The 103,971-nt window shown below is 62.4% G+C and overlaps 6 protein-coding genes across 14 annotated transcripts; 1 reads left to right on the top strand and 5 right to left on the bottom strand.

The window, feature by feature from the left end:
• Window positions 1-18: 18 nt before the first annotated feature.
• IL17RC (interleukin 17 receptor C) lies at window positions 19-17,890 on the bottom strand. The gene is given in 18 exon segments (XM_078853913.1): window positions 19-95; window positions 496-591; window positions 2,131-2,246; window positions 2,248-2,333; window positions 2,463-2,584; window positions 2,691-2,736; window positions 3,200-3,250; window positions 3,473-3,657; window positions 4,622-4,676; window positions 5,167-5,226; window positions 5,566-5,696; window positions 6,917-6,961; window positions 7,215-7,326; window positions 7,853-7,962; window positions 8,045-8,119; window positions 9,193-9,345; window positions 15,587-15,608; window positions 17,425-17,890. Coding segments are annotated over 18 exon segments (1,629 nt in total). The 5' UTR covers window positions 17,512-17,890.
• Window positions 17,891-38,559: 20,669 nt separating this feature from the next.
• On the bottom strand, window positions 38,560-59,786 carry IL17RE (interleukin 17 receptor E). Of its 3 annotated transcripts, XM_073350823.2 has the most exons (16): window positions 58,218-59,786; window positions 57,086-57,101; window positions 56,321-56,476; window positions 55,968-56,074; window positions 55,534-55,657; window positions 54,957-55,096; window positions 54,660-54,728; window positions 53,251-53,317; window positions 52,150-52,331; window positions 46,130-46,177; window positions 45,412-45,457; window positions 42,761-42,909; window positions 42,546-42,614; window positions 41,080-41,131; window positions 40,384-40,491; window positions 39,161-39,961 (listed from the first exon to the last, which is right to left on the bottom strand). In XM_073350823.2, exons 1-16 carry the CDS (start codon window positions 58,389-58,391, stop codon window positions 39,243-39,245), a joined length of 2,226 nt encoding a protein of 741 aa, XP_073206924.1. In that variant the 5' UTR covers window positions 58,392-59,786; the 3' UTR covers window positions 39,161-39,242. The 3 variants fall into 3 exon arrangements, with proteins under 3 accessions (XP_073206922.1, XP_073206924.1, XP_073206923.1); XM_073350821.1 differs by lacking the exon at window positions 58,218-59,786 and having other exon boundaries at window positions 38,560-39,961; window positions 40,384-40,561; window positions 57,086-58,154; XM_073350822.1 differs by lacking the exon at window positions 58,218-59,786 and having other exon boundaries at window positions 57,086-58,154.
• A 2,919-nt stretch (window positions 59,787-62,705) lies between these two features.
• Window positions 62,706-66,075, bottom strand: JAGN1 (jagunal vesicle mediated transporter 1). Its single transcript, XM_078853526.1, is given in 4 exon segments — window positions 62,706-63,821; window positions 63,824-63,864; window positions 64,779-65,015; window positions 66,016-66,075. Coding segments are annotated over 3 exon segments (549 nt in total). The 5' UTR covers window positions 64,868-65,015; window positions 66,016-66,075; the 3' UTR covers window positions 62,706-63,402.
• A 2,632-nt stretch (window positions 66,076-68,707) lies between these two features.
• RPUSD3 (RNA pseudouridine synthase D3) lies at window positions 68,708-75,362 on the top strand. Of its 2 annotated transcripts, XM_073350818.1 has the most exons (9): window positions 68,708-68,806; window positions 70,043-70,188; window positions 70,485-70,529; window positions 70,735-70,831; window positions 71,222-71,329; window positions 71,599-71,683; window positions 71,858-71,984; window positions 72,198-72,337; window positions 73,220-75,362. In XM_073350818.1, the coding sequence occupies exons 1-9, from the start codon at window positions 68,739-68,741 to the stop codon at window positions 73,400-73,402; spliced, it is 999 nt and encodes a 332-aa protein (XP_073206919.1). In that variant the 5' UTR covers window positions 68,708-68,738; the 3' UTR covers window positions 73,403-75,362. The 2 variants fall into 2 exon arrangements, with proteins under 2 accessions (XP_073206919.1, XP_073206920.1); XM_073350819.1 differs by lacking the exon at window positions 71,222-71,329.
• Window positions 75,363-76,605: 1,243 nt separating this feature from the next.
• On the bottom strand, window positions 76,606-92,167 carry TTLL3 (tubulin tyrosine ligase like 3). Of its 6 annotated transcripts, none has more exons than XM_078853524.1 (15): window positions 92,084-92,167; window positions 87,584-87,669; window positions 86,686-86,787; window positions 86,011-86,120; window positions 84,191-84,356; window positions 83,480-83,541; window positions 82,754-82,882; window positions 82,451-82,565; window positions 81,982-82,110; window positions 80,582-80,774; window positions 80,354-80,502; window positions 79,741-79,984; window positions 79,223-79,658; window positions 77,762-78,284; window positions 76,606-76,744 (listed from the first exon to the last, which is right to left on the bottom strand). In XM_078853524.1, the coding sequence occupies exons 2-15, from the start codon at window positions 87,645-87,647 to the stop codon at window positions 76,689-76,691; spliced, it is 2,478 nt and encodes an 825-aa protein (XP_078709650.1). In that variant the 5' UTR covers window positions 87,648-87,669; window positions 92,084-92,167; the 3' UTR covers window positions 76,606-76,688. The 6 variants fall into 6 exon arrangements, with proteins under 6 accessions (XP_078709650.1, XP_078709647.1, XP_078709646.1 ...); XM_078853521.1 differs by lacking the exon at window positions 76,606-76,744 and adding an exon at window positions 77,364-77,665; XM_078853520.1 differs by lacking the exon at window positions 76,606-76,744 and having other exon boundaries at window positions 77,364-78,284.
• Window positions 92,168-92,875: 708 nt separating this feature from the next.
• ARPC4 (actin related protein 2/3 complex subunit 4) lies at window positions 92,876-103,754 on the bottom strand. The gene is made up of 6 exons (XM_073350812.2): window positions 103,534-103,754; window positions 102,438-102,556; window positions 99,265-99,376; window positions 99,061-99,156; window positions 98,713-98,883; window positions 92,876-93,745 (listed from the first exon to the last, which is right to left on the bottom strand). The coding sequence occupies exons 1-6, from the start codon at window positions 103,636-103,638 to the stop codon at window positions 93,740-93,742; spliced, it is 609 nt and encodes a 202-aa protein (XP_073206913.1). The 5' UTR covers window positions 103,639-103,754; the 3' UTR covers window positions 92,876-93,739.
• Between the last annotated feature and the right edge of the window lie 217 nt (window positions 103,755-103,971).

Below are 103,971 nucleotides of genomic sequence, written 5' to 3'. Positions count from 1 at the left end.
ACGCGCTATCTCAGAGTCTCATGCCCCCATAGGGCATCCTCTCCCCAAGCACTCACCACCAGAGCTATAATCCTCCTTCAGCATCTTCAGCCACCCTGGAAAATAAAAGGGGGAGGCCTGGTGAATTAGCAGGTCCGGCACTGCTCCCGCACCCACCCCAGCAGAACCAGACCCACAAAATCTAGGGTGCAGGGAAGAAATGGGTGGAGCAAAACCCAGCTCGGTCTAAGGTACATCTTAGATTGGGGGGGGGAGGGCAGTTGCTCAGTAGGGGGCGCTCTCCCCCTGTAGTCAGTGCTGGCCCCAGTGTGGTGCTGGGGCGGGGCCTGTGCTCTCAAGAGGGGGGCTCAATAGGGGGTGCTCTCTCCCTGCAGTTACTGCTGGCCCCAGTGCCCCACGCAGCACTAGGGATCTGTGGAGAAGGGGACTTGGCAGTGCTGGGAGTGGGGAGGGCAGTGCCATAGTGCAGCCAGGAGTGGGTTGGGGAGCTCTGACCTTTCAGATTTTCCTTCTTGAGCAGGAGCAGGAGCAGGATGCAGAAGGTGCTGAGGAGACCCCCCATCCAAGCCAGCACCCAGTGGGCACGGAGATCTGCCAGGACACAGGGGTTAGGGTTGCCAGGTTTCCGGTTTTCAACAGGAACGCCCAGTCAAAAAGGGACCCTGGCAGCTCCGGTCAACACTGCTGACTGGGCTGTTAGAAGTCTGGTCAGAGGGGCTGGCAGACTCCCTACCTGGCTCCACGTGGCTCCCCAGAACCAGTGACACATCCCTCAGATCCTAGGCAGAGGCAGGGCCAGGGAGGCTCCGTGCACTGCCCCTGCCCTGAGTGCCGGCTCCGCAGCTCCACTGGCCGGGATCCACAGCCAATGGGAGCTGTGGGGGCAGTGCCTGCAGGCGGAGGCAGCATGCACCAAGCAGAGCACCTGGCTGCGTTTCTGCCTAGGAGCTGAGGGACATGTCACCACTCCTCAAGGAAGAGCTGCCGAGAGCCCACACCCCAACCCCCTGCCCAAACCACTCATTTCTGACCCCACCCTGGAGTGCACTCCCCCAGCCAGAGCCCTCACCCCCTCCTGCACCACAACCCCCTGCCCCAGCCGGGTGAAAACAAGCAAGGGAGTGAGGATGGGGGGGAGCAAGCAACAGAGGGAGGGGCTGGAGTGAGCGGGGGTGGGGCCTCAGAAGGGGCGGGGCAAGAGTGTTTGGTTTTATGTGATTACAACATGGGCAGGTGGTGCTCAGGGCACAGGGTGGGGGGGAGCAGAAGAGAAGAGGGTTCGGGGCTGGAGCCCCTGGTGGCAGCGAATTATCCCAAGGCAGGCTCGAAGGAGACACACACACACAGCTTTGGACTGGCCGCTCAGCAGCTTTCCCTGCTCTCTCCAGAATTGCCACGGCCCAGGGAGTGCCTGGCCACAGGCTGACCCCTTGCCTGAGGCCCTCCTGTCACAGAGTGTGGGGGAGTCAGGGCCTGGCCCCCCACTTCCTGCGATTCACCATGACTCTCAGCCAGCCAGTGGAACAGAAGGTTTATTAGCCAACAGGAACACCGAGCTTGTAGGCACAGAGAACAGGACCCCTCAGTCAGGTCCATCTTGGGGGGCAGGGAGGCCAGAGCCCCATCTGGGCCTCCCTCCATTTCCCCAGACAGCTCCAAACTGAAACTCTTCCCAGCAGTCTCACCCAGCCTCCCCCGGCTCCTCCTCCAGCCTTTGTCCAGTTTCCCGGGCAAAAGGTGTCACCTGGCCCAGGTATCGTCCCTCAAGTGAAGTCATACCCTGGTATCCCATCCCCAATGCAGACAGTCCCATAAAACTCCCCTGCAATATTCCCCGGTCAATCCGCCCCACTCCCTACTCCATCACACCTCCTTTAAACCCTGCCCCTTCCAGGGAGCTGCACCCTATCCCTCCCTCCCAACAGGGCCACTAGGAGCCCCCTTCACAGGCAGGAGGGAAGGGCGGTCCCTGGGGGTCCAGCATCCCCCTCGCCCCGCACTGGGCTCAGCCCCAGCACTGGGTCCAACAAGCGTTGTTCAGCTCCAGAGCAGAGAGGCCCTGGCACAATGGGGGGCCAGCCGCCCCCCCGGAGCCCCCCCCCCCGCGCCCCCCACCCGTGACATACTCACACTTCTCCAGTGAGCAGGCCCAGCCGGTGCCCACCACGCTGCCCTCAGCAAGCCAGACCTGTGGAGACAGCTGCCTGTTACTGACGCAGCGCAAGGACCCATTACACCCACGGGTGCCGCTCCCGCACAGCACTGACCTGCAGACACTGCCCAGCCTGCACATCCCGTCGCAGCTGCTGCTCCAGGGCCCCCACCGCAACTCCCTGCGCAGAAGGCAAAGGACGAGAATGGTACAGGAGCTGCTGGGGCCGCAGCCTGCGGGGAGGGCCTGGGGAGGGGGTCCCTGCAGGCCCTGCCCTCCATGGAGCTGCATAGGGCAAGGGGCCCCTCACCATGCTGGTGGAGCTGGCCAGTGGAACGCAGGTGCCATGCTCCATGGCACAGAGCAACATGTTCCCTTGCGGGTCCCTGGTCTCCATCAGCAAGAGGTCGGCCGGCTGGCCCTGCATGGCGCCTAGGGCAGAGGAGAGGCTGAGGGGGCCACCAGGCTCAGGGGAACCCGAGCCCAGCTAGCCCCCCTTGGAGCAGAGATGGTGTCCGCGCCCCAGCGTGGCACTCACCTTCCAGCAGGCACTGCATGAGCTGGACCCGCCCACCACTCCACACCTGGAGAGACAACAGGGTCAGCAACTAGTCTAGGCAAGAGAAAGTTGTGAACTGCAGAGGTGGGGCAGATGGTTGCATTCAAGGCATAAACTCGGGGACAGGGAAGCAGCTGCGAGGGCACCTGGGGCATCCCGGGCCAGCCCGGAGGGAGCGGGAATGCCGAGCCCCGGCCCTGTGGCTCTGCTGGGGGATCCCGGGCCAGCCCGGAGGGAGCGGGAATGCCGAGCCCCGGCCCTGTGGCTCTGCTGGGGGATCCCGGGCCAGCCCGGAGGGAGCGGGAATGCCGAGCCCCGGCCCTGTGGCTCTGCTGGGGGATCCCGGGCCAGCCCGGAGGGAGCGGGAATGCCGAGCCCCGGCCCTGTGGCTCTGCTGGGGGATCCCGGGCCAGCCCGGAGGGAGCGGGAATGCCGAGCCCCGGCCCTGTGGCTCTGCCAGCTGGTGCTCCCTGTCCAGGGTCTCCTACCTGGACACACAGGTTCGGATGAGGCTGCAACGTCCCAAACTCATGGAGAGTCTGCAGGGAGGAGGGAGGGGCTATGACATGCAAACCCCAGTGCCTGAGCACACACTGCTCCACCCCCTCTCTTCTCCTGCCCCCCCCCGATGCCCATCCCCCCCCCTCCACACCCCCATCCCCCCACCTCCCCCTGCCCTTCCCCCATCCCTCCCCCAAACGACTGCCCCTTTCTCCACCCGCCCCACCTGCTTGCCCATCCCGGCCAGCAGACCCACTCACAGGCAGGGTGAGGGCCTGACGCAGGTGTGGCAGCTCATGACAGGGCCCGGCCCTCTTCAGCCTCCAGCAGGGCACGAGCTCGGCTGGAACAGCGCAGGGCACCAACACAGAGCAGCTCAGCCTCCCCGCGGTGAGACGCAGCTTCAGCTGGGCCTGTGCCCACAGCCGGGTCCACGCCATAGGGTCTGCAACAGCCATGGGGCAAAGGGCTCGGCACGGCCCGCCCTGGGCACGGCCCGTCACCACCCGCCTGCCGTTCCCCACTCCCTCTCGCTGCCAGCAGTGCCAGCCTGCTCTCTGCAGGAGCCAGCCTGGCACTGCTCACTACCCCTCCCACTACCTGATCCCGATCACCCAGAGGCCCCCCAGCTCACAGATATAACCCCTGCCCAGAGCCCCCCCATCAAGCCCAGCTCATAGGCAATCCCTGCTGAGAGACCCCCATCATGAAGTTTGGGGGAGAGGGGGCCCTGCATGCCCCCCCACCCCCCGACTTCCTGCGATTCACCGTGACTCTCAGCCAGCCAGTAAAACAGAAGATTTATTAGACAACAGGAACATGGTCTAACACCGAGCTTGTAGGTGCAGAGAACAGGACCCCTAAATCAGCTCTGTCTCGGGGGGAGGGAGGGGAAGAGAGCCCAGACCCCGGTTCTGGCCTCCCTCCATTTCCCCAGCCAGCTCCAAACTGCCAACCCCACTCCAGCAGCCTCACCCAGCCACACACCCCCCGGCTCCTCCTCCAGCTTTGTCCAGTTTCCAGGGCAGAAGGTGTCACCTGGCCCCATCCCCCTCCAGGTTACCTGCTCAGGTAACTCTCTGCAGTGAAGTCACCCCTTGGCATCCCATCACCATCTCGTACCAATGCAGACAGTACCAGCAAAACTCCCACATAACATCCCCAGGTCAATCCTCCATACTTCGTCACACCCTCAACACCTGCCCAGAGCCCCCCAACTCCCGCTCCCAGCACAGACAAGACCCCCTGTTCAGAGCCCCCCCGTAACTCCTGCCCCACACCCACCCAGCACACAGCCAACTCTCCCACCCAGACCCCCACAACTTCCCATCCCAGCACACAGACAGGAGCCCTGCCCCCCGCAGCACACCCCTCCCCAAGACAGGTATAGACGACTGTGGCCTAATTACCCTGCGTGAAGGGGCAGCGGCTGGTCCTGGGGGGATCCGGGATATCTGGCCAGACCTGGGCAAGAAACAGTGTGATCATGCCCCGCACCCTGGGGACAGCGCCCCCTGCTGGGGCCCCCACTCCGCCCTGGGGAACCCCTGGGCTCTCAGTGCCCCCTACCACCCTGGGGACAGCGCCCCCTGCTGGGGCCCCCACTCCGCCCTGGGGAACCCCTGGGCTCTCAGTGCCCCCCACCACCCTGGGGACAGCGTCCCCTGCTGGGGCCCCCACTCCGCCCTGGGGAACCCCTGGGCTCTCAGTGCCCCCCACCACCCTGGGGACAGCGTCCCCTGCTGGGGCCCCCACTCCGCCCTGGGGAACCCCTGGGCTCTCAGTGCCCCCCACCACCCTGGGGACAGCGCCCCCTGCTGGGGCCCCCACTCCGCCCTGGGGAACCCCTGGGCTCTCAGTGCCCCCCACCCCAGGGACAGCGCCCCCTGCTCCCCCCATAAGTGCCTGCCAAGTGCCAGGGCCCATGGGGAGCAGCTCCCAGCCCAGGCCCTACCTGCAGGCAGAGGCAGGGCAGCAGCTGGGCAGAGGGCAGGCTGTAGTTCTGAGGCCCCTTCTGCAGACAGGAACAGGAGACGACACTGGTCACTCGCCACCCCCCACCCTGCCATGCAACTGCCAGTGCCACAAGGTGCCCCTGTGGCCCAGAGCAGGAAGCTGAAGGAAGGGCTCACCCCAGGCTGCTGGCAACGCTGGGACAGAACCCAGGAGTCCTGGCTCCCAGGCCCTGGGGCTAAGCTCACAACCCCACGGCCCTCCCATGGAGAGCTGCAGGGTATAAAGGCCAGAGTGCCACTGGGGGTGTGGAGGTCCAGAGGAGCGGGGTGGGGGATGAAGGGGGGCAGGGTACAAAGTGGATAGGGAAGAGGGGTACTGGGGCCGACCCCTCACTCACCTCTGTCCTGAGTCCCTTGAGTCCACTTGTCTGGTTCCAGTAGAACCACATGGTGAAGTTCTGCCCCGCGGGCACATCCTGCAACTGCACCACTATGTGCTCCGGCCCCACAGAGAGGTGCAGCCTGGGCACTGCCGTGGGACAGTGAGTGAGACCCCAGCCCAGAAAGCCCTGCCCCAGGGACCCCCCTCACTGCCCCAGGGACCCGCAGCCCAGAAAGCCCTGCCCCAGGGACCCCCCTCACTGCCCCAGGGACCCGCAGCCCAGAAAGCCCTGCCCCAGGGACCCCCCCTCACTGCCCCAGGGACCCCCCCTCACTGCCCCAGGGACCCGCAGCCCAGAAAGCCCTGCCCCAGGGACCCCCCTCACTGCCCCAGGGACCTCCCCTCACTGCCCCAGGGACCCGCAGCCCAGAAAGCCCTGCCCCAGGGACCCCCCTCACTGCCCCAGGGACCCCCCCTCACTGCCCCAGGGACCCGCAGCCCAGAAAGCCCTGCCCCAGGGACCCCCCTCACTGCCCCAGGGACCCGCAGCCCAGAAAGCCCTGCCCCAGGGACCCCCCTCACTGCCCCAGGGACCTCCCCTCACTGCCCCAGGGACCTCCCCTCACTGCCCCAGGGACCCGCAGCCCAGAAAGCCCTGCCCCAGGGACCCCCCTCACTGCCCCAGGGACCTCCCCTCACTGCCCCAGGGACCCGCAGCCCAGAAAGCCCTGCCCCAGGGACCTCCCCTCACTGCCCCAGGGACCTCCCCTCACAGAAAGCCCTGCCCCAGGGACCCCCCCCCTCACTGCCCCGGGGACCCGCAGCCCAGAAAGCCCTGCCCCAGGGACCCCCCCCCTCACTGCCCCGGGGACCCGCAGCCCAGAAAGCCCTGCCCCAGGGACCCCCCCCCTCACTGCCCCGGGGACCCGCAGCCCAGAAAGCCCTGCCCCAGGGACACCCCCCCCTCACTGCCCCGGGGACCCCCAGCCCAGAAAGCCCTGCCCTGGGGACCACTCACTGCCCCAGGGACCCCCAGGCCAGAGAACCCCCACCTCAGGAACCACTCACTGCCCCAGGGACCCCCAGCCAAGAGAGCCCCTGCCCCAGGGACCCTCCCCCTTACTCACTGCCCCAGTCCTGCCAGGGCCTCAGTGGGTGACCCCTGAGCTCTCTGTGCCCAGCTTCCCCTGGGCGGAGGGGCTGGAACTGACCCAGCTGCCAGGCCCAGGGGGCCATGTGAGACAGCCCCATGGGAACGGGGGAACAGGCTGCAGGGGGGGGGATCTGGCTCCCACAGATGCTCAGCAAGGGGGGGCCCATTAGGGAGTTGGTGACACCCGCATGAATCAGGCTTCACAAGCTCCTACCTTGGCACAGCCGGATGGCAGCCCGCGCTGCAGGCCAGGAACAGTCTGGTGGGGGGGGGGGAAGGAGAGACAATGCAGGGGGGTCAGCAGGGGCCACAGACAGCTCTGGGGACAGGGGGAGGGGCTGGCAGCCACGGAGAGGGAGGGCAGGGAGAGGGGCCCTGGCAGTCATGGTGGGGAGGGGCTGACAGCCATGGGGGCAGGGAGAGGGGCCAGCAGCAGGTTACCAATCCTGGAATCCCCCTGCCGCCCCAGGCCTGGGGGCTGTGCCGTGCTGGCATTGCGGGCGGGCACTCACCGGGCACACGGTGTGTCTGGCTCAGCACTTCCCGGTACCGGGGACTCGTGTAGGACGTGACGTGCAGCTCCCCTCGCAGGACCGCCTCAAAGCAGTGAAACCACAGGGAGCCCTGGGGGAGCAGGGGTCACTCAGCCAAGGGGGCCAAACCCAGCCCAGCCCCTCTCTCCCCCCCACCAGAGGGCCAGAGGTCACTCAGCCAAGAGGGCCAAACCCAGCCCAGCCCCTCTCACCCCCCGCACCAGGGGCCCGGGGTCACTCAGCCAAGGGAGCCCAGCCCAGCTCCCCTCCCCACCAGGGAGCCAGGGGTCACTCAGCCAAGGGGGCCCAGCCCAGCTCCCCTCCCCACCAGGGAGCCAGGGGTCACTCAGCCAAGGGGGCCCAGCCCAGCCCCTCCCCCTCCCCCTCCAACCAGGGGGCCAGGGTCACTCAGCCAAGGGGGCCCAGCCCAGCCACTCTCCCCTCCCCCACCAGGGGCCCGGGGTCACTCAGCCAAGGGGGCCCAGCCCAGCCCCGCCCCCACCCCATCCGTCCTGGGGCCCGGACACGACGCCCCTTCAGTCCCCACTGGGAAGCCGAGTGCGCCCCGCAGGCTCAGCCCATTCTCCCCAAAGCCCCGGCAGGGCTGGGCCACCTACCACGGTGTGGTTGGGGCGTGCCAGGGTGCGGGGCAGCTGGACCTCGAGGGCGACGCAGCGGGAGGAGGGGTACGCCTGTACCGAGAGCAGCACCCAGCTCCGCAGGGGCCCTGAGAGAGCAGGGAGCAAAGGGAGCCGTGAGCGGCAGGCAGGGAGAGGGACACGGGGTCGGGGCTGCCCGCAGGTCCTCACCACTGTCCCGATGCCGCAGGGTGTCCATCCCAGCTCCGTCTTGGACCCCCTCACCTGCCACCTCCTCCTGGGGCCCTAAAACAGAAACAGCCACTCAACAGGTTGTGCCCCACAGCCCGTGAGGCAGCACGTGCCCGGAGTGGGCCCCAGCCAGCTGCGCTCACACCTCTGGCACCTGGTGCCCAGCCCCAGCCCCCCGGCTGACCAAGAGCAGACGTGCCTGGCTGGCTCAGCACAGGCCAGGCTGGGAGGCCTTGGAGCTCCCCACACCAGGGCTGCACTAAGGCGAGGGAAATGTTACTCCTCCCTCCACTCTGCCCCTGGGGGGACAGCCCCAAGCCGCTGCCACTCACACACCTGGGGGGTGCAGCGGGGCTCTGGGGGGAGGGGGCGGAGGGAATGGACAGAACTGGGCTCTGGGGCTGCCTTTCTGCCTGTGATGAAGTGGGGATTTTCCCTTGTTATGTTGTATCTGAGTCTTACTGTTTTGCATGAATGCTGTGTGAGCCTCAGTTTCCCTGTGTATTGCACCAATGTCTGGGTGGTGGGAATAAGCATGTGTGACTTGCGGGGGCTGCTCCAGCTGCCTGCAGGGATGCTATGGCCGCCCCTTTGTCACCTGAGACCCAGGAGGGGGATGACACCAGCTGACTCTTGGCCTGGGAAGCGAGACAAAGACCCGAGGAGCAGCAAAGGGCAGGGCAGGGGCCAGGCAGCTGGAAGGGAGTCAGTCTCTGCTGGCTTGGGGTGCAGGGGGAGGACCAGAGCCCTGGCTCTGGGCTCCCCTCCCCCAAAGATGGGCTTCACTGAAAGTCACTGATTTCTGTGCTAACAAGCTCTTCCCGACGCTGTGGTCCTGTCAACAAATAAACCTTCTGTTTTACGCTGGCGGAGAGTCACATCTGACTGCGGAGTTGGGGGGCAGGACCCACTGGGCCCCCCAGGACCCCACCTGGGCAGACTCGCTGTGGGAAGCGCACGGAGGGGCGGGGGATGCTGAATGCTCCGAGGTCAGACCCAGGAAGGTGGAAGCCGTGTGAGCTGTGTGTCCTGCAGACAGGCTGCTCCCAGAGTCCTGCCCGGCTCCGCAGGGAGCAGTTCCAGAGCATCGCCCGGGGACCCCGTGACAGGCCCCAACCTGCTCTCACCCAGCACAGCCAGCTGCAGCTCGACCTTCACGCAGGGGGAGCAGTCGGACGCTGCTGCGCAGTGCAGCACAGACTCCATCCTCATTTGGGTCGGCACCAGAACTGGGCCAGAGGCCAGCCCCACGGCCCCAGGGCTGCACAACACGTCGGCCTCTGCAGAGTGGAGAGAAAACCCTTTACCCCGACACATCCCACCCCAGGCACCGGCACAGCGCCCCCCAGCGGGCGAGGGGGCCGTGACAACGTGGGGATTGTCTGTAACACTGTTGTGAACTGTGTGACTGTGCCCAGCCCCTTGGCATCGCCGCCCTGCAGGTGCAGAAGGGTGAAAATGCTGCTCCTTGGGCACAGCAGGATACAGGAGGGCAGCTGGTTGGGGGGGGTCGGAAGAGGGCGGCATGGACTGGCTGGCACCGCCCCACAGCTACGGAGGACTAGAAAAGACCGGGGAGCCCCACAGCCTGAACACGGGAGAGCTACCAGTGGGATGATCTGGATGCTGGACACACGAACTCAGGGGTTGGCAGCAGGCCAGTGGGAAGAACGGGGCTCCTAGAGACATGGGTCTCTTACCTGGGACCAGTCTGAGACAGAGCAACAGACACAGAAAGGAAACCAAGGGTCTTCCCGCAGCAGCCTGGCTCCTGGGCACCCTGGGCTCTGGCTGTCCCTTCGCTGCTCTCCGCTGAGCCAGGACTGGAACCCGGCACCAGCTGGCGCGGCACAGGGAGATACTCCGAGCGGGGGCTCGCTCCGTGGCCTGGCTGGGCAGAGCTCCCGGGGGGAGGCAGGGGCTGCAGCCCAGAGGCTCAGAGCCATTGTTGTGACCTGCCTTGTTGAAGAGGGCAAACTGAAAGTGTAACCCTGGAGCCCAGGCCAGGACATGGCACAGCCCGTCACCCACATGGCTGGCAATACCAAGGGAATTAGCCAGCTGGCACCGGATGAGGAAGAGCCCGCAATGGGAGGAAAATGGCCCGTGGCTAACACAGCTGCTAACTCTTCCTCTGCCTGCCCCGCAAGAAAGTCATCCTCACGCCGGGGCTTCCAGCCAGGTCCTGGGCTTGCCTTGCTGGGCAGGGGGACTAGCCAGCCCGAGAGGTGTCAGGTGTGGAGTCCCTCGGGAAGCGGCTCGCTGCATGGCCTCCAGGAACATGGAGACTTCATGGGCAGGACGCACCTGGAGCCACCTGGATGGAGATGCTGGCTAAGCCCAGACCACTACAGCCGCACCAAAGGAAGAAGGAGAACCGGCCACTGGCCCCCTCAGGCAGTACCGAGCACTCCTCCCCCCATGCAGGTCCCCCCCATCCCAGCAACAGGAGGGGAGAGGAGGGGCAGGTCCCAGTGGCTGAAGGAGCAGGAGACTCCAGTGCTTCAGCTCCCCAGACAGCTGCTGGAAAAGTCAAACTTTCCAGTAAGTTTTTGGAATGTGTTTGGGACAACTTTTTGTTCTGGAAAGTGGAGAAAGTAACCAGGGTGTAGCCACGTTAGTTGGGATTCTGACCCACAGGGAGTAATTGGTAGCGAATCTGAAAGTGGAAGGCATTGGGTGAAAGCAACCAGGAGAGACTTCAGGATTCTCAGAATAAGCAGCAGATTAAGGACAATGGAATTCAAAAAAGCAGACTTCAAAAACCTCAGAGAACTGGTAGGTCAGGGCCCATAGGGAAATCAAAGGAATAAAGGAGTTCAGGGGAGGCACAAACACACAATTACAAGCTATCCTGACATGAAGAAAAGGATAGGAAGAGTATTCAGAGGCCAGTATGACTCCATGAGGAATCTTTAATGACATGACAATCAAAAAGGAATCCTACAAGAAGCAGATACATGGACGACTTCCTAAGGAGGAATACAAAAGAAAAGCACAAGTGTGTAGGGACAAAATCAGAAAGGCCAAGGCACAAAATGAGTTACACTAGCAAGAAACATAAAAGGCAAGAAGAAAAGATACTATAAATACCCTGGGGAAAGAGAAAGACAAAGAAAAGGGCAGGTGTTCTGCTTAGCAAGGCAGGAGAGCTAATAACTGATGACATCTAGAAAGTTGAGGTGTTTTAGGTTTACTTTGCTTCAATCATCACTAAAAAGGTTAATGGTGACCAGATACTCAACATAATTAATATTAACAACCAGGGGGAAGGAATGCAAGTCAAAATAAGGAAAGAACAGGTGAAAGAACATTTAGAGAAGAAGTTAGATGTATTCACCTCAGCAAGGCCGGATGAAATTCACCATGGGATACTTAAGGAACTAGCTGAAACAATCTCAGAACTGGAGTACTTGTGGCACCTTAGAGACTAACCAATTTATTTGAGCATAAGCTTTCGTGAGCTACAGCTCACTTCATCGGATGCATGCTGTGGAAAGTACAGAAGATCTTTTTATACACACAAACCATGAAAAACACCCATTTTTTCATGCTTTGTGTGTATAAAAGATCTCCTACACTTTCCACAGTATGCATCTGATGAAGTGAGCTGTAGCTCACGAAAGCTCATGCTCAGATAAATTGGTTAGTCGCTAAGGTGCCACAAGTCCTCCTTTTCTTTTTGCGAATACAGACTAACACGGCTGTTACTCTGAAATCTCAGAACCATTAGCAGTTATCTCTCAGAACTCCTGGAGGATGGGTCATGACCCAGAACATGGGAGAAGGGCAAACGTAGCACCTATCTTTAAAAAGGGGAACAAAGTGGACCCAGGGAATTACAGACCAATCAGCTTAACTTCAGTACCTGGAAAAATACTGGAACAAATGATTAAATTGTCAATTTCTAAGCACCTAGAGGATAATAGTGTTATAAGGAATAGCCAGCATGGATTTATCAAGGACAAATCATGCCAAACCAACCTAATTTCCTTCGTGGACAGGGTTACTGGCTTAGCGAATGGAGGGAAGCTGTAGATGTGGTAAAAAGAAAGAGGAGTACTTGTGGCACCTTAGAGACTAATGCTCAAATCAATTTGTTCGCATAAGCTTTCGTGGGCTAACAAATTGATTTGAGCATTAGTCTCTAAGGTACCACAAGGACTCCTCGTTCCTTTTGCTGATACAGACTAACACGGCTAGCTCTCCGAAACCTGTAGATGTGATGTATCTTGATTTAAGTCAGGCTTTTGACACAATGCCACATGGCAGCCTCATAAGCAAACTAAAGGGGATGTGGGCTATAGCAGGGGTTTTCAAAGTTTTTTCATTTGTAGACCTCTAAAAAATGTCAAATGGAGATGCAGACCCCTTTGGAAATCTTAGGCAGTCTGCAGCCCCACAGGGGTCCACAGACCACAGGCTGAAAACCACTGGACTAGATGAAAATATTATAAGGTGAGTGCACAACTGGTTGAAAGCCTGTAGTCAAAGAGTAGTTATCAATGGTTTGCTGTCAAACTGGAAGGCTGTATCTAGTAAGAACATGAGAATGGCCAGACAGGGTCAGACCAAAGGTCCATCCAGCCCCGTGTCCTGTCTGCCGACAGTGGCCAATGCCAGGTGCCCCAGAGGGAGCGAACCCAACAGGTAATCCTCAAGTGATCCCCCCCCCGTCGCCCATCCCCAGCTTCTGGCAAACAGAGGTGAGACACACACTCCCTGCCCACCCTGGCTAACCACCACTGATGGACCTGTCCTCCGTGGACTTGTTTAGTTTAAGGTGGTGCAATTTGTCTGTAACAACTTAGCCACCAACTACAATATTGCCACGCAGCTGCCATAACCCGTGCTGCCTTGGCCTTGAGGCTGCTCAAAGAGGCCGTAAAACACTGGTCTCCATGGAACTTTTACTCCAAAAATTCCAGTGGCATACAGCAGACCTCTGTCATACTTTGTCCAAAATAACCAAAAACATCTCACATAAAGTATCCTCCATTAAAACTTCAGAAAAACAACAGAGTGTGGAAAGGCAGGGGGAGAGGTGGAAAGAAACCAATTAAGCCTGTCCGGTCAGTTTAAAGTATAGGCTACCAGCAGCCAAGTAAGTAAACCGAGAAAAAAGAAGAAGAAAAGGACATAGTTAGCTCTGAGCCAAGAGTAGGCTCCCTAGGTTGAAACAGTTGGGAACCCTTATCCCCAGGTTCTCATTCTGGCTCTGGGAGAAGAAGAGTGTGGGTTGTTACCAGCTCCTGCAAACCCTGCCATTCTGCACTTTGAAAATGTTTTTTTCTTCCCCTTCTTTCTCTCCACTCCCCCAGGACCAAGTCCCAGCTCCAGTCTCTAAAGGTAGTCTGTTAACTCTGCTTTTGACTTTAAACCCTGTTGTGCCAAATCATCTTTAACCACCCCTAACTAATTTACAACCCTTCAGCAGCCCTTGCTGAAGCAGCACCAAACTTGAAAGATTCCTGGCAGCTTCCCATAATGCTGCCCTCACTTCAAACCTCTCACAAGGGGACTGAAGTGCCTCCTTTCCCTGGAAGGCATTCAGTCCCCATGGGGAGGGACCTTCTTCCACTACCCATATACCAAGGAGGGTGGGCTCCTCAGCCACCCCCATCCCTCTGGGTCCCCTAACACTTCCTCCATTTCCTTTTTAATCTCATCCCAAGGTGACCCCTGCACCTGGTTTGGGCCCTGATTCTTCCTTATCCATTTATCCAAAAAATCCTTTACCCTGGCTTGCCAGAACCCGCAACTACCATCACGAGAGTTCGCGATACCCCCTCCAAGCAAAAAGAAAAGGAGGACTTGTGGCATCTTAGAGACTAACCAATGTATTTGAGCATAAGCTTTCGTGAGCTACAGCTCATTGGTTAGTCTCTAAGGTGCCACAAGTACTCCTTCTCTTTTTGCAAATACAGACGAACACGGCTGTTACTCTGAAATCCCTCCAAGCAGCTGCACAGACTGTTGGGGAGGGGGACTTACAGGCTGCCACTAACCTATCCGATGCGATGCATCCGAGTGAGTCACCAGCACCAAGATGTTAGGGGGCTTATTCTTTCACCCACTTACTTCCCTGGTCCTTCTTGCATGAACAGAGAGCAACAATACCCCAAGTCCAAAGGTGCAAACAATTCGATGTTTATTGGGGTGAACTTCCAGCAAGAGATGATTCCAGTTTCCTTCCTTAGTGTCCCCCTTCCCAGCTCTGACACCACAGAGGCTTACCTGTGTCCCTGTTCCCATTCCTGCCCTTAGCCAAACATGATTCCAATTTCCCCATTCCCTGTTCCCATTTTCCCCACACCCACCCACTTCCTGATTGACTGCAGACTATATAGTAAAACTTGAGTTCTGCTTAGCTATACCGTAACCAATCACTTTACTAAAATTTAACTAACCAATCCTAACATATTGTAACATGATTATGTAACCAATTATATTCCACCACCTTAATTAGTTTACACCCAGCAAAATTAATTATACAGCAAACAGAAACAATCACAGAACCAGACAGATTATACAGACAAACAAGAGGGAAAGGGGGACTCCAGTGATAGAACAAACACAGAAATGAGGATTTCATATCCCAGCTATTGATAAGTGAGTTCTTGCCAGACAGGATGCTACCAAACTAAGTTTCCTTTTACATCTTCTAGGCACTTCCCTTTCTCTGGAGGCCATAGGCGTTATCAGGACAGGATTGTATTCGTAACAGCTCAGTAGCACCTTATTTCAGTGTGACTAGTTTGGAATGTGAGGATGTGACCAGTCGCTTCCCAGCTTATGGCTGCCTCTGTTGCTTAGCCAGAGATCTTAGCCTAAGCACAGGGCCTCAGACTGTCACAGTAAGAGAAGGCCCTTACACCGGCAGACAGTGATTTTGATTCTTTCTTTTATCACTTGGCTAGTTCTAGAGGTATAAGACTACACCTAAATTTTTAGAGCATAGGCCTTTACAGACAGGCCTGAATATCTATATCCTAACAGTGGGGCCCATCAGGGTCAGGCCTGGGTCCAGTACTAGTCAATGTTTTTATTAATGGACTTGGATAATGGAGTGGAAATGCGCTTATAAAATCAGCAGCTGACACCAACCTGGGAGGGGTTGCAATCACTTTAGAAGGCAAGATTAGAATTCAAAATTACCTTGGGAAAATAGAGAATTGGTCTGAATTCAACGAGATGAAATTCAGTAAAGTGCAAAGCAATTCACTTAGGAAGGAAAAATCAAAAGCACAACTCTGTGCCCTGTGTTCATGGCACAGCTGGGCACCGGGGACCCTCAGACCCATTGAGCGAGAGGAGTAGCTGTGTCATGTGTCTCTCCACTGTGCTTGATGGACAGGCTGTGGGAGCCTAGTGACCCTGGGGACCCAGACACCAGGGTCATGTGCCCCCAGCCCCACCTGGGGAGAGAGCATGCCCTGACCCCTGCTAGGGGAGAGGGAGGAATTCCACCTGCCCACCCCCCACGCTTCCCCAGAAACGGCACTGCAATAGGGCACTTACCCAGCAGCCAGCAGGACAGGCCCTGCAGGAAAAGAAGGGAAAGATCAGGGAGAAACCAGGTCCTCAGCATTCACATGCTAGGACCCCCCCCCTCAGCCAGCGCCCTGCCCCGTCCCCACGCCGCCCCCTGCTGGGAGACCCCCCCCCCTCAGCCAGCGCCCTGCCCCGTCCCCACGGCGCCCCCTGCTGGGAGACACCCCCCCTCAGCCAGCGCCCTGCCCCGTCCCCACGGCGCCCCCTGCTGGGAGACCCTCCCCCCTCAGCCAGCGCCCTGCCCCGTCCCCACGGCGCCCCCTGCTGGGAGACACCCCCCCCCTCAGCCAGCGCCCTGCCCCGTCCCCACGGCGCCCCCTGCTGGGAGCCCCCCCCCCTCAGCCAGCGCCCTGCCCCGTCCCCACGGCGCCCCCTGCTGGGAGCCCCCCCCTCAGCCAGCGCCCTGCCCCGTCCCCACGGCGCCCCCTGCTGGGAGCCCCCCCCCTCAGCCAGCGCCCTGCCCCGGCCCCACGGCGCCCCCTGCTGGGAGCCCCCCCCCTCAGCCAGCGCCCTGCCCCGGCCCCACGGCGCCCCCTGCTGAGAGAGGCCAGGGCTGCATGAGCCAGGAGCCCCCCCAAGCCTCCCTCATTCCAGCAGTGGCTCTAGGCGACACAGACCTCGTGGGCACTCTGTGCCCGGCCCTGTGGGGGGCAGACTGGGGTCAGCGTCACCCATGCTGTGTGATGGGACAGAGCAGGGCACCGAGCCCACGGCCTGACCCCCACGGGGGATTAGTGGCAGACCGAGCCCCACGGCCTGACCCCCACTGGCTCTCCCCTGGCTGCAAGCAGGGTGCTGCAGCCCACAGCCCGGCCCCTCACTCATGGGGCCAGGAACCCGGCCAGCCCTGCACCGGCTGGCCCCGTCTCCATGGCCACAAGCACCAGGCCGGGGTTTATGGCCTCCGCACACGAGCTGCCAGGCCTGGCTGGTTTGTTAGCTGAGCAAACAGCAGCGCCAAGGCCCACGCCCAGCTCTCCCTGTCTGGCGCATGGCCTGCTCCACCGCCCTGCGTCAGGGGCCCACCCTCCCTGCCAGTGCCCCATGACGGGGGGGGGGTCGCCCCATCCAGTGATTAAGGGGGGGGCCGGGCCCCGTCACACTCATCACCTGCTCAGAGCAGCCGAAGGGGCTCCCCCAGGCCAACCGAGGCCCCCTCTGGTTCCGCCTGGGCCAGGCCCCTACACCTCCCCCGCCTCCTCCCCCCCACGTCCCCCCCAGCTCGCGTGCCCCAGCCCCTCCTGCCACTCTCACCGCAGCGGGAGGGCGCGTGGGGAGGCATTCACGGGGCGTTTCTCTTGGCAGGTGGTTTGGGGGTGAATTAGCTCTGGGTACCCCCAGCACAGGCCAGCCCCAGGGCACAGCCTGTCCCATCCCAGTCCCCAAGTCCTTGGCACCAGTCAGTGGAACACAGACCCGCTCACCCCATTTGCTCCTGGGGCATCTGTCCCCAGGCAGGGCACCCCGCCGGGAATTGCCCTTCCCTGCCCCCCTCCTGCCAGGAGAGGGGCGCTCTGCGGCAGCCTCCCAGCCAGGGGCTAGATCGGGCCGCGGGCAGAGCAGGGGACGCCAAGGCCGTGCCAGGCAGTTGGGCCAGTTACCAGCATAAACAGATACCAGCACCTGCAGGCCTGTGGGTGGTGAGGATGGGCCAGGGGAGGCACCCAGGGCTGGAGTGTTGGGGGGGGGGGAGCACTATCTTTACTCAACAGCCCCCAACCCGCCCACACCCCATCACTGGCCCCCCCACAGCAGAGCCCCCTCCAGAGCAGCAGTAGGGAGCCCCAATCCCAGCTCATACATACCTGAGAGCAGCTGACAGAGTCTGGGGGGGCACGGAGCCCCACTCTGGGCATGAGCAGGAGGAAGAGCCCTAAGCCCACAGCCTGCATCTCCGGGGCCTGCAGGGTCAGAGCAAGCGCCAGGGGCTGTCCCCGCCAGCCATGAGGGGCTCCAGCGGGGAGCCCCTTCCCCTTGAAGGGCCAGCACCCAGCTCAGGCCTCCCTTCAGACCGGGCTCCCAGGTCCTGGGGTCCTCCAGGGAGTAGCTGGCCCCCACAACAAGGGCACCTGACTCAGGACTTCCCACTCAGGCCCACAGCCCCAGCCAGGCACCGGGCAGAGGGGGTTGGCATAGCCCAGCCCTGGGCTTCCAGCTGGCTGAACTCAGCTCAGTGCTCTGGTCTGTGCTGCGCTGCACACAGGCTCAGCTCAGCTCAGCTCAGCTCTGCTCTGCCCTTTCCTTTCCTTTCCTTTCCTTTGCCTTGCCTCCTCTCCCCGCCCCTAGCCTCAGGCTGCCAGGCAAAGGGCAGGTGGGTTCAAGCCCAGCTTCCTGCTGCTGCTCCCACACACCTGGGTCCTAGTGCAGCCGCCAGGGGTAGGGCGGGGCCAGCCAGGTGCACACAAGCCCTGATTGGGTTCATGGGTAACCTGGCCTGGGCTTAGGGGTGTTGTGGGAGGAACAATATCTTTTATCCGCCCTACCTCGGTTGTGAGGGAGACAAGCTTCGGAGCAGCACAGAGCTCTTCCTCAGGGCTGGGAGAGGGACTGTGGGGGTCCCAGCCGCACAAGGGGAAAGGGATTGTTTGTCTTCAGCAGTTAACATGGATTTCCAGGGCCCATTCAAGGGGAAGCAGGCCCTTTAACTTAAGCCGCCCCACCCCCAGTCACGGGGGGAGGAAGGGGGGAAGCAGCTGGGGGCGGTAGTTAGTGGGTTACAGACTGTCGTAATAAGCAGAGTCATTTGGAATGCTTGGTTTGGGATAATTGCAACCTCCCTGTCATGCTGAGCCCTCACTTCCTGCAGCCCCTCTCGCTGTAACTCCATCTCCTAGGCTGGGGGGACGGGACTGGAGGGGGCATGTGGCCTTCGTGCTTTTAAACAATCATAAGTTTCAGACTCAGGCACTAAACAAGAGACGCAAGCGGATGCTTCCCTGTGGTATTTTTATGTCCTAGCAACCCTCCCACCATTTTTAGAGGCATCCCAAAGCCGTGCAGCGCTACCAAAGCTGTGTTAGTGAGGGGCAGGGAGAGGCCAGTACCTGAGTCCCACAGCCAGTGGCTCCCCCCGTGTGCCTGCCTCCCTGCACAGCAGTGCTGTGCGAACCCTTTGAGCACTGAGGCCCAGCCCTCCATGCAGCCACAGGCCCCCAGAACAACGGCATTGGGCCAAGTCATCTCGCACTCGGGTCGCTGAACTTGTGACGGGCCTCCCTCGACCGCTGAGCCGGTGTGGGAGAGCGTGGTGCTTGGTGAGGTCCCACGTCAGAGGTTCCCGGAGCCGGTGGGACTGCAGCGATGACCTACAGCCGCTGTATTATCAGTGAAAAGAAGAGGAGGACTTGTGGCACCTTAGAGACCAACCAATTTATTAGGGCATGAGCTTTCGTGAGCCGCAGGACGCATCCGATGAAGGGAGCTGCAGCTCAGGAAAGCTCATGCTCAGATAAATTGGTTGGTCTCTAAGGTGCCACAAGTCCTCCTGCTCTTTGTGCGGATACAGACGAACACGGCTGCTCCTCTGAGACCTGTATATCAGTGCGGCTGAGGAGCCTCTTTGGCTCCCTCCGCTCTGTCCTGCTCTGTGCAATGCAGAGCAGCGTGCAGGGCCATGCCCTGCCCGAGACGTGCAAGTGTCTACACTGAAACTTGCCGTCCCCCGGCCCCGATGGAAGGGCCCTGTTACGCCGCCAGCATCCCACCAGCTCCCGAGTGGCGCTGAGCCACACGCGATGCATCGAGGCTGACGTAGCGCAAGTGCCGACACTGCGTTACCGGTGTCAACTCTGACAGGCCTCCAGCAGCTGTCCCACAATGCCCCACGCTGACCGCTCTGGTCACAACTGTGATCACCACTGCCCGGGGAGCCCCCTCCCCCAAAGCCCCTTTTCCTGGTTGTCCCACTTGGCGAGAGCACCTCTATCTGCTCTCCAGTGATGTGCACAACTTCCCAGACGACCCTCTCAGCCCCGCGCTCCAGCCACGCTCTCCTGGCCCCGGGGGAGAGGCAGCTCCAACCAGCCGTAGAAGCAGCGACATCTAGGAGCAGATTGCACTGGAGATGCAGAAGCAGGGGCACGCCAGGGCCACCAGTGGTGCCGCGTGACAGCCAAGGAGCTGCGGCAGGCAGAGCAGAAGGCCGGAGAGGCCAACAAGTGATCAGGTGCCAAACACGCCATCCTCAGCAGAGCCCCCTCTGCCACCCCAGAGACCACTGGGAGCCCAAGTCCCAGGGCCCTGCTATGAACAGCAAGCAGGAGGAGGAGCATGTGTTGTGATGTGTATGTTGCAATATGCTAGAGGCCGTATGGGCCTAGAATAAATGCTGTATGCTTGGCATGAGTATGTGAGTTGTGTGTTGGCAGCTGAAGCAAAGATTTAAGGTTATGAGCTGTCAAGAATTGTCTGTGCAAAACAAACTTTGTCACATCCATAAGAGGAAATTATGGACTTGGATTATGGCGTCTTGGATTATGGCGGCCTGCCTGGAACTGCTCTCCTGGAGGTATGGATGAAAGGCTTAGTAAACAGACAAAGAGCTAATGACGTGATGGTCTGGTCTGTAGAAAAGGTTGCTGGCTATAGCTGAAGTTGGAGTCAGACTCCAACCCAGAGCGCTGAAAAAGAGGCGTGTACTGTGGGGCTCCCCACACCTTTGATCAGACTGAATTTCAACTGGCCATCAGGATTTCCTTCAGATCATCAGACTCTGGTGTAGTGTGAAAGGAGTGGGAATGTGGACTGAGTGGGGTTTATATTGTAATCAATAAAAATATTTAGAGTATTATATACCAACACTGTATCCGGTATCTGCCTGCTCCCCCATCCCGTAGGGAGGCCTCTATCAGAGCCAAACATTTGGTGGAGAATGCGAGCAGCGATCCCGCTACCTCTCGCATTTGGCGGAGAATTGCAGGGGGGGAGGGAGAGATATAAGGAGTGCCAGATTGTGAGACGGGGTCTGACAGTGTTGGGGGAGTCTAAAGGGTGACTCCTTATTTGTGGGATTTGTAAGACTAAAAGTACGCTTGGGGAGATACTGCGTGGAGTTTTGGGAACGTGCTATATTAAGTATAAGTGAGTGCGTGCGGGGAGATACTGTGCGAGGTTATTGATGTAACCCTTCTGCCCGTCAGAGTTGGCAGCAACAAGGGCCGGGTTCAATATCTAGGGGATCCATTCCAATAACACAATGCAAACCGGCTCGAGCCCCCACCCAGTGACCTGGGACAAATCTATACCACCCCCGCTGGGCACCTCCAAGAGGCGATACTTCCCCTCTCGCAAGCACATAGTCTGAGTGTAACAAAAAGCCTTTTAATAACAGAAACATTATGTTGGGGAAACACCACCAACAGGATTCATAACACAACCCATGAGCAAAAACAACCCCACCCCAGGCAAATTGGGGCATGCCCTTTTCCCTTTGGTTCTTGAGTCCAGCAACCCCAAATCACCCAAAGTCCCAAAAGTCCAATGCCCCAAAAGTCTCTGTCCCTGGTCAGGGCAGCCCCAGAGTTCGAAAGTTTATCGGCGGAGCTTTACCTCCCAACCTGGGTGGAAATGGGACGGGGGTAAGAGGCACCTTACGTGATCTGAAGCTGACCGCCCCATAGCTCCATAGCAGCGCTCCGCTCCGCCAGCCGCCCCACAAAACTCCTTCGCTCAGCTGCGCTCTGCTCCACCAGCCGCCCCATGAACTCCTTCGCTCAGCTGCGCTCCGCTCCACCAGCCGCCCCACGAACTCCTTCGCTCAGCTGCGCTCCGCTCCGCCAGCCGCCCCACGAACTCCTTCGCTCAGCTCCACGGCCCACAAGCAGCTCCTGCCATCCACACACTGCTCCACGTTGAACTGCTTCACCAGCCGCCCCACAAACTGCTCCACAATATATCTTCAGGCTCCCCCACTACTTAACACAACACTCAGTGATTTCAGCTCTTAGGTGAATTCAGCTTATAGTAGGGGAGCCCCAGTGCTGGTGCACTGCCAGCCCAAAGTGAGCTCAGCAGCCTATAACTAGACTTCTAATGAAACCAAAATTAGCTCTGATATTCCACAGTGGAGAGAGGAGGAAGTGCAATCAGCATGTAAGGCCCTCACCAAGGGGCCCATACCACCAAGTATTAATACTTGTCCCCAGCCTCTCTCCATTCACACAGTTTTGGAACCCATGACCCTTGCCTAGCGAGTGCTACTTAGTTGATGGTGAATCCCTCCATCATAACAAAAGGCCACGTACAGTTCCAAGCACGGTTCCCATAATCAGGGTAATAACAATTTATTCTTCCTGCCCCAATAACAGAGACACTGGGGATCCCACAGCAGCCAAAGTGACCATTTGGGCAGCTATGGTCTCATTCTAGGCGTGGTGGGTGTGCCTATGCAAATGAGATCAGCCCCTCAAGTTCTTTTCCACAACTTGCCACACCTCACCACCAGATGTCAGGGTGGAGCTCATCCTGACACTGCTTACATTGAGATAATGTTTAAAAAGAGTAAAGGGGTAGAGGAGGCACCCCAATGGATTAAAGTTAAAGCCCCTTCTGTGTTAGAGAAGGAGATTATTGCATTTGGGACCTGCCCTTGGATGGAGGGTGCAGTGGAACTTGATGTGATAATTGATACATTAGAAAACATGTTGGAGAAGTATGTACACCTATACAAGCCTAATGCCAGCAAGAAGCAGGCAGCTGTGATATGGTTGTTGTGGTGGGCTACAAAAAAGGTAATTGAATACAAGGGGGAGGCGTGTGCAGGGCTACAGACCCTGCAAGAACGTTTTAAAATCTGCCAGGAAATTTTAAAGAAGGAAGTGAGGCAAGCACAAATAATGCAGACTCATTTGGAACAGCTGGGAAAACAAACCAGAGAACTGGAAAGGAGAAGGATGGAATGGGGACATGGGCAAGGCTCTCCAACATCAGCTGGGAAGGGAATATTGGGGAACAGACTCTGCCTGTGTGTAGTGCTATGAATATGTTTGCTTGGAATTAACCCCAATAAACATCATTTTGCCTGCACTTTGGACTTCTGGTCTCTGTCTGTGTAACAAGGGCCAGGGGAGAGGGTGAAGGAAAGGAGGCACTTAAGGCAAAAACAAAGTTAATAGACCATCTTAAGAGACAGGAGCTGTGACTTGCTCGGAGTGAAGAAAAGAGAAAAAAAGGTTTTGAAGTGAAAAAGGGAGAGTGAATAGGTTAACCCCTGAAGTTGCTCAGAAACAATTAACTGCAACAGAGAATGGCACTTCTGCAATTCAACTGAGGTGCAAACAAAAGCAAAGAAAAAAAAGCACAGGGTAAGGCAGCTGTACTGCACCTTAAAGAACCGAATGCAGAAGTAAGGGATTTAAAATAAGTGAAGAGTTACAAGTAGCTTTTGAAAAAATTAATACTACAGACTCTGTAGGGAAGGAAACACTTTGGAGTTGTGAAAATGTTAAAAAGTAACATTTGTGGTGTTATAAAAAGGGAATTGATTATGTATTATTATTTTATGATGATTATTGGTTTAATAATAAAACCCAGTTATGTCAATATAAATATATGTGAGGTACAGTCACACTGAGTGGAACCGTGGTAGTTAAACAAATTATCCAAGGGGGTCAGGTAGAGTGGCTACTGCTACCAGGATGTGTTATCCCCAGAAGGCTTTACAACTATTCTGAGGGGAAATGGACCCTTTTCCCACAGGAATAGTTTGTAATCAAAATCACTAGATATGTATATATATATATTGTGACGGAGCTGGGAGTGGGGCAGATTGACCTGGGAATGTCACAGGGGAGTTTTACTGGAACTGTCTGCATGGGGGTGGGATGGGGGGGGGCTTCACTTGAGGGAAGATACCTAAGCCTGTAACCTGAGCCAGGAGGGGGGTTGGGGGCGTGGTGACACTTTTTGCCCTGGAAGCTGGACAAAGGCTGGAGGAGGAGCCGGGGGGAGGCTGGGGGAGTCGGCTGGAGGGGGTTTTGAGTTGGGAGTGGACTGGGGAAACGGAGGGGACCCCAAGTCTGGGGTCTAAGCTCCCTGCCCCCCAGAAGACCTGTCTGAGGGGTCCAGGTTGTACCTACAAGCTCTGTTTGGGACTGTGTTCCTGTCGTCCAATAAACCTTCCGCTTTACTGGCTGGCTGAGAGTCATGGTGAATAGCAGGAAGAGGGGGTGCAAGGCCCTGACTCCCCCACACTCCGTGACATATATATATATATATATATATGGGTAGGGGGGGGTGTGTGTGAGAGAGGTTTTTATTGGAACTTGACTGCCTTTGATTATACAAGATGGAAATGTAATCTGGTACCGTATTATACAAAAATAATTAAAGCATCACAAGGGATATTAGGCAAAAAAGAATTTGTGTATGTAAATATTTGTGTGTAATTATGTAAGGTTTTAAGGACCTAAACCAACACTCATGGTTTGTAAAATCCTGTTTGTAGGTTTAAGATAAATTGGGTTTGTTTTGTTTTTAAATAAAAAAATAATGCCACTCAAGCTCCATTTGAATCTTGAGCATCCAAAGTTGCAGCATTGCCAGACCCTTTGCCAGACAGGGCCAGATAGTGTGAGGTGGCTTTGGTATTAAGCATTTAGCACTTTGGGTACTTCAATGTGTTTATAAAGTTTAATATCTTTTTAAATGAGGACCAAAGAATATGGCCATGGCAGGGGCAGCCACAACTGGGAAAATGGAGAGAGATTCTGGATCCCTTTTTTTTGTTTGTTTTTTTGTAATAAATAGCAGCTAAGTACTGCGGGAGGGGCACAAAAAGTTAAAAGACAGACAGTGTACCACCTCTGAAGCAAGAGCAGGGGTGAAATGTACAAAAGAAGCAATGTCAGAAAGAGGAGCCTTGAAGTGGCTCTAAGCAATCAGACTGTCACAATGTTAAACCTTGAAATAAATGCTAGTGAGTAACCTTGGAACAATGTATAATGTGTGTAATTTTGGGGGGGAAATGTTAAGCATGCTGAAAATGGTAATTGAAAATAAATCTTACGTTCAAAGATCTCATAGTAATACTCTCAGTTATTACCTGTGAATAAACGTAAAGCTTTGCACAGCAGAGAAGCCATTACAAACCTGGTATGCTGTACAAGAAAGGAAACTGAGGTACACCACCTCATGAATTTCATAAATGAACAGTGGGATAATTCACCATTTTCTTTAAGGGTAAAAGCCATTGAAATCTGTCCTGTCTATAGAACAAATCACAGGAAAGTATGGAGATAATTCCTCTGTTTTTCTTGCAATCAGCAAAGAGATTTGTAAAAGAGAGAGAGATTTTTAAGCAATAATCTGTCCCCACGAGGGGTGGGGCTAGGAAAAGTTTATTTTGTTTTTCAAACACTACAGGCAGCTGGTGCCAGCAGAACAACCTAGAAGACCATGGGTCTACTGTTGTGACAAAAATTATGTTGTGTGTTTTGTTGTTGTTTGTCTTGTTATTACCATTGTTTTGATGGATATTGTACAAGAAGCGTTAACACATTGCAGCAGCAAAAGTCAACGCCTGGTATGATCTGCCTAGAAAGCGTGGTCTACTCAAGGTGGGAGCTTAACTGATACACTGAATTCCAGGAGAACACCATCTATTCTGAGCCTGCTGCTATTGGGAACAGAGAATGGGGGGTGGGAATAGGTTCCTTGTACACAGTGAATAACAACAACAACAACAAAAAGGACAGGAGAGATAAAGTGGGAAAAAAATGCAAAGGGAAGAAATGGTTAATGTCTGCCACTCCATGGCCCATCAAGGAATAGAGAATATGCTTTTTAAGGTAAAACAAATTGGAGTTTGGCCTAGAGTATGGGAAGATGTAGAGAGATCTGTTAAAAATTGTATAAAATGTGTGGCAAACAGCAATAAAACACCTAGTGCGGGGCCGTTGTTACATCAGAGAATTGTAGGGCCGTGGAGTAGGATACAAATTACTCTATCGATAAGTTGCCGAAAACTTCCCGAGGAAATCAGTATTTTCTGCTGGTGGTGGATTCTTTTTCTGGATGGGTGGAGGCGATTCCCACCCGGAACCACACTGCAGAGACAACCGCGAAGAAACTGTGGGAAGTTGTTTTTAACAGGTATGGAACTCTGAGAGTAATTGATTTGGATAATGGACTGGATTTTGGGGGAAGTAGTGAAAAGCTTATTGAAAGCTTTAGGGATAAAGCAGCAGTTACACGTTCCTTACCATCCTCAATTATCAGGACCAGTAGAGAGACTGAATCAGACAATTCAACAGGCTCTACGAAAGGTAGGACAGGAGACAGGTAAAGATTGGGATGAGAAATTGTTACGAAGCGTGGGGGAGTCAGGGTCCTGTACCCTTCTTTCCTGCGATTCACATTCACCGTGACTCTCGGCTGGCCAGTAGAAGAGCAGGTTTATTAGAGACGACAGGAACACAGTCCAGACCAGAGCTGGTAGGCATGAACAGGACCCCTTGGTAGGTCCTTCTGGGAGATAGAGACCGTAGACCCCCCACTCTGGGGCTCTCCCCTCTTCCCTAGCCCATTCCAAACTGAAAGAAAAACCCTCCAGCATCCCAACCAGCCTCCCCCCAGCTCCTCCTCCAGCCATTGTCCAGTTTCCCTGGCAAAGGTGTCACCTGGCCCCAACCCCCGTCCCGGCTCAGGTGACAGGCTCTGAAGTATCCCATCCCCAGTGAAACTCCCCTGCCACGTTCCCAGGTCAACACTGCCCCAGGTCAACACTCCCACCTCCGTGCTGGGTCACAGAAATTACCATTGGTGTTGGCAGCAATTCGAAGTAGTGATCGGTTAAGTACAGGGTACCAGCTGTACCAAATTCTCTTCGGAAAGCCTATGAGACTGTGAAGCCTTCTACTGTACCCAGGAGTGGGGGAAGTACCAGGGCTCTGACCTGCCAGGCCCAGGGGAGCCGGGGCTCTGACCTGCCGGGCCCAGGGGAGCCGGGGCTCTGACCTGCCGGGCCCAGGGGTGCCGGGGCTCTGAACTGCCGGGCCCAGGGGTGCCGGGGCTCTGACCTGCCAGGCCCAGGGGAGCCGGAGCTCTGAACTGCCGGGCCCAGGGGTGCCGGGGCTCTGAACTGCCGGGCCCAGGGGTGCCGGGGCTCTGACCTGCCAGGCCCAGGGGAGCCGGAGCTCTGAACTGCCGGGCCCAGGGGTGCCGGGGCTCTGAACTGCCGGGCCCAGGGGAGCCGGGGCTCTGACCTGCCAGGCCCAGGGGAGCCGGGGCTCTGACCTGCCGGGCCCAGGGGTGCCGGGGCTCTGAACTGCCGGGCCCAGGGGTGCCGGGGCTCTGAACTGCCGGGCCCAGGGGTGCCGGGGCTCTGAACTGCCGGGCCCAGGGGAGCCGGGGCTCTGAACTGCCGGGCCCAGGGGTGCTGGGGCTCTGAACTGCCGGGCCCAGGGGTGCCGGGGCTCTGACCTGCCGGGCCCAGGGGAGCCGGAGCTCTGAACTGCCGGGCCCAGGGGTGCCGGGGCTCTGAACTGCCGGGCCCAGGGGTGCCGGGGCTCTGAACTGCCGGGCCCAGAGGTGCCGGGGCTCTGAACTGCCGGGCCCAGGGGTGCCGGGGCTCTGACCTGCCAGGCCCAGGGGTGCCGGGGCTCTGAACTGCCAGGCCCAGGGGAGCCGAGGCTCTGACCTGCCAGGCCCAGGGGAGCTGGGGCTCTGAACTGCCAGGCCCAGAGGTGCCGGGGCTCTGAACTGCCAGGCCCAGGGGAGCCGAGGCTCTGACCTGCCAGGCCCAGGGGAGCCGGGGCTCTGACCTGCCAAGCCCAGGGGAGCCGGGGCTCTGACCTGCCAAGCCCAGAGGTGCTGGGGCTCAGCTCTGGCAAATTCTGGCACAAAGTAAGCCTTGGTGCTCACCCCCAGCATTCCACATAACCTCAGGGCCAGCACGCCTACCCTTGCCAGTGCATCCTGAGGGAAAGCATGGACTACCCAGCTACATCTACGCAGGCCTGGGAGAGCCGTAGTTGATGTGTAAAAAACTAGCTGGTAACTAAATTGGCTGGCTATATAAATACTTAGAGCAGCTTGCTATTAAATAAATATGCTTATAACAAAATGTAAAAGCCTGTGTAACTTCCTGCTCTGGGTGCAGGATTTGAGATTCTGTTCTCCCTGTACCTTGTTTGCAGCTGCAAATAAACTTTTCAGCTTCTCCACCCCGTTGTGATGATTGGGTGACGCGCACCAGGCAACGAACCTTGCTGTTGTTTGCCTCTGGCACTGGGTGCCGGCAACAATGTGTAGCTACAATGGGCATCAGTGTTTATTACGGCTCCTGCATTTTTTAAGTTAAAACCTATTTACGGTTAATTCTTCACTTGTTTTATTGGAGCTGTTTTTGCAAGTGAATAAAACTTGTTTGTTTGGAGAGTGATTCATCCCTGTTAGTTCAGTGCACGTGTTGGCAGTGAACACAGTGCTCTTGTGCGCTCACGACGCCCTTGCCAATCAGGACAGTCATCATAGGTGTCCAGCAAGCAGCCCAGCCCTGTCAGCGGCCCTGGAAGTGAGCTAGGCAGTCTGCAGCAAGCACCTCCCAAACTGCAGGGCCAGGGGAGCACAGTGACCACCGCCGCACAGCACCTTGGTGAACTCCTTCAAGAGCCCTGGGGCCTGGCTGTTCAGACCCAGCAGGCAGCAGCTCCACCTCCACCCCAGGGCAAATTTCCCCCTTTGCTTCACAGATATTATGCAGCACACAACAGGAAGCTCTAACCGTTAGGATCTTTTCTTGCAGTGCCCAGCACAATAGTGCAGCACCATGCAGACAGACTCCATGCCCCTGTCAGCCATGGCAGGCAGCAAAATGCCCCACACGAGGGCATGAGAAATTGAAAATAGGAGCAAAATTTATGGGCTAGGGCTGATATTATGGGACGGAGAACACTGCATTATGGGAAGTTTACCCCTTGCTCCCCGTCATCCTGAACACCTCATTCTGCCCCATCATGCATCGCCCAAACTGAAGGGCGGCAGGCTGCACACTGGGGTACTCATGGTGCACTGCACTGTGCATCGAGATGAGCATGCATGCTGAGAACGAGCAGCATCGACACAAGGAGCCAAGCGTGCACACACACCAGTGACATACTAACCACGGCAGCTGTGTGCCGGCCTAACATGTCAGCAAACCTTTGCAGTGCAGACGTGGCCAGAGGAGGATGTTAAACAGTCTCGGCTAGGGCTAAGCAGGCCTGGCTACTGGACCCTGCTTCTCTTAGCAATGCTGCTGGGCCCAAGACCAGCTAGAACACGAGGGGTCTGCAGCTGGGTTTGTGACCCACTCAGGTAAACTTCCTTGGGGAGCCAATTCTCCCCTTTCTCTGGGAGCCACTGAACTCAGGCTGGAGCGCCCGTCCAAGGCAGAGAAAGCCAGGATGGCTCCCTGGGCTTCGGCTGGGGCGATCATGGCAGCTCAGTGCTGGCATGGACCAGTGGGTGCCAGCAGTGTGCCAGGTGTCCCATGAGGCAGACAAGCAGTTAGGCCTTGCGGGCGCTAGCCCGGGTGGTTCCACCCACCCCTCAGACCAGGGCTAAGTGAGCAGGTCTCTCACTGGGGGCAGGCAAGCGAGAGGCTGCACCCACCCTAGGGACAGATACGTCAAAGGGCGCAACAGTGGTTCACGCCGGGCAACCCCAGGGCCCAGAGACCCAGCCAGTGCTCCGGCCGTGCCACGGCCACGTGCAGGGTGCACGGGGCGCCGCTGGCTCACGCTGGCAGCCTGAGGGGCGGTGCCATGCCCAGTGCCCAGTGGTATCGAGTCTGCTGCAGTAGAGACAGCCTGAGACTTGGAGCCTGGTGCGAGGCCTAAGGCCCAAACTAGAGCCAGGCCTGGGTACAAAGCAGAGGCCTGCTTGCAGCGCCACTGTCCGGTACATGAACTTGGCAAGAAGAGGGCTGGCATTCCAAAAACCCTCCTCGTCACATTCCAGAACACCCCGATACAGGGTTATGGGGTAACCAGTGGACCGTAACCAGGGGTACGTGTCTTCCTGGGGGTACGTCAGCTCACCTAGAGATTTGCCTAGTTTTACAACAGGCTACCGAGAAAGCACGGGTGAACTCAGGGCAAACTAAAATTTCATACAATGACTGGTTTATCCTGCTTTATGTTCCGTACACTGAACTGTAAATATAATATTTATGTTCCAGTCATTTTATTTTATAATTAGATGGTAAAAATGAGCAAGTCAGCCATTGTTCAGTAACCATGGTGAGGTGTGACGGGAAAGGCAGTCAAAGGCGGCCCAGGGACACAACGACCCCTGCTCAGGACAAGGTCAGGATGACAGGGTGGGGGATGAAGGTTTTGGTGCAGGGTTAGGGTGGGTGCTGGTGCAGAGTGGTAACTGGCCCCATCAGAGGGGTGATGCATAACTTGTATCAGGGTATAAAGAGGGGTCACGGGGTGATTGTCCAGCTGAGGGGGGGGGCAGAAAGTCACATCGTTCACTGGGTTGTATCCATTGCAGCGGGCAGACACGGGGTGGACCGGTCACCATCAAGCCAGGCACTAGGAACGCGTTTCGTTGGCAATAGACTTGGTCGGGCTCCTTCACTGCAGACCAGAGTCCATGATTTTCTTGGGAAGGTCACTGGGAGCCCTCTGTACAGGCACTGCAGAGGGGGGCAGCACGCACGGAGAACAGCCGCAGCCAACGGAGTCTGGACACAGGGAATGGCCGACACCCTGTTTCCTGGCACCTGATGGCCTGGGCCCGTCCCCCCTGCAAGGTGAGAGCTAAAGGGTTGGAGAACAAAGGAATCCGGTGACCTCCTGGCCCGGGAAAGGGACAAAGCCCAGAGGAGGAGGGGCTGGAGGGAGTTTCAGTTTGGGGCTGGCCGGGACATGGAGTGAAGGGCAGACGGGGTTGTCTGGCTCACTGCCCCCCAAAACGGACCCAGCTGAGGGGTCCTGTTCTCTGCACCTACAAGCTCTGTGTTAGACCATGTTCCTGTCATCTAATAAACCTCTGTTTTACTGGCTGGCTGAGAGTCACGTCTGACTGCAAAGTTGGGGTGCAGGACCCTCTGGCTTCCCCAGGAGCCCTGCCTGAGCGGACTCGCTGGGGGAAGCGCACGGAGGGGCAGAGGATGCTGAATGCTCCAAGGTCAGACCCAGGAAGGGGGAAGCCGGTGAGCTGTGTGTCCTGCAGACAGGCTGCTCACAGAAAGGCGACTGCCCCAGAGTCCTGACTGGCTTCATGGGGAGCAGTTCCAGAGCATCGCCCAGGGACTCCGTGACAACTGGTGGCAGCGGTGGGATGTACTGCACCCCGTGGATGGTGCTTCCTGCAGTAAGTGACTGGGGAGCAGTAACACGAAGGGGGATTGCCGAGGACCAGGCGTGCTGAAGGCTCAGAGAGGAGCGGTTTCGGGGGGCGGTTAACCCCTGGGAGTGTGTGACCAGCGAGAAGGACTGTGCAGTAATTGGGTCCCCCTGGGGACTGCAGTGAGCAGTGTCAGGGGCGGAGGAGCCTGCAGCTTGGCGCGGGGAGAGAGAAGGACTTTTGCAGTAACAGGGTTCCCCTGGGGATTGCAGCGAGCAGTCCAAGGGGCGGAGGAGTCTGCAGCTCGACACTGGCAAAGAGGTGGTGACCTCGAGAAGGGCTGGCACACTAGGGGTTCTCCCTGGAAATCGTGGGGAGCTGAGAACACACAGGCCTGTGAGTTCACAACAACTTGGGAAGAGCGGAGTGATGGCCTGTCACCGTCTCCTTAAGAACCCTGTGTAGAAAGAGAGGGTTGAGCGTTGGAAAGTTCACCAAAGCAGAGTTAATCGTGCAGCTGGAGGAGGATGACCGCTCTAAGGAACAGATTCCTGACCCCAACTGGGGCTATAGCAGGATCTGGGAGCAGCTGGAGTGGGAGCCAGGCATCACCAAGACTCCTGTCCCCGACCAGACGGGGGTCTTCACGATCGGGTTCCCCATCGGGGGATCGAGAAGGACGGGATTGGAGCTGAGTCTGAGAGAGCAAGAGGACTGTGAGAGACAGTGAGAGTCCAAGTAAGAGCTGCAGAAGCAGCAGCATGAACTGGCGGTGGGGGAGCGGAGAGGCCTAGGGGACCTCCCCGGGATAGTGGGTATAGACCCCGGGGGGCCAGTTCCGCAGGGAACCTCGAGACTAAATTGCTGCCCCTGGTTAAGGAGGGGGGGGGATGTGGATGCCACCTCACTGCCTTTGAGCAGGCTGGCGATTTGAACCAGGGGGACCCTGCGGAAAAGCCCCGGTGTCTAGCTCCCTTGCTGGGTCCCAAGGCCATAGACTCCGTCAGCCAGATGGGTGGGGAGGTGGACAGGCTCCCACTCCTGACCCCAACCTATATGTCTGTGTGGAGTTTTCTGGGGCCAGGCCCCTCGGACCCCCAGTGGGAGCGGAAGGTGATGGTCAATGGGGAGACATTCATGGGGTGGCGAGATCCTGGGACAGAGAGAACTGGTGTCAGGCCCTGGGTGGTGCAGCCTCAGATGCTGAGGGCCTGTGTGAGCTGGGTGAGGGTCCCAGGGACGAAGCCCCTCGCCTTCCCTATGGCCCAGATCCCTGTGCAGACCCAGGAGGGGTGGGGCTGGCTGGTCGTTGGGGTTCTCCAGGACACCAGCTGCGAGACCCTGTTATGGGGTGACCGTGTCTCTTTGGGACAGGATCCAGGCCCTGCTCCGGTAACTGCCAAGGGTTTGCAAAAAGAAAAGGAGTACTTGTGGCACCTTAGAGACTAACCAATTTATTTGAGCATGAGCTTTCGTGAGCTACAGCTCACTTCATCAGATGTTTACCGTGGAAACTGCAGCAGACTTTATATACACACAGAAATCATGAAACAATACCTCCTCCCACCCCACTGTCCTGCTGGTAATAGCTTATCTAAAGTGATCAACAGGTGGGCCATTTCCAGCACAAATCCAGGTTTTCTCACCCTCCACCCCCCCACACAAATTCACTCTCCTGCTGGTGCTAGCCCAGGGTTTGAATTTGAATCCAGGGAACCAATCGGCGGAGAGGGAAATGGTCAGTGAAAATGCAGATGACCTGGCTGGCAGCAGGGAGGAGCCGCTAGGCTCAGGCTACCTGCCTGCCTGTAACCAGACCCCTGGGGCTGGGTGGGACAGAGAGATGCTCCCCGCCCCCTTGCACACCAGAGTGGGGACTCTCGCTGGCTCTGATGCAGTGAGGAAAGCAGTGGCCTGCCCCACTGGGACAGCAAGGGCAGCGCTGAGCAAGGGGGGAGCTGAGACCCCAGCTGAGTGCGGGGAGACACAGGCAGGGCAGGGGATCTGTGGGGAGTGGCAAGGTGCTTGGTAAGGAAAGTCTGGATGAGCCTAGGCAGCCTTGTGATCTGATGGCTGTGTCTAGTCAGCAGGGTGGGAAGGCGAGGAGAGTGGAAGATGAGAGTCCCTGGACCTTACCTGTTAGCTGGGTGGAGAAGTGTGACAGGGAAGGGAATGTGTCTGTCTCTGTCAGTGGTATTGACTGGCCTATGGAGGGAGCTACCCTGGTCTCCAAGCAGTTGTCTGTGACCAGCCTTGTGTGCTGGGACAAGGGGAGAGAGGTCCCAAGCTGTGTGTCTGGGAAAGGAGAAAGTGTGTCCGGCTCTTCTTGGTCTGTGGAGCAGACAGCAGGGGCCTTTCAGCCTGTGATGGTTGAGGGTCGTGAAGTTGTCTCAGAGCTGGTTCTGGATTCAGTTAAAGCCCAGGAAGGGAATGGCCCTAAGTTTGTGTCTGCTCGGGAGAACGGCCCTGTAACTAGGTCGCATCCAGTTAGTGTCTATGTAAAATCCCAGAGCCCAGACAATTCTGGTGCTTGTATTTTGCCTGTTGCTAGTGTGTGGCTGGGAAACGGTGTCGCAGCTCTGTCTAATCAGGGTGAGATCCTAGCCAGGGCACAAGGAGAGCAGGAAGGTGATGTGATTGTGTTACCTACTGAGGGTGTGGAAACCTGTAGCAAGAAGGAAAAGATTCCTGAGCTTGTGTGTGGCAAAGGGAAGGAGAATGCTTCTGACCTGTTATCTAGGAAGTCTATAAGTTTGCCTGGAAGGGGATTGTGTAGGAATCCACCGGATGGGCCAAAGGTAATTCTGGATGTAAGGGAGACCCAGAAAGAGTCTGTTGTTGCTCAGGAAAGTGTTCCTCTAGAGCAAGCCCTAGGTAAAGAGGGTAAGAGCAGAATTTCTGGGAGGGGTGAATTGTTGCATAGAAAAGCCCTAGGGAAAGGAATCCTCATGGAGTATTTGGAAGCAGTTTACGGCAACTGAAGGGTGTGAAAAGGATTTAATCAAGAAAGTTTCAGTTCCTAGCAGCCAGAAATTTTCTGTTGTGAATGGATCCACTGACTGTCCTGTTGAAAGACCCAGTGTGGAGAGCTTTGAGAAGGTCTCAGATGAAGTGAAAGCTGTAAAGAAAGTTAAACAGTCCTATAACCAAGTGGCTGTGTTTGGCCAGCTTGTTGGGGAGAAGACCCAATCCCAGTTTGACCCCCTGGGGTTTTGGGGTGGCCAAAGGGCACGGGGCCGCATAAACCTTCCCACATGCGGCCTGCGAGTGCTATCGACCACCCCCGACATAAGAGATGGCGTGAAACTGGAAGGGCCTGGTGTAACTCCTACCAAGGAATGGGAGAGATGCTGGGGCATCCATGGGAATGTTGGTGGCTTCGAACTTCCCCAGGTCACCAGCTAAAGTGACCCCGCTCAGTTCGATCTCGAAGGGGGGAGAGATGTCATGAAGTGGGACTGTTCTTAATGTTTACTCTGAATAGTGTGGGGGTGCCTCAGTTTCCCCTATGCAGTTCTTAAGTATCTAGGGGGTGGGGTAGGGGTGTATGATCATTGCAGAGCCCTAGAGGGCAGGTGTGTGCAGGGGTCTGGACACAGAGAATGGCCGACACCCTGTTTCCTGGCCACTGATGGCCTGGGCCCTTCCCCCCTGCAAGGTGAGAGCTAAAGGGTTGGAGAACAAAGGAATCCGGTGACCTCCTGGCCTGGGACAGGGACAAAGCCCAGAGGAGGAGGGGCTGGAGGGAGTTTTAGTTTGGGGCTGGCCGGGACATGGAGTGAAGGGCAGACGGGGTTGTCTGGCTCACTGCCCCCCAAAATGGACTCAGCTGAGGGGTCCTGTTCTCTGCACCTACAAGCTCTGTGTTAGACCATGTTCCTGTCGTCTAATAAACCCCTGTTTTACTGGCTGGCTGAGAGTCACGTCTGACTGCGGAGTTGGGGGGCAGGACCCCCTGGCTGCCCCAGGACCCCGCCTGAGCGGACTCGCTGTGGGAAGCGCACAGAGGGGCAGAGGAGGCTGAATGCTCCGAGGTCAGACCCAGGAAGGGGGAAGCCAGGTGAGCTGTGTGTCCTGCAGACAGGCTGCTCACAGAAAGGCGACTGCCCCAGAGTCCTGACTGGCTTCGTGGGGAGCAGTTCCCGAGCATCACCCGGGGACGCCGTGACAACCTGCAAGCACCTGGACAGAGGGGGCCGCACCCCCCCCACGCCCGCATCCCCCCTGGGCACCGTTCCAGCGCCCACGTCCCCCCCGCGCCCCGTCCCATCCCAGCGCCCACGTCCCCCCCGCGCCCCGTCCCATCCTCGGCGCCCGCGTCCCCCCCCGCGCCCCGTCCCATCCTCGGCGCCCGCGTCCCCCCCCGGGCCCCGTCCCATCCCCGGCGCCCGCGTCCCCCCCGCGCCCCGTCCCATCCCCGGCGCCCGCGTCCCCCCCCGGGCCCCGTCCCATCCCCGGCGCCCGCGTCCCCCCCCGGGCCCCGTCCCATCCCCGGCGCCCGCGTCCCCCCCCGCGCCCCGTCCCATCCCCGGCGCCCGCGTCCCCCCCCGGGCCCCGTCCCAACCTCGGCGCCCGCGTCCCGCCCGGGCCCCGTCCCAACCTCGGCGCCCGCGTCCCGCCCGGGCCCCGTCCCATCCCGGCGCCCGCGTCCCCCCCGCGCCCCGTCCCATCCCGGCGCCCGCGTCCCCCCCGCGCCCCGTCCCATCCCCGGCGCCCGCGTCCCCCCCGCGCCCCGTCCCATCCTGGCGCCCGCGTCCCCCCCGCGCCCCGTCCCATCCTCAGTGCCCGCGTCCCCCCCGGGCCCCGTCCCATCCTCGACGCCCGCGTCCTCCCGCGGGCCCCGTCCCATCCTCGGCGCCCGCGTCCCCCCTGGGCCCCGTCCCATCCTCGGCGCCCGCGTCCCGCCCGGGCCCCGTCCCATCCTCGGCGCCCGCGTCCCGCCCGGGCCCCGTCCCATCCTCGGCGCCCGCGTCCCGCCCGGGCCCCGTCCCATCCTCGGCGCCCGCGTCCCGCCCGGGCCCCGTCCCATCCTCGGCGCCCGCGTCCCGCCCGGGCCCCGTCCCATCCTCGGCGCCCGCGTCCCGCCCGGGCCCCGTCCCATCCTCGGCGCCCGCGTCCCGCCCGGGCCCCGTCCCAACCTCGGCGCCCGCGTCCCGCCCGGGCCCCGTCCCAACCTCGGCGCCCGCGTCCCGCCCGGGCCCCGTCCCAACCTCGGCGCCCGCGTCCCGCCCGGGCCCCGTCCCAACCTCGGCGCCCGCGTCCCCCCCGGGCCCCGTCCCAACCTCGGCGCCCGCGTCCCCCCCGGGCCCCGTCCCAACCTCGGCGCCCGCGTCCCCCCCGCGCCCCGTCCCAACCTCGGCGCCCGCGTCCCCCCCGCGCCCCGTCCCATCCCGGCGCCCGCGTCCCCCCCGCGCCCCGTCCCATCCCCGGCGCCCGCGTCCCCCCCGGGCCCCGTCCCATCCTCGACGCCCGCGTCCTCCCCGGGCCCCGTCCCATCCCAGCGCCCGAGTTCCCCCTGGGCCCCGTCCCATCCCAATGCCCGCGTCCTCCCGCGGGCCCCGTCCCATCCTCAGTGCCCGCATCCCCCCATGGCCCCGTCCCATCCTCAGCGCCCGCATCCCCCCATGGCCGCGTCCCATCCTCAGTGCCCGCGTCCCCCCGGGCCCCGTCCCATCCTCAGCGCCCGCGTGCCCCCCGGACCCCGTCCCATCCCAGCGCCCGCGTTCCCCCCCCCGGGCCCCGTCCCAGCGCCCACGTCTCCCCCGCGCCCCATCCCATCCCAGCGCCCGCGTCCTCCCCGCGCCCCGTCCCATCCCAGCGCCCGCGTCCCCCCCGCGCCCCGTCCCATCCTCAGCGCCCGCGTTCCCCCCGCGCCCCATCCCATCCCAGCGCCCGCGTCCCCCCCCGGGCCCCATCCCATTCTCAGTGCCCACATCCTCCCCGCGCCCCGTCCCATCCCAGCGCCCGCATCCCCCCCCCGGGCCCCGTCCCATCCCAGCGCCCGCGTCCCCCCCGGGCCCCGTCCCATCCCAGCGCCCGCGTCCTCCCGCGGGCCCTGTCCCATCCCAGCGCCCGCGTCCTCCCGCGGGCCCTGTCCCATCCCAATGCCCGCATCCCCCCATGGCCCCGTCCCATCCTCAGTGCCCATGTCCCCCCGGGCCCCGTCCCATCCTCAGTGCCCGTGCAGTGCCCGCGACCCCCTTGGCCCCGTCCCATCCTCAGTGCCCGCATCCCCCCATGGCCCCCCATGGCCCCGTCCCATCCTCAGTGCCCCCCCCGGGCCCCATCCCATCCTCAGTGCCCGCGTCCCCCCCGGACCCCGTCCCATCCCAGCGCCCGCGTCCTCCCCGCGCCCCGTCCCATCCCAGCGACCGCGTGCCCCCCGTGCCCCGTCCCATCCCAGCGCCCACGTCCTCCCCGCACCCCGTCCCATCCCAGCACCTGCGTTCCCCCCCCCGGGCCCCGTCCCATCCTCAGTGCCCACGTCCTCCCCGGGCCCCATCCCATCCCATCCCAGCACCCGCGTTCCCCCCCCGGGCCCTGTCCCAGCGCCCACGTCCCGCCCGCGCCCCGTCCCATCCTCAGCGCCCGCGCCCCGTCCCATCCTCAGCGCCCGCGTTCCCCCCCCGGGCCCCGTCCCATCCTCAGCGCCCGCGTCCCCCCCGCGCCCCGTCCCATCCTCAGCGCCCGCGTCCCCCCCGCGCCCCGTCCCATCCTCAGCGCCCGCATCCCCCCAGGGCTACGTCCCATCCTCAGCGCCCGCATTCCCCCCCCCCGCGCCCCGTCCCATCCCAGCGCCCGCGTTCCCCCCCCCCAGGCCCCGTCCCAGCGCCCACGTCCGCCCCGCGCCCCATCCCATCCCAGCGCCCGCGTCCCCCCCAGGCCCCGTCCCAGCACCCGCATTCCCACGGCTGCCCCGGCCTGGCCAAGCTCAGGAGCGGCCAAGGGCATAGGAGCAGTGGGCAGGTCGTGGTCAATGCCCACTCAGAGCCCACGAGGCAGTGGCTGGCTTTGGAGCTGAGGGAAGGACACAAGCTCCAGGCAGTCTCCCTACGGGGACAGCCCCTGCCCTGGAGGAGGCAGGCAGGCAAGCTGGCAGGACGGGGGGAAGGCGACTCAGGCCAGAGCCCCCACACAGCTGGGTATTGCTGAGCCTGCGGCAGACCCTGACCCAGGTCAGCAGTGGGGGACTGTCAGCAACATGCCCAGGGTGCACCATGATGGGGAGAAGGGGGGAGGTGTCCATCAATGCCAGAGCTCGCAGGAGGCAGGGGGCTCGGGGCCATCCAGCCGGAGCCCACACGCTCCTTGCGGGAAGCCATGCTCCCCTGAGGACACCTACACAGGAGACCAGGGCATGGGGCGGGTGCACAAGTGGCCCAATGTCCCTCCCAGGATGGGCAGTGCCCAGCCCCAAATACAGGGATGGTCAGGGGCTCGTTCTGCCCAAGTCAGCCAGGGACTGGAGGCGAACGAGTCCTCGGGTGCCATTCAGCCTCACCCCAAATCCCAGCCTCTTGGAGCAGCAGCACCAGCTGCCTGGGCACCCAGCCCGGCAGGACACCTCCTGTGGGCTGCAGGGCTTGGTCCAGCTCGGGCAAGGCCAGGAGCTCCACAACAGCCCTGCCCTGGCCCCCCCACGGTCGGATGGATCAGCTGAGCCCTCACAGGTCATAAACTCATTTATTCAGTGTCCAGACACCTCCTGCACCCAGCCGGCTGGTGGCTCTGCCTGCCGCGCGAGCTGAGTGGGGAGCAAGTTCTTGCCTGCTGGGCCCCGGGCCGGTTGGGAGTGACGGGCACCGGCCATGCTGTGGGCAGAGCCCCTGAACTGGTCACCTCCCCTGCAAGCCTGCTCCCTCCGCTGGGCAGGGTCACAGGGACAGCATGGCAGGGGGCTCCCACAGGACTCTGCCCCCCGGGGCCAGGGCCAGCCCCACCCCCTCCACAGGGGCCCTGCCCCTCCCCCTCGGGCCATAGAGTCTCTCCACCCTCACGGCCATGGCAACAGACCCCACAATGGTCACCAGAGGATGAGGCAGGCCCTGCCCCATCGCCCCTGCCAGACCCTGCCCCAGGCAGTTTCCCAGCCCCGAGCAAACCCAGGCTCACAGGCTGCCCCTTGTCAGGACACCTGGGTTCTCCTGGGCCCCGTGGCTGCCAGCCCCTTGCAGACACGTTTGGTCTCAGGGGCATGGATGTGGCACCCTGGAGCCCAGCCATGTCCCACCAGCCCCGCTCTGGCAGCTCCAGGGCCCCTGGTGAGGGCTCTGCTCCCCCTGCCAACCACAGCCCCCTGGCCCCTTCCCTGGCCCAGGGCCTTGGCACGTGTCCCACGGCAGCATGCTCAGGTGCAGCAGGGTCTCTGCAAGGTGGGCCTGGCTGGAGGGGTGCAGGGGCTGGGGCCCACAGATCCCACTGGGGGGGCTGGCAGCCTGGCCAGGGGCACCCCCTTGGGCTGCCGCAGCAGCCGGCACAGCTCCACCCTGCCTTGCAGGCCCTTTCTCTTCTCCGACGCCAGCAGCTTGTGCAGTGGCGGGCGGGGCCAGGGGCAGGCGGGGGGCCGGGTGCTGCCCTGCAGCAGCCGTGCCAGGCCAGCCAGCTCCCGCGGCAGACGGTAGCAGGGCAGGGGGCACAGGGCAGGGGGCACGTCTCGCCGGCTGCACAGCTCGCCGAAGTAGGCCAGCGCCCAGTCGCCAAGCGGCCCTGCCCCCGCGGCCACCTGCAGCTCGCTCTGCAGACAGGACATGGCTGCACCGAACAGGTCGTGGGGGTCCGGAGAGCCGCTGCTGCCTGTGGCCACCCCCCGCCACAGCTGGTACAGCCGGGCGCTGCCCCGACTCCACAGGAGCAGCACGATGCCCTGCTCCCGGGCCACCAGCTCCCGCTGGACGTGGAGCCAGGGCATCACGCCCAGCCGCCCCACGCTGCCCGCCTCCCACAGGTCCAGCCGCACGTCGCAGCCCAGCACCGAGCGCAGCATGTCTGCCAAGGCGCAGACCAGAATCTTGTGCTCCTCTGAGTCGGGGGAATAGACCAGCAGGACGGGCCGACGGCCCCGCGGCGCTGTGGGGAGAGGGCAGGGTCAGTGGCTGGGCTGCCCCCCGCCCAGGGCTCTGCAGCGGGCGGCTCCTGGGCTAAGTGCTCCAGGCTGCCTGGCTGACAGAGCCCTTCGCCTGGCTGAGCTCCCACGCAGGACCCTCCCCAACGGGTCACACCTCCTGCTCAGCCAGCAAGGCCCCCACCCTGCTCCCCTCCTGTCCAACTGTGTCTACAGCCCCCCAGGATCCCGTCCCCTCCTCTCCCCAGATCCCAGCCCCCAGAGACTCATCAGATCCTGTCCCCTCTGCCCCGCCCCAGATCCAGCCCCCTCTGCCCCCTGGGATCCCAGCCCCTCACTGGCTCCTTGCCCCAACCCCCCAGGGATCCCAGCCTCTCTGCCCCCCAGGATTCTGCCCCCCACCCACTCTGGCCCCCCAGCCCCTCACCTGTGGCGAGTTTCCGGAGGCTCCGGTAGTTCAGCAGCAGGACGGTTCCCAGCAGCCCCAGAGCCAGGGCCAGCCCCAGAGTGAGCAGCCCAAAGCGCTTGCGAGCAACTGGAAGAGAAGTGGGGTGAGAGGCGCTGTCCAGTGCTGCCTTCTGGTCCTACAAGCTCATGCTTCACCACTGCAGCCGAACAGAGGCAGGGGTCAGGAAGGGATCCCCTCCCCCAGCACATACTCTGGGGCTGGTGTTTTTGGCTCCTTCCTCTGAAGCATGGGGGTGGCCGTGGCTGGAGATGGGGGCACTGGGCAGGGCCAGGGCCCTGAGGGGCACCAAGCGGTCTCCCTCTCAGTGCTGGGCGGCCGGCTCTCGCTCACCTGCTCAGGGGCTAACCGAGCGCTGCAGGGCGTGGGGAAGGAGTCTTCCGCAGGGCAGGGGGCAGTGACCTTGGGGGATTTCGCCTTCCTCTGTGTGTGTGTGTGTGGGGGGGCCCTCAGGCGCTGTTCTCTGCTGGGGGCACACGTCAGCCGTGCTCCTGCGGGCTGGGACACCTGGGTCTCACAGCTGGGTCAGTGTGTGGGGGTTGGGTGGGGTTGGGGCTGGTGACCTATGCAGGGGCAGACGGGCACATCTGCTTCCTCCTCACTATGACCTCTCTGCTTCTGGCTGCCCCCCGGGGCTCTGCGTGGGGCCATACTTACCATCTGGGCACAGGAGCTGCTTCCGGGCAAACTGCACGTCGGAGCGCCAAACCTGCCAGGCACAGAGAGAGCACGTGGGGGTTTGACACCAAGGGGCTCTGTGATGTGGTGGGGGGAGGGGGGTCCTGTGACCCTGCAGGGGGAGGGGGCAGGGGGCTGTGTGACGTGGCAGGGAGGGGGCTCTGTGCTATGACGAGGGCTCTGTGACGCAGAGGCCAGGGGGCTCTGTTAGGATTGCCAGATGTCCGGTTTTCGACCAGAACACCCGGGACCCTGGCGGCTCCGGTCAGCATCACCAACGGGGCCGTTAGAAGTGCAGTCAGAGACGGTGCGGGGCTAACGCAGGCTCCCTACTTCTCCTGGCACCGCGCTGCACCCCAGAAGCAGCCAGCAGCAGGTCCAGCTCTTAGGTGGGGGGAAGCCTCCTGCCCCCCAAAACGGAGCCTGACTGAGGGATCCTGTTCTCTGTACCTACAAGCTCTGTGTTAGACCATGTTCCTGTCGTCTAATAAACTCTGTTTTACTGGCTGGCTGGGAGTCACGTCTGACTGCGGAGCTGGGGGGCAGGACCCTCTGGCTTCCCCAGGAGCCCTGCCTGGGCGGACTCGCTGGGGGAAGCGCAGGGAGGGGCAGAGGAGGCTGAATGCTCCGAGGTCAGACCCAGGAAGGTGGAAGCCGGGGGAGCTGCGTGTCCTGCAGACAGGCTGCTCCCAGAGAGGAGACTTCCCCAGAGTCCTGCCTGGCTTCGTGGGGAGCAGTTCCAGAGCGTCGCCCGGGGACTCCATGACAGGCGGTGCCTGCGGGCAAGAGCAGCGTGCGGAGCCTCCTGGCCCCCTCACCTAGGAGCTGGACCTGCTGCTGGCTGCTTCCAGGGCGCAGCGCGATGCCAGGACAGGTAGGGAGCCTGCCTCTGACCGAGAGCCGCCTGAGATCAGCCCGCTCCCCAACCCTGAGCCCCCACACCCAAACCTGGAGCCCCCTCCTGCACCACAAACCCCTCATCCCCAGCCCCACCCCAGAGTCCGTACGCCAGCTGGAATCCTCACCCCCTCCCGCACCCCAACTCCCTGCCCTAGCCTGGAGCCCCTTCCTGCACCCTGAAACCCTAATTTCTGGCCCCCCCCGGAGCCCCCCTCCAGTTAGAGCCCTCACCACCCCCACACCCCAACCCCCAGCCCAGTGAAAGTGAGAGAGGGTGGGGGAGAGCGAGCCACCGAGGAAGGGGGAATGCAGTGAGCGGGGGCGCCTCAGGGAAGGGGCAGGGCTAGGGTGTTTGGTTTTGTGGGATTAGAAAGTTGGCAGCCCTAGGCTCTGTGGTGTGGCAGGGGTCCTGTGACCCTACGAGGAGGGGGCTGTGTGATGCCAGACGCTCAGATACTATGGTGATGGGCACGAACATAAGAATGGCTGGGTAAGGTGAGGGCAGAGCCATCTGAACAGGGCAGCAGCAGGGGTGGGGGCCTTACCAGCACACAGCCCCCCAGGATCTGCACCGGCAGCAGCAGGGTCAGCTCCCTGGGTCCAGAGCTCTCTGGCTGCAAACCAAGAAGGACGCCATTAACCAAAGAGCACCCCCTCCCCCTCCCTGCCCCCTGGCTGGGCACAGGGGGCTCCGATCCTGCCCATGGCCTGCGAGCACACAGGGTCCCAGGGCGCCAGGCCCCTGGGCCAAGCCACTTACGCTTGTGACGGTGTAGACGGGCACCTCTGGTTCACAGCGGCTCCCCTGCCACCGGCACAGGGCTGCGCTGAAGGATGCCGGGACAGTGGAGGTCACATGCAGGAGAAGCTGCAGGAACCGGACGCTCAGGGACACATTCCAGGCAGCGTCTACAGGGAGAAAACAGGAGGGCTCACTCAGGGGCCCTCCCGGGGCCTGCAGGGCCCTGGCTCTCATGCGAAGCAGGGCCAGGCCTGGCCAGCACCAGCAAGGGAGAGGTTAGTCAGTGCCAGGGACGTGTAGGCGGCTGTGTGTTATTTGCACTTATGCTACGTTGTGTAACTAGGAGCCAGCCTCCCAGCAGGCTTTGCACTCATGCCAGCAGAGAGCGGGCATGAACAAGCAGGTGACACGTGCAGGGCCTCCAGCAGGAGCGAGGGCCCAAGATGTGTGGTTTGGGAAGGGTCGCACACTGCAGAGCGTGCTCAGCACAACTCACAGAGACAACTGCGGGACAGGGGAACTAAGGTCCCGGGACACCAGGCTTGTCTGTTTGCTGGAAACAAAGGGTAGAATATCCCGGGTTCCTGTGATCCCTTTGTAAGCTGCAGTGCTCCTCCCCAGATTGGGTAAAGCATTAACCCTTCCTGCACTGAGCTGATCTCCCTTGGTCAGACTGAGCTGAGGTGACAGCTTATCACTAAAATAAGTGAATCCTCAATGGAGACACCCAAGAAAAACACAGGAGGCTGCAGGGAGTGGAGCTCAGCGGGGGGCGCTCTCCCCCGGCAGGCAGGGCTGGCCCCAGGGGGCGCTGTGCTGCGGGGAGCGGGGCGGGGGGCTCAGCAGGGGGCGCTCTCCCCCGGCAGGCAGGCCTGGCCCCAGGGGGCGCTGTGCTGCGGGGAGCGGGGCGGGGCTCAGCGGGGGGCGCTCTCCCCCGGCAGGCAGGGCGGGCCCCAGGGGGCGCTGTGCTGCAGGGAGCGGGGCAGGGCTCAGCGGGGGGCGCTCTCCCCCGGCAGGCAGGGCTGGCCCCAGGGGGTGCTGTGCTGCGGGGAGCGGGGCGGGGGCTCAGCGGGGGGCGCTCTCCCCCGGCAGGCAGGGCGGGCCCCAGGGGGCGCTGTGCTGCGGGGAGCGGGGCGGGGGCTCAGCGGGGGGCGCTCTCCCCCGGCAGGCAGGGCGGGCCCCAGGGGGCGCTGTGCTGCGGGGAGCGGGGCGGGGGCTCAGCGGGGGGCGCTCTCCCCCGGCAGGCAGGCCTGGCCCCAGGGGGCGCTGTGCTGCGGGGAGCGGGGCGGGGGCTCAGCGGGGGGCGCTCTCCCCCGGCAGGCAGGCCTGGCCCCAGGGGGCGCTGTGCTGCGGGGAGCGGGGCGGGGGCTCAGCGGGGGGCGCTCTCCCCCGGCAGGCAGGCCTGGCCCCAGGGGGTGCTGTGCTGCGGGGAGCGGGGCGGGGCTCAGCGGGGGGCGCTCTCCCCCGGCAGGCAGGCCTGGCCTCAGGGGGCGCTGTGCTGCGGGGAGCGGGGCGGGGGCTCAGCGGGGGGCGCTCTCCCCCGGCAGGCAGGGCTGGCCCCAGGGGGCGCTGTGCTGCGGGGAGCGGGGCGGGGCTCAGCGGGGGGCGCTCTCCCCCGGCAGGCAGGCCTGGCCCCAGGGGGCGCTGTGCTGCGGGGAGCGGGGCGGGGCGGGGCTCAGCGGGGGGCGCTCTCCCCCGGCAGGCAGGGCGGGCCCCAGGGGGCGCTGTGCTGCGGGGAGCGGGGCGGGGGCTCAGCGGGGGGCGCTCTCCCCCGGCAGGCAGGGCGGGCCCCAGGGGGCGCTGTGCTGCGGGGAGCGGGGCGGGGGCTCAGCGGGGGGCGCTCTCCCCCGGCAGGCAGGCCTGGCCCCAGGGGGCGCTGTGCTGCGGGGAGCGGGGCGGGGCTCAGCGGGGGGCACTCTCCCCCGGCAGGCAGGGCGGGCCCCAGGGGGCGCTGTGCTGCGGGGAGCGGGGCGGGGGCTCAGCGGGGGGCGCTCTCCCCCGGCAGGCAGGGCGGGCCCCAGGGGGCGCTGTGCTGCGGGGAGCGGGGCGGGGGCTCAGCAGGGGGCGCTCTCCCCCGGCAGGCAGGGCTGGCCCCAGCATGGAGAAAGGGGGTGCTGTGGGGCAGGTGCCATTGTTCTCAGGAGAGAACCCCCCTTCCCCTTAGCCAGACACCATGATGATGGGAAGCAGCCCCAACTCCTCGTGTCAGGCCCTGGTGCTTTGTGTCATGTGGGGAGGGGAGCCCTGCTCCCCTCCTGCCCCACAGGAGGTGCTGTTCTGTGCAGTGCTGCCAGGCCGTAGCTCCCGCCCAGAGCAGGCTGCATCCTGGGGCTGGGGGAGCATTGCTGCGCTCAGGGAGCTCAGAGGCGTGGGTGGCGCAGGGAACTCAGCCCGCGGGCACGGGGGGCCTGGCACAGCCAGGTTGTGCAGGGGGAAGTTGTCAGTCTAGGGCTCAGCTGAGCTGCTGGTGCACTGCACCCCCCTTCCCTGCCCCACCAGTCCCCGTGCCCAGCAGACCCTGAACCAGCCCCAAGAGCCCTGTGGGGCACCAGGCCCCGTTGCCAGCCTCTTGCAGGCGTGTGGGGCAGCCGGCGACCCGGTATGGCTCTGGGCCCCCAGCCCCCCGAACACCCCGCAGTCCCCACTGCAGAGCGGCAGGGCAGGCTCACCTGGCCAGTGTGGGCACTCCACGTGGCTGCTGTTGCCGTAGGAGAACTGGAGAGAAACAAGGAAAGTCACCGGAAAGGCCCTGCCTGGAGAGGGTGTTTGAGGGAGGCCGGGCCGGGGGTCAGCACTCGCCAGCGGGCCCCTCTGGCTGGGCACTGAGAGCGGAGGCTGCTCACGCTCCGCTGAAGGGCACGGCACGGGAAGCTGCCCGGCTCTAGGGCACACCAGCCCGTGCTGACCCCAGCCCGTTCCCACTGGGCAGGGCGGGGAATGGGGATCGGGGGCCCATCAGCCCCTCTGGGTCGGCTCTGGGGCAGGGCTGGAGCCATTCCTCTGTAAGGTGGCACCGCAAGGGGCATCAACATGGGGCTGGGCTTCCCTTACCCACCGGGGGCCTTGGCCAGCGGCTGCCTGCCCTGTGTGAGACAAGGGCCCAGCTCTGCAACCCCAGCCCGCTCTGCCCCGACAGCACGCGCCTGCCTGCTGCTTCCCAGCTGGCGACAGAGGGCAGGGGCCAGGGCTCTGGCTCTTACCTGGGCAGGATCCCCTGCAAGGAGGCCCTAGGGTCTCTGGTGGGGGTGCCAGGAAGGGCAGGGTGGGTCGCGCTGGCACTGGGTTCAGCGTGTGGCTCAGGGGAGCCACCCAGCCAGAGATCCCAGTGAAGCACCAGGACTCCTGCCAGTGGGGGGGCTCAGCCGGGGGGCATGCGGGGGGGCTCACCTTGAAGCAGAGCAGAGGGTGAACATCCACCTTCTCCACGGTGTAGGCCTAGACCAGAGCAGAGAGCATGTCACAAACTACCAGCACCCCCCCACCTCCTGGGGGACCCCCCCACCTCAGCTCCCCCACCTCCCTGGGGGGCCTGGCCCACCTCTTCCACCTCTTGGGGGGGGGCAGTGCACCTCCCCCACCCCGCCATCCTGTCCCCAGCTCCCAGAGGCCCCGGGCCAGCCCTGGGAGAAGCAGGTCACCTTTCGCAGGGCGGTGCTGCAGAAGCAGTTGGATGGGGAGAGGCAGCTGCTGCAGCTGGGGGACCTGGGGGCGGGAGTCAGCCCAGGCCAAGCCCTGCCCCTCATGCATCATGGGGAGCCTGCCCACTCTGGTAGGGGGCCTAGGCTGGAGGAGACTCCACTCCACGTCCCTGGCCTGGAGGGGACAGCCCACAGGGGCCCCCCACCACTCAGTCCCCGGAGCCGAAGCCCATCCCAGCTGACCTACAACTGCCAGAGCCCAGGGACGGCTCTCAGGGGAAGCCCCAGGGGTCTGCAGCCCATCCCTTTGGGGGGACAGTGAGTGCTCATGGCAGGGCCCCAGGGCCAGGCAGGCTCTGGGCCCAGCACTGGAGGAGAGGTGCCTGCACCCCAGGTACCCCTGGGGCAGTGGGATGGGACAGAGGCCCCTCCAGCTCGCCTCACCCTTCAGAGACTGAGAGACTCATTGTGATCCCCTCGTCCGACCCCTGTGTAACAGGCCAGAGCCCTGCCCCCCCGTAACCCCTAGAGCAGAGCCGTTAGCATTGTCTGCTCCTCACTGAACCAGTGCCAGGGATGGAGAATCTGCCACCATCCTGGGAAACTGGCCAGCAGTTAAAAACATACGCCTCATTTCCCGTCTGACTTTCTCTGGCTTCACCGCCCGGCCCTGGGGCTGCGTCTGACCTCCCTCTGCTCGACTGAGCAGCCCATTAGCAAACCTGTTCCCCACAGAGACACTAGCTGACAGCCCCACAAATCTTGTTCTTTGGGGAATTCTGGGCACTTGGTTTTATCCACGTGGGGGTGGGGCAGGGGGCATGTTGCAGAACAAACCCACATCTACCCTGCAGCAGCAGACCGTGTCCCGCAGGGCTGGGTCCAGGTGTGGGGGGCTGGGCCCACGACCAGGTGCAGGGGGTGGCAGAGCTGCTTGGAGGGGGTGAGCACCTGAGCAGCCCTACGCACCACATTACAACACCCAAAGCGGGGGCGGGGAGGAAGGTCTCCCTTCCAGCTGTTTTGGTTTATATCGTGTTATTCGTATTCGCAATAACCATGGGACTGGGGTCCAGGCAGCCCTGAACCTGCTCTGTTAAGCTGCGTGGACGGAGCTCCTTGAGCCGTCGCTGTAAGGCGTTTTGTGAGCCTTTAATGCCCCTCGTGGCTCCTCTCTGAGCCCTCCCCATTCGTCAACAGCCGCCTGGAACTTGCCCCAGGCCCCAGCAGCGGTCACCCCCGTGCCAAACATGGAGGGAAACTCACCTCTGCTTTTCCCCCGAGAGCGCCCTGTTTATGCACCCAGGGTGGCACTAGCCTGTTTGGCCAGAGCGTCACAGGGGGAGCTCATGTTCAGCTGGTTACCCCCCCCAAATCTTTCTCAGTCCCTGCCCCCAGCACACAGCCCCCTAGCCGTGGCCGACGTCCTTTCTTCCTAGGGACGCACATTTACATTTCGCCGCAGTAAAACCGCCCAGTAACAGCGGGGAGTTGTGCCAGCAGAGCTGCTAGTGGACAGCAAGCCACAGTGTTTGCTTGAGCCCACCTTGCCCCGCGATCCAGCCCCAGACTGCTCTGCGCCAGTGGCCCGGCCTCCGCGTTATTTATCCTTCCCCCACTTTGTCCCACCTCCAAGCTTCATCAGTGGTGATTTCATGTTTTCTTGTAGGTCACTAATGAAAAGGTTAGTTAGCGTAGGGCCAAGAACTGATCCTTGCAGGACCCCATTAGAAACAGACCTGCTCACTGCGGAGTGCCCGTTTACAGTTACATTGGGACCTATCAGTTAGCCAGTTTTCAATCAATGGAACATGTGCTATGTTCATTTTATATCATTCTTGTTTTCTAATCAAAATGTTGACGCTCTAGAGAAGCCAAAGGGCTGGTCTACACAGGGAACTTACATGGCATAGCTGCGTCTCTCAAGGGTGTGAAAAAGCCACCCGTGAGAGATGTAACCATGCAGAGCTAACCCCTGGTGTAGACAGAGCTGGGTCGATGGAAGAATTCTGGCAACCTAGCTGCTTTCCCACGCTGCCATCTACCACTCCTGGCGGCATCGGTGGCATCTGGACTGAAGTACTGCAGCCATGCAGCGACAGCCGTGCCGCTAGAGCATGTTAAACGTAGACAAACCCTTCGCCTGTTACATACGCTTTCTTCCAGGCCTCTGCAATTTGCCCACTGTTCCAAGACTTATTGGAAATCAGCACTAAGGGTACAGTTTGCTGCTTAGCATGCTGTTTTAAACCTCTTGGATGTTTGTTACCTGGAACTGCTGATTTAAAAATGTCTAACTTTAGTAGCTGCTGTTTAACATCTTGCAATACTAGTGGAATAAAAGTTGTCTTCATGGTGTGATATGACTATATCATCTGTTTTTTCCCCCAAATATAGAACAGAAATATTTATTGAACGCTTCTGCCTTTTCTCCATTATTATTAATAATTCTATCATTTCCATCTAGTAGTGGACCAATACCATTGTTAAAATTCTTTTGCTCTTAATCATCTTAAAAAACTCTCTCTTATTGTCCTTAACTCTGCTGGCCATAGATTTTTCCTTGTGTACCTTTGCTTCCCTTATCAATTTTCTACAATTCCCAGCTTCCGATTTATATTCATTACTGTAAACTTCCCCTTTCTTCCATTTGTTATGTGTATCTATATCATTCATTTTCTGTAGCTGCCATCATCTTCCTTCTAAACCAGGTCAGTTTTTTAACCAACAAGGCCTTTTGGGGCATCTAGCAAAGTGTTCTTAAACAATTCCCAGCTGTCATTCACATTTTTTTTTATTATTCTTCCTCTCAGCTGATTTGGCTCATAATTATTTTCAGCTTTGTAAAATTAGCCCTTTTAAAGTACCTAGTATCTAACACACTGGTCTGGACTTTATTCTGTTTGCACATCATAAATGTGACCAGTTCATGCTCACTTGTATCCATTAATGTTTAGCGCTGTGATCAGTTCCTCTGTATCTGCAAAGACGAAGTGGAATATAGAACTCCCCCGATTGGATGCAAGGCTTTTCTGGTTAAAGCTCGACTCTTCTAAGTGTTCTAAAATCTACAAGATCCCTTGCATTGCCCTGAACCGTGGTGTACCTCACAGAGGAGCAGGGTTCTGTAAGCAGTCCACAGTTAGGGCCATTTGACCACAGAATTCCTGAGCTACAGCCCCAAAACTCCCAGCCTCTTTTAAAGTGGAGAGATTCTGACAACCTTTCTTGGCTCACAGCTAGAGCTCAAACCAGAGCTCAAACTGCGCCAAGGTACCCAGCACTCGAGGGCCACCCCAACAGAGGGCACGGCCCACCCAAACTTTCAGGGCAAATCTAATTAAAACGTGGTTTCAAACAAATGAAGCTCGTCACGGTCAGCACATTGCAAGCCTCCTGTGCCGACCCCCAAGGGCAGATGTGAGGAAAGGAGTAAACAGGGCTGCTAGCCTTCAAAGCTCCAGGGGATGTGCAGTCATTCTTTGAACCTGAGCCAGCTAGCCACGTGAGGCCAGGCCCCAGGCAGGCCAGGCATCTGGAACAGAGGAGCTGGCGTATTGCCGAAATCCAGCTCCAGCAAGCTGCTTGTTCATTTATTTGGGGGGGGCGGGGGGGGAGGAGGTGTAATCAAAGTATTTTTGTAATAAATAAAGTTCCCCCTGCGAGTGCTTGCTAGCAGGGGAGGGGCATTTTAGGGGGTGGAAGAGTGGGGGTCATAGGGGTCAGAGGGACTTGGGGCTGTATTGAGCGGAAGGGGAATAAATGGGGATGGGTGGTAGGGAAAGTGAGAGGAGCTGGGAAGTGAGGGACACATGGGGGTGAGTGATGGGGGGCCCCATATTCTCCTTCTAGGTGGGTGCCAGGATCTGGGGTGTCTGTGAGCTGGGATCTGGGGGCCTGTGACCAAGTGGAGTTTTATTCACCTTGTTATGTTGCATGAGAGCCTCACTGTTCTGTGCGAATACTGTGTGTGCCTCAGTTTCCCTGTGTGCTGCACCAGTACTGGGGTGGTGGGAACTGGGGGTGTGATTTTGCTGAGGCTCTCAGGGAAGGTGAGCCTGCCCAGCTGTTTGCAGCTGTGTAACCTGAGACCCAGGAGGGGGTGCAACCCGGTGACACCTTTTGCCCGGAAAGCGAGACAAAGAGAAGGGGGAACAGCAATGGGGGGGGGAGGTGTTGGAGGTGGGGTGGCTGGAGGCTGGCAGTCTGGGTGGGGAGACTGGAAGAGTGAGAGTCCAGGGCGTCTGGCCCAGGACTCCCAAGATGGACTTCACTGAAAGTCACTGATTTCTGTGCTAACGAGCTCTGTTCTATGCTGTGTTCCTGTCGTCTAATAAACCTTCTGTTTTACTGGCTGGCTGAGAGTCCCGTCTGACTGCGGAGTTGGGGGGCAGGACCCTCTGGCTGCCCCAGGACTCCGCTTGTGGGAAGCGCATGGTGGGGCGGGGGATGCTGAATGCTCCGAGGTCAGACACAGGAAGGTCGTGCCCTGGGGACAGTCTGCTCCGAGAGAGGAGGCTCCCCCAGAGTCCTGCCTGGCTTCATAGGGAGCAGTTCCAGAGCATCGCTCAGGGACCCCGTGACAGGGCCCCTGCCCCCGAGGTGTGTCTGAGCTCTGCTCCCTGCCCCCTTGTGTGTGCCCCACACTTTGGGGGATTCCTACCCACCTATGGGGGGCTGACCTGGCCTCTTACACACCCGTGTGTCAGCCAGGGTCTCAGGGCCTGCCTTTTGTGGAGGGGGCTGAGCCCCTCTCTCTACCCCCATGTGAAATGGGATCTGCAGGGGGGTCTCTGTGCCACTCTCCCAGTCTCCACTGCATGCATGCCAGGATCTGGGCAGGCCTCTGCCCATCTATGGGAGTCAGCCCCCCACACACTTCCTGTGCTCCTCATGGAAACCAGGTTCTTCAGGTGGAGGGGCTTGCCTCACGGTGGGGATCTGAGCCCCACTCCGTACCCCCCATGTGAGCTGGGAAACCTGCTGTCCTGATCTCCCTCTGTGTGTAAGTAACAGGCAGGCTCGGAGCACCTGCTGAGAGCACACTGCGGTGTCGGGGGGAGCTAAGAACAGGCGCCCTGGACACATACCAGAAACGCTTACACACTGGAGAGGGGGGCAGGGAACCCCCGGGGGAAATCTGAGAATGAACCATGAGCATATGGGAACATCTGCCTCCCTCGGTCACTTTACGATTCTACTTTGTTGTGGGGAAATCTGAGGACGGCAGATTCTCCAGAAGGGCCTGACATGGATTCTGAGCGGCGAATGCTTGCGGGGCGGGGAGGGGTGCCCAGGCAGGTGGGACTAGGAAAAGAGGGGTTGGATCTGCAGCAAGGGATGGATGGGGCATTATGGGGAGGGGGATAAATGGAATGGGTGGTAAGGGACGGAGGAGGGGTTGGAGCCTCAGGCAAGGGGGAATAGGGCGGGATTGGGGGAATGGCAGGGGAGAAGACTGGAGGAGTTGGAGAATATGAGGGGTAGCAGAGGGGTGGGGGTGGGCCTGTGAGCCCTGAATTCCCCCCTTCCATATGTGTTCTGAGAGCTGGGGGACCCTGCTCCTCTTGGGGTGCTAAGCCCCTCTCCCTGCCCGTAGGGGCTCTGCCCTTCACGCTGCAATGCTGTAGCAGTTTGAGTGTTGCTGGGCTCGGTGCTCGGGGGGCTCGTAATTGCACGGGCACTGCAGGACCCAAGCTTTCGCCCGACTCCCAGGCCGGCTCAGTCCCGCAGCACGAGCCCCCCACGGGGACTGCCATGCTCTCTTACCTGGTTGGACTCCATGGCTGTGGAGTTGGGGATACTGTGGCAGGCCCCGGTGTCGCTCTCCTTCCAGCACAGGGTGGCGGTCGGGTGGAGCGGGCAGCGGGCACTCAGCACCATGACCATGGTCGCCTCACTGCTGGCACTGTAGTCATGGAACTGCATGGACGCCCACAGTTCAGAGCCATCTGTGGGGCAGAAAGGCATCAGCCAGAGGCACTGGCAGGCTCAGCCCCAATCGCCTGCACAGCCCGACCTACACCCTGCCTCAAGCCCCAGACCCTGCATCACCAGCACAGCCAGGGGCCCCAGTGCCTGGGTCTGGCAGCTACAGACTAGTTTGCCCTCGGGTGTCATGTGAGGTCTGTACCAAAGCCAGCGTCCCCCGGTGCTCGCGGCCCCTGCGAGGTGTCTGGGCAGGTGACATGGATGGAGACCCAGGTATATTGCATCCTAAAGCTCCGTCACTGGGGCATGGCTCTGGTCACCCGGACAGTGACTCGGCTCTCCCCAGTGCGAGCTCAGTGCTGATCGGGAGCCTGCAAAGGCTCCGGGGGGGCGCTAGCCAGGGGGTGTTGGGCTGGGTGCGAGGGCAGCGCGGCTCGTCTCCCGCACGGAGCCGGGCCCAGCCTGTTGCTCTGATGGGACGCTGACCAGTCCAGCCAGGCAGGGCCTGGCACGTTATGTCCCTCTGCTGCATGGCCCACCCGTGGGCACTCCCTCTGGGCAGGCCAGCGCTGCGCTTTGCTATGGTACCAGCTGGCACTGGACACCGGGCCAGGCCGCGGACCCTGTGGGCGCTCGGGGCACTGCACCCATGGGAGCAGCGGAGCTGTGAATCCTGCCAGCGCCCAGAGGCCCAGGTGCCCCAGGGAGACGCTGGGGGCTTGGCAGGTGCCTTCACCAGGCTACCATGCTTGCCATGCTGCCGGCAGGGCTTGTGCCGCCAGGGCTGGGAGGTCGGGGTGCTGAGTCAAGCAGCACACGCAAGGCTCAGGGCAGGGGCAGACCCACCCCCTGGACTCCAGCCCCAGCCTCTGTCCCAGGGCTCCAGCCCCCCACCCAGGAACTCCCGAAGGCCGGCATGCCCCAGCCCAGGCCACTCACAAGCTGCCGGCTGGGCCTGGAAGGGGCACAGCTTGGTACGGAGGCTGTCGCGGTGCAGGTAGGAGGCCTGAGGAGCCAAGGGATCAGATGCTGAGTAAGTGGCCGCACAGGACCCCCCGGCCCCAGAGCCCAGGCCCCCCGTCCCCGGACCCCCGCACCTCCCCCCCCCCGTCCCCAGCACCCAGGCCCCATCCTCCCCCCAGGCCCCAGTGCCCAGGCCCCCCCCCGGACCCTCCGCACCTCCCCCCCCGGTCCCAGTGCCCAGGACCTCCCCTCCCTGGACCCCCGCACCTCCCCTCCCCCCGACCCCAGTGCTCAGGCCCCATCCTCCCCCCAGGCTCCAGTGCCCAGGCCCCCCCATCCCCGGACCCAAGCACCTCCCCCCCCGGTCCCAGTGCCCAGGACCTCCCCTCCCTGGACCCCCGCACCTCCCCCCCCCCTCGACCCCAGTGCTCAGGCCCCATCCTCCCCCCAGGCTCCAGTGCCCAGGCCCCCCCCTCCCCGGACCCAAGCACCTCCCCCCCGGCCCCAGCGCCCAGGACCTCCCCTCCCCGGATCCCCACACCTCCCCCCCAACCCCAGTGCTCATGCCCCATCCTCCCCCCAGGCCCCAGTGCCCAGGCCCCCCCCTCCCCGGACCCCCCGCACCTCCCCCCCCGGTCCCAGTGCCCAGGACCTCCCCTCCCTGGACCCCCGCACCTCCCCCCCCCGACCCCAGTGCTCAGGCCCCATCCTCCCCCCAGGCTCCAGTGCCCAGGCCCCCCCCCTCCCCGGACCCCAGCACCTCCCCCCCGGCCCCAGCGCCCAAGCCCCCCGCACCTCCCCCCCTGGCCCCAGTGCCCAGGACCTCCCCTCCCCGGATCCCCACACCTCCCCCCCAACCCCAGTGCTCAGACCCCATCGTCCCCCCAGGCCCCAGCACCCAGGACCCCTCCCTCCCCGGACCCCCGCACCTCCCGCCCCAGGACCTCCCCTCCCCGGACTCCCACACCTCCCCCCCAGCCCCAGTGCTCATGCCCCATCCTCCCCCCAGGCCCCAGTGCCCAGGCTCCCCCCTCCCTGGACCCCCCGCACCTCCCCCCGGCCCCAGTGCCCAGGACCTCCCCTCCCTGGACCCCCACACCTCCCCCCCAACCCCAGTGCTCAGACCCCATCCTCCCCCCAGGCCCCAGCACCCAGGACCCCTCCCTCCCCGGACCCCCGCACCTCCCACCCCCGGCCCCAGTGCCCAGGACCTCCCCTCCCCGGACCCCCACACCTCACCCCGGCAAACCAGCAGCCAGGCTCTGTCCTTCCCGGACGCCCGCCCGAGCGCCCAGACACCCTCTCCCCTCCCCCACGCGAGTCGCTGTCGGGCCAGAGCAGGGGCCGGGGGCCGGGGGCTGGGGGCCGGGGGCTGGCAGACGTACCTCAATGCAGAGACAGGGCAGCAGGAACTCATAGGGCAGCACAACGCTGCGACCGCCCGACACCAGCGCCTGCAGGCAGGGAAGGAGGTGGCAGAGGTGAGGGTGGCAGAGCCCAGCCAGGCCCCCAAGGGGCACCGGGACCCTGTGCCCACCCTTGGCACCCCCAGGTACGGCCGGGCTCCCTGCTGGAAGGGCAAGTGCTGGAGGTGCCCCCGGCCCATCAACTGCGGGGCCCCTCCCCTTGGGCTGGCCGCCCCCGCCCGCTTGGGGGGAGCCCCTTGGGGCCGTGCCCCTCACCTGTCGGGGAAAGGGGGCGGACAGCTCCTCGCACTCCAGGGCCAGCTGGTGGCATAGCCGTACGGTCAGGTCAGGACCCTCAGGCACCAACACCTCAATGGCCCGAGCCGCCGGGTGCCAGGCGTAGCTGAACTCGGGGCCTGCAGAGGCAGAGAAGGCAGGGGATGGGCAGCACAGTGCAGCTCGTGCCCACGTGCGCCAGCCTGTGTGGGCCCTGCCCCCCAGCACAGGGAGCCCTGACTCACACCGGCAGACGAGCAGCCACGGGGGGCGGCCAGGAGCCGGGGGCGGCAGCTGCTGGGCCAAAGCCAGCTCAGCTTCGGGCCTGGGACCAGCCGTGCTCCAGAGGCAGCCCCAGGCCCACGCTGCCTTGGGCCTAAGACACAGCACTGCACCCCCAGAAAGACCCCGCTCACAGCCCCCCCGTGCTCCCCCACAGCAACCCCGAGAGACAGCCCCCACAGCCCCTTTCACCGAGAGCTGGTGAGCAGCAGCCCTTCCCATTTCTACCAGGACCCGGGTCTCTGCAGGGAGGTGGGGTTTCCAGCACCCGAGGAGGGAGACCCCCTTATCTCACCTGCTGGCTCTGCAGGGACCAGGTGGCTCTGGTTCAGGCTCAGCCCCCGGTCAGGGACGGTGCCAAGCGAGACCAGAACACGGCGCCCGCTCTCCACCGGGAAACAGTCAAACTGCACCTGCCACTGCAGGGAGAGCACAGGGTGAGCCCCTGCCAGCGCCCCCCCAGAGCACCCCTCCCCTCACTCTGCAAGCCAGCCCCCCCCACCTCCGGAGCCTCCCCCTGCCTCTACCCCAAGAGCTCCCTTTCCCCCCCAGCACTGCCATGGGAGCCCCTCGCCACCCCAGGAACCCCGCAGTCGCCCCCCCCCGTCCCCCGGTGCAGACCCTATGAGCAGGCACGGCTCCAGGGGCACCAGGCCTTGGGATTGGCACCGTACAGCTGCCAAGGAGGGAATGAGCCAGGAGCCCAGGGCGTGGTCTGCGCTGACTCACCAGGGAGCCTGCAGCCTCCGGGTGCCGCCTCCAGACCTGCAGCCAGCTGGCCCTGTTGGAGCCCAGCACCAGGAAATCCAGCTGCAGCCCACAGACACTCCCCAGCCCTGGGGGAGAGAGAAAGGGGTGAACTCCAAATTCACAGCAGGCCCTACCAAGGGCCCCTCTGCAGCACCCCACCTCCTGGGGAAGCTCCCCAGCCCCCACCGAAGCCAGCCCTATGGGTCCCCCTCCCCGGGGTCATTCCCAGGAATTCTGCGAGTGTCCCTAGCCTGAAGGGGGGTTCAGACAGGGCCAAGCAGGGCCCCAGGAACCCACTCTAAAACGGGCTTCAGGTGTGGCGGGCCACCTACCTGCGGTGTGCAGGGCCAGGCGCACGCGTACACACGGCTGGCAGTCGTGGGAGGCCTGGCACAGCCGGGCTGTGCTCAGAGCTAGGGCTGGAGGGGACAGGGCTGCTCCATCCTGCTCCTTCTGGTGGCACCGGGGCCTGGGGAGGGCACCGTCCGCTGGAGGAGAGGAGAGCGGTTAAAGGCAGCCAGGACCCACCCGGGCCTTCCCAGTGCAGCTGCCTCCCAGCCCTCTCCATGGCATGTGCCCATCACCATGCCCGCCGAGCAGGGATCTCCTGGTCACCCTCTGTGGCAGGCGAGGGCTGGCTGGGTCGTGCCCAGCACTTACATTCCCCAGCGCTCTGCACTCCAGACACGTGGGGCAACCCCAACCTCGCCAGACCCCCGCTGGGTCCCTCCCCTGGGGCACCACCCCACCCCCACAGTGCAGGGACCCAGCGCTGCACGGGGGTCAGCACTGACAGTGAGGGGGAGAGAACCCCACTGAGTCCCCCCCCTGCAACTTGGCAGCCCCTCCGCCCCACAGCCCGGTACCCCTAGCGCACGCCGGGGCCGGTGCTGACTGCATGGGAGTGGCACCATCACTGAACGCAGTGTCTGGGTTTCCTTGGCGGACTCCAAGTCTTGCCCCATCCCACCGCACCCCAGCTCGGCGGAGACGTGACCCAGCCCCAGTGGAAGGAGGGAGGGACTGAGCAGTGCTGCTCCCTAGCTGCCCCCTGCCTGCCCCACAGCCAGCACCACTAACAGAGCGGATTTACTTACCCCTGACTCTGCAGGCCTGTGAGCAAAGGACAAGAAGCTGGGTTAGTGCAGGAGGCCTTGAACAACAGATAGCACCCAGCACCCCCGGCAGTCCCCAGCACCCCTCACCCTGGTGGTCCCCGGCACCCAGAGCCACCCCCACGCGATCCCAACCCCGGCGGCCCACAGGGCCCAGCACCCCCAGGAGTATTATGCTCCAGGAAAGCTGCAGTGGTTTATCTCCACTCCCAGCAGACTCCCCTGGCCGAGCAGTGCAGGGCTGAGACTGGGGGTTCAGCACTGCCTCCCCGGGCTCTGACCAGCTGGGCCCAAGGCAGGGCGCTGAGTGCCTGGCCCATGTTCCGCTGGCTGCCCTGACGGGCCTGCGGGTAGGCACCAGGCCGCGGGAGTACAGGCCTGCAGCAGAGCTGGGTGAAGGACAGCTCTCCATGCAGGTGGGATGCCAGCGTGAGCGACGGGCCCCAGGCCCGTGGGCTCAGGAGAAGCGGGCACTGGGGTCCCTCCAGCAGTGACCTGCAGAAGTACCAGGCTTCCCTTATTTCCAGGTTGGGGGGAAGTGAGCGGAATCAGGCACGGTTCATAGGTGCAGCCAATAACTGTCTCGGGAAGAGACTGGTCTCCTGGCCCTAGCCAAGGTCTGACCCTTGGTCAGGGCACCAACAGTTTGCTAAGGGGGTAAGAGGTGAACTCGTGCAGCGTCCAGTGCTAATTCCTGCCTGCCCACACCGGAGCGACTACCATGGGTCGAGGCAGCCCCGCGTTAGTGCCTGGATGTGGGGACCTGCCTTCAGGGAGCCACATTTCGAGCACCTGAAACACCATTCGGCCTTTGGAGCGAATCAAGACCTTTGTGGTCAAACTATCGCCGTCAACACCCTGTGCAAACAGTCATTCCAAGTGGGGAGCCCCCAGCGGGACCCCGGGGTGTTCACGGCAGGGCCAACCCCAGCGGCTTTCTGGACTCATGAGCAAGCTAACAGGCCCCTTCGCTTCTCTAACTCCCAGCCTGCGTCCCAGACAGGGTCACTGCCCGCCTACCTAACGCAGGCGCCTGTGGGCCTCTTCTGCCACCCACTCACTGGGCAGACGGCCCGGGGCTGCAGGGAAGGGCTGGCTGCCCCACACCACTTACTGGCTGTGGGGTGAGGGGCAGGCTGAGAACTGAGCAGGCCGAGGACAGCCAGGAAGTCCAGAGGCCAGGCCTGGGACTTAATTTGTGGAACTCCTTGCCAGAGGATGTTGTGAAGGCCAAGACTATAACAGGGTTCAAAAAAGAACTAGATAAGTCCACAGAGGGTAGATCCATCAATGGCTATTAACCAGGATGGGCAGGGAGGGTGTCCCTAGCCTCTATTTGCCAGATGCTGGGAATGGGCGAGGGGATGGATCACTTGAGGATTACCTGTTCTGTTCATTCCCTTTGGGCCACCTGGCACTGGCCACTGTCGGCCAACAGGACACTGGGCTAGATGGACCTTTGGTCTGACCCAATCTGGCCCTTCTTATGTTCTTATGGCATGGTCAGGCCACAGAGCCAGAAACAGACACACGGCCCCCTGGGAGCCCCCCCACAGAGAACAGTGCTAAACCACCTGTAGTGAGGAATCCATCCCCTCCCCCACATGGGATCCCAGGGAATCCACCCCTCTTTTCCCCGCTCCCTGGCAGTACCCAGCATCAGCTGCTCCCAGGCAGGAACAGGAGCCCCCCTGGCATTTCTGGAACACTCCCCTGGCCCCAGCAGCACGTGCCTGGCTCACGCACAGCTCTGCCCACACACGGTAACCACGGGCACCCTTATTCTTCACACAGTGTCCCTGAGCTCACGCTTGGCTTCACGGATTCCATGTGGCAGTAAGTTCCACTGGCTAGTTACGTCCAGTGTAAAGAGGTTCCTTTCCTCCATTTTAACCTGCTGCCCAGCTTTCAGTCCTACGTCCCCAGGCCAGCAGGGACCACTGTGACCAACTGGTCCGACCCCCACACCCAGCACAGGGCAGAGACCTGCCGTCCAGTAACCGCTAGAGCAGGGCTGTTAGCAAACACCAGCTCCGCACTGAACCATGGCCAGGGATGGAGAATCCTCCACCTCCCCAAGGAAACTGTTCTAATTCCCCTCCCTGTCCAAAATTGGCACCTGGAGGCGTGTAGCATCAGCCTCCAGCCCCAGGGTCGGGTACCCCTTCACTGCCCCTCACCCACGATTTGTTCCCCAGTCGGCCCGGACACGCTGGGGTCCCTCACCCCGGCCCGGCTCATGGCGGAGTTAACCAGACTGAGCTCCTTGCCTCTGTCACGACAAGGCAGGTTTCCGACCCTCTAATCGCTTCCCTGGCCCCTGCAATGTCGAGCTGACCTCTGCCCTGTGGCCAGGCAAGCGGATTAATGGCGCTGGGTCCCTCCCCCTCCAGGGTTTGTCCTGGTCTCATTTTACCCCATTTCTTGCTAGCTGCTAGACCAGGCGTAATGAAACAACCCGGCTGCTTACGGCACCCGCCACCCCGTCAACCAAACTGTCCTCATCCCTCCGACCGGACCCAACCCTGGAGTCCCGGGCCTGGCGCTTCCCTGGCCACACCGAACACACACAAGCAGGCCTTTTCGATCACCTGCTTTGGGGGCATGACTTCAGCTAACACCCAGACTCCACTTACACCCACCCGTGCCCAGGTGGGGTCAGGCCTAGACCCCTACAAGCGCGCCCCAAACCCCTGGAGCCCCCCAGCGCCTCAGGGCGCCCCCGTTCCTTGCGGCCAGCGCTCACACGGGGCTGCGATGACACGCGGTTTGCCTGGGCCAGGTCACAAAGCGACACCTGAGCCGCCCCCCGCCCCAGCCCCCCCGGGACGCCGCCCCCCGCCCCAGCCCCCCCGGGACGCCGCCCCCCGCCCCAGCCCCCCCGGGACGCTGCCCAGCCCGGCTGGTGCTCGTCCGGCGCCGGGGAGAGCCCAGCCCTGCTCCCCGGGCGCTGCTGGCCGGCGAGCTGGGCACGGCCCCTGCCGCCGCCCCGTCCGCGGGGTGCCCGGGCTCCGGCAGCGGCGGGTTGCCGGGACTCGGCCCCGCGGGGGGCCCTGGGCGCCAGGACCCCGCGCCCCCCCGGTCCTTACGAAGTTGGCGGTGACGCGGGGGCGCGGCGCTCCGGCGCGGGGCCCGGCCAGCAGCAGGGCGGCGGCCAGCAGGAGCAGCGGGGCGCCGGGCGCGGGGCGCCCCATCAGCGGGGCTGGCACATGGCGGCGCGGGGCGCGCACGGCCCCCCGGCCCCGCAGCGCTGCGCCCGCCCCCCGGCCGGGCCGGCTCCGCCGCATTCCGGCCCGCCCCAGTTAATCATCGCGGGGCGGGGCCGGGCCGGGCCGGGCCGCCCCCCGGCGCCCTCCGCCCCCGCAGCCCCGAACCGGGCTCCCCCCGCCCCCGGAAAGCGGCCCCCGCCGCAGTGCTGCGGCCCAGCTACCTGGCGGCCCCAGGTGCGGCGGGGGTGCCCGGGGGACAGCTGGTGCAAGGGGGACACGACCCCCCACGGGTGGCTCCTGCCAGGGATCTGGCCCCCAGGTGTCTGCCAGGAGCTGCCCCAGACACCCCGCAGCAGCACGCAGCGAACACCTGTTTCCTAGCAGCTGGGACACGGGGCCAGGCCTGGGACCCCGAGTGGAACAAACATCGTGGGCAGGGGCTGTAGCCCCCGCTTCCCTCCAGGGCCCCTGGCCTTGCAACAGAGGGGGTCGCTCCCCCCGAGGGAGCGCCCCCCTCCCCCCAGGCCCAGTAGATGCTGATGAGAATTATGGCTAGCACCCAGCGGATCAGAGCCCCGCTGCAGGGCGCTGCCCCCCTCCCCCGGATAGCCCAACCCCCAGAAACCTCCCTGTGTCCCCATTGCCCCCGCCCAGGGCGCTGGCCCCCGACAGCCCATCCCCCAGAAACCTCCCTGTGTCCCCATTGCCCCCGCCCAGGGCGCTGGCCCCCTCCCCCGGACAGCCCAACCCCCAGAAACCTCCCTGTGTCCCCATTGCCACCTCCCCAGGGCGCTGGCCCAGGACAGCCCGTGCCCCAGAAACCTCCCTGTGTCCCCATTGCCCCCCTCCCCAGGGCGCTGGCCCAGGACAGCCCAACCCCCAGAAACCTCCCTGTGTCCCCATTGCCCCCTCCCCAGGGCGCTGGCCCCGGACAGCCCATCCCCCAGAACCTCCCTGTGTCCCCACTTCCCCCCTCCCCAGGGCGCTGGCCCAGGACAGCCCGTGCCCCAGAAACCTCCCTGTGTCCCCATTGCCCCCTCCCCAGGGCGCTGGCCCCAGACAGCCCATCCCCCAGAAACCTCCGTGTCCCCATTGCCCCCTCCCCAGGGCGCTGGCCCCGGACAGCCCATCCCCCAGAAACCTCCCTGTGTCCCCACTTTCCCCCTCCCCAGGGCGCTGGCCCCGACAGCCCATCCCCCAGAAACCTCCCTGTGTCCCCATTGCCGCCTCCCCAGGGCGCTGGCCCAGGACAGCCCGTGCCCCAGAAACCTCCCTGTGTCCCCATTGCCCCCGCCCAGGGCGCTGGCCCTCGACAGCCCATCCCCAGAAACCTCCCTGTGTCCCCATTGCCCCCGCCCAGGGCGCTGGCCCAGGACAGCCCGTGCCCCAGAAAGCTCCCTGTGTCCCCACTGCCGCCCCCGCCCAGGGCGCTGGCCCCAGACAGCCCATGCCCCAGAAACCTCCCTGTGTCCCCATTGCCCCCTCCCCAGGGTGCTGGCCCCGGACAGCCCATCCCCCAGAAACCTCCCTGTGTTCCCATTGCCCCCGCCCAGGGCGCTGGCCCAGGACAGGCCATCCCCCAGAAACCTCCCTGTGTCCCCATTGCCCCCGCCCAGGGCGCTGGCCCAGGACAGCCCGTGCCCCAGAAACCTCCCTGTGTCCCCATTGCCCCCGCCCAGGGCGCTGGCCCAGGACAGCCCATCCCCCAGAAACCTCCCTGTGTCCCCATTGCCGCCCCCGTCCAGGGCACTGCGTGCGAGCAGGCAGCTGGGACAATGGGAACACGGCGGTTGACCTGTTTATTTCAGGCTTCCTGTGAGACTGCGGCAGCCTGCACAGAAACCCACACAGCTGGGTGGCACGTGCAGCTGCAGCCTGCTCCTCACACGCTCACCTCCATTCCGGGCCCACGTGGCAGCTGGGCTCTGTCCTGGAGGTCCTGCTGGGTGGGCAGCCTGAGGCACGGCATCCCCCAGACACAGAGCTGGCAGGGAGGCCCTTGTTTGACAGCAAACAGCCCAGCCCCCAGCACCACTTAGGGAGAAGTCTGTAACATTGGTATGAAGCCTGCATGCCTCAGTTTCCCCTATACATTGTTGCAGGGAGGGGGAGGGGGCTGTGTGCTCTGGGGCAGGCTAGCAGACAGAGGGAGGTATCCCCAGCTGCTTGGGCCTCAATCCCCCTATCAGTGGAGCCTGGGGAAGACAATGGGGAATCCAGCACCTGGCAACCAAGATCAGCAGGGGTCTAGGCACTGCCATTCCCAGGGTTTCTGGGAACCCAGCAGCAGGACAGATTCGGGAGCAGCTAAGGGACACAAATCAATGCAGGGCAGTGAGGGGCATCTGCACCTTCCCCCACCCCCTGGAAGACAGAGTGCTGGAGGCTACATGTTCAGCAAGGCGGCTCTTATTTCATCCCATCGCTGGGGCACCTGGCCTGAGACCACTGGCTCGCTGGTGACCTGGAGCTGTTCATTCCCTGGCAGAGGACGGAATGCACCCGGCTGCGGGGGAAGGGAGAAACCTGCATGCCCCCAGGGCAATCCGAGCAGGGCACTGGTGCAGACTGGGCCTCAGACACAAACATCAGCCCAGCACAAGCCACTGTGGGCAGTGCCACGCCAACCAGCGTCTGCAGCCCTGGGGCTGTGCCATGTCATCAGACTTCAGGGCAGAGGCACTGGGGTCAGGGCACCTTTCTGCTCCATGAAATGGGGAGATCAGTAAGGGCTGGTGGCTGCCCCCCTTGTGCCACACCTGGGCCCCTCTCATCCCAGCCAACCGGGCAGAGGCCACCAAAGCCGAGTGCTGCCGGGGACTTCTGGTGAGGGGACCCTGGTCGCATGAGGACTGCCCCCTACCCAGCTCTGGCCCATGTTCAGTCGCTGCAGCCAGGGCTAGGGTTAGAGGGGCCCTGAGCACACTCTGGCTGGCTGCCTGGCAGGGCAGCCCAGTCTATAGGGAGCTTTCAGTGTTTACAGCAGAGCTGCCCAAAAGTGGGGACCCCCACCATGGTGCCATCCAGCCCCCTGGGGATGTGGCACCCCCCACCCCCAAATCACGCAGGTGTGTGGCCCCCAGCCCCTCTTCATTTCCTCTTCTTCTCCTGCGTGCTGGCGAACCAGGAGTCCAGGAGCTTCTTGCTGTAGTAGAGCTGCCAGCCATGCACCTGTGCCGCCACCAGCAGCAGCAGGTACATGGCGGAGACGGCGGAGACGCCGAAGATGAAGCGGTAGGCCTTGCCGTGGCGGTAGAGCTGCTGCGCCATGGGGAACATCTCCATGCTGCCGTAGATGAGGGGTGCCACCGAGAACAGGCCTGTGCTGATCATGGACAGCACCAGGTAGCTGATGTTGTTGCGGGGGAAGGACATGAGGCCGAAGAGAGAGGGGATGATGCTGAGCAGATAGGGGTACTCCCACTGGTAAGGCATGGCCACCTGGTCATGGGGCAGCAGCTTCAGGTGAGCCACACACATCTGGGCCAGGAGCAGCAGCCAGATGGCCCCTGCACATAGATCAGCTTCTTTATCTCGGACTTCAGGGCCACACTGCAGAGAGGGAGAAAGCCAGGCTCAGGCTGGCACTTCGATGGGCTCCCTGGCTTTGCCAAGGGGGCTGGGCAGGAAGGACTCAGACAGGAGAGGTGGCAGTCAGGCTGCCAAGAGCTGTGGACAGAGCCTGAAGCCTGCCTGAACCTCAGCTGGGCCCCAGGACCCCAACAGAGCAAGGCTGCAAACCAGCCCTGGCAGCATGTGTCTCCCTGGGGTACAGCTGAAGTCACCAGCAGTGCGTGATCCTGGAGCACTAGCCTGAAGGCTACGGAGCAGGGTGAACCCGGCAGGAAGGGCAGATTCCTCTGAGTAGGTCCCGGGGGAAGCAGCTGCTGGGTGTGAAGCCTGACTGAGCCACTTCCCCTGGCAGACGGGGGGCCTCCCCACCTGACTGGGGCTCGGGGCAGAGTGCTCCAGGACAAGCACAACAGAATTAAACTGCAGGTCAGCCCGGGCGCTCTCTGGCCCTCTGCCCCCTGCCAGCCACAGCCACAAGCAGCCTGGTTTGTGGCGGGAACACCTATGGCCATGGGAGCAGGGCATTAGCCTACAATGCTCACTCTGGTGTGAGCTGCTCGTGACCCAGAGCTGGTGTGCACAGCACCTCTGGCTTTCCCGTGGGCTGGGCAGGGAGGAGGCTGCACTGCAGCATAAGAGACCTGCCCTGGACACACACACCCTGCCCTGGCTTGGACCTTCAGCTGCTCAGACAGGTCCAGTGACCCCTTGAATCCCAGCACACAGTGCCCTGGGGACAGACGTATTCCAGGGCCCAGGGAATGCCCAGCCATTCATGGACACCAGCTCGGCCCTGCTGGGCAGCTCCGCACCCTCCCCCAGCTCACTGGGCAGGGACTCAGAATAGGGTGCAAGGACTCAAGGGGCTCAACCCAGCCTGCACTCAGACCTACCTCATCTGGTAATGGGAGGCCACCCTCTCGCGATGCTGGTAGTCACTCCCATCAGTGCCCTCAGCCCGGGGGCCCGCACGGGAGGCCATTGCGCTAGGCACCCCAAACCTGCCAGAGAGATGGGTGGGGTGAGCCGGGGGGCACGCTGCCGTTTGGGGTACGGACACCAGTACCCACAGGAGCTCTGTGCCCCGAATCACGCTGGGGGAACAGGGCAGGAATCCCGGGCAGGCCCAGCTGGGTGCCACAAGTGAAAACACACGAGATTACATGGATCCTGTGACCGCAGGCAGCCACCCCCCATGGCTGGGACTCCCCCTCCATCCCCCAGCCAACCCCCCACCCCCAGCACACAGCCCATGGCTGGGGCTCCCCCCCCCTCCCTCCCCCAGCCAACCCCCCCCCTCTGAACACAGCCCATGGCTGGGGCTCCCCCTCCTCTCTCCCCCAGCCAACCCCCACCCCCCAGCACACAGCCCATGGCTGGGGCTCCCCCTCCTCCCCCCCCCCTCTGAACACAGCCCATGGCTGGGGCTCCCCCCCTCCCTCCCCCAGCCAACCCCCCACCCCCCCAAACACAGCCCATGGCTGGGGCTCCCCCCCCTCCCTCCCCCAGCCAACCCCCCCCCCCTCTGAACACAGCCCATGGCTGGGGCTCCCCCCCCTCCCTCCCCAGCCAACCCCCCACCCCCAGCACACAGCCCATGGCTGGGGCTCCCCCCCCTCCCTCCCCAGCCAACCCCCCCCCCCTCTGAACACAGCCCATCGCTGGGGCTCCCCCCCCTCCCTCCCCCAGCCAACCCCCCACCCCCCAGCACACAGCCCATGGCTGGGGCTCCCCCTCCCTCCCCCAGCCAACCCCCCCCCTCTGAACACAGCCCATGGCTGGGGCTCCCCCCCCTCCCTCCCGCAGCCAACCCCCCACCCCCCCGAACACAGCCCATGGCTGGGGCTCCCCCTCCCTCCCCCAGCCAACCCCCCCCTCCCCCAGCCAACCCCCCCCCTCTGAACACAGCCCATGGCTGGGGCTCCCCCTCCCTCCCCCAGCCAACCCCCCCCCTCTGAACACAGCCCATGGCTGGGGCTCCCCCCCCTCCCCCAGCCAACCCCCCCCCCCACACAGCCCATGGCTGGGGCTCCCCCCCCTCCCTCCCCCAGCCAACCCCCCCCCCCGCACACAGCCCATGGCTGGGGCTCCCCCCCCCCCGCACACAGCCCATGGCTGGGGCTCCCCCACCTGCCACGGACGGAGCCGGCGTGCCCAGGACACTCTATCACCTCGGCGTTATTCTCTATGGTGTGCGTCAGTCCCTTCTTGCTCGCGGGAGGCCAACTCTATGGTTACCCTGAGGCGGGCTCGTCTCCACCACGGGAGGCCCGGATGTAGGATTGTGCCTCGTGCCCAGGACGCGACAGGGGAGGACCCGGGGGCGTGGTCTCTGCCAGGGGGAGGACCCGGGGGCGTGGGCCCTGCCCGGGGGAGGTGCCGGGGGCGTGGTCTCTGCCAGGGGGAGGAGCCCGGGGCGTGGTCTCTGCCAGGGGGAGGAGCCCGGGGCGTGCTCGCTATTGCCCCGCCCTGCCCGCGGGCTGCTCGCTATTGCCCCGCCCCCGGGCTGCTCGCTATTGCCCCGGCCCGCCCGCGGGCTGCTCGCTGTTGCCCCAGGCTGCTCGCTATTGCCCCGCCCCCGGGCTGCTCGCTATTGCCCCGGCCCGCCCGCGGGCTGCTCGCTGTTGCCCCAGGCTGCTCGCTCTTGCCCCGGGTTGCTCGCTATTGCCCCGGCCCGCCCGCGGGCTGCTCGCTGTTGCCCTGGGCTGCTTGCTATTGCCCTGCACCACCCACGGGCTGCTCACTGTTGCCCCGGGCTCCTCGCTATTGCCCCGCCCCACCCCGCCCACAGCTTGCTCGCTCTTGCCCCGGGCTGCTCACTATTGCCCCGCCCCGCCCACAGGCTGCTCGCTGTTGCCCCAGGCTACTCGCTATTGCCCCGCCCTGCCTGCGGCCTGCTCGCTATTGCCCCGGACTCCTCGCTATTGCCCCGCTCCGCCCACGGGCTGCTCGCTGTTGTACTGGACTGCTCGCTATTGCCCCACCCCGCCCGCAGCCTGCTCGCTATTGCCCCGGGCTGCTCGCTATTGCCCCGCCCCGCCCCCGGACTGCTCGCTATTGCCCCGGGCTGCTCGCTATTGCCCCGCCCCGCCCGCGGGCTGCTCGCTATTGCCCTGGGCTGCTTGCTATTGCCCCGCCCCGCCCTGCCCGCGGGCTGCTCGCTCTTGCCCCGCCCCGCCCGCGGGCTGGTCGCTCTTGCCCCAGGCTGCTCGCTATTGCCCTGGGTTGCTTGCTATTGCCCTGCCCCGCTCACGGGCTGCTCGCTGTTGCCCCGGGCTGCTCACTATTGCCCCATCCCCCCCGCAGCCTGCTCGCCATTGCCCCAGGCTGCTCGCTATTGCCCCGCCCCGCCCCCGGGCTGCTCGCTGTTACCCCGGGCTGCTCGCTATTGCCCTGCGCTGCTCGCTGTTGCCCCGCCCCACCCGCGGGCTGCTCGCTGCTGCTCCGCCCCGCCCACAGCCTGCTCGCTATTGCCCCACCCCGCCCACAGCCTGCTCGCTATTGCCCCGGGCTGCTTGCTATTACCCCGCCCCGCCCGCGGGCTGCTCGCTGTTGCCCCAGGCTACTTGCTATTGCCCCAGGCTACTCGCTATTGCCCTGCCCCGCCTGCGGCCTGCTCGCTATTGCTCCGGACTGCTTGCTATTGCCCCGCTCCGCCCGCGGGCTGCTCGCTGTTGTACCGGACTGCTCGCTATTGCCCCACCCCGCCTGCAGCCTGCTCGCTATTGCCCTGCCCCGCCCCCGGACTGCTCGCTATTGCCCTGGGCTGCTCGCTATTGCCCCGCCCCGCCCGCGGACTGCTCCCTATTGCCCTGGGCTGCTCGCTATTGCCCAACCCCGCCCGCGGGCTGCTTTCTGTTGCCCCGGGCGCTCACTATTGCCCCGGGCTAGTCGCTGTTGCTCCGCCCCGCCCGTGGGCTGGTCGCTGTTGCTCCGCCCCGCCCGTGGGCTGGTCGCTGTTGCCCCAGGCTACTCGCTATTGCCCCACCCCGCCTGCGGCCTGCTCACTATTGCCCCGGACTGCTCGCTATTGCCCCGCTCCGCCCGCGAGCTGCTCGCTGTTGTACCGGGTTGCTCGCTATTGCCCCACCCCGCCTGCAGCCTGCTCGCTATTGCCCCAGGCTGCTCGCTATTGCCCCGCCCCGCCCCCGGACTGCTCGCTATTGCCCTGGGCTGCTCGCTATTGCCCCGCCCCGCCCGCGGACTGCTCCCTATTGCCCTGGGCTGCTCGCTATTGCCCCACCCCGCCCGCGGGCTGCTTTCTGTTGCCCCGGGCGCTCACTATTGCCCCGGGCTGCTTGCTATTGCCCCGCCCCGCCCGCGGGCTGGTCGCTGTTGCCCTGCCCTGCCCACGGGCTGCTCCCTGTTGCCCCGCCCCGCCCGCGGGCTGCTCCCTGTTGCCCCAGGCTGCTCGCTATTGCCCTGGGTTGCTTGCTATTGCCCTGCCCCGCCCGCGGGCTGGTCGCTGTTGCCCCGGCCCGGCCGCGCTGGGGCGCAGCTCGGCGGCTCCCGGACGGTCCCGGTCCCCTCTGGGTCGATGGAAGTGGGGGGCTGCCCGGGGCGGGGGGGGGCTGCCCGGGGGCGGGGGGGGGGCGGGGCGAGCCCGGGGGCGGGGCGGGGCGGGGGGGGCTGCCCGGGGGCGGGGCGGGGGGGGGCGGGCGAGCCCGGGGGCGGGGCGGGGCGGGGCGGGGGGGCTGCCCGGGGGCGGGGCGGGGGGGGGGGCGGGCGAGCCCGGGGGCGGGGCGGGGCGGGGCGGGGCGGGGGGGGCTGCCCGGGGGCGGGCGAGCCCGGGGGCGGGGCGGGGGGGGCATTTCCGTCTCTCCAGCCCCCGCCCGGCACCGCGCACGCGCTAAATGGCGGCGCCCCGATTCCTTCTCTGCGCGGGGGGGGGCCCCCGCGCGGCCTGCAGCGCCCGGGCCTGGTGAGGGGGCGGGGGAGGATGTGGGGAGGGGGCTGTGCGGGGAGTGGGGGGGCCGGGGGAAGGGAAAGGGGCTGTGAGGGGAGCAGTGGGGGTTGTGTGGGGGGAGGGGGGCTGTGAGGGGAGCGTGGGGGGGTTGTGGGGGGAGGGGGGCTGTGAGGGGAGCGTGGGGGGGTTGTGGGGGGAGGGGGGCTGTGAGGGGAGCGTGGGGGGGTTGTGTGTGGGGCTGTTCAGGGGAGCAGGGGGGCTGGGGGGAAGGGAAGGGGGCTGTGAGGGGAGCAGGGGGGGGTTGTGTGTGTGGGGCTGTTCAGGGGGGTTGGGGGGAAGGGAAAGGGGCTGTGAGGGGAGCAGGGGGGGTTGTGTGTGGGGGGAAGGGGCTGTGAGGGGAGCGGGGGGCTCTGCGGGGAGTGGGGGCTGTGAGGGGAGCGTGGGGGGGTTGTGTGTGGGGCTGTTCAGGGGGGCTGGGGGGAAGGGAAGGGGGCTGTGAGGGGAGCAGGGGGGTTGTGTGGGGGGGAAGGGGCTGTGAGGGGAGCGGGGGGCTCTGCGGAGGGGAGGGGGGCTGTGAGGGGAGCGGGGTTTGTGTGGGGGCTGTAAGGGGAGCTGGTGGGGCTTTGTGGAGGGGAGGGGGGCTGTGGGGTGCTGTGGGGGGAGGGGGCTGTGAGCGGGGGGGATCTGCGGAGGGAAGCAGGGGGTTGTGGGGGGGCTGTGTGGAGGGGAGGGGGGCTGTGGGGGGCTGTAAGGGGAGCGTGGGGGGGTTGTATGTGTGGGGCTGTTCAGGGGAGTTGGGGGGAAGGGAAAGGGGCTGTGAGGGGAGCAGTGGGGGTTGTGTGTGGGGGGAAGGGGCTGTGAGGGGAGCGGGGGCTGTGAGGGGAGCGTGGGGGGGTTGTGTGTGGGGCTGTTCAGGGGGGCTGGGGGGAAGGGAAGGGGGCTGTGAGGGGAGCAGGGGGGGTTGTGTGGGGGGGAAGGGGCTGTGAGGGGAGCGGGGGGCTCTGCGGAGGGGAGGGGGCTGTGAGGGGAGTGGGGTTTGTGTGGGGGCTGTAAGGGGAGCTGGTGGGGCTTTGTGGAGGGGAGGGGGGCTGTGGGGTGCTGTGAGGGGAGCAGGGGGGTTGTGTGTGGGGCTGTTCAGGGGAGCGGGGGGCCGGGGGGAAGGGAAGGGGGGGTTCCCGTCTCCACCCCAGCAGGCCGGGCTCACTGGTTCTGCTGCTTGGTCCCAGCTCCCCTGGCTCTTCCTCCCCCCAGGTACCAGCAGCCCCTGAGGCCGGGGGGCCCTGGGAGGCAGGCGGCCGGTGGCCCGGGCAGAGGCAGCATCGTGGGGCAAGCCGGGGGGCCGTGGAGCCGGCAGGAGGCGCTGGGGCTGCTGGAGGCAGCGGTTGTGTACCGGGAAGGTACTGGGGTGGCACTAGGGGTCGGTGCTGGGCGTGGGGGGGTGTGGTGTGGAGGGGGGGCGGCGCTGGGCGTGGGGGGGCGGCGGCGGCCGGGGAGATGGGGCAGCAGAGCAGCCCTGCTGAGGCCTGGGCGGGAGGGCGCTGGCTGGCTGCGCAGCAGGGTGTGGCCACGGGCAGGGGGTGTGGCCGTGGGTCTGGCCGTGGGTCTGGGCTGGCTTTCGTCCCAGAAGAGGGGGTCTGGGACGCTGGGGAGGGCTGGTCGGCCTTCCCTGACCTCACCTGTTCCTTTGTTTCAGGGCCACTGGTGGCCATCAGCAAGCCCCCAGGCCTGGCTGTGACCGGTGAGTGCTTGCGGTCCACGTCTCCCACATGCGCCGGGCACTGCAAGGCCGCCCAGAGGAAGGGGCTCGTCCCTCCACTCCCGGCCTGCGGGGGAGCAGGGGGTACAGGGGGTGTTCCCCTGGCCACCCACAGGAGTGACACTTGGGGTGGGGGGTCAGGCCGGCTCTCCAGGCTCATGGCTCCTTCCCTGTACTCCCCTCCCAGGCAGTCCAGGGCAGCTGAGTGTGATTTCGCTGCTCCCAGATCTGAGCCAGAGGCTGAGCCTTCCCCATGAGCTCCACGTGGTCAAAGCAGCCGGGAAGTAAGTGACTGGGGAAAGGCCAGGGATTGGCTGCCCACGGAGAGGAGGAATGGGTGGTTGGTTGCTGGGATGGGGCAGGAGAGGGAGGGAAGGAAGCTGGCTGGTTTGCGGGGGAATCGGAGGGCAGGGGCCTGGTTGGCATGGGTAGGGGAGGGAAGGGAAGGGTGCTGGGCAGGGAAGGACTCTGGCGGGGGTAGGGCAGGGGAGGGTGCTGGGGGGTGGGGAGGGTGCAAAGAGGCAGGCAGGAGAGGGAGGGGTTGGCCCTGGGGGGCGGGGAGAGGAGGGCGTGGCACTGGGGAGCAGGGGGCTGCCTCTCCGTACCTCAGCGCTGTGTTCCCATCTCCGGCACTGGCTCCGTGCCATGGGACTGAATCTGACGCCGTCCTCCAGGGACAGCTCTGGCCTCGTGCTTCTCTCCGGCTGCCCTGGCACCACGCGGCAGCTCCATGCATTCTTCACGCAGCTCCGGAGAGCAGGGCGCCCCCCCGCCACTTACCGGTGAGTGAGACCCCACCCCTCCCACTTACCGGGGAGCGGGCTCCATCCTGCAGAGTGCTCCTGCCCCGGCTGGCGAGTGGAGCGTCCCTCTCCCGCATCCCGCAGCAGGGCGCGTGGCCGTGCGCCGGAGACTGCTCTGTCCTGCAGCCCCAGGGCGCTGACTCGTCTCGCTCGTCTCCCGTTCTCTGCCCCGCTCCCACCCCAGCCCATTGTGAGCCCCGGAGCCCAGAGAGTACGGCCACCCTGTAACCCCCTCTCCTTCCCCCCAGTGCTGTCACAGCTGGGGTCCCAGCTGCCGTGGAGGGGGAAATCCACACAGGATTGAAGCTGGAGCAGGTTGGGGACCTGCAGCTGGTAAGGAAAGGGTGAACTGGGCTGTGTGTTCCGGGGGGCTGCAGAGCTCTGTGGGGCAGGCTGTGTCCTGGGGGCAAAGGGCTGCGGGGCCCCAGGGTGGGGATGGCTGCAGGGCCTGGCCCGTCCCTCCGGCTCCAGCCTTCCCTTGAGCGTGTGGCTCTGCTCTGGTTGCAGGTGGTGCCGGTGGCTGGCCCGTCCCGCCGCAGCGTGGAGAGGAAGGAGGTGAAGCAAACCCTGACCCACTATAGGGTGCTGGGCACGGCTCCGGGCTGCAGCCTGGTGCAGCTCCAGCCCATGACAGGTGGGGAATGGGCCCCGTGAGGGAGCCCCGTCTTCAGCTCTTCCTGACAACCCTGCCCAGCAGCGCCCCAGATTGGGGGGTGAGGGGCTGAACTGGGAGGTCTCCTGCCATCCTTGTCAGGGAGGGGCTTTGGGCAGGAGGGGCTGAGGGTGCGTTTGCTGCCCGTGGGTGGGGGCGCGGTACCCATATTAACCCCCACTCTCCTCGCCACAGCCTTTCCCAGCCAGCTCCTGGTGCACCTGACGCTGCTGCTGTGTCCTGCGCTGGGCGACCACGTGTACTCTGCCCGTGTGGGCAGAGTCCTGGGGGAGCCCTTCCTGCTGCCTGCGGGGAGTGCTCTGCCCCACACACAGGTACCGGGCTCTGCCCCACCCCGCCCCGGGCACCCCTTTGCTGGTTGCACACCATGGTCCCACGGCTTGGGCTGGAGCTGTGGCTTGGTCTCAGGGGAGGCCCGTCATTGCTGAGCTCTGCATGCAAAGCCCCCCGGTCAGCCCAGCATGCAGAGCACTTTGCCTGGCCTGCCATGAAGGGGGCCAGGGCTGGGATAGCAGTGGGCTGTGGGTCAGGAGTGAGGGGTACCTTGGAGTGAGTGAACAAAGGACTTGCCGGACTGGCTGAGACCTGGGGGTCACCTGGCCCAGCGTCCAGACCAGATGCTGCGAAGGAAGGGGTACGACCTGCCTCACACTAGGCCTCCTCCTGGTTTCTGGGAGCTGGTTGAATATCCCTTCTTTGCTGCCTATCGTCCAGTCCTTCTTGGTGTCCTCAGGGCCATCCTGTGTCAGTGACTTCCACAGAAGACTTATGCATTGTGTGACAGTGTTTCCATTTGTCAGTTTAGAACTTCATTGAGAGTCCCTGTGTTAGTAGCTGGGCGTGTCCAATCAACCTGTCTTCCTTCTCCAGACCCCTCTTACTCACCTCAGTCCGCACTAGCAATGCCAGTCTTCAGTCACTCTTCAGAGGAGGGTTTTCAGCCTCCGGTCCTGCAGCCTCTGCCCTGTGTCGTGTGGGATGGGCTGAGGATCCCACTCGGGCGGCCGCTGATTGTACAAAGCAATGTCCTCTCCCCACTTCTGTGGGCTGCTAGCTGGCAGAGCTGGGGCCTGGCCCTGCTCACTTCCTTTGAGTGCCACGTTCAGTCGCTGTTGGGGATCCCTGCCGTGCCGGGGGGGACAACGACTCGGGGGCTCAGGAGCGAAGAGCCCTCATTTCTCTCTCTCTCTCGGCAGGTCCTGGGCGAGCAGCTGCTCCGCAGGCTGCGCCTCACTCAGGAGCTGCTGCATCGCCTGCCACTGCATCTCCACCTGTACCAGCTGCTCCTCCCGACAGCTAGTCTCACCGCGCCGCCCCCACCCTTCTTCCTCCAGACGCTCCGTCTGCTGGGACTCCCTGGGAGCCAGAGTGTGCCGTGACGGGGCGCGCCCTGGCCCAAATGGCCACTGAACAAGAGGCGGGCCCAGCTCTGGGGGGGAGAGGGCGTTTCCCAACCGGGAAAGGAGCAGAACTCACCCCGGGGATGCTGCTAGGCTCGGGTCTCCTCTGCATCCCCGCCGGTGGGACTCCCCGCAGGGATGGTCTCTTGGAAGGCCGAATAGCCGTGAACATGCACCTTTCCCCCTCTTCCTGGAAGGCTCCATGCAGGACGCTGCTCCGGACTCCTCCCTCTCGGTGGGGGGGTGCAGCAGGACAGCCCCCCGGTGCCCCAGCTAGTCTGTGCGCTGGGCTCTGTGCCACCAACAGGCTGGTTCTCGGGTTTAGCCACTCTGATCTTTATATGACCAAACAGTGGCGGTCCCGCAGCTGGCAGGGGTGTGGGGGGCACTGATCCTTCTGCCTCTTGGGACCTTTCCTGCTTTTCTCCTGGTTACCATATCCCAGACTTGCCAAACGGTGGGTTGGGGTCTTGTCTCGTAGCTCCCTCTGGCTCTGTCAGCCACACCTGTGCAGGGGCCTTTGGCCTCCCTGGCCCACCCCTCGTCCCACTCTGTCTCCTTGCTGAGCTGCCTGTGTCATGGGTGTTCAGGGTCGGGTGCTCCCCAGCGGCTGGGATTGGCAGCCCCTCCTTGGAGGAAGGACCCTCACGGCTGCCCCCCATCTGCAACTCACACCAAACCAGTGTGTCCCCAGCCACGCCCCTGCGGTTCCCTGCTGCTAGGGGGGCTGGGCTTACTAGTCAGCTGGCTGAGCAGAGCGGTGCCTGTGGGGCGCTCCCTGCAGCGAGCCTGGGGCTGGCCCAGCTGGGTGTGGGCACAGCATAGCCCATCTCCCGCTGGCGCTCCACGCAGCGACAGCGCCTCACCCCACGCTCTGCGGAGGGGTGTCTTTGAGCAGCTTTAACGCCCTGCGTGTGCCGGCAACAGCGCCTGGGTGGGCAGGGCGACAGCCTGGAGGGAAGGCTCTCTGAGGTGCAGGCCCCCATCAGCCCCAGACCAGCAGGTTTCACAGGGGGAGATGGCAGCAGTGAGCATGTCCCAGAAGCCCTTGCACTGGCTGCCACTAGAAATAAGCTGTTGCAAGGAGCTGCCAGCCTGCGAAGGAGTCGTGAGCAGTCGCAGTTAATTTCCCTCTGCTTATGTGTGAGGCTGTCCTGTGGGGCAGGGGTGGGGGGGGTGCAGCAGTAACCCCTCCCAGGCCCACTTCAGCTCAACCTGCAGGGGAGCAGGGCCCAGCTTCCAGGTGAACCCTGACGGGCTGCTGGAGGCCATGGCCCTGCAGGCCTCTTCCTGGCCAGAGAGCAGAAGCCACTTGGAGAGGCAGCTTCTCTGGCCCTGCCTGTGAGCATGGCCTTCAGGGGCTTCTTCCAAGAGGGCAGACCCCCTTGTGCCATGTTCATGGCCACAGTGTCCTGCTGCTGGAGGCATTAGAGCAACAGGGCCAGTACATTAGAACTAGGGTATTTTCTGTGTTTTAAACGTGTACATGCCTAGACTGCATCCAAACCACGGCAAATCCTCCCAGGCAAGGGCAAATGCAGCTGTCGGGGGGCTCTGGTTTTCTGGTGTATGCACTCCCAGTGTACCTCCTGGGGAGATTTGGGGGAATCCATGTACAAAACATGATCATTGGACAGCTCTGTGTAGGTGGAGTTTGCCCTTGGCTGTCAGGGTGCCTCTTCCAGCCCAGGGAGAAGGGGGGCAGTGGTACTCCCAGGGATGGCTCTGCTAGAACAACAGGTACGCTAAGGAGGGTATTTGTGCTGGGAACAGTCTGCAAGGAGTGGCTTGGAGCAGTTGAATATCCTCAGAAGCAGCTGAGGAGCCAGGTGTTGGAGGTGGGGTTTATAAACACTGAGGGGCTCGCAGGCAGGGCTGCCTGTTCTGGTTACATGTATTCATCACATGACAGAATCTTTAATTAAAGCTTCATCTTTAATTCTTGGAGATTCCAGGCCCATGCTGGAGGGTTGGGAACCCTGCTTCCAGAGTAGGGCCAAAGGGACATGGGGGTAGCATAGGGCCATTTCTGCCTGTAGGCCCAGCCGGTGGAGAGTGGCACTCCCATGATTCACAGTAGGCATGAGCTGCAGGGGGCGATCTTGGCCATTCAGAAGGGTGAGGAACTGAGGCAGGGGGCTCTGTGCAGGGTTTTATTTTGTTTGGCTGTAACTAAGAGTGACCGGTTTAGAACCCTTGTCTGGCTGCTTTCACGAGGAGTGCCCCTGAAGAGGTCAGCTGTATCCCAGAGTGCCCACTGGGCAGTCTGGGGGCTCAGCCCTGGTCTGGGGGCCTCGGGTAGCTGGGCTGTGGGGTAACAGGCAGAGTCTGTGCCAGTGAAGTCAGGGTGCTGCACCCCACTGAGACAAAGGGAAGCTGAATGCACAGGGTCTGGCAGGATGGCCCCCCAGAGCAGCCTTGGGTGTGCTCAGGTTGTGTGAGACGGTCCCCTGCTCTGTGTCCCCCACCCTGCTGCGGTGCTGTGAAACCATCCAATCCAGCACTGGGGCGGAGAGCCCAGCCCACAGCTGGTCCCAATGCAGTGAAAACAAGGGTTTGCCCATTGGGATGGGGGGCAGGCCCTGCCTTCCTTAGGGGGCAGCTTGTGGTGAAGGGATCAGGGGGCAGGTCCTGGCCTGTCTGCACTGTCGTCCGCCGCCCCCCCCCAACAGTGCCAAGGCTGGCTGCTTGCAGGGGCACTGGAGCAATGTGTACGGGGGGACTGAGCCATGGAGCCAAACTGCAAACCCTGGATATGATGGAAACCACGTCAAACCCCTGCACTCCTAGTTCCAGACCCTCTGGCCACTTGTGGCCTGTGGTCTCAGGGCATGACCAGGAGCTGATCCTACCCTCATCCTGCTTCTCAGTCTCAGCCCTGGGCGCTGCAGCCAAAGCACCAGCTGCTGTGACCATTCTCTGCCCTGCTCTGCCGCCTGCCCCAGCTGGTGCCTTTCCCCCTCTCTGCTTTCTGGGTGGGGTCCCTGGTCCCTTGCGGGCTCCTCTGCCTTTGCCCGCAGTGCCAGGTGTCCTCAGATGTGTGCCCAGCCCCCTACAGGTTGGCTTCACTGGCGGAGTCCAGCAGAATGGGGCAACCCACTGCATCCCTTGCTGCTGTGGGGCCCCAGCTGAGGCCAGTCCATCAGGAGGGTGGCTGCAGGCAAGCAGGGCCGAGGGCCATGCCCCAAGCACTCAGGGGCTCACTGCTGGAGGTGGCTGCCTTGCTGCCAGGGTGGGGCCAGCTGCTGAGCAGGTGCAAACCAGCCTATGGGTTTCCAGCCGGGCAGCAGAGGCCTGGGAGCCTGCCTGTCTCTGCGGGGCCTGGGAAGGAAAGAGAAATAGGCAGGGGCAAGGCCCAATCTGGGGAGCACTGGCTGGGTCTGGTCTGTCCCTCCCCAGGGCATGGCCCCATTCAGCTGGGCCACAGGCCTCGCTCACTACCCTATGCCCCCTGAAGCCTGCTGCCTCAGGGCCTCTTCACGGCCTCTGCCAGGGTGGTGGCTAACTCCATGCCCCCCTTAACCCCCCCCCAGGGTGGTGCCCAGCTCCTTTCCCCTCACCACCCCCCAAGGGCAGTAGCCACCTCCCCCCCCCAGTGGTGCCCAGCTCCATGCCATACCCTGGCTCAGAGTGGTGCCCAGCTCTGCCCCCACCCCCCAGCACAGGGCAGCACCCAACCCACTCCCCCCCGCCCCCCCCCCCCCAAGTTTTCATTTCAGCTGCAGAGCTGGGCAGGTGTGGGAAGGAGAGACAGGCCAGAGGAGCCAAGCAGCAACCCTGTGTGCCAAAGGTGAGGGGAACGGGGGGCTGCCCCTTGGGCTGGGGCTCATTTGAGATGTGGGACCTGCTCTGCCTGCAACCAGCCCCAGAGCCCCCTGGCCCTGCCAGCCGCCGCCTGGGTGAAGGCAGCCCCAGGTTGCGTTTTCTGCCCACATCACAAACTCCAGCTCCTTCTCTTGAGCCCTTTATTGGAGGGCACCAGCCCCTGGCATGACTCCCTCGCTGCTGCCAGCAGCCCCAGGGGCAGCTCCCTCCATCACCTGCACATCCTGTCTCTCTTCTGCTTCCTTCTGCCCACGTCCGTGTGCAAGGCCCCGAGCTCAGGGGCAGAGGCTGGGTGCGGGGCCCAGCGCAGCCAGCCCCTGGCACACTGCTGGCCAGGCCCGGCAGGAGGGGCTGGGGGCCTCTCCCGCAGCGCAGCCTGGGCATGTCCCCACTGGTGCTCCGGCACATGGGGCTTCCCTGGAGAGCAAGCAAGGGAGTGAGTGGGGGTGGCAGCGTGCCCACAGGCCAGCTGGAAGGTGCGCAAGTCCCGCACGTGCAGCTGCAGCTCCCTACCTGGCTGCCGGGCCGGTCTCTGCAGCTGCTCCTTGTTCTTGCTGCACTGGAGGTGGAGCCGTGGGGGTGCCCTGGGGCTAGGGACCGCCACCTGGGAGCTGCACTTGAGACAGAGCCTGGGCTGGGGCAGCGGCACCAGCTTGTCCCCCAGTGGGGAAGTGGCCACGCTGTGCATCTCCAGCAGCCTCGTCTTGCCTGGCTGTGCTCGCAGCTTGCTGAGCAGCTTCCGCCGGGGGCCAGCTGCAGCACAGGCCCCGCTGGCTGCCCCCTTCTCCCTGGCTCTGTTCTCCTTGCCGCTGACCGGTGCCGGGGGCCTGGCGACCCTGGCGAGCTGTGGAGCCCTAGGCCCACGAGGGGAGCTCTGGGGGAGTGCTTGGGAGTGCTGCGGGCAGCTGGGCACGCTGGGGCCCGGCCTGGGGCTGGCACTGGGGGAGAGTCTGTGGTTTGGAGGCCGTGGCTTTTTGACAGTGGATCCTTCCACCAAAAGGCTTATTCCTATGTACTGGGGCACATCGACAGCCGCCTGCGGGAGAAGGCAGGAGAGTGCTCAGTGCAGAGCCCCGCAGCCCTGCCAGGTCCAGGAGTGCCCACAGGGGCTGCTGGGGCCTGGGCACAGGCGCCCTGCTGGGCTGGGCTGTTGCTTTTGGATTAGTTCAGGGCCCCTGGGTGGCCGTTAGGTGCTCTCCCACTCTGGGAAGGGACAGGGAAAGTCCCCAGTACCGGGCTGGCATGTGGCCACTGTGCAGGCAGTGACAAGCAGCGCACAGTCCCTGACACGTTCTGAGAGGCCTCCAGGCAGGGCAAGGTCAGGCAACAGGGCTCACTCCCTGACACGGGTGGGTAGGACTTAAGGCTGGTCCCTGCAGCAGCACAGGACCCTCTAGTGCCCATGGGGCAGCACTGACCCCAAGGACAGAGTGCCCCCTACTGAGCCCCGCACCAGTCCCTGCTGGTGAGGGTGGGGGGGCAGCCCCACAGCCACATTGGGGCCAAGCCTGCCCCTGGCTGGGCCTATGCTTAGTGGGACTGCTGTCCCCGGCCTTGGGGCTGGCCTCTCCCTGGGTGCTCTCTGTGCCCTCTCGCAGCTCAGCTGGTCCATGCAGAGTTGGGCTCCCTGTGGGCGTTGTCTGGGTCCCCTCCCAACTCAGCCGGTCTGTTTGGGGCTGGGCTACCCCTGGGCACAGTCCAGGCCCCCTCCCAGCTCAGCTATTCCGTTTGGGCTCCCCCTGGGTGCTCTCCAGGCCCTGTCCCAGTTCAGCTGGTCCATTTGGGGCTGGGCTCTCCCTGGGCACTGTCTGAGCCCCCTCCCAACTCAGCCGGTCTGTTTGGGACTGGGCTCCCCCGGGCGCTCTCCGGGTCCCCTCCCAGATCAGCTGGTCCATGCAGAGTTGGGCTCCCACTGGGTGCTCTCCAGGCCCCGTCCCAGCTCAGCTAGTCCGTGCAGGGCTGCTGGGGACTCACCTGCTTGTAGATGAGCTCGAAGGCCCCCGTGGGGCAGCTGCGGTTGTGCTTACGGTCAATGACCACGCGGAGCGTGTCCTCCTGCACGCTGGCACACAGCTGGCTGGTCACGGCCGTGGAGGCCGCCATGGTGGGGCTGGCATTGATCTCGATCAGCCAGGGCTGGCAATTCTCCCCGAACATGAAGTCTGCCCCGTACAGCTCGAAGCTGCTCTTGCGGAACTCCACCACATCCTGGGAGGTCTGCATGGCATGGATGATGGCTGCCTTCATGCCCGGGATGATCACCTCCTGCCAGGCACCCGCCGCCCCCACCTGCTGCAGATGGGCCTGGAACTGCTGTGATGACCACATGTTGTCAGGAGGAAGCTGGGGATGGCGGCTCAGCGAGTTCTCGTAGTGCCTCTGGATGGAGTTATTGCACAGGTGGATGGAGCTGGGACCGAGAGAAAGGGGCTCAGTGCCCGCAGCTGCACATGGCCAGCCCACATTGCCCTCACCTGGGGCCTTGCACTCACGTGTCCAGGTTGTGCAGGGAGAAGGGCTGTGTGCAGAAGCGGAGGTAGCTGTCTCGGTAGAACCAGATGGTGAGCGGGTTCCAGTCCGTCACCAGGAACCACTGCCGCAGGTCGAACTTGGTGCCGTGGATGAGCAGGGGTCTCTCGATGTATTTCTGCACCACCCACTTGCCATCCTTCACGATCATGGGGTCGCAATCCACCAGCTTCAGCATCTCCTCCAGGCGGTCCATGCAGATGATTCCTGGGGGCGAGCCCAGCAACCCCATGACACACAGCATGTGGGGAGTGGGGCTGCCCCAGACTGCACACAGCTAGAGCAGCACACAGGCTGCAGTCAGGGCCAAACAGAGCCCAGAGCCTCCCGCAGTGAGTGAGAAGCCCCCACAGCAAAGCACAGGGCTGCCCCACTGGCTGTGCAGGCAGAGGGCAGGCTGGGGGATTGGTTTGGGGGAGGTCATACCCATTGCTTTGCCAGTGTCTCAGTGCCAGGCTCCCTTGCAGGTGGGATGGGGGTTTCTGGCTTCGGCCAGGCAGGCCCCAGCAGCTCCCCAAATGCAGCAGGGGAAGCGGGACCGTCCCCACTCTCCATGGCGGCAGGACCAGGCCTTACCTCTGCCCCGTGACTTGGCTCCCGGCTTCACAATCCAGATATTGCGGTCCCCCTCCATCTCTAGCTGTGGGAGCACCTCGGCCAGGCGCTGCAGGAAGTGCTCGCACTCTTCGACATAGGAGACCAGCTGATCCAGGAGTGCCCCTTCGCTGCAGTCAGACAGCCCAGCTCAGAGCGGGGCAGGTGAGCTCCGCCTCCCTCCCCCGGGCACCGCCCCGCAGCACTTACTGAACCACCTGGTAGTAGGCGCGCAGGAAGTCCCCCCAGCGTGCCCCTGTCATGCACAGAGGGGACTCGGGCTCCCTGTCGATATCCTGGTGCCTCAGGCTGCTCAGGTGCTCCTCGCAGGCCTGCAGGGCCGTTTCGATGAGCTGTGGTGGCAGGGGGCTGCCCTTCTTCCCGCCAGTCCCTCCTGGGGACTCTGCATGGGGGAGAGCGAGCCAGCTGGCAGGGCTCATGGCATTGCACAGAGGGTGCATCGTGTGGGTAGGTGCTGCTGGCGAGCCCTGGGGCTCTAGGGAGCACAGCAGATTCCGGCTGGGGGTGTCTCCCTCCCGTGGGGTCTGCACCTACCTTCCCCATGCTCCAGCATGCCTAACCCTGCCCTCCTGTCTGTCTGAGCCACAGAGGCTGACAGCACAGCAGGGAGCCACCAGATCTGGGGAGTGTCCCAAGTCGCCTACAGGGGCTGGGCTGGGCTCTGCCAGCATGGGGGCAGCGAGCTACCCTGGGGCCTGGCCCCCTCAGAACTCCCCCCAGTGCTCTCACAGCCCAGGCCCCCTACACAGCCTACTCCCTCGGCCGGGCCCTCGCGGCCCCACTCTCACGCAGGCGGAGGCCGTGCTCAGAGTCCTGGCAGCTCAGCTCGACCTAACTGTGCAGCTGCCCCAGGGAAGGCCACAGTCGCTGTGACAGATGCTCTCAGAGCGGGGAGGCCTAGGGGGACGTGCGCTGCTTTCAGTGCAGGGTGCCGGTGGGGATGGGGATGGTGGTGGGGGGACCGGCGGCAGTGGAGGCGGTCGTGGTGGAGGCAGTGGGGGGATCGGTGGGGGGACGGCGGGGACCGGCGGCAGTGGAGGCGGTGGGGGGATCGGTGGGGGGATCGGTGGGGGGACGGCGGCAGTGGAGGGATCGGTGGGGGGACGGCGGCAGTGGAGGCGGTGGGGGGATCGGTGGGGGGACGGCGGGGACCGGCGGCAGTGGAGGCGGTGGGGGGATCGGTGGGGGGACGGCGGGGACCGGCGGCAGTGGCGGCGGTGGGGGGATCGGTGGGGGGACGGCGGGGGACCGGCGGCAGTGGAGGCGGTGGGGGGATCGGTGGGGGGACGGCGGGGACCGGCGGCAGTGGAGGCGGTGGGGGGATCGGTGGGGGGACGGCGGGGACCGGCGGCAGTGGAGGCGGTGGGGGGATCGGTGGGGGGACGGCGGGGACCGGCGGCAGTGGAGGCGGTGTGGGAATGGCGGTGGTGTAGCCCAGAGGAGAGGGAAGGAGCTGGGGCTGCCTCCCCAAAGGCTGGGCAGGGCAGGGCTGTTGCCCTCTGCCGCAGAGAGTAAAGCAGGCGGGTTCGGCAGCGGGGCCGTGACCTGCTTGTCCCCCCGTGCACTCAGCTCTCCTGTCCAGCACCTACCTGTGGACTCGCCGGCCTTCACGGGTCCCTGTGCGCTGGAAGCCGCCGCCGCCCCCCAGGCAGGTGAGCTCCAGTACCTTTTCACCACCACTTTGAGGATGCTCCGGGCGGCGGTGAGCCAGAAATCCTCTGTAAGAGATGGCGTCACCACCGCTGGTGGCCAGGCCCCAGAGCGAGGCAGGGCCATGGGGAGTGCTAAGATTGGGGGCGGGGGGCTAAGTTGGGGGCAAAGGAGGCTGGATTTTCAGGGAGATGGCTCACTTTGCAGAATGGGCCCCTTGGGGCAGTGGGGAGCCCCTGACCCCTGGGGTCAGCTGGGAGCCCCCCCATCCCCCGGACAGCCCTCTGCCTCCCCACAGTCAGCTGGGAGGCCCCCACATCACCCTGGACAGCCCTCTGCCTCTCTGGGGTCAGCTGGGAGCTGCCCCTCCGCGGAGCTATATGCCCCCCAGCACAGGGCAGCGCTCACCGATGAAGGCGTGCTTCTCATCCTCGGCACCCAGCCGGTAGCAGCGGGGGAAGAAGGTGTCGGCATCGGCCTGGTCGAACCAAGGCAGGTTCCGCAGGTTCAGACACAGCCCCACCTGGGAGAGAACAGAGCTTGGTCCTCCTGGGCCCTCACACCTGGGGACTGACCCCCGCATGGCCCCCACTGCTCCTCGCCCACCAGGGCCATGTGTGCACCCCCTCCCTGCGCAGGCCCCAGCCCCACACCCTGCCACCGCAGGCGAGGTTGGTGGTGGGACCCCCAGGCTGGCCGCCCTGCACTCACCTTGGTGGTGAAGGAGCCTGCCTTGGCGTAGTGGTTCATCACCTGCTCCTTGCGCAGGAAGCGGCAGTCGATGGCGTCTCGCCGGTTTGTCCAGATGAAATAGGGCATCTGGTTGCGAACCAGCCGCGACTGCCCATGGGAGAGGGGCTGGTGTGAGGGGCCGGGGAAGCCCAGGGGCACCCGGCCGGGTCTGTCCTGCCTAGGCTTTCTCAGCAGGCCAAACACCAGGGCACCCAGAGCCTCCGCGGTGCAGACAGGCCCATGCCCAGCAGCTGTCTGCAAGGGACGGGGCAGCACAGCACACAGCCCAGCCACTGGTCGTGCCAGCCCTCAACTCCTGCAGCCAAGGGTCCAGCAGAGCCCAGGGCTAGCCTCACCAAGCTCCTCAGTCAGACAGCTCCAAGGGGCCGCCCCTGCCCCGCCCCAGCCTGAAAGTCCCCTGCTCTGCCCAAGCCCTTCTAGGGTGACCAGACAGCAATTGTGAAAAATCAGGACAGGGGTGGGGGGTTATAGGAGCTTATATAACAAAAAGACCCAAAAACTGGGACTGTCCCTATAAAATCGGGACATCTGGTCACCTACCCCTCCCCCGTGCTCTGCCCCGGCCTGTACGCACGACTCTCAGCAGGCGATTCTGTGTGGAGGGTCCTGTGAGGCTGGCCTTCCCCCTGTGCCAGAGGGTGCAGGCAGATGGGGTGACCTGGGCTCCTCCACCCCCAAACTAACCATGAGGTCGTAGGTGCCATCAGGGTCATCATCCTGTTCCTCCTCTTCCTCGTCCTCCTCGTCTGGGGAAGAAGAGTAAGAGCCAGAGGGAGGCCAGTGCACTGCTGCCCCGGGCTCAGCGCTCGATGGCCCAGGCTGCTGAGTACTCTGATCTTGGGACCCACACGCTCCCGGGGACCTGGCAGGGCTGGGGGGGCACTCTCAGGGACAGGGCTGGGGGAACCTGGCAGGGCTGGTGCACTCCCGGGGACAGGGCTGGGGCAACCTGGCAGGGCTGGGGGAACCTGGCAGGGCTGGCACACTCCCGGGGACAGGGATGGGGGAACCTGACAGGGCTGGGGGAACCTGGCAGGGCTGGTGCACTCCCGGAGACAGGGATGGGGGAACCTGGCAGGGCTGGGACACTCCTTGGGGACCTGCCAGGCCTGGGGCACTCCCGGGACCGGGCCAAGCGTATCTCAGAATCTGGAGCCACCCCACAACAAGGTTTCATGGTTCCCCAGCAGTCTCCTTAGGGCCAGGGCCCAGGCTGACCCTCCTCCTGTGCTATGGTCCCCTGAGCTTGCTGCCCCCAGCGAGTCCTAGGCCTGAACAGGGACCTGCGCTGGAGAGCCCATGGCCAGAGCAGCTGGAGAGCCCTGGCACTGGGAGAGGAAAGATCTGCCCTGGGGGGGGCCCTTTGTCGGGCCCCTCCACATGCCCAGCTCTCACCCTCCTCGGCGCCGTCGCTGTCGTCCCCCTCCCCATCCTCCTCGCCGTCGGGTGCTCGTTCCCGTCGGCATGCCACCTTGGGGGCCTTCTTCTCCACCCAGCCCCGGCCACGCAGCAGGCTCCGGATCACGGGGTACGGGCCATGCAGCATGAAGATCTTCCTTTGCTGGAGGGGAAGGAAACTGAACGCTCCACGCAACGGGGTCCAGCCTGAGGCACAGCTGGGCCCTGGACCCCCTTAGCACAGACATGCAGGATAGGCACCCCAGGGGGTCAGACAGAGCTCAGGCAGGCAGGGCCACACAAGGCCTGTGTTGGGGAACGCCTGGGATATGTGAGGCCTCAGGGTGGGAGGGATGTGGAGGGCTGGGGGAATGGGAGGGAGGCCAAGGTCATGTGAAGCCTGTGGGGGTGTGTGACCAAGTGGAGTTTTATTTGTCGTTATGTTGCATGTGAGTCCTACTGTCCTATACCAATCCTGTGTGTACCTCAGTTTCCCTGTGTGCTGCATTAATACTGCAGTGGTGGGAACTAGGTGTGTGATTTTGCTGAGGCTCTCGGGGCAGGTGAGACTGCCCAGCTGTTTGCAGCTGTGTAACCTAAGACATGAGGGGGGGGGGTGCAACCAGGTGACACCTTTTGCCCAGGAAGCAAGACAAGGAAAAGGAGGAGGGGCAAGAGCGGGTGTCTGAGGTCGGGTTGCTGGAAGCTAGGCAGTCGGCATCTGGCCAAGGCATCTGGCCCAGGACTCCCAAGATGGACTTGGCTGAAAGTCACTGATTTCTCTGCTAACGAGCTCTGTTCTACGCTGTTTTCCTGTCATCTAATAAACCTTTTGTTTTACTGGCTGGCGGAGAGTCACGTCTGACTGCGGAGTTGGGGGGCAGGACCCTATGGCTGCCCCAGGAGCCCCACCCAGGCGGACTTGCTGTGGGAAGAGCACGGTGTGGAAGGGGATTTTGAATGCTCCAAGCTCAGACCCAGGAAGGTGGAAGCTGGGGAAGCTTCTTGCCCTGGAGATAGTCTGCTCCGAGAGAGGAGGCTCCCCCAGAGTCCTGCCTGGCTTCATAGGGAGCAGTTCCAGAGCATCGCCCGGGGACTCCGTGACAGGGGAGGACATGGGAGCTGGGGGCATGTAAGACTTTGCTGACACAAAGTAAAACTATTTCCCCTTGTTTATTCCCCCCGCCCCCCTCCTCAGACGTTCTTGTTAACTGCTGGAAATGGCCCACCTTGATTAGCACTACAAAGGGTTTTCTCTCCCCCGCCCCCCACTCTCCTGCTGGTAATAGCTCATCTTAAGTGATCACTCTCCTTTTCCACTGAATGCATCCGATGTCTCAGGAAAGCTCATGCTCAAATAAATTGGTTAGTCTCTAAGGTGCCACAAGTACTCCTTTTCTTTTTGCTGGGGGAGAGTATGTCTGGGGGAAGGGCACGTAGGGATGGGGAAGATGGGGGAGTGCATGGGTACCCGGGGAGGTTGCATGGGGTGGGGCAGGGAAGGGGCAAGCAGAGCCTGGCGTGCCCACAGGGCCTTTGGACAGGTGGGGATGTAGAGGAGGGGCAGGTAGGGCTGGAGGGAGGGGAAGCGGGGGAGGGGCAGGCAGGATGGGGGGGAGACAGGGAGGGGCAGGCAGGGCCCAGGGGGAGGCAGTGAGGGGCAGGCAAATGGGGGGGCAGGCTGGGTTGGTGGGGAGGGGCAGGCAGGGCGGTGGGGGGAGGCCGGGGAGGGGCAGGCAAGGCCTGTGGGGAATGGGAGGCGGGCGCTCCTGGGGAGAAGATGGGCTGCACGTGGGGCAGAGCGAACAGCCCCTCACCTTGACGGCTCTCTCCACGTGCAGCCTGGCCTGCTTGAGGCGCTCTGGGTTGAGAGGGTAGCAGCCACTGCTGCGCCGGGTGCGCCCCTCGCTCGGAGGGGCTGTGAGCCCTGGAATGGGAGAACAGCCCAGGGTCACCTCTGCTAGACACACTCCAAGCTCTGGAGCCCCAGCTGCTGCCCGCATGCCTGCCAGGCCATGCTCGGGGGCCCTCACCCATGGCACTCTGCTCTTTCTGCTGCTTCAGGGGGCCCTGAAGGAAGGGGGGTTGGCTCCTGGCAGTGCCGCTAGCCAGGAGGCTGGGTAACGGTCCCCCCTGTGTTGCCAGCCCTGGGCAGGTCATGTGCTAAGGAACAGTCCCCAGGACAGGCTATAGGGGGCGACGGGCTGAGGCGTGCCCCCCCGCAGTGGGCAGCATGGGGAGAACTGGCTGGGGGGCTCTTGGTCAGGCAGGCCAGGGTGGGGAAAGGGACCGAGCCAGGGACACTCTCCCCTGGTGCCAGGCCCTGTGTGCTTCCACTGGGAGCCCAGGTGCCTTGGGCTGGCCCAGGCCATGCCCTGCATGCCTGGGGTTGCTCTGCTGCAGGGACTAGCCATGGCAGCCAGGTGCGCCAAAGAAAAGGGGCAGGGAGGGCAGAGAGAAGCGTTGGCCTGGACCAGCTGCAGGGCTCCTACCTTCCTGCCGCTGCCTCCTGGGGCCAGGGGCAGCAGGGCCCTTGCGGCGGGCAGGGAGCAGAGCTGCCTTCTCTGTGCCAGCATCCCCCTCGCCGTCAGCACCTGCGTTCAGCCAGGGGAGCAGCACATCAGGGCCAGGCCCTCACCCGCCGAGCCTCTGTGAGCAACCTGCCAGGGTGTATGGAGCCCACAGCAGGCTCCAATGGCTGCCACTGTCTCTGTGGGAGGGGCTGGAGGGGGTGGTCTGGGGGTGTCCTATGCTCCTGCTAAGGCCAGTCTCAGGCCCAAATGGCTTGGGCTGACCCTGCCCCACCGGCCAGCGGCTGATGGGCTCCCAGTGTGGGCAGAGGAGCTGGCAGAGGAGCTGGCAGAGTTCATTCAGTCCCTGGGACTGGCAGTGCTAGTGCCCCGCGGCCTGCAGGAGCAGCTGTCCCACCCACCTTCGTCAGACCTTCCCCTTCCCTGTCCCCCCACCCCCATGACTGTCACCTCCCGTGTGGCTCGCTGAGAGGGATGTCGATGCCCCTACATTTGGCTAGCGCCACCCTCCCAGCTCAGAGTCCCTGACAGACATTACTGAGTTCAGGCCCAGCATTCTCCAGATGGGGAAACTGAGGCACACAGGGGGGTGGGGGCTTTGCCCAAGACCAGACAGCCAGTGGGTGGCAGAGTCAGAACAACCCTGCAGTCCTGAGCCCTACACAGTCATTGCCTCGCAGTCCTTGAGCAGGGCTCTTGGGGGCTGCTGCTCGTCTCCAGCAGCCCCGACTTGGGGCCTTGCTTAGCAGGCGGGAGGGGCCATTCGCCTCCCAGGCTGGCATGCCACCACTGCTTCCCAGAGCTGCACAGAGCCCCCCGACAGCGCCTCCTCCGCTCGGCAACCCCCAGCTCCCCTCACCTGGGAATCCATGGGGCGCGTTGCTCTCTGCGCAGCCTCTTGGACAGCCCGGCTCTGTCAGCATGGCTCAGCTCCCAGCCAGCCACCTGAGACGGAGAAGGAGAAACTGGTGCAGCTGCGCCTCCTTGTGCCCCACCAGCGAGTGCCAGGGCCCCTTGCGACCTGTCGACACTCCCACAAAGCCGCACGTGGCCCCTGTGCAGCCTGAGACCCAAACACACCCTTCCAGAGGAGCCCCTGGCATCACCCCCAGGGCACCAGCTCCCAGCGCAAGGGCCAAGCACAGTCACGCATGGGGCAAAGCAGCCTCCCCACCTGTGGCCAAGAGAGCGGAGCCAGGGGGGGCTCAGCAGCTTGACAGCCCCGGCCACGGCACGACCACAGAGCACACGGGGCCAGAACGAGGGCCTTGTCGCCAGCCCCATGGGCCAGCTGGGGGACAGTAAGTAAGAGCCTGCACGCTGGCCAAGACAGCTCCGGTGCCCCAGGCAGCCAGCAAGGCCATGGAGACCACCTCCATCTCCCCGACTGTATCACCCCTGCCCTCCTCACCCCCCCAAACCTTGACCCCTACAGGCCCCCCTGGCTCCATATCGCCCCAATTCCCAACCTGACCATGACCCCACAGAGCCCTCCCATATCATCCCCAATCCCCACACTGACCGTGACCCCCCCGCCCTCTATATCGCCCCCAATCCCCCCACCGACCCGACAGACCCCAACACCCTCTATAGCGCCCCCCAAATCCTCCACCGACCCGACAGACCCCCCCGCCCTCTATAGTGCCCCCCAATCCCCCCACCGACCCGACAGACCCCCCCCGCCCTGTATAGCACCCCAATCCTCCCACCGACCCGACAGACCCCCCCGCCCTCTATACCGCCCCCCAATCCCCCCACCGACCCGACAGACCCCCCCGCCCTCTATAGCACCCCCAATCCCCCCACCGACCCGACAGACCCCCCCGCCCTCTATAGCGCTCCCCAATCCCCCCACCGACCCCACAGACCCCCCCCGCCCTCTATAGCACCCCCAATCCCCCCACCGACCCGACAGACCCCCCTGCCCTCTATAGCGCTCCCCAATCCCCCCACCGACCCCACGGACCCCCCCGCCCTCTATAGCGCTCCCCAATCCCCCCACCGACCGCACGTACCCCCCCGCCCCCTATAGAACCCCCAATCCCCCCACCGACTCCACGGAACCCCCCACCCTCTATAGCGCTCCCCAATCCCCCCACCGACCCCACGGACCCCCCCGCCCTCTATAGAACCCTCAATCCTCCCACCGACCCGACAGACCCCCCCGCCCTCTATAGCGCTCCCCAATCCCCCCACCGACCCCACATACCCCCCCGCCCCCTATAGAACCCCCAATCCCCCCACTGACCCCACGGAACCCCCCCACCCTCTATAGCACCCCCCAATTCCCCCACCGACCCCACATACCCCCCCGCCCCCTATAGAACCCCCAATCCCCCCACCGACCCCACGGAACCCCCCCACCCTCTATAGCACCCCCCAATTCCCCCACCGACCCCACGGACCCCCCCGCCCTCTATACCGCACCCCAATCCCCCCACCGACCCGACAGACCCCCCACCCTGTATAGCACCCCCAATCCCCCCACCGACCCGACAGACCCCCCCGCCCTCTATAGCGCTCCCCAATCCCCCCACTGACCCCACGTACCCCCCCGCCCCCTATAGAACCCCCAATCCCCCCACCAACCCCACGGAACCCCCCCACCCTCTATAGCACCCCCCAATCCCCCCACCGACCCGACAGACCCCCCCGCCCTCTATAGCACCCCAATCCTCCCACCGACCCCACGGACCCCCCCGCCCTCTATAGCGCTCCCCAATCCCCCCACCGACCCCACGGACCCCCCCGCCCTCTATAGCACCCCAATCCCCCCACCGACCCGACAGACCCCCCCGCCCTCTATAGCACCCCCAATCCCCCCACCGACGCCACGGACCCCCCCGCCCTCTATAGCGCTCCCCAATCCCCCCACCGACCCGACAGACCCCCCCGCCCTCTATAGCGCTCCCCAATCCCCCCACCGACCCCACGGACCCCCCCGCCCTCTATAGCACCCCCAATCCCCCCACCGACCCCACGGACCCCCCCGCCCTCTATAGCGCTCCCCAATCCCCCCACCGACCCGACAGACCCCCCTGCCCTCTATAGCGCCCCCAATCCCCCCACCAACCCGACAGACCCCCCTGCCCTCTATAGCGCTCCCCAGTCCCCCCACGAACCCCCCCGCCCTCTATAGCGCCCCCAATCCTCCCACCGACCCCACGGACCCCCCCTCCCTCTATAGCACCCCCAATCCCCCCACCGACCCCATGGACCCCCCCGCCCTCTATAGCGCTCCCCAATCCCCCCACCGACCCCACGGACCCCCCCGCCCTCTATAGCGCTCCCCAATCCCCCCACCGACCCCACGTACCCCCCCGCCCCCTATAGAACCCCCAATCCCCCCACTGACCCCACGGAACCCCCCCACCCTCTATAGCACCCCCCAATTCCCCCACCGACCCCACGGACCCCCCCACCCTCTATACCGCACCCCAATCCCCCCACCGACCCGACGGATCCCCCCGCCCTCTATAGCACCCCAATCCTCCCACCGACCCCACGGACCCCCCCGCCCTCTATAGCGCCCCCAATCCCCCCACCGACCCCACGGACCCCCCCGCCCTCTATAGCGCCCCCAATCCCCCCACCGACCCGACAGACCCCCCCGCCCTCTATAGCGCTCCCCAATCCCCCCACCGACCCCACGGACCCCCCCGCCCTCTATAGCGCCCCCAATCCCCCCACCGACCCGACGGACCCCCCCGCCCTCTATAGCGCTCCCCAATCCCCCCACCGACCCCACGGACCCCCCCGCCCTCTATAGCACCCCCAATCCCCCCACCAACCCGACAGACCCCCCTGCCCTCTATAGCGCTCCCCAATCCCCCCACCGACCCCACGGACCCCCCCGCCCTCTATAGCGCTCCCCAATCCCCCCACCAACCCGACAGACCCCCCTGCCCTCTATAGCGCCCCCAATCCCCCCACCAACCCGACAGACCCCCCTGCCCTCTATAGCGCTCCCCAGTCCCCCCACGAACCCCCCCGCCCTCTATAGCGCCCCCAATCCTCCCACCGACCCCACGTACCCCCCCCGCCCTCTATAGCGCTCCCCAATCCCCCCACCGACCCCACGGACCCCCCCGCCCTCTATAGCGCTCCCCAATCCCCCCACCGACCCCACGGACCCCCCCGCCCTCTATAGCGCTCCCCAATCCCCCCACCGACCCCGCGGACCCCCCCGCCCTCTATAGCACCCCAATCCCCCCACCGACCCGACAGACCCCCCCGCCCTCTATAGCACCCCCAATCCCCCCACCGACGCCACGGACCCCCCCGCCCTCTATAGCGCTCCCCAATCCCCCCACCGACCCGACAGACCCCCCCGCCCTCTATAGCGCTCCCCAATCCCCCCACCGACCCCACGGACCCCCCCGCCCTCTATAGCACCCCCAATCCCCCCACCGACCCCACGGACCCCCCCGCCCTCTATAGCGCTCCCCAATCCCCCCACCGACCCGACAGACCCCCCTGCCCTCTATAGCGCCCCCAATCCCCCCACCAACCCGACAGACCCCCCTGCCCTCTATAGCGCTCCCCAGTCCCCCCACGAACCCCCCCGCCCTCTATAGCGCCCCCAATCCTCCCACCGACCCCACGGACCCCCCCTCCCTCTATAGCACCCCCAATCCCCCCACCGACCCCATGGACCCCCCCGCCCTCTATAGCGCTCCCCAATCCCCCCACCGACCCCACGGACCCCCCCGCCCTCTATAGCGCTCCCCAATCCCCCCACCGACCCCACGTACCCCCCCGCCCCCTATAGAACCCCCAATTCCCCCACCGACCCCACGGACCCCCCCACCCTCTATACCGCACCCCAATCCCCCCACCGACCCGACGGATCCCCCCGCCCTCTATAGCGCCCCCAATCCCCCCACCGACCCGACGGATCCCCCCGCCCTCTATAGCGCCCCCAATCCTCCCACCGACCCCACGGACCCCCCCCGCCCTCTATAGCGCCCCCAATCCCCCCACCGACCCCACGGACCCCCCCCGCCCTCTATAGCGCCCCCAATCCCCCCACCGACCCGACAGACCCCCCCGCCCTCTATAGCGCTCCCCAGTCCCCCCACGAACCCCCCCGCCCTCTATAGCGCCCCCAATCCTCCCACCGACCCCACGTACCCCCCCCGCCCTCTATAGCGCCCCCAATCCCCCCACCGACCCCACGGACCCCCCCGCCCTCTATAGCGCCCCCAATCCCCCCACCGACCCGACAGACCCCCCCGCCCTCTATAGCGCTCCCCAGTCCCCCCACGAACCCCCCCGCCCTCTATAGCGCCCCCAATCCTCCCACCGACCCCACGTACCCCCCCCGCCCTCTATAGCGCTCCCCAATCCCCCCACCGACCCCACAGGCTCCGGCCGGGCCCTCCCCGCTCGGCTCGAGGGCCCCGCTATGGTGCGGTCTCCATGGCGACGCGAGGGCGGGCCATGGCCCTGTGACGTCAGGCGAACCCGAGCCCTTCGGTGTCGAGCCCGCCCCGCCCCCCGCAGAGTCCCCCCCCCCAGGCCCCGGCCCCATCTCTGTCCCCCCAGGGTCCCTCCTCTCCCCCCTCCATTGCACCCCAATCCCCCCACAGACCCCGCCCGCCCTCTATATCGCCCCCAATCCCCACACTGACCCCACCCACACCGGCATCAGAATCTCCCCCCCAAGGCCCCTCCTCTCCCCCCTCCATTGCACCCCAATCCCCCCACAGACTCCCCCACCCTCTATAGCACCCCCAATCCCCGCACTGTCCCCTCCCACACCGGCATCAGGATCTCCCCCCCAAGGCCCCTCCTCTCCCCCCTCCATTGCACCCCAATCCCCCCACAGACTCCCCCACCCTCTATAGCGCCCCCAATCCCCGCACTGTCCCCTCCCACACCAGCAGCAGGGTCTCCACCCACACAGGGCCCCTCGTCTCTCCCCCTTCTGTCCCCCCCAGCCCAGGATTCCTCCTTTCCCTCCCGCCTCTGGGAGCAGAGCCTCTCCTGTCACCCCACCCCACCCCAACGCCTGGCAGGTGCAGACAGCAGGGCTTCAGCTGGTGCTAGCCCCCCACAGCACTGAACTGAGGGGCCCCCGTAGTGCCCCGGGCACCATGCCCTGCCCCTAGGAGCACACAAGAACCCCCCACCAGCAGGCCACCCTCAGTGAGGCAGGAAAAAGGCTTTAATGGGGAAGGTACCAGAGCACGAACAGCAAGTGCAATAGCAAAAGCAGCACCCATTACAGACTCCAACTCTGTCGGGGAGTCCAGCCTCCTCAGCTTCAGGCAGAAAAATGGAAGGTGAAGGCTACAGGCCGGAGTACATGCTGCCTAGTCCTGTGTCACACAGATGGGGTTGAAGGAAAGCAGTGCTCCCTGCAGTTCTGCCCAGCTGCACCCCTACCCTTAGCGGGGAATCTCTCACCAAAGCAGCCCATAGAGCTGCAGCAGGGAGGCTGTGGAGATTGGGAATTGGAGGGTGCCAGGACTGGCCCCCGCGCACACTGCTGCCTTGCCCAGGACAGCTGCTCTCAGCCCGACTTGCTGGAAGCCGTAATGCTGGGATTAGGCTCAGAGTTGTGTCTCCAGAATGCCACGTGCATGAGGCTGCTTTGCAGCAGCTGGTAGAGCGGGCTGAGTGGGCTCTGTCCTCAGCTGGAACGCCAGCTAGCAGGTACCAGCCTCAGGGCAGAAGCTGCTCGTGCTGTCCGGTACTGGAGCAGACACAGCTCCCTCCAGCCCCCAGAGCCTTGGACAATTACAGCAATGATTAGTCATTTAAAAAATCATACAGAGTTGACAGTCTCAAACAAGCACAGAGTTTGGTTCAAACTATTAACTCCCCCCCCGCTCCCTTCCCCGGGGCCGGCGGAGAATCAGTGTACATTCCACTGGGACAGCTCCCGAAGATCGGATTGCTTCTCATCTCTTCCAGATAGCAAGGCCCTGAGCATGGCCCTCCCTAGCAGGGCAGCTGTGCAGACGCAGGAGAGAATGAGAACCTGAGCTGTAGAGTCCAGCACCACGCTCTAAAACTGTAAGGAAGGAAAAAAGAAAGGTGGGCAGGTGCCCATTAGTCCCTGTGCACCCACCCATCTTCCCAGTCACATACCCAGCCTGTGCAGGGCCCTGCGAGCTACAGTGCTTTTGCACAGAATGTGCTGGAACCAAGCTGCCCTCGTCTCTACTGGAGAGGGGGCAGCCTATGGAAAGCACAGATCCCAGAACTGGACACTCCAGCCAGCTCACGGAGTATGGGCAGTTGGGACCTGTGCTCTGGAGATGGTCACTTCTTACTGCACAGCTCTTCGCCCGGGGAGGTTGAGCTGCCGACCAGCCAACCGCACACATTACGCACCCACACCAGCCCACTGAACTCACATCCCTGCAGGAGCCTGCCTGCTGCAGCCATCCAGTCACTTGGTACCACACTGCTCCCTCATGTAACAGGGTACCAGGGCTGCCCACATCACCCAGCAGCAGGCCCTCATCCCCCATGATGAGTCCCACCTCTGGGAGACTTCACATCACCCCAGGCAGGCCCTCCCCAAGCTGCACCCTCCAGGGATCATAGGAGCATAGCATGGCCATATTGGGTCAGACCAATGGTCCATCTAGCCCCATCAACAATGGCCAGTGCCAGATGCTTCAGAGGGAGTGATTCATCATGTCAACCAGTCTCAGCTTCCGGCAGGCAGAGGCTTAGGGACACCCAGTGCACAGGGTTGCATCCCTGACCATCTTGGCAAATAGCCATTGATGGACCTGTCCTCCAGGAACTGATCGAGTTAGCTTTTGAACCCAGTTATACTTTTGGCCTTCACATCCCCTGGCAATGAGTTCCACAGGGTGACTGTTGTGTGAAGTACTTCCTTATGTTTGTTTGACCAGCTACCCATTAATTTCATTTGGTGACCCCTGGTTCCTTTGTTATGAGAAGGAGTAAACAGCACTCATTTACTTTCTCCACAGCAGTCGTGATTTTATAGGCCTCAACCCTGTCCTCCTCCTCAGTAGTTTCTCTCCAAATTTGACCTGTCCCAGTCTTTTTAAATCTCCTGCCAAAGCTGTTCCAAACCCCTCACCAGTTTGGTTGCCCTTCTCTGTACTTCTTCCAATTTAAAAAAAAAAATTTTTTTTGGAGATAGGGCAACCACATCTACATGCAGTATTCAAGGGTCTGGGTGTACCACAGATTTATATAGTGGTGTTAGGATATTTTCTGTATTACCTATCCCTTTCCTAATTGTTCCTAACTATTGTTAGCTTTTCTAACTGCTGCAGCAGATGGAGTCGTGGATAGTTCTGACATCTGTTCAATGATCTCTTTCTTGAGGTGTCTAAATTAGCTGCGACCACATCATTTTATATGTAGAGGTGGGATGATGTTTTCCAATGTGCATTACTTTGCATTTATCAACAGTGAATTTCACCTGCCATTTTGTTGCCTAGTCACCTAGTTTTACGAGATCCCTTTTTAAGTCTTTGCAGCTAACTTTCAACTTAACTATCTTTAGTTTTACATCTGCAAACTTTGCCACCTCACTGTTTATCCCTTTTTGCAGATCATTTATGAGTATGTTAAACAGTATTGGTCCCAGTATAGATCTTAGGGGGACCAAGCTATTTCTCTCCACTGAAAACTGACCTTTTATTCTTACCTTTGTTTCCTATCTTTTAACCAGTTACCAATCCATCAGAGAACCTTCCCTCTTATCCCACGACTGCTTACTTTGCTTAAGAGCCTTTGGTGAGGGACCTTGTCAAAGGCTTTCTGAAAGTCCAAGTGCATTATATCCACTGGGTCCTTCTTGTCCACATTTGTTGACCCCTCACAAAATAATTCTAATAGACTGGTGAGGCATGATTTGCCTTTACAAAACCTGCGTTGACTCTTCCCCACCATCTCATTTATCTATGTTTCATAATTCTGTTCTTTACTATGGAGTCAACCAATTTGTTCAATACTGAAGTTAGGCTCACTGGCCTGTAATTGCCAGGATTGCCTCTAGAGGCTTTGAAAAAAACCAACCAGCATCACATTAGCCATCCTCCCGTCATCCAGAGCAGTGGTCTCCGAAGTGGGGTGTGTGGCAGGAGGAGCGCCGCTGTCACGGTGGGGTCAGTGCTCCCAGACCTTTGATTCTCTGACAGCACACCAGTGCCAGCTTTTTTTTTTTTTTGGGTTTCCTAGAACTGGCCCTGAGGGTGCACGATCCAAAAAGTTTGGAGACCACTGACCTAGAGAGGCTGATTTAAGTGATGGTTATATACTGCAGTTTCGTATTTTAGTTCCTTCAGAACTCTTGGGTAAATACCATCTGGTCCTGGTGATTTATCACTGTTTAATTTAGCAATTTGTTCCAAAGCCTCCTTTATTGACACCTCAATTTGGGATAGTTCCTCAGATCTGTCACCTAAATATAATGGCTCAGGTTTGGGAATCTCCCTCTCATCCTCTACATGAATTCTTTGCATCACTTTTTCACTACAGTTTCTCTCCCGTGGATTTATTTTCCCTGTCTGCTGTTTTAGAACCTTGATTGCCCAGTGGCTTCCTGCTTCTGATGTACTTAAACACTTTTTGCTTAATGACAGGTTACAGACCAACATGGCTGCTACTCTTTATCCGCAAAAAGAAAAGGAGTACTTGTGGCACCTTAGAGACTAACCAATTTGTTAGTCTATAAGGTGCAACAAGTACTCCTTTTCTTTTTACTTCTTTTTGCTGTTAGCTTATGGGTCTCTTGCAAGTTGCTCTTCATATTCTTTGACCTGCCTAATTCTACTGTTACACGTGACTTGCTAGAGTTTATGCTCCTTTCTGTTTTCCTCAGTAAGACTGGACTTCCAGTTTCTGAAAGATATTTGTCTCTAACCACCTCTTTTACTGTTTAGCCAGGGTGACTTTTTTTGGTCCTCTAACAGTTCTTTTATCTGGGATATACATTTAGTTTCTACCTCTATTATGATTTCCACTGAATGAATCTGATGAAGTGAGCTCTAGCTCACGAAAGCTCATGCTCAAATAAATTGGTTAGTCGCTAAGGTGCCACAAGTAATCCTTTTCTTTTTGCGAATACAGACTAACACGGCTGCTACTCTGAGACCTGCCTCTATTATGGTGTTTTAAAAAAGTTTCTATGCAGCTTGCAGGAATTTTCATGCTTGTGACTGTTCTTTTCAATTTCTGTTTAACTTCCTCGTTTTTGTATGGTTCCTCTTTTTTAAGTTAAATGCTACCGTGGTGATTTTCTTTGGTATTTCCCCTTCTACAAGGATGTTATATTTAATTACATTATGGTCGCTATTACCAAGCAGTTCAGCTACACCACCTCTTGGACCAGATCCTGTGCGCCACCTAGTACTAAATCAAGAACTGCCTCTCCCCTTGTGGATTCCAGGACTAGCTGCTCCAAGAAACAGTCATTTACCATGTCAAAAAATTTTCATCTCTTTATCCCATCCTGAGGTGATCTGTACAGTCAACATGGGGCTAGCTGAAGAAACCCATTATTACTGGGCTTTCTGATTTTGTATTAGCCAGGATGGGCAGGGATGGTGTCCCTAGCCTCTGTTTGCCAGAAGCTGGGAATGGGCAACAGGAGATGGATCACTCAATAATTGCCCTGTTCTGTTCATTACCTCTGGGACACCTGGCACTGGCCACTGTTGGAAGACAGGATACTGGGCTAGATGGACCTTTGGTCTGACCCAGTCTGGCCGTTCTTATGTAGCCTCTCTAATTTCCCTGAGCATTTCCAGTCACCAGCACCATCCTGGTCAGGTGGCTGGCAGTATATTCCTACTGCTCTAATCTTATTATTCAAGTATGGAATTTCCATTAGTTACTATATTTGACTCTCTTTCAGAGATAGTGCCACGCCTCACCCTCAGTGTGATGTGCTCCATCACTCCTACATATTTTGTACCCTAGCCCCTCCCCATGCCACGCTCCAGGCAGAGACCACATACATGGGACTGCCTGTGTTCTAACTAGACCTTTTTAAGGGGCAGAGTCAGGAGACCCAAACAGGCTTTCATGTGACCCTTTGTTCCCATGAAGAAAAGGAGTACTTGTGGCACCTTAGAGACTAACCAATTTATTTGAGCATAAGCTTTCGTGAGCTACAGCTCACTTCATCGGATGCATACTATGGAAACTGTAGAAGACATTATATACACAGAGACCATGAAACAATACCTCCTCCCACCCCACTCTCCTGCTGGTAATAGCTTATCTAAAGTGATCATCAAGATCATCAAATCATCATCATTTCCAGCACAAATCCAGGTTCTCTCACCCTCTGCCCCCAGTCCCCCCTCCCCCCCCCAAACTCACTCTCCTGCTGGTAGTAGCCCATCCAAAGTGACCACTCTCTTTAAAATGTGTATGATAATCAAGGTGGATTAGCTTTGGATAAGCTATTACCAGCAGGAGAGTGAGTTTGTGTGTGTGGGGGGGGCGGAGGGGGGGCGGAGGGTGAGAAAACCTGGATTTGTGCTGGAAATGGCCCAACTTGATGATCACTTTAGATAAGCTGTTACCAGCAGGAGAGTGGGGTGGGAGGAGGTATTGTTTCATGGTCTCTGTGTATATAATGTCTTCTGCAGTTTCCACTGAATGCATCCGATGAAGTGAGCTGTAGCTCACGAAAGCTCATGCTCAAATAAATTGGTTAGTCTCTAAGGTGCCACAAGTACTCCTTTTCTTTTTGCAAATACAGACTAACACGGCTGTTACTCTGAAAATTGTTCCCATGCTGGTTCTGGCAATCCAAACTCACCCTCCCCACACTCAGCCAGCATGGAAACAGACAGTGGGGATGTGCCAGGCCTCGCTTTAAGGCCAGGTTCCCACATCTCTGAGGAAAGGCTGTAGTCCCCCTTTGTCTAGCTGTTACCCCCAAAGCTCTTTCTGGTCAATAAGAGGCTACCCACGAGCCCCTTCCTGCAATGGGGGAGGGGAAGGAAGCTGCTGTTCCCCTGCTTAGGAGCTCACATTCTTGAGGAACTCCTCAGCAACGATGCGAGCCCTGGCGTTGACGGACAGCTTCATCTCACTGATCTCCTTGTCAATCTCTTCCATGAAGTGGATCACAAAATCCACTAGCTTGTGCTTGTACATCTGCTCCGTGTGGAAGTTTGTTATCAGGAAGCTGATGTCATAGCCCTAGTAGGGGAGAGGAAAGGAGCAACACCTCATCAGTGATCAGCACCAGAGCCCCTTTGCCCTGCCTGGCAGCTCAGCACCATGGCAAAGACGCTCACAACAGTGAGCTGCCAAAGCGGGCGAGTAGAAGCGTCCCTCTCTTAAACCACAGGATATGCCCTCCCCCAGTCATCTCACCTCCACGGGTTTCCGGCGCAGGATGAAGAAGTTCTCAGCCCTCATCATCATGAAGCGCATGAATTTGTGGCACAGGATCTTCTCAATCTCGTCTGCCTGAAGAGGGGAAGGGGAAGTCAGGCGTCCTCAAGCTGAGTGCAAGCCACCAACCCTTTTCCTCAGCTCCAGCTCCATTCTCTCCCCCTCCCCCCCCAGCAGGCTCACCTGTTTCACTGCAATGCTGACTCTCACGGAGTTGATGGACCCCTCGATCAGAACCTTCTCTTTCTCATTCCTGCTGATGATCACTGGCTGTAACAGCAGCTCTTTGCTACTCCTGCAAACCCAGAAAAGACATCAGCATGCATAGAGGAGGGAACACCTGTGAGCCCAAGGCACGTGCATGCCACAAGGGGCAGTCACCTACCAAGGAGTGGCTCGCTTACCTGGCCACTTGCAGCTGGGGAAAAGCATAGGAACCTCATTGTAATACAGAAGCTTCCACTTTTGTACATAGCACTGATGCCAGATGTACAGCCCTCAGGACTGAAGAGGTCCAGCCTGAGCAGCACTACCCCTGTCAACATGCCTCATCTCTGTCCCACAGGAGCCACCCGCAAGCCTCCTTGGTCCATCCAGTCCTCAGCTTCCCTGATGGGACTGACCAGATGGGTAATTAGTGCCAGTTGTGCCAGCTGTGAGTTGTGTGTGTGGCACCATGCACTAGACAGACTCACACCAGACACAGGCCAATTAGCAGCCAACACCCTTTGCTGTAGCCAGTGGCTTGGCAGAGGGGGAGGAGGGAAAGACGCCTTGCCTCCAAAGGGCTGTGTAAGGTCTTCACTACATGGGAATAAGAAAAGGAGTACTTGTGGCACCTTAGAGACTAACCAATTTATTAGAGCATGAGCTTTCGTGAGCTACAGCTCACTTCATCAGATGCATACCGTGGAAACGGCAGCAGACTTTATATATACACAGAGAATATGAAACAATACCTCCTCCCACCCCACTGTCCTGCTGGTAATAGCTTATCTAAAGTGATCATCAGGTGGGCCATTTCCAGCACAAATCCAGGTTCTCACCCTCCACCCCCCCACACAAATTCACTCTCCTGCTAGTGATAGCCCATTTGGATGGGCTATCACCAGCAGGAGAGTGAATTTGTGTGGGGGGGGTGGAGGGTGAGAAAACCTGGATTTGTGCTGGAAATGGCCCACCTGATGATCACTTTAGATAAGCTATTACCAGCAGGACAGTGGGGTGGGAGGAGGTATTGTTTCATATTCTCTGTGTATATATAAAGTCTGCTGCCGTTTCCACGGTATGCATCTGATGAAGTGAGCTGTAGCTCACGAAAGCTCATGCTCAAATAAATTGGTTAGTCTCTAAGGTGCCACAAGTACTCCTTTTCTTTTTGCGAATACAGACTAACACGGCTGTTACTCTGAAACTACATGGGAATGTTTTCTTGATATAAACAATGCTTTAAATTCACACCTCTCTGGTTATCCTGGGGCAGCCTTCACATGGGCATCCAACCACCACTATCACAGGGACTCTCTTCACTTTACATCTTTCTCCTAGTTAGGAGCTAAAGGTAAACCGAAGAAACCCCTGAGAGCAGAGTAACACACAGGGTTCCCCTGAGATCACAAGGCCTCCAGAGCCAGGAACCATCTTGCAGGAACAAAGCCTACTTCTCCCCCAAAGCTCCAAGACAGTAGCTGAAGGGAGCAATGCAAAGTGGTGCTTGCAGGGTTCCAGTCCCATGGGACAGCTGCAATACAAGCTTTCCCCACACAGCCGGTGCTTTGAACCCCCAAGGGATAGGAATATCTCCTAAGGATGGCAGGGGACTCTGGTTCCCATTCTCCAGAACAGACTGGGCAGTACAGCCAGTCCCGTGCGGTGATGGAGACGCTCCTGGGACTAACTTCAGCCTCTCACTGAAACGTTCCAAACAACAAACATCTCGGCAACCTCAACCGTGCCCTTTGACTGCATGATGACAATGCAATTTCCAAGCACTTTGCCATGGAAGAGCCATATATTATTAATTAAAGCCAGGAAGGGACTTGTCTGCTGAACACACGTTGCTTTCCTCAAGTACGCAGAAATGCATATTTCATGACAAAAAATTAGATCACAACAAAACAACCTTAACTCTGACCCATCGATTGTTAGTTTAATCAAATTCTGTTGCCTTGATTTAAGTAGCAACACATTTTCTTTTAAGGGACATTGTTAAACGGAAAGTCTGAGCAGTAAACATATTTAACAAAATTACCTTCTCAATTGACAGTAGGATCTCAATACTGGTTCGTGAGAACAACATTCTAGGCAGAGCTGGTATTGATGCCTATACTTAAGGCTGCCAAACACTTCCTATAAGACACTAATTTAAACTGCATATAAACTGGGTCAAACCGTAGCCACTTTCCCATGCTGGGCATCTTATTCAGGCTGAATATAAGTCTCAGCAAAAATGGTTCAACCGTCTGACCAAGCGTAGAGGAAAATATTTTGTCCATGTTAAAACAATTCTTAAATTCACTGAGATGCTCTAGTGCTTTGCAGCCGGGACTAGAAATTTGGCGGGGTGAGGTGTCAGTGAGGAGCCCATTTTGCTGTTCCTGTGAAAACCTGCTCAAATGTGTTCTAGCCTTTGAAAAACTCTGTTCACCCATGCTCCATGGAGACCTCAGAGTTCACCAGCTAAATTCTGCAAAGAGTTTATCTGCACTGACCATGCTCCAACCCAGGGTGAGCAGGACTTTCCTGGCCATTGCTGCCTGGTGCACCAGAACATGCAGGGAAGGGGTAACAGTGGGGCAAAGTCAGGGCAAGTCTGGGAGCAGGGGTTGGGAGAGTCTGTTTTCCTAAGCTGTTGGTGTTCCTCTGGCTGATGCCCAGGCAGCGTGGAGAAGAAAACACACTGACTCTGCTACAGAAAGGACAAGGGCTGAACCTGGGGGCAGGATAGCTTGTGGGGGGAGAGACAGACTGGGACTGAGAGCTGGCTAGAAGGCATTGCAGATCAGTCGAAGAGGGAGGGGGAACTGGGACTGGCTGGGCAAGAAGCCTGAGAACGAACTGAAGAGAAGGGAAGCCAACTGGGACAAGAACCTGGGAGAAGAGTGTGTGGGGGGTGGGGGTAGGGGAAGAGATTACTAAGAAGCTGCTCGCTGCTCCATAACCCATGATGCTTCTGGCAGCCTTAGCCCCCCAGGCCCCGGGGTGACAGGCAGCAGCCTGAGCAAGCAGCCAACCCCCGTATATTTCCCCTGCTGGAACAGGGGCTCCAAGCCCTCTGAGGCCTTCAGGGCACGCTGGGCTTCAGCAGACTTCAGGGTGCCCCCCGCCCATCTCGGGGTCCCAACCCCCCGCCGTACCTGACTTCCACCTCCGGCTTGTTGTGTCGCTCCACCACCTGGGAGGAGAAGTTCTCCAGGCACAGGGCAGCCTGCAGCGTGGCGCGCACTGCGTTCAGGTAGGGGCGCAGGGTGGCGGTCTAGGGAGAGCCGGGAAGTCAGAACCAGGACAAGAGCCACCAGCGCCCCTCCCAGGCCTGGCCTCCCCACTCCCGACCCGGGCGCACCCCCAGGCCCCTCCACGCCTCCCCAGCCCCCGACCCGACCCCACATTCCCGACCACGCTCCCGGCCCTCTCCAGCCCCCCACCAGGTCCGGCCCAGCCCGGCCCTCCCCCCACCTCGCCGGCCTCCGCCCCCGCCTCCCGACCCCCAGCCCCCGCCTCCCCACTCCCGACCCCGCCGCGCCCCCAGGCCCCCCCGCGCCTCCCCACTCCCCGGCCCCGCATTCCCGACCACCCTCCCGGCCCTCCCCAGCTCCCCACCAGGTCCGGCCCTCCCCCCACCTCCCCGGCCTCTGCCTCCCCACTCCCGACCCCCTCCCCGAGGCGCCCCCGCGCCTCCCCAGCCCCCTACCCCACATTCCCGATCCCCCTCCCGGCCCTCCCCAGCCCCCTGCCAGGTCCGGCCCAGCCCGGCCCTCCCCCCACCTCCCCCCCCGCCTCCCGACCCCCAGCCTCCGCCCCCGCCTCCCCACTCCCGACCCCCTCCCCGGCCCCGCATTCCCGATCCCCCTCCCCGGCCCTCCCCAGCCCCCCACCAGGTCCGGCCCAGCCCGGCCCTCCCCCCACCTCGCCGGCCTCCGCCCCCGCCCCCGCCTCCCGACCCCCAGCCTCCGCCCCCACCTCCGCCTCCCCACTCCCGACCCCCTCCCTGGCCCCCCACTCCCGATCCCCCTCCCGGCCCTCCCCAGCTCCCCGCCAGGTCCGGCCCTCCCCCCACCTCCCCCCACCTCCCCGGCCTCTGCCTCCCCACTCCCGACCCCCTCCCCGAGGCGCCCCCGATCCCCCTCCCGGCCCCGCCTCCCCCCGCCAGGTCCGGCCCAGGCCGGCCCCCCCCCACCTCGCCGGCCCCCGCCTCCCGGGCGGCCTCGCCGGTCCCTTCTCCCCCGCCCCTACCATAGCGGCGGCTTCGGTCCGTCCGTCCGTCCAGCTCCCAGGAAGCGGAAGTGGCGGGTGCAGCCGCGGCGGCTTCTCTCTTCCGGGATGGGCGGCCCGTTCCATTACCGCCTGCGGGGGTCTCTCATCCGAGCCTCCCTCCTGGCCGGGAATGGAACCCGCCTCTCACCCTCCCACACCGGCTGCCCGCGCGGGGGGAGCAGGGGCAACACTCGGCCGCTGCGGGCCCACCGGGAGCGCCGGGGCTCCTCACTCCCCCCCATCCCGCACTTGGTACATTCCGGCCGCTGCTTCCATATTAGGGAACGGAGAGTGAGCTTGTTCAGCCAGCGGGGCGGGGCCTCTGGGTGGCGCCCAGCCAATGGGGATCGAGTATGGCTGCCCTGGGCTACGGCGGCCGGAAGGGCCGAGAGGATCGTTGCGCCGCCGGAAGTGCTG

Source organism: Lepidochelys kempii, chromosome 7 (assembly GCF_965140285.1).
Source record: "Lepidochelys kempii isolate rLepKem1 chromosome 7, rLepKem1.hap1, whole genome shotgun sequence".
NCBI lineage: Eukaryota > Metazoa > Chordata > Testudines > Cheloniidae > Lepidochelys > Lepidochelys kempii.
The sequence above is the reverse complement of the archived record's forward strand: the minus strand, read 5'-3'. Positions and strand labels throughout refer to the sequence as shown.

Bases quoted from the DNA above. Each gene is read 5' to 3' on its own strand.
- IL17RE (XM_073350821.1), bottom strand. From the start codon at position 57,515: ATGGAGAGCTGTCCTTCACCCAGCTCTGCTGCAGGCCTGTACTCCCGC. The intron at 45,458-46,129 runs GTGAGCCCCCCC...GTTTCTCTCCAG, and splicing joins ACCCTCTGCTCTGCTTCAAG to TTCTCCTACGGCAACAGCAG. The intron at 40,562-41,079 runs GTAAGTATGGCC...GTTCGGCTGCAG, and splicing joins GCAGCTCCTGTGCCCAGATG to TGGTGAAGCATGAGCTTGTA.
- RPUSD3 (XM_073350818.1), top strand. From the start codon at position 68,739: ATGGCGGCGCCCCGATTCCTTCTCTGCGCGGGGGGGGGCCCCCGCGCG. The intron at 71,684-71,857 runs GTAAGGAAAGGG...CTCTGGTTGCAG, and splicing joins AGGTTGGGGACCTGCAGCTG to GTGGTGCCGGTGGCTGGCCC. The intron at 71,985-72,197 runs GTGGGGAATGGG...TCCTCGCCACAG, and splicing joins GCAGCTCCAGCCCATGACAG to CCTTTCCCAGCCAGCTCCTG.
- TTLL3 (XM_078853520.1), bottom strand. From the start codon at position 87,647: ATGCTGACAGAGCCGGGCTGTCCAAGAGGCTGCGCAGAGAGCAACGCG. The intron at 83,542-84,190 runs GTGAGAGCTGGG...CTTCTTCCCCAG, and splicing joins CAGCGACGGCGCCGAGGAGG to ACGAGGAGGACGAGGAAGAG. The intron at 79,659-79,740 runs GTGAGTGCAAGG...TCTCGGTCCCAG, and splicing joins TCCCTGCACAACCTGGACAC to CTCCATCCACCTGTGCAATA.
- ARPC4 (XM_073350812.2), bottom strand. From the start codon at position 103,638: ATGGAACGGGCCGCCCATCCCGGAAGAGAGAAGCCGCCGCGGCTGCAC. The intron at 99,377-102,437 runs GTACGGCGGGGG...CTGGGTTTGCAG, and splicing joins AAGCCGGAGGTGGAAGTCAG to GAGTAGCAAAGAGCTGCTGT. The intron at 98,884-99,060 runs GTGAGATGACTG...CTCCCCTACTAG, and splicing joins TGCGCCGGAAACCCGTGGAG to GGCTATGACATCAGCTTCCT.